At 41.2% G+C, this 144,179-nt stretch overlaps 1 protein-coding gene and 1 pseudogene across 3 annotated transcripts; one reads left to right on the top strand and one right to left on the bottom strand.

The window, feature by feature from the left end:
- Positions 1–35,675: 35,675 nt before the first annotated feature.
- LOC148028294 (uncharacterized) lies at positions 35,676–140,070 on the bottom strand. 3 transcript variants are annotated; one of them, XM_087690104.1, is made up of 17 exons: positions 139,654–140,067; positions 139,069–139,562; positions 137,441–138,506; positions 97,663–97,830; positions 97,256–97,476; positions 96,870–97,162; positions 96,507–96,785; positions 84,436–84,594; positions 80,421–80,681; positions 79,033–79,173; positions 78,635–78,946; positions 60,383–60,553; positions 39,722–40,969; positions 39,483–39,584; positions 37,534–39,369; positions 37,198–37,399; positions 35,677–37,002 (listed from the first exon to the last, which is right to left on the bottom strand). In XM_087690104.1, exons 2-17 carry the CDS (start codon positions 139,553–139,555, stop codon positions 36,071–36,073), a joined length of 7,878 nt encoding a protein of 2,625 aa, XP_087546230.1. In that variant the 5' UTR covers positions 139,556–139,562; positions 139,654–140,067; the 3' UTR covers positions 35,677–36,070. The 3 variants fall into 3 exon arrangements, with proteins under 3 accessions (XP_087546231.1, XP_087546230.1, XP_087546232.1); XM_087690105.1 differs by having other exon boundaries at positions 35,676–37,002; positions 39,722–40,872; positions 78,640–78,946; positions 139,069–140,067; XM_087690106.1 differs by having other exon boundaries at positions 36,743–37,002; positions 37,236–37,399; positions 139,069–140,070.
- Positions 132,180–134,319, top strand: LOC148028295 (uncharacterized; annotated as a pseudogene).
- Positions 140,071–144,179: the final 4,109 nt, after the last annotated feature.

Here is a 144,179-nt window from a genome sequence, read left to right as displayed (position 1 = left end):
AGGCATTGTGAGTGAGTGAGAGGCGGGCATGCGACAATGATGAGAAGGGAATAATAGCCTTAGCTTAGGCTATAAAAGCCTTAGCTAAGGCTTAACCATGCAACTTTTTTAATAGGCACTAGTTGTGGTACACACACACACAAAGGGGGAGGGAGGGAGTAAGGAGGGGAAAGAGTAGAAGGAGCAGGAGATATGAAGAGTAGGAGAGAGGAAGAAGAGAGAGGAGTAGAAGAATAGGAGATAGGAAGAAGAGGGTGGAAGATTGAAAAAGGTAAGAAAAGAAGGAAAGAAGAAAAGAAGAAAAGAGAGGAGGAGCGGAAAAAAGAGTGGAGGAAAAAGGAGAAGAGGTAGAAAAAAGAAGATAGGGGAGGAGAAGAGAAGAAGAGAGAGAGAGAGAGAGAGAGAGAGAGAGAGAGAGAGAGAGAGAGAGAGAGAGAGAGAGAGAGAGAGAGAGAGAGAGAGAGAGAGAGAGAGAGAGAGAGAGAGAAGTATGGGTAGAGAGAGAGAAGGGAGGTAGGGAGTGAGAGAGAGATAGGGTAGAGAGGAAGAAGGAGAAGAAGAGAAAGAAGAAAAGAGTAAGAAAGAGACAACAAAAAATAATAACATGTAGAAGAGGAACTAAATGAAAAGGCACTACCAAACGAAGAGATCAAGTTCAAGGATGGCTCTACGCAACAACACTTCAAGTCCAATATACCATGAAGCAAACTCCCATCAAATTCACACGTTGCAAGGAATCCCTAGGTGCTCCGCTAGATCTTGTTCATATTCTTTGGTTCCACTTCATTTGAGTTTCTGTCATAATGAATTTGTACTATTAAGAGGAGATTGGAGTACTAGTTTAAGCTCATTGACACTTAATTTAATAAGTCATGCATAGAGATGATAGGATGATCATTCATTAAAGTACATGTTATTCAAGGAATTAGGAGGAAGAGAGTATGCATGGATTGTGCATGACAAAGCAAAGTGTTGAATCATTCAAAAAGAAGCTTGTAATGTAAAGAAAAGCTAGAGCTGTGTATCTTAGCATGGGATCTAGATCCTAGGAGTGTAGCATGTGTAATTTTACTATTGCACTCTAGGGAAGAATAAGTTGCCACAATTTACATCATCCTTTGCACAGTATCCAAAGGTTATTATTTAGTTATTGACTTGTTCTTTTTAGAAAAGGCTTATTGTTTTGGGAAAAAGGTATTTCCTTCCTAACCAAGATAGGTTGGTTGATTCATATGGAACATTCAAAGTGGTTATTCGGATCTAATGCTATGAAAAAGGATTGTTTCCTAGCTATTGTTGATACATTGATTGCTTGATTGTGTACTTATACAAAGTTCTTATGCCCTCATGGGCAGATTTTTTATTATGCACTAAATCTCCCCCAAGGTTAGTAATAGGAACCCTTCACCAAGGGGCTATTTGACTCTATTGGAGGTTAGACTCTGACCCCAGATGCGAGAGTTCTCTCTATAGGGAACCCTTGGGTAGGAGGAGGTGAGGGTGCTAGGGTGGCTCTGGCTAGTAAACCCCTTATGCTCCTAAGAATCACCCAACCCCGAATGGACTTCCTAGACGGCATGGATCATGTGCCTAAGATTGGACACAAGTCCCAGATTAAGGGATGAATGCTAGGGTGGAATAGAAGGTGCAAGATAAGTACATTGATTTATAATTACTTTCAAAGAATTGTTTGGCATTATCTTTGTGTCTTTGACCACAAATTACGTGCAGGAACTAATTTTTAATGGTTAATTAAGGAAGCTATATAACTAAAACACATCCACGAGGAAGGCGAGAGGGTGATATTCATATGTCCTATAGATAGTTGGTCTCAATGAGCTAGAGTTTTTCTTTATAAGGTGATATTCTAGTGGCCACACTTGGTTTCTACTATGTCCAGTTGGCTCTACTACAATCTCAAAACTATTGGTTTTTGTTATCATTCACATGAGGGTAGCGAATGGTTAATGGTGAGTGACTAGCTAAGAATTGGTCTACATCAAATGGTCAAACTCCTAAAAAATAGGAGCTCCACACTTGTCCCATTGTTTAGTACATTTGTGCCTTGGCATTGTGGTTCTATTTGCTAAGATGGCAAAATCAGCCATCCGAAGCGCTCACTTCTCTACTATGTATAACAATAGGAAGCATGTTGACAAGGGTGAGATAGAAATCAATGGGTGATCAATTTTTTATTAGGAGAAAAAGAAAGAGTTTCTATTAATGTTTTTAAATTTAAATTGATTGAATTTGTCAACCCAATGAAGTCCTGATTGAGAATATGATAGAGTAGAGAGAGGAGATATGCATCAAGTGCTAAAGTGAGCATTTCAAGAGGGAGGCAAATTAGACTTGAGAGGTGAATGTGAGAGGACAAAAAGTTTCCTTTTGGGTAGAACCTAAAGGTTGGATTTGAGTGTAATTCAAGTGTTGGAGGCATTTTAACAAAAGAGAAATATTTGCAAAATTTTAAAATTGTTAAAAAGAGGTGGAAAAAGATTTATGCAAGAAGTTAGGTGTTAGAAACGTGGTTTAAGATAGAAGGAATGTTGTAACCACCTAGAGAGAGGAATTATCGTACTAGAGAGGAACTGCAAGCACAACATTGTCATGAGAGCAAAAAGGGAGGTGCTTGTAGCTATTTAATAAAGTCATTTTGATAGAATGGGATAGAGATAAGGTTGGGGAGGAGCTAGTACAATGGGGAGGAGCTAGTACAAGGGATACGGAGACTCACTTGTGAGTCAAGTTGAGGGCATCCATCCTCACAAAGAGAAAGAGGAGTTAGTAGAATCAGGAGAAGACTCAAGGACCTTAGTGAAATACAAGGTATTTGAGTACCTCACTAGGCTTGAACTTGTTTCATGGAAGCCTTCCCTAGTGCTTCACCATTTGAATGAAGGTAAAGGCAAGAGATCAAATATCCTATACTAGGGCAATCAAACAAAGACAAGAAATTAGAAACAAAGTGAAATTGAGTCAAAGGAATATGAAGATAGACAAGCATACCTTCTAGAATCGGATGTAGGTCAACCAATGCTTACACTAAATGTGCCTTAGGGATGAATGCCTTGTTGAGGTCAAGCAACTGGTGTTTGAATCGAATGCCCTTAATAATCAAATGACTCTTGAGCATAATGGCCAACCCTCTTGCCAGAATTGTATAACTATTATTAGAGTTGACTCGCTTTCTAGAATCAAATGAGATACTTGTGTAGATAAGTGGCTCTTGGTGAGTCAAATGACAAGAGGATTAAACCTTATGCTTTTTTAGTTGAATGCAATGCTTTTGGGAAAGCTTGTTGCCTTAATTAGAATCACATCCTTTGCACCTTGTCATCAATTCAACAATTGGCATCATCAAATCAAAAAGCCAATTGACTCGGTTCAAACGGGAAATCACTTGGCTCTAGAATTTAACCAAGTAGTAGTATCAAATTAGACAATTGAATAAAACAAAGAAGGATCAAATCAAAAGTGAGAGAATCACATGTTTGTGTCTACAATCAAATTAAGATAAAAGCTAATGCTTGAGTAAGGGAAATGAATTCTTAGGAGGAGTTTGAATTGAATGCTAAGAATTGGAATTGAAATCTTGTAGGTGTTTTGAAATTAATGTTTGGGAATTTGAATAGAGAGTGTGAATTGAATGCTTGCTTTTCACACTAAGGAATCGGGCATAGAATCAAATGCCAAGAATCAAGTCTAATGCCTTATAGCTTGGAATAAATCACCCATAGAATGGAATGCTTAACAAAAAGCAATAATGACTATGAGTCGCATTGAGTCAAACTTGCTTTTTGTGGATCAAATCGAATAATAGAAAGCCTTAAGAATTGGATGAGTTTGAATCTAATGCTAGATTCAAACAATTGAATGCCTTTAGAATCCAACAATAAGATGAGGATTGGTTTTTGTGGATCAAAACATAAGAAGAATTGGACTTGCTTTTTATGAAGATGAATATCTTATGCTTGTGATAAAATGCATTGTGATTTCCATCAAACACCTTTAGAATCGGATGAGTCACCTTAAGGAATTATGGAGAAGTGAATCAGGAATTGAATGCTTGCTTTTTGCCAAGAATCAAGCAAGAAGTTTGAGCAAAATGCCAATGCCAAAATACATCAAATCTCAAGAATAATTGAATGACTTAGAATATTGAACAACTTCGCTTTCTAATCAAATGCCTTATGCTGCTTTGAAATGAAAGTGTTGAAGAATCAAATACTTATGTTTTGAACAAATGCTTACCTTGCTATTCATGGATTTGAACATCTTATGTGGAGTCAAATGCCCTTAGATCTTCTCTATCATTAGCAATTAAAGCCGATTGAAGGTGAGATCTACTCAAAAGCTTCTTTCAAAATGCAAAGAGAGTCGATGATTGAGATGATCCATGGTATTGACCTTCCATTTGTAGCTTCTCTCGACAAAACCTTATTTGTTTGGGACAAACATAAATCACTATGTACTATCCATGTTCCCCCCCCTAAATTGTGTGTGAATGGAGGCTTTGGTAGGGGGCGATTACCTTAAGTTTAAAACACTCTAACTTTAAAAAATAAAAAAATCTTTCCTAATACTTACCTACATCAATTGTCACCACTAGCATGCCACATTGCTATCATCATGCCACCACATCCCACCATGCAAATCAGTCCATCAACTAATATTCCATCTCCCCCATCGTAAATGGTGACTCCTTCTCCATCACATCTTGAGCAAACTCTTCTTGTACACATCGAGCTCCTATTAGATGAAGAGAGAGAGTTCATAATGTGAGAGTGTGTTTGATTACTATGAGGGAGGGAGGGATGCCCCCCATACGTTATCATCATCATACCACCGCATCCCACCATGGAAGTCAATCCTCGTCGACTCATACTCCATCTTCCCCATCGTAAATGGTGACTCCTTCTCCATCACAACTCGAGCAAACTCTTGCCATACACATCAAGCTCCTATCAAACAAAGAGAGAGAGTTTGTAATCTGAGAGTGTGTGTTTGATGATTGAGGGAGGGAGGGACCCCCCCTTAAGGCCATAAAAGCCTTAGTGGTTAACCCACTAGGCAATTGGCCTTTTGCCTATAATTGATATGTTGTTGTTGTTGTTGTTGTTGTTGTTTTGTGTGTGTGTGTGTGTGTGTGTGTGTGTGTGTGTGTGTGTGTGTGTGTGTGTGTGTGTGTGTGTGTGTGTGTGTGTGTGTGTGTGTGTGTGTGTGTGTGTGTGTGTGTGTGTGTGTGTGTGTGTGTGTGTGTGTGTGTGTGTGTGTGTGTGTGTGTGTGTGTGTGTGTGTGTGTGTGTGTGTGTGTGTGTGTGTGTGTGTGTGTGTGTGTGTGTGTGTGTGTGTGTGTGTGTGTGTGTGTGTGTGTGTGTGGAGAGAGAGAGAGAGAGAGAGAGAAGAAGAACAAGAACAAGAAGAAGGTAGACATAGAGGTAGATAGAAAGAAAGAATAGAGAGAGAGAAAGAGAGAGAGGGGTAGTGAGAAAGAGAAGCGGGTAATGAGGGAGCAAAAGAAAGATATAGAGAGGAGAGGCTGAGCGAGAGGGAGCTAAGATAGAGAAAGCAAAGAAAAAGCTAAAGGCATCATCATCATTGAGGGATCGTAGGATCCATCTCCAAGAAGATCTCTCTCTCATCTACTTGGAGATCTATTCCCCTCTACAACACATTGAAGCTCTATCATCTCCACCTTGTCCACTTTGAATCCAAGGGAAAAACTCTCAAGACTGTCAAAGGCTAGGATCATCACACAACAATCTATCACTTTGTGATGACCCTAAAGAGAAGAAGCTTTGGAGACATAAGTGGTGGAGTTGTAAAGGAGCGATGAGTGAGGATAATGCTCCAAGACCAATCAATTAATATGAGGTTCATTCATCTTGATTAAGATGATAAGTGAAAGATAAATTAAGGTTCTTTCTCATCATTAACAAGATTATTTTGGAAAGGAAAGTGTAGATCATTTATGCTAAGTTGATGATAGACAATTTTATTAAGATTGTAGCTTTAACAAAACAAGTTAAAAGTACTCGATTTTGATAAGTAGAAGAACCAAACAATAGGAAATTTCTCAAATCTAGATTCATTAGATTGAAAACCCCCCTTAGAAAATTGAAATAGATACTTAAATGTCCTCCCATAAAGCTCTAATTCATATTGTATTAAATCTACATAAACTTAGTTAAATTAGATCATCTTAGAGAAAGGAAAGAAAAATTTGCCTTAGTTAGATGGGCTAACTTAATATTTAAATTCAAGAATAATAAATAGACTCTTTCTCTTGTTGAAAGATGAACTAGGTACTTAGATTTTTCTTTAAATGAGTTAACTTGCACTTCATTAGTTGAAATGAATTTAATAAATTAGATCTTTTCACAAAAGTATTTAAATAGTTAGATGTGATATCTTATTTAACCCTAAGGTTTGTTAGGTAGATTGGGATGAACAATGGTATGATCATAGGGTCAATACTGAAAGGAACCAGTGGGAGGATCTCTTGACCTTTCTTTCGAAACACTACATAATTAAAACAAAGTTCTTTAGGGAAAGGATACTTGGTTCAACATTAGTGAGATCATTTAATGAGGACTCTAAACGATCATTAGGTCAAGAAAGATCTTCAAAGGCGTCACGAAATTCTCTATCATGATAAGTCAAGGACTTACTAATGCATTTTTGTCAAAGCAAGAAATTGCTTCTTGACCTAAAATCGACACAAGAAACCCTCGATAGATTGATTATCGACTTTTGATGAGTTAATCCAAGATAAAGTTGTTGATTACTCACTTTCCAATGAGAAGATTATATATGTATTTAAGGAAAACTTTAGTTATGTTAGAAAGAGTTATAAAATACATAGCTTGTGAATCCCAAGGAAAAGAGTGAACCCAAAAGTTGTTGAAAAGATTGTCTACTAGGGTAAATTCTATTTGTGATTTCTATTGTGCATTTAAAGGGCTATTTAATGCATTATGAAGAAAATATATGTGTTGTAAAGATTTAGGGTTCTAATTGAATCTTAATGCGAATAAGTCAAAAGGAAGGATTACACTAGAGGTCTCCCAAGGCTAGTTTCAAAATTGTACACCAAGGCGGTTGGTTTTACCACTTCGGAGAGCCCCAATTTGCGAGAGGTCACTCCATAGGGAGGGCGCTAGATAGGAGGTAGTATGAGAGTACAAATGATGTGCCACAAAGCTAAGTGTCCACCTTTCATGCTATACCCTAATTGCTAAAGCTTTAGTGTAAAGGGTATGCCCTAAAATTGCTACATTACGAGCCATCTTGAGCCAACAAAATTTTGTCCTCAAAACTTGAAATGAAGTATATACAATGATAGCTCATGATAAAAGAAGCTCATATGATGAATGACTTTGATTGCCGATAATCCATAGAAGAATGAAGAATGCTTTCAATGAAAATAAGCTCAAGTAGAGACCCAAAAATGTAAGTGTCCTCCATGCAATCAAGAAGAGGGTTGACTTGGAAGAATGCCCATAACTTTTAGTAGGCAAAACCCTTTGGTGCAAATGAGGTGCAGATGTGAAGTAGATATAATAAGGAATCCATCCATCACATGAAATCCCATTCTTGATGAACATGTGGTAATTTAATTTGCAATAGAATTTTAATACAACAAGCTACCCTATTCAAAAAACCCATCTTTGAATGGAGATGTGGTAGTACACATGTGATGAGGGAAAAATTTAGCACACCACTTGGATCAAGTGGCAAAACATCCATCAAGTTATAATATGTATAATGAGTCTCTTCAATAAAGTCACATGCCTCCGAACTACCACATGGATCAAATTGAAACATATCCATATAATACTTTTTCTTGATTGTCTTCCATTGGCACATATACTTCGTCATGAGTTGGAATGGCTACAACTTGAAATAAATATCCTTCTCCACTAGGTTCCTTACTCATGTCAACCATGATGGTCATGCTTATTTTGGATCTCTTTGCTTTATGCTTGTCTTTATGGTTGGATGCCCACTTTTGACTACATTTGTAAGATAAACCTTTAGAATGAATATGTTGTAGTGTGTCACTAGATAGATTTTTGTTTTAAGTAGCATTTGGTGAAACTTTGTCTAAAAAATCATATGGTTTGAAGTCATCCTTTGCTTCAATCTTATATGTGGAATGTATCCCTTGTTTTGATGGATAGACAATAGGATAAATAGGAATTTTGCTAGGTGAAGAAATATGTTCTCTATCATTTTTATATCCATCATAATACTAGCTTGAAGTAATTTCCTATTTCAATGGATTGTTTTGCTTGAGATTTATCCCCTATTTTGGCTAGAGAATTATCCATGTCCCCCTTGTACTTATGACTATAGTTGTTAGCCAATTGGATAGCTTCATGTATGGTAGCTAGTTGCATAACTTCCTTCCACTTTGTATGAGAGCATCAGGCCAAGATCAAAAATATATTTACTAATCTTAGCGAAGTGGAGATCCCCTCAACATACACGAACAAGTTCAGAAAGAGATTGGAGTAATATCTTATGGTGGAACATCCTTGTTGAAGGCCATACCATTTGCATTCTAGTTTATCTTTTCCCAGGGGGGATACAAATGCTTCCACCATGGCTGCCTTAGATGTATTCCAAGTTGGAATTCTATAATTCATATTTTTTATTTACCTCTACTAGTATGTGCAGACCCTTCTAGGTTTAGGACTACACAACAAATCTTGGCTTTGTCCATTCGTAGGGATGGAGGGTAATACTTCTCCAACTTGCTAATTCACTCCAAATCAATAAGTGTATTGAGGGTAAAGCTGCATGTGCCTAGCCACTCGTGTATCACTTACAGTGACAATACCTAAATACCTGCATACCTATACACTGTAGGTGGTGGGCACCCATCACTATCACTTCATTCTCTATTCTTTTAGTGACATCTAAATAAAGGGAAGACTGGTTAGACATTGTGTCTGTTGGAGTTTCCACATCTTGTGTGTGTCTTTCTCTTGCTTTTGCTCCTTCCACAATAGCTCTTGCTTTCACTCTATGCTTCCACTTCATGGCTCACTCCCTTCAAATGGTATCAGAGCCATATTCGGTGAGAGCTTGAGACTAACTTGGCATTGCTTCAACTTGTGGAGAAAAGCTTCCATTCACAGTTTCAATGGTAGCCATGGATTCTTCACCCCAAGATATGCATTGAGCTATATCTTCTACCCAGCTTCTTCCCCCCCTTTGCAACTTGTTCCACGACATCACTCAGTTTGTTTGAGCACCTTAGAGTACTCCCAAGGTCTCAATACTAGCAGCATGAGTGGGACACTGCCTAACAATTTCAGCTCCATTCTTTGGGTCTTGTTACCATACTCGACTCTTGCAACCTTTGGAATCTTCCCTGACATCTTTGGCATGAGTTTGGGCATCAGTTGGAGCTCTTGGGATCAGCCATTGATTCACAATTTGTGACAATTTGCTATTATGCAGTTCAGGACAACACTTCATTCATTGTCTGGAGGTCACTCATGCTTCTCAAAATGTCTATTTGATGCCGGATCATTTGGGGATATTATACCAATGTATTGGAATGCTATGGGATTGATTTGAGCACTATTTGCTTAGTTTTATAGAGGTTTTCTAGTGCTCTTATAAGCAAGGTTGAATGCTATTTTATCAGTAAAAGCATATGCCTATTGCTTTTACTGATGCTCCAATAAGATATTTTCAAGTTACTTGGGTCAGATGCTCCTGGATATATGCTACTTGGATCTTGGATGTATGGATGCCTTTCACATGATGTTTTGAGCTTTGTTTGCTTGTTTGGCATTCAAACTTTGTTCCGGTGGGAGCTACTACTTAACACTTGGATGTTACATTGAGCATTTGGTTATGCAATTGAGCTTGAGGCTCTTATAGTGAGACCGTGGAATTTGGTGACATGTACATGCTCTTGTCATGCTTTATGAACACAGTTAATGGTTATATGTTGAGCTTCAGTTACATTGCTTAGTCCGTTGTGCCTTCAATTGGTCTCTTTTTTTACTTGTGAGACCCACTCTATGCATGATGGTTATGCCTATGGGATGTATTTCAGTTTGACACACTGATCCTTTGACATCAGTTCTTGATGTCAGTTACATATTCACTCACTACTAGTTGGAGCTATTCCCTGGTAATCACAGTTTGTTTTCTATTTACCGATTGCCATGTTGAGAGATAGGCATGTGAACCCTATGTATGCAAGGGTGGATAAGGGTAGCTAGGTGTGAATGAATGGGAGGATAGGGGGAAATCCTAACCCTAGCCATCTAGAGGCTATTTAAATAGCCAAGAGGTCACTCTCAGTGATGTGAGAGAGTGTATTATTTGTACTCCATAAGCAACTGAATAAGCGAGATTTTCTTCTTGTACTTCTTGAGCTCTTTTCTCCTCTTGTGCACATTGCTTGTCATGCTACAAACTTTGATTTCCAACATGGTGTCAGAGTTATCTTTGATCCCTTCAGCTTCCCTAAACCTTCACTCAACCTAACTACACAAGAAAAGCTTCACTTTCCCATCTTGGTTTTGCTTCCTTCAAGAGATCTCTTCCTCAACTCATGGCATAGTATCCCTTCAGCTTCCCTAAACCTTTGTTAAGCTAACTACACAAGAAAAGCTTCACTTTCCCATCTTGGTCTTTCAACCTCCATAGCCAACCAACACCTACCTTCATTCGAGGAGATCACGTGAGTAGAGGAGGAGGGCATATCTTGTCTTGCTTCCTTCTAGAGATCCCTTCCTCAACTTGTGGCATAGCATCCCAGCATAAAAGATCCTGACATTGTTGGCGCACTAGCACGACATTGCAAAAAAATGCAGTACTCGTGCAAATTGGATAGTGTAGAATTCTTTGACTTGGTGCAATATGATGAAGGTGCAATGTTAACAATCTTCATGGGGCTTTGATAGCCCCCCTAGTGGGCTATCCTCCCACAAGAGGGCTCCTCAAATCGCTACCCATAGAAATAGATATTTGTGAAATCGTAGTTGTGGGTTTTCTGGCAGCCATAGCCAGGAAGCTTGCAGCTCTCCTTTTTTTTTTTTTTCACTTTGGGAATCATTAATAATGATTGTAATCACTGAAGCATATTTCCTAAAGTTTGTTCTAGATCTAGGAATGGCTTTAATACTTGGGGAACATCAGTGAGCTTACCAAGAAGTCGACTTTCAACCGGTACTGTCTTCACTCAAACATTTCACTAAGCTTGACATTAGTGTTTCTAAACATTATTGATTAACCTTCTAATCACTTGCTTGTTGGATATTTCTTAAAGCTAGTATAAACACATAGACCATTGTTATCATCTCTCATCTCATCTTGTAACACATCACATTTAAGCTTACTACTTATTAATCATCTCTTTTGCTTTAGCACTTATTGGCTAGTGTGTAAAGGACTAAACATTGCCTTTGCCTAGTACAATCGGTAAGACCTTTCTATTATGGCTATGGCCTATTCCAATGTTAGACCTCAAATTCCTAAGTTTGATGAAAAATACTTTCATCCACGGCATGTATTAGTAAAGTATAAAATGATGGAATGGGGCAACCGGTCCGTCATCAAAGGGACCAAAGTTATCGATTCATCAAACCCACTTGATGTAGAAGATGATGAAACAACCCAAGCCATAATCATGCTTCATCTGGACGAATCCTTGATTCATCACATTGACCGACTCTCCACTGCCCCAAGAAGAAATGGGATGAGCTTGAAAAGCTTTATGGCGCTAAAGGAAAGAACTCTAAAATTTTCCTTAAGAGAGAATTTTTAAGCCTGGACTACAAGCAAGGAGAAGACCTAGGTAAGTTCATCTCTCACATGAAGGGGCTCATGGCACAACTATCATTAGTGCAAGCTCCAATTCATGATGAGGATGCCATTGCAATTCTCTTGAATGCCATAAAGAAGGTATTCCCAACCCTTGTAACTTCTCTTACAAATATCCCTAATCCAACCTTGAAAAGCACCATCCAATCTTGTTTAGACGAGGAGAAAAGAAATAAGAAAGAAGGTAGCACTAGTCATGCATCTACTTCAACAGCCCCCATGAGCAACTCTTGGTTCATACTCTCTCCACCAAATACTCCTTTTGCAATAAGAAGGGATATCTTGTCAGCAACTGTTGGAAAAAATATTGTGACAAAATGAAGTGCCACAAATTTAAGAAGACAATGCATATTACCAAAAAATGTCCTATCATCAAGTACCAAAAGAATTAGAGACAAACTTTGTCTCCAAACCACTCAATGATCGACTTTTCTAAATCTATAAACCCTCTACTTATAACCACTCTTGTAGCTTGATTTATAAAGGCATTCCATTTGTTTGAGGGTGGTACATTAACAAGTCTTGTAGTCCAATGCCACTCTGGCATTAAGGGGAGGTGTTGAGAGATAGACATGTGAATCCTATGTATGAAAGGGTGGATAAGGGTAGCTAGGTGTGAATGAATTGGAGGATAGGGAAAAATCCTAACCCTAGCTATCCAAAGGCTATTTAAATAGCCAAGAGGTCACTCTCAGTGATGTGAGAGAGTGTACCAGATATACTCCATAAGTAGCTGAATAAGTAGCTGATGTACTCCATAAGTAGCTGAATCAGCAAGACTTTCTTCTTGTACTTCTTGAGCTCTCAGTGATGTGAGAGAGTGTACCGGATGTACTCCATAAGTAGCTGAATAAGCAAGACTTTCTTCTTGTACTTCTTGAGCTCTCTTCTCTCTCTTGTGCACCTTTCTTATCATGCTGCAAACTCCGATTTTCAATATGCCCCTCTTTTGCATCGACTTCTTACTGATGTACTTCATTTTCAACATACTATAATTGCAGTTTATTGCGATATTTATGTGAGCAGTAACCTTTCTTTGATAGTTCTTTGCATTGTATTGTGGACAATTCATTACTTGGTCACTATTCCTTGTTTTCAGCTTGATCTGATAGTGGTTTTAGGAATGTTTGCAGTAATTACAATAACCTACTTTGAAAATTTTTGGTGCTATCTCTAATATTGACAAGTTGGATGGCACCAACTACAGTTACTGGAAGGCTCAAATTTGACAAGTTTTAGTGCAGAAAATGTAGGTTAGGCCCTTGAAACATAAGGGTGTCAAGCCCAAACTTATTGATGTAAATGATTGGGAAAAATTAGAGGAGTTATGTAAGTCCACCATTATACTATCCCTCTCTAAGTAGGTGTTCTATAATGTTGTTTTTTCAGATAGGCATTCCCTATGGGAATTATGGAAAAAGAATCGCAATGTCTATGATAAACAGAGCCCTGCTTCTTAGATGTATTGGCTGAAGCAACTCATGGACCTTCGCAGGAAGGAGGACACTTCTATGTCAACTCACTTAAAAGAGTTTCATTCCATTATCAATCATTTGCCCTCGTAGGGGATTGAATTCAAGGGCATTCTTGTTTTGTTGTTTCTCTTAGTTACACTATTTGAATCACACGATATGTTTCGCACTACTATGTGTACCAACATACCTATACTGATGGGTTATAGTTGCAAGATGTAGAGAGTGCACTCTTGACTGAAGAGGTTATAAAAAGAATGTCAATGCTTCCCACACCTCTCATGCTTTGATAGTTAGAGGCAATAATGGCACGAGCGGTAATGATGACTGCCGTAGGAGAGACTCTCAATAGTCTCTCTTTATCATGTGGATAATCTTGCAAACAGTCTCATTGCCGTAAGCCCTCATTTACTTGTCATTACTGTGGGAAAGCATGGCATATTCAACCATAGTGCCATAAGATGCATGAGGATAAGTGTAAAGAAAATGACAAGGGTAAAGCACATGACAAAAATGATGATTGCAACATTGTCCCTAGCAAGTCTAGTGTTAAGATTAAAGAGACTAATGTTTTGCAAATTGATTTTGATGATGATATCATACTTGCAATCTCTTCTCTTGATACTTCATAGCTGCCTAATGCTTTATCACAGTACACTCAATGTTGGTTGATAGATTCTGAGGCTTTTTTTTATTTGACCCCTCATAGAGAGTGGTTTCAGTGCTATCATACTATGACTACATCTCTTTGTTTGGGTAATCACCTCACATTGGAGATAGTTGGTATTGGTGATATCCAGTTGCAGTTTGATTCAGGTTGCATGTTTACTCTTCATGATATACGTCATGTCTCGGTTCTCACAAAGAGCCTTATCTCAACTGCTGGCACTTTGAATGATATAGGTTATATAGTTTCTTTTGGTGATTCCTCATGGAAGATTACACATGAGAATTTGGTCATTGCATATGGTGCTAAGTCTAATTTTCTCTACCCCTTGCTTGTATCTAGGTTAGTTGACCATATTTTGATCATGGATGTAGTTCCACATGTATCTCTTTCACATCATTACCTTGGGCACATATCCTTGAAAGGAATGAAAATGCTTATTTGTTTGCAGCATTTTTTGCCCTTTGATTATAAGTGTTTTGAGTCTTGTGACAATTTCCTATATAGCAGGCAATCACATAATACACATAAAAAATCTGGTACGACACGCTTGGGTGAGCCATTGGCCCCCTTGTTTATTTGGATGTGTGTGGTTCCATGCCCTGCAAGTTATTAGGTGGCATGAAGCACTTTGTTTCTTTCATTGATAACTATACACATAAGATTTGGGCATATTCTATTAAGCAAAAATCAGATGTCATGGCTACATTTTAGCGTTAGCTTGCTTTGGTTGAGAACCAATCTAGGTATAGGCTGAAATATCTCAGGTTAGATAATGGGAGTGAGTATGTCTCTAAAGACTTTGAGCAGTTTTGTGGCAAGATGGGTGTTAAGCGTCAGTTGATTGACCCGTACACGCCACCCCAGAACGGTAAGGCATGAGTGCATGAATACGACAATTTAAGAGCGAGTTCATAGTATATTTTGCCTAGTAGGATTACCACAATAATCTTGGATTGAGGTAGTTACTACTGTCATACACATGCTAAATCAGTCCCCATGTAATGCTCTTGACTATCAAGTTGCAGAGGAGGTATGGTCTGGAAAATCTCTCTCATATGCTCACTTGCGTGTCTTTGGTTGTGAGGCTTTCTCCCATGTACCCAAGGACAAATGTAATAAGTTGGATCCTAAGTCTAGGAAATGCATCTTTCTTGGTTATGGAAATGTAGATGAGATGGGCTATCATGTATGGGATCCACAGGCTTGGAAGGTTATCCACAACCATGATGCTATTTTCCATGTGGGAAAAATGCATAAGCAGCTTGAGCATATCATTGAGGTATGTAAGATGATCTTTTAGGAGGAACCTCTTAGTAGTGTACAACTAGCTAGAGAGCCTACAACAGTAGTTGAAGCCCGAGTGACCCAAATCCTTAATGCTTCATAGGATGTACATGCTCCATAGCTAGCTTTGAGGCAGTCTACTAGAGAGACAATGGCCTACATGGTTTGAGACCTCTATAGATTATGTTATGGTGATAGATATTGGTGAGCCTCTTACTTATGATGAGGCCAGGTGTAGAGATGATAGTCACTCTTGGGAGAGTGCCATGCAGTAAGAGCATGACTCACAACAGAAAAATCATATGTGGGATTTGGTTCCTTTGCTTAATGGCAAGTGTGCTTTGCCATGCAAGTGGGTGTAGAAGTTGAAAAGTACCCCTAGATGCCCCAAGCCGGGATATAATAAGGCCAAATTGGTAGCTAAGGGCTTCGAGCAAGAACATGGTGTGGACTTTGATGAAGTCTTTTCTCCTGTTGTGAAAATGACTACCTTACGCTTGGTATCGGCTTTGGTTGCTCAACTTGACTTGGATATTTATCAAATGGATTTCAAAACGGCTTTCTTCATGGGAACTTGCATGATGAGATTTATATGGAGTAGCCTAAGGGCTTTGCAATAAACATGGCAAGGAACACCCAGTGTGTAGATTGCGAAATAGTCTTTATGGCCTTAAGCAGGCACCTAAGGAATGGTACTACAAGTTTGATGTTTTTATACATTCACAGGAATATTCTCGTAGTGATATGGATCCGTGTTTATACATGAAGAAGGCTTATGATGGCAGCCTTATGATTCTGATCCTCTATGTGGATGATATGTTGATTGTTGGGGGTGCTCATGATGAGTTGGATGCCTTGAAAGATCAACTCAAGAAGACCTTTGAGATGAAGGACATGGGACATGTCTCACATATACTTGGGATGCGCATTACATGCAATCGCTATAAGGGGATCCTTTACTTATCATAGAAGGAGTATATCCAGAAGGTCATTGGGCGATTTTATCTACAAGATGTTAATCCCATTGGCTATCCTTTATCTTGTCATGTGAAGGTTACTTAAGAAGAATGTCCATAGCCTGATGAAAAGAAGGCCGAGATGGCCAAGCTTCCTTATGCATGTGCAATGGGCAGTTTGATGTATGCCATGATGGCCACTCGTCCTAATATATCATTTGTAGTGGGAGTTTTGGCACACTATATAGCTACACTTGGCAGATGGCATTGGCATACCATCAAGGGTATCAAGAGGTATCTGAAGGGCACAATAGCTATATGCATCTGTTATGCTAACATTCCAGCATTCCCCCTCTCTAGAAAAGGTTAACAATATCTTCTAACATCATTCCTCCCTTCTTAAAAGAAAAATCGGGTTTTCTTTTGCAGTACAAAGACACTCTGCCAATCATCTTGGCTATAAGAGAAGTACGATTATAGTGATGACTATAGGATGAGACCTTGTCCTTATTGTCGGAAAAGATATACATCAATCTTTGGTTGCAATGATCTAAGGAATATAAGTTGATGATGAAGATCTTTGGGCTTTGGTTGATGGATATCTTGATGAAGAGATGATAACCATAGTTTGCTTCATGATAAACTTGATAAGAGATGGGCTCATCATGTAGATAGATGATGTATTTCAATTGGATCTTGATAGTTGTGGAGTGAAATAACAGTGAGAGTATGTTTGTAGATGGAAATATGATCATGATGTAACTAGATATCATAGTAAGATAGAGATTGATAAGGTCATTGTGAGTTGATATTTTGGAATGAATAGCTAGTGATTGATGATAAATTTTAAGCATATTGCCTTTGAGAAGACTCCAAGAGTTGGGCATAACATCTTCAGTAATAGCATACTCAATGTCAATGTGCTCTTTTATCCATACAAAGTAGTTTATGCCAATGTATTCGTGCATTTCTTTGTACCATGCCTAGTCTCATGGTTACATAGAGTGACATTTAAGGTGCTATATGCCCCAAGTTCTTGAGAATCTTCTTGCTCATGTTGCAAGCAAGAGTTGGGCCAGTGTGTCATGGGCATGTGAACATGCCTCGCTAATAGTTCATCATAGAGTTGAGAGAGAAATGCCAATAGTGAGGAACCGCAATGAAGGACAGCCCCAAGAGCACCTCATCTACAACCACTAGCCCCAATCATTGATGTTATCACAAGTTTGCCCAAGGAGCAAGCAGAGATGTCAGGAATCGATGGATATGTTGGTATTGAAATATGGAAAGAGTTAATTGAAGAATAGGTATGTAGGTTGGCATCAATTCAGCAACAAGTGGATAGTGTCCTAGAATTACATGTTAGATATCATAGTTCAAGTTGCATGATTGTGGAAGATTTCCAAGAGGATGTAGAAGCAATGGCTTTTATAAGAGCCCAAAAGAAGAAAAGGTTGAATTGGGAAATACAAAAGGATGTAAGGGATCAAGTATTACGTCAAGTGCGACGGTTGTAAAAGCAAGGTAAACTTGCAGTAGTAGCAGAGGATTGTGACTAACAGGAGGGTTTGCAACACAATCCTGAAGAAATGCAGCTCAAGAAACCCGTTGTTTTGAAATTAACTAGTTATGGAAGTGGGTTCCAAAGCACTATTTCAAGCATTAGTTACTTCATCCTATAGTTGACATCAGAACATGTATTGCAACTAATTTTGGATTTCAATGAGAATTTGTTACAGAAGCTTAAAGAGCAGTGTAAGGAAATAATGAGTCAAAGGCATTATCTAGAACACATGAATGCAAATTTTCATGTTTTAGTTTATATCCAGTAGTTGATGGTGGATTATGAAATACCTACCATTCAGGTTGAGTATATGGGAAAGATGTTTAATGAGTTGTTGTTAGATGGAGGGTCATTTGTGAATATCTTTCCAAAAGCTATGTATTTGGTAAATAAATGTGTAGATTTATCACTAACCTACCTTTTCAAGTAAAGATGGCCTATCAATGTTGTGTGAATTTTGAAGATTCACTTAAATACATGTTGCAAGTTTATAGTTCAGGGTCAATTTTGTTGTTCTTTACATGGATGATTTTGAAGATTCTTATCGTGTCTTACTCAGAGAACTTGGTTTAATTTGGCTAAAATGAAGCAAGATTGGAGTTTTAGACTTGTGATTAACCCTCATGGTAAAACAGAGTTAAAGTTATGTACTCATACGAGATATCTAGTTGCAAGCTTGTAGTGGCACAGACCATTAATTTGGCACCTAAAAATGGAAGATGATGAGGAGGATCTTTTTCCTTAAGAAAATCCTATAGTGGTACTAGTGTTTGAGATTGATGTGGTTAAAATAGTATAAAATTATAATTTGAAAGAATTCCCTACTGACAATGAAGTACAAGGTATACATGTTGTTTTAAACATTCAAAAATCATCCACACAGACTTACAAAATTTGAAAAGACAAGATCAAAATTGTAGTAGGTTAGATTGAGGAGTTACTGACAATAGCAGAGTAGGTAGAGGTTGCTCAAAAAGCTAAAGAAAGATTTGAATATATAATGCAACATTTTCCTGTGTTAAGAAGGATGAAGTGCAAGAAGTTTATTTAGAATTTTCCATGGTCCCCATATGCATTAATGTGAGCATTTTAGTAGACGAGGGAGAGAATTTTAGGATAGCTCCATGACCTTGCATACATGTATCAATGAGATTGTGGAATATGAACACAAGGGCATGTCCATAGAAAAAGAGTTCTTAGAAGTGCAAAAAAGGTTTAGCATCGAGGGCATGGGGTATGAAGACACATTGAAGCAGCCATCAGAGGAGAAGCCAAAGAACTCAATAAATCTCTATGATGAGAACCTTCACGAAGATGATGAAAATCCAATGATATTAAATATATTTTCAAGATCTTCCTAAGAGTAATAGTAGGTATTAAATATATTTTTCATCTATTGACATGATTTTTTTTAAATTTCTTGTGTAGATTGAAATTGAAGATCTTGATAACTATGTTGGAAGAGCCAAGGGCTCTAGACCATTGAAGCTTGGGAAAAGTCAAGGACTCTCGGTCACTATATTGGAAGCTTAAATAATCAAACTATTGTAATTTCTCACAATCGATTCTCAAGCTCTCCAAATTTGCCAATGATGGCTTTAAAATCTACTTGCAAAGTCATTGATTTGAAGTTGCTCTCTGATGTCTATGACAATAGGTTTTGATAATCATAAGTTTAGAATCAAATGTTGTTATTACAATCAATAGAGTAGTGTAGATATTCTACCTTATAGGTAAATTCTCTCTTTTATATTCTAATAATTTATCAATAACGATTATTTTTTGTTATTGAAGTGCTATGTTTCTTTGATATGCAAGTATTGTGCAAGGTTTAGGTGAAGCATAAAACTCTCAATTGTCTATTTTGCTATGGTGAGTGATTTCCTTTCTACTAGATGATATGGATTTGCTAGAATTTGAGGTTCAAAAATCCTCTAATTATTGGTCTTATGTGTCCATTTGGATCTCCATGCCAGTTGGCTACGATCCATGAAACTCTTGTATCATATAATTTATATAATGCACAACATGTTGAGCCATAGAATATCTCAAGTGTTAATCCAATGTGCCTATTTAGATTCTTGTACCATGTGGTTGCCATCCTTGTAACAATTACTCTATAATGCCCACATTTTCATACAATGTATTGATTCGAATTAGACTCCTACTCATCATTATATAATTTTATTTTGTGAAATTCTCTGAGTATTCTTATAATAACTTTTTCATTCTATTTTATGTAAATGATCTACTTAAAGTGATGCCTTGAAATAAAATATGTACTTTATGTCGATGTACATACCTCTATACATTTTGATATCAATGTTTATATCCATTTACAAAAAGTATAAACATCTCTTAATATCATGTTAATTTGTACGGCATATTGGTGATTACTAGTTGGACTTAAAATGTTTATTGTTTAGGATTTAACACATACTTCTTTACATCTATTGCCTAGGTTACAATGCCTCAGAGAAGGATAAGTATTCTCTTGATCACCGATATGTATCATTGCTCATCTTGGATGCATGTGTGTCCAATTATGAAGGGAGGGTTTAAGTTGAAAGCATTTGCAATTGCAGATATATCAAAGCACTGGAAGGGTAAAATTTTAGCTCTAAGATAAAGAAAGGTTGATTCTCACCTTGTAAAAAAGGTATTTGTATAACATGTTTTATGCAAAAAATAAATACGTATTGTACCCATGATAACCATTCAATGAAACATTTTAGAGAGTAAGTCTTTGTAGCACATTGAGAATGAACAATTTAATGATATCTATGTAACTGATTGTTGCATATTTCCAAAAGTATACCCTTCTTCGAATTGTTATGAGTGGAAAAATATCAAGAGTTTCACATGTTCTTTTAAGTGTTACCACCTCAAAATTGGTAGGCTACTCTTTGAGGAGCATATAACCAAGCAACTTACAGAGGATCTTGTGTTTTGCTATGATTCCAAGTACAAATTGCCCAAGGGGGTTAAGAATATGGAACCCTTGAGTCTATGCACATAATAAACTCAATAGCATAGAATGCCCATCATGTAGAAGCACCAAATTTGAACAAACATATTGAATTCTATGAAGATAAGCATTGGCTCAAAGAACATATACCTAAATTGGTTTATACCAATTGTAGTTTTTGCACATATATTAAAAAAATGTGAGGGTTTGAGATATAAAAAAGCACATATGCCATAAAAAGTGCATCAAATGATTATATAACAAGAATTATAGAAAAAACTTGGACATAAAAAATCACTCATAGCCCTTACATGGTAAAGTGTTGAGTCACAACAAGGGATATGGTTTTCATGTAAAATTTTACTCTCTTAGTTGACAATTTTCTTACTATAGGATAGATTAGCTCACTTTTCTTCCCCATTGCAAGTACTTTGTCGTATGATAGAATATATGCCTAGTGTTCAAGTATTGTAGATGGAGGATGCTTAAGGTTGAATGATTGTGCCTTGATCAAAACATGTGTGAAAGTACAATTGTGAATGTTATTGTCATTTGTGAGGACCGTGAACCCCAAGCGTTGCAAATGAAGGATGATTAGCCCTTGAGTTTAATGTACCAAGGAAGATTTGAAGCTATGAGCTAAGGGTACTATTACCAATGGAAAGTATGTGGCTCCATACAGTTTAGAAATTATAGAGTCTCCTGAAAAATTTAGCCCCCACAAGTTGTAATATCCAACACTTGTAAACTTTTGGAAAATTTTGGCTAATGGAATATTGTTGCTTTGCAAAATCATATACTTGTAACATTTTTTATTTTTGTTATTTTTAAAATTTCAGTGTCTTTATGCAAATTATATTTAAAACTATTTGAACATGTGTACATGCACTTTAAATTTTTGAGACAAGATGCATGCATTCAACCACACATCGTGGGAGAGAAATGCCTACCCTAACGTTGATTCTTTTGAACATGTATATACACATTTTTTAATCAAGATAAGATACATACATCCAAGCATCCACCTTAGGACAAGTAGAAGGTGCCTCCCTTTCAATGTTAATTGATAGAGTGCATATGTATTATTGCAATTTACAATGAAAATTTTGAACATGTATCACATCCTTGGCATATAATATATATGTGCACACCTATATAATGAGGGGAGCTCCTTTCAAATTGTAGCTAATACAACATGCAATTGTCACATTGACACATTTATATATGCATGTAAACTTTACAAAGGCATTAAGTAAAGCCATAACTAAATATCATATGTGAATAGTCCTTTAATGGTTTAGAACTTTGGATTCTTAAGGTGGAACTACTTTAGTTCTTGTTTCATTATTTCATCTCATGCATTCTCTCTTAATCTCTTTACATCCACCATATCCCTCATACTTTTTGCGCTGGTGGATGCTCATTACACTTTGACAAAGTGGATCCATGAGGCTCTCTTTGCTAGTCATGGTGACAAGATCTTTGAGCTTCTCTCAAATAACTTCAGTCTTGAATGTGTGTTCTCATTGGTGGATCCCTCCCCCTCATGTCTTTGAAGACTTTTTGAGCACCATTAGTACCTCCACATACTCCATCAAGGGAATGATATGACTTGGGTGCCTCTTAAATAGCTCATGGTATTTCAAGCAAGGAAGAACTTGTAAAAAGTAGTGAAAAGGTGTTTGACTCACATGGATCTTAGCACAAACAGAGTGTACACTATTTCCATTGATAGTACACTAGGTAGAGAACCTTTGAAGCTCATGGAGTGTGATTACGCATTGGCAATTTACCTCCTTATATGTTGGATACACCCATAGAGGAGGAGAGTGATGAAGATACAAATCCACAAGTTGTTGCTATCACATATAGGAGAAAAGAGCCAATAAATATTCAAGAGGAACATAGGGTGATGGTGAAGCAAGGATTGGCCCTCGTGGTACCATCCTCATTAGAAGATCCACAAGTCGATAAACCCAACCTCGCCTCCTTGACGCCCATTGAAGTAGATGGCATGCAATACTTTCTTTTGTCAAATGTGTTGCAATACTTAGAAATGAAGAAAGAAGAGTTGTTCTCCATCCTAGTCAAGAATTTGATGAAAGACCTAATTGATTATGAATATATGGATGTGCATCTAATGATGGCAGAGGCTGAAAGAAATCATGGCACAAGCTTAGATATAGTAAGTGCCATCATAGCAACATAGGAGTAGATTACATTGGCTAAAGAAGATTACCTTGTGCTAGATGTTAAGTTTGAAGCATTATAGCGTGATCTATTTGGACCAAGGCTCTACCTCCCTACTAAGGAGTTCGTGGATCCCTCTGTCCAAAGAGATGTCTCGTTAACACACGAGGAAATGAAGATACAAATGATTTGGAAAATGCAAAATTTCTAGCTACTAGATATTTTTATGCAACAAAGCCTAACCATAGGGTGCCAAGAAAGTGGCCCCAAACGACAGGCTTCATAGAGGCTAGATGTACGCATCAATTTTTTACCAAGATTTCAACGAGGACTGGAAAGTGGCCCCAAATATCAAACTTTGAATAGGACAATTGTAGGCATCTTAGCTAGACTTTTGGGGACCCAAAGCACCCTAGGGTCATGTTTGGTCTCACATTTTAATAACTCTAGGTTAGTTACTAATCATTGAAGGGAGTGAACCCAAAGTGAAAGCTCACGAGTGAAAATAAGAGCTATAGTGGAAGGAGCACGAGACACAAGATGTGGGAACACCAATCGTCGCAATGTGTGACTAGCCTTTCCTTATTCAAATATCATTGAAAGAATAAAGAATGAAGTAACAATGATGATGGGAGCCCACCACTTGTTTGTAGTGTACAGGTGTGGAAGTACTATCAATGTAAATAATACATGGGCTGCTAGGCATAGGCACCTTTACCCCCACCAACAACCTCCTACTTAAAGGTGGAAGTGTTCCTAGTAGTGAGGAGAGAACAAAAAAAAAGTGACAAAGTATAAATGTACAAAAGTACAAAAGAGGGCAAGATAGACTACTATAATTTCCTACAAATCGGCCCCAAAATCACTGTCAAATCAAATTGTAAACAAGAAAGATTGCCAAGGTAATGAGTTGTCCACAAACTATATTCAAGAAACGGTCAAGTACAAGGGATTGAACTCAAAAAAGAATGCATAGATTAGAAATGATAAAGTGCAATAATAGGTCAACAACCCATTATGAGCAATCAAGATGAAGAAGCCAAAAACAATCGGCACTGAAGATTGTCACAACTGAAGTGTGTCAATAACTATACATGCAATAGGCATAGACATCATGGAGAGGATATGTCTCAAGAGTAAATGAAGAGAATTCCCAAATGCATAATCCACTGAGCAAAGCTCAACACATGATCTAGAAGCATATAAATTTCACTAACAACACCTTGACAGACATAAGGCCAAATCCAAGCAAAGAGATCAAATTAGCCCACAATAGGGTAACTACATCCAATACATATCAAGAGAGCATGTATATATCACAATGAGTTCCACTGTCTCACTGTAATACACTCAAAGCTCAACTACAAATATCAAGTGCTCTATGTAACATCCAAGTGTCAAGTAGCGGCTCCTATTGGAACAAAAGTAAAATGCCAAATGAGCAATGCAATCTCAATACACCAAGTATATGACATCTGAGGTATTAATACATCCAATGCTACATCTAGATGGAATGAATCCGTAATGGGCATAAATGCTCAATGCAATCTCAATACACTAAGTGCATGGCATCCGAGCTATCAATACATCTAGTGTTGCATCTACATGGCATGAACCCATAATAGGCATAAATTGTCACAAATAAGTGCTTGATGTATGTTGTATTACAACATGAAAATGACAATCAAAGTTGAGTAAATGTGAATTCAATCAAAGCAGAAAAGCATTCCAAGACATGTATCAAGCACCCCCAAGTGTCAAGCTAACATTCGAGCATCAATACCAAGCATCGAGAGCATAAAATGATAATATGCATATACTTTTCCTAGATAAATGACATTCAAACATGTTATTATAGCAATGAAATCTCTTAGAAACGTAAGTGAAATGTGTGCTTAAATTAGTTCAATAGCATCTCACATCAATGCCATATCATCCAGCAATGTGCTAGCATCAATAGAGCAATATGAGAGCCATAACCTCTGAGTAGACACTGTTTTAGATTTGTGATAGTAGGCCTTCTATTCATACACAAAAAGAATAGAGATTGAAAGCCCCCAGACTTCACTATCAAATGTGAAAAGTGTCCAGGAGGTTGTCCAAGTGCCAAAAGCAATGCCACAAAGCGAGATTGTGGGATGGGGCAGTAGAGAGGGTAAGACAGCTAGGCGCAAATCACACTAGTTGTTCTCGCTAGTCATAATGTTGCTATTGACCTTAATGATGGCTTTTTGATGTTGAGCAGGATCCAATATAGCCCTAGGTAAAGTCTCAAGTGATGAGAAGAGAGTTGGAGCTCAATGCATACCTTGCGGTGAAGAACCATGGCTCCCATTATTGAAGTGTTGAAGCTTTCGAGTGTGGATTGAAGTAAAACTAAGGGGGAAGAGCTCCTCAATCTCTACTCTAATACAAGTTTAAGAGAGTGAGCTTGGAGTGAAAGCTCATGAGGAGAAGCAAGAGCTATGGTGAAAGGAGCAAGAGACACAAGATGTGGAAACTCCAATAGTCATAATGTGAGACCAACCTTTCCTTATTCAAATGTCATTGAAAGAATAAAGAATGAAGTGACAGTGATGGGTGCCTGCCACCTACAATGTACAAGTGTGCAGATACTATCAATGTAACTAATGCATAGGCGGTTATGCACATGCATCTTTACCCCCAACAATCATGTTGTTTGATTTGATCGTGTCATTCAAGAATATCGTATGTAGATGAGTTTGTATCGAGCCAAGGAGGATATTGATATGTGGATCGATGTGGAAGGATTCAGCTCTGAAAGAGTACATTGGCAATCTTGTTACTGAATTCTAGTCTTCTACAAGAAGTGCTCAGCATGAGGGGAGGAAATAATAATGAAAATTTGGGCCCTGACCAAGTTTGAAACTTTTCAAACACTACCTCTTGACATCTAGCTTGGAGAAGGTGGTGTTAGTGAAGTGGTCAAAGCTTCTCTACTTGTTTGACCAATCACATGGTGGAGTGGTGAGCTTGCAAAAGTGTTAGATCCGCTTCTCTTGGAGGAAGAGCTGAAGGGGAATCTTATCATTTTGGAAGCAAAGAATGAACTTCTATTTTCAATGGAAGCTAGCCTCTCCTCTTGGTTGATGAAAAAGCCAAGGAATAAATGAGAGTTCTTGTTGGCTATTAGCTCTTTGTATTAATGACACATTCGCATACGTTAACATAATATGATTTAATTATGTCAATACATAGTACATATACACATAGTACTTTTGATGCATGAGTATTTTAAACAGAAAATAAGAGTCGTGCATTTGAAGAAATAAAATAAAATAAAATAACTTAAATTAATTAAATTGAGCACACATCGCATGATGTGTGTGTGTGTGTGTGTGCGTTCATGTGTGTGTTCCAATGTTACACAATATACAAAATGTTTTGGCTTTCCAAGATATTATAGTGTTGTAGCAGTCATGGTAAAACCTTGCATCATTAATCTCATAACCTATGGAGGAGTCCCCTTACTCTATCAAAATTGAATGATAAATTTTGTGTCTTTATCTGTGATTATGATGTGATTTGCATGGATGGTAGCTATTTGCATATCATCCAACGAGTCAATGATCCCTCTATAGCCGTTTGTGAGGTTTCCATCATTATAGTAGTCCACTTGCATGGCAATGGGCCAGTAGCCACTTGTGCTTAAAACCTGCGCATCCCTTTGCTGTTGCAAGTCTTGCAAAACCTCTCAAAGGACCTTTTGGAATGATCTTTTTGGGATAAGAAGCTCATATCCACACTAGATTTTCATTGTCTTGTGAAGGGCAATAGTGATTGGTCTCCATCTCCTCTTCTTGTATGGTGGTTTTTGTGCTTGAGAGGGAGCACACCACAAGGGGCTTCACCTTATGCTCTTGGCAGGCCTTGGTGTGTGGTCTCCTCCAAGCCAAAACGACGAGTGGTTTGATTTGTGTGTGCCATGGAAGATCGAGAAGGGTGGGATGGAGAAGAGACAGAGATTAAGGATGTGCGAATGGAGAAACTGATCATGTGAAAATGAGAAGAAGAATGGAAATTTCACCCATTTAAACCCAAAAATTAGGTTAATACAACTTCATACGCACTATTCATCGTGTGATCAGAATGTGATAAAACTTCACATGTGCACCTATTGGGTGGCCAAGAGCTCTTCCTTTTTTGCAAAATAAATAATTAAATCCAAGAGACCCATTGTCCAAAGCATAGTGCCTAGAGCCACTTTTCTACCTGAAGCCCCACTACGCCAGATGCCAGACTTTGGACCAAGGGTTTTTTAGCTTTTAGTTTTGCCAAAAAAAATGGTGGGCTCTTGGGCACCTAATGAGTGCGTATGTGAAGTTTCATTGCATTTGGATATAGTTTGATATTTTTAAAATTATCCTACACCAAAATTATGGATGGATCAATAATCAACAAATGAATGTTACGATTGTCGGCCCTTAGAAACTTTGCACCACATAAACTATAAAAATATATTAGGAGTAAAGTTGACAATGAGAAATGAAAAATTCCCATATTTTTTTTCTATTGAAATTGATAATACTAGCAAAAATTGCAACGTATGGTTTAAATAACAATGAAGATGCATGTTAAAGGCTTAATTCATATTTTTAGGTGTGCACAAGAGTTTTGCATTGGGGCATAGTCATGTGTCCAGTGCACAAGGAGAACTATTCCAAAAAACATAACATCACAAATTATATTCATTCCATTGGAACAAATGCATCCTTCACTACTTGAAGATTTCTTATAAGTTTGAAGTCATTGGAAGTTATAATGATGCACTTCGCATATATTACACAACACTAAGCATCAGTCCACCAAGTCTACCAAAATGCCTCTATAGCACACACTGTAGAGCATGAATACATTCTTTTGTGAAGCAATTGGGTCTATCCTGACCCTGAGCCAAAAATAACCTCATGCTTTTTGTGTGGTAGAGGTTTTGCACAATCTTACGAACAAGTCTTGAGAAACTTTCCTTCAAAATGATAAAATCAAAAGAGCACTGATACTTCCTAATTTCTCTCAGGGCTATTGTACTTGGCTTCCACTTGTGTTTCTTATGGGGATGCTGAGGAAGACCCCTATCATGGCGAGTTGAGGAAGATCGATTAGGCTGAGAAGGGAGTGGTCTGTTTTCCAGATGTGAAGTGTCGTTATCCAAGATTGCATCAGAGCTAGTAGATACCCCATGGAGTTGAATACAATATAAGGTGTTCTAAGAGGAAGCTTATTTGTGGCTATTTTAGGTCTAACCACCTTTCTTACATAGCAAGAGATTTGAAAACTCAATGAATAAGATAGAAAGTGAAACCCTATTATAGAGTGCTTAAACTTTAAGACTCGTTCATATTGATACACACTCTCTTTCTCTCTTAAACAATGAATTGCATTCACATTGAACACATTCTTCATCTTACTATCTTAACTCTTTCCGAACCTATTTATTGCCTCCTTGAAACCTTGTTTTTAGCTCTTTCGTATGGTCCACCAAGTGGTTGTACCACCAACATAGCAATTTGATCATTGGATTGTTGTGCCATTCACCCCTCCACCATGATCGGTTTTTCTTTGGTATGCGCAATGTGCTATCCAATGTGAAATTTTCACCCCTTACGTGAACGAAACTCCAATGCTTTCCCTTTTTTTTTTTGCAAAGTATGGCGCATGTACCTCAATGATATACCACAAAGGTACATATCACACATGAGTGAAAACATGCTTAATAATTTATACACTTTTGAAATATTGAATTAGTATGCACCATGTAATGTGTGATAGAACCTTTGTCCCATACTTTTACCGTGTTTTTGTAGAGGCTATACAATACATCAATAAACTCTTGCTTATCTCCATTGTCAAACACCATCTTTCAAAGCAAGAGAGTCAATTTGTTAAGACTAATCTAAACCTTAGCATTGGTAAATCTTGTTTTACCTCCATTACTTTGATCATGAACTGCAAAATTTAACTCTTTCTATCCATCGAAGTTTTGCGACCTATGAACTGTGGCATTCCCTTCTCATTGATGGGTATTGAAAGAACTTTTCTAGCCTTTACTCTCTCAAAGCAAGGCTTTTTTGGTAAGCTACCAATTTTTCCTAATCTATTCTCATATTTTTTAATCGTTACATAATACTTGTGTATCCCAATTTTTTATAGCATTTGCTCCAAATTTCTACACATTGCAATGGCTTCTTTTTTTGGTTGCATCCTATAACTAAAGAAAATATACTTATACACAATTTTCTCTATGATTTGGACAAAAGTATGCAATGAACAAATATAAACACGATCCAATGGAAGTTGAAGATGGGCTTCCTAGTGACATCTTCTTTATTGTGCGTCGATGAAGCACTTGTCACCCTTTGCCAATTCTTCCTTGAACGTGCATGGGATCTCCTATCAGCTCTAAAATCTTTGCATTAAGTTGTCCTTAGGCCTCAATTAACTTTTAAGGTCCAGGAAGAGGCATGATTCTATTTCTCTTCAGCACATGACCAACCCACCCTTCACATCCTTGGATATTTTTGAGTTAGTCATTGTGCTAATACCAACTTGTCACAAATGGATTATGCATCCACAACTAAGAACTCATTTGATACATCTTTTAATGTGGACTCAATAAACTTCTCCTTCACAGCCTTGAACTTTAGATTGGTCATAGCATTTTCCAGTGTACTTGCCTTAAGCAATCTTCTAATAAATGATCCAAGCTTACTCTTACCTAAGTTCTTATTTTGAGCTTCCTTGCATGCTTTAATATGTCACTTCCACTAGCTGCTAATATTCACAATTAATTTATTGATTGACTTCTTCTTTCATTTGCACTCCTATGCTAGCTTGCTATTGATCTTTCTAAGGTCATCCAATTGTGTCTTTGCCTCCTCATATGAGATACCAATGTCATGGATAGTGTCCATTGTGACAAACTAATTATTATGTTGAATTATAGTCTCATTCAGCTATGCCACTTGTCCTATGAGCTATTGTATTTAAAGTTGATGTGCAACAATCACATCATTGAGCTACTTAGTGTAAGCAAGCAATCCATTTTTACCCTCGCAGTATACTTGAGCAAATCTGTAATTCTTGAGAAAGTCGGAGGTTTATTAGTTAGGGAATCAATTTAGTAGATTCTCCCCATCAACCCACAAGTCCACATGCTTCAATCCCATATGTGTGTAACTCTATAGAACTTGAGGGTTGGTGATGCTTTGCTCGGTTCTTTTGAACAATGGCGCATATTCAACCTTTGCCTCAATATGCAGCTCCTTACCTGTATTCATTTTACCTATTACTTGTGTCCCAGTTGTAGGCACATGAATTGATTACACAAATGTCCTTATGAGAATATGAGATTTAATATGTAGGGAGTTAGATTGGAAATAAGTGAAATGACACACTTACAAGTTAATAGGAATAGGATTATTGTTACAAAGATAAACTAGAGAGGCACATGTAAAGACACTGAGAGAGACACATAAAGAGGTTAATGGAAATAGTTGGTTTGGTGTCTATATGGAGATAGGTTAGAGGGAATGCACATATATATTAATAGAAATGGGACGCATACCTGGTTGTCTTAGGAGATAGAGTGGAGATTGCACTTTGCCCATTGAGGGAAGATAGACAAATAAACATAGATAGATTGCATACAATAATTATGGATGAGTGATTGTGAGCAAGGGACATGTAATAGTTCTCTATGTTAATGAAGGTTGCAAAACCATAGAGAAGAGGTCACATTAGAGCCATGAGAGAGTAAAGAAATGGAGGAAGATAGCTCAAAGAGTACGGGTATCCAAGAGTTTTCGTATTTTAGGAATTTCAAATTTACTTCAAAAAACATTTCCGAAAAACGAGAAAACTGACCAATGTGTTTGTTTTTTTTTACCAAAAGCTAGAATATAAAAAATCCCCAAAATACCTTAAAAGAAACTTTCAAAATTTCACTTTCTCATTTTTAATTAAAAGATCAATTACTTTGTATCTACTAATAATTTTGTATTGAAACCAAGCACCACACTCTCATAATTAACTTCTTTTTTAATATAAAATTTGGTTGAAAAAGGGTTCTTAAATGAGAAAAGAGAAGTAATATGAGAAAATCTCTTGTGGATAATATAAAAATGACAAAATGAGATTGCAAAATCGGAGAGAAATGAGGATTATTTTACTATTTTTCTCTCCTCTTTTCCTTGTTTTAAGGAGGAGAGAGGAGGGACTTAAATTGTCAGTTTCTGAGTTTTTGGCCTACATATCATCAGTGGCACACCAAGCAATGGGAAAGGCTTCCTCATATACTGCTACAGTTACAATCTCATCGCTAGAAATAAAAGTGTCCTATTATCAACAAGTATAAGAGCAATCGTAAACTAGACTATCAAGCCTTTTCACCATGGCCCACTACCAATTCAAGACACCATTGTGTGCACTACAATATCCAGTATCATTGTAAGAGACAGATGAATGGTTCACCACAATAAGAGAAGTAGACATAATCATCATTGAAAAGATGTCAATGTTGACACCAACAACATTTGACATAATAGTACCTCAAATAGTCACCATCTACTAAGGCTCTCTACTTAATCCATTTAACAAAAAGCTCACGATATTGTTTGGTGATCTTGCATAGTTTCAACCAATCTACAACTATTGAACTTAGTTTTTCCAACAATGTCACATCACCTCATCAACATATTGGACACATAGACAACACCACACCCTTCACATATCAATTTGGCATGCTCATGACTTGCCATTCCTGCAATTCTTGCAAGTAACTTGGCACCACTATCCAACCAATAATGTCTATATGATTGCATCATTGACAACAAGGACGCCCTAGATTTTGTAGACCAAAGAACAACAATCATATGCATACATAGAAGGCATCTAGAACTACAACAAGTAGCTTTTACACAAATACTATACATCCAAAGAGATCCACATTGTCAAAGTTCAAACAAACGCAACCAAAGAGCCAACATTGCAAAATTGGTTACTAGACAAACTTCTATGAGATAGAAGAGATAGCAATCCAAGCAATCACAATGATAACAAAGAACATTGATCTCACCATAGGTGCCGTAAAAGGTGCCATGTGTAAAATCAATCATATTGACAAAACAAACAATAAAATGATCCTCAAAACTTTTGAGGTCACGGTCCAATCTACCAACCAACATCTAGCATTGCAATATAGCAAGTACCAACACAAGGCATTGAACAATAAGTGGTACAACAAATCGACATTCTCACTAGCACTCACGTATGCAATCATTGGTCACAAATCACAAGGAGCTACAATTGCCCAAAAAACACTTCCACACATAAAGACCACATTCATGCTTAGACTAGTCTACATGATATTCTCTCGCATAACCAAAAGAAGAAAGTTGCATATAGTTAGACTTCCAAATTCATCCACTTATGCATCAATACCATATACAATACTATGACTCACACACACAAACAACACATTTTAGCACAATTTAACACATACCAACTATAGCATGATGCATCCCAAAAGCATTTCCAACACTTCTTTCAACATATAGGAAAAACAAAAAATCTTATTGTTCCTTTCCCAAAGATTAACATTTGTATTAATATTCTTTTACAGATACTTACACAATTATTTTTCCCTCTATTTTATAGATATACAAAATCCATAAAGTCAAAGATGACTCAAGAGAGGTACACACAATGTAAACAATACTAGTATCTATAAAAATCAAACAATGGAAATTCATCTTATCACATCAAACTATGCATGCAAATGTTCAAGTTATACATTCAAAACCACTTGAACACCCAACAACAAATCAAGCATCGCCCTGTTGATACACAATGTTACAAGTGCTTAACAATAAACTAGGTGAGAAGGTAAACATTGTTGGCCAAAGACTATCAAGATACATTGACTGTTTCACCAACTACAATGATCTCCAAATTTTAATGGATGAATCCAAGCATATACTCAATAACAACTCGATCAGAGAACAAAATAGAATCGCAAACAATATAAACCTTGATATCTTCTTTTTTCCCCCCTTCCTTACAATCTAACCCTACTAATCCAAATATATCTTGTATTCTAGGCTTTTGAAACACACACTACATAGATTCAAACTCCAATACAAAGATACACATGATAAACCACTATGAACAAGTGCCACCCAAGTCTTACTAGACACCAAAGCAAATAGCATCTCCATATACACAATTGAGATGGTATACTACAAATTCAACATCTCACTCAAGGACTTGGCAGAAGTAACAAAAGAAACAGGTGACAAAACACTAAAAACATACATACAAAAGAACTACATGCATTGCCTTGAAAAGCCTTTCGTGAGTGTTGGAAAGATCGGGCACTTACTTAAGAAAGATGTCTACAACCTAATCCATGGCACCCACAGTCATCCATTCAATGTAATGATATACCTGTCATGCAAGTACTCACCTTCTATTAAACCACAATATATTTAATCCAAATAAAAAACTATGTTTAACAATAGTAACATTCCTTGCAAAAGAGTGAATTTGAGTAAACAAACAAGAAATCAAACTTCTGACAATATCTAAGTAACAACCTCAACCACTACGAATGCTACCACCAGCTCAAGCACAACTACATCATCCAACATCAACTCCAAGCAATACCTACCAACCAATTCAAAAGCGACAACACAAAGAAACAAGACCAAGAACTTCATCTATAGCATCATTTGCAAACAAAATAGAAATGTTTACAAAGGCCACACAACAAACAAAAAAAAAAGACTCCAGCAACACAAAATAAAAACCATTTTTTAAAAAAAAGACATTCAAACCTACTAGCCATTCAAAGAAAATTTTGAGATCAATATTGAGACGATAGTCAATAGCATAAACGAGGCCAAGAACTTCGATCAGGACACGATTCTAAAAAAGAATGCAACTACTATAAGCTACAATAACCTAACGGACACAAAGCTTGATTTAGTATTGCATTATATAGTACATGATCTATTCTGTACTTCTCAACACTGAAGAAATAAGGATAATTTCTCCACTTTGTACATGATCCATGCCTTTCAAAAAATTCATTTGCAAATACATTCAACATTTCTTGAACTCCAATCAAATATTCAATAACCTTCAACAAAATTGCTAATTTTTCAATATCCATGAATAGAATATCTTACTTTTGTTTGATATTAATAATTTTATAGAATATTTACAATTGTAAAATAAATATTTTATGTTCATCTTTCATTTTTTAGCAAAAAGAAACTAAAATGCGCTTCTCCAAACAATTCAAAACCAACCACATGGTTATATGTGTTAACATAGTTTGGAAGTGTCACCTTTCTCACCACAATGTTAGCATTCCCTGTTATCACTAGAATTATATTGTTTATTAGAACATTATATTAATTTCCAAATCCATCTAAACATGCACATACAACACTAGTATCATCAATTGCTATACTAATAGAACCAAGAGCTTTCATAATATTAGTGATCTTTAATGAATACTCATTGATTGATGTCTTTCCTCTTTTAAGATGCTTCACCTTTGATTAATGTTGTAACTTTTTGGCTTTTGTATTTGCTTCAACAAACAATATTTCCGAAATCTTTCATGCAATTGTGAGGGTTTTAGATTCATGCAAATTGCCCATTATGCTATTATCACACCCCACGAATAGCCAATATATTACTTTACCCTCTTTCTACCCCTAAATGTTATTAGTCTTTATCTATTTTGCAATAGCATTTTGCAAATGAACTTAGATGCCATAGCACTATCTTCTTGTATGTACTTCCAAACACATTTTTTTGTCAAAATATTCGTTATCATGAACTTCCATGAAAAATAGTTATTCTTATCAAGCTTCTCACTAATAGTCTTGTTGAAAATGTTAGATATTCTAGCAAGACAAGCAACCTTGAAAAAATTGCACTATATAACCAAGACAATGTACCAAGGCAATACCATGTATATAGAGCATTGGTAAGAAACGAGATTGCTGAGAAGACCAATTTTTAATTTAGATTAATCACACACAAAACAAAAATAGACAACACGTGCATCTTGCTCTCTGTGTGGTCAAGTACCCATTATGTGGTAGAAGACTACAGATAGCCGTTGTTTTATGAAAGAAGTTTCTATGGTTTATGAAAGAAATCGGTACTTCTTTCATATAAAACAACGGCTAGCTTTATTAATATTAGCGTTATTATCCCAAAGTATAGCAACTGAACTTTGTTTCTTTTACGATCCAATTGTGATTGGCGATTCAATACACTACATATAGGTTTTCATAATATGTGAAGCGCATCGACAACTTGCAACAATGTAGAATAGTTCTGCTTTCCTTGGGATTCTAGGTGCATATCAGTGCTATTACAAAAAGTAGAGTGGAATAACAATAACAACCATCAAGAACTAGATAGCCTCACGACGATTCTACCTCTTCAGAGCGACGGCATTTGACTAGTACAATCTCTCATTTTCTTTCTTTCGATACGATTGGATTATGCCTTTATAAACCAATCCTCTCTCTTATGCAAGTTCGTCCTTAGGTCTCGGACTTTCACTCTAGTTTCTTTTTCATTATTTTGATCATTTACACAGAAACCTCTCTTTAACAGAAGACAAGGCTAAAATCATTACCTTAAATACTGAGACGCACATTCACATACAGCCGAATGCTTTCTATTCGTTCGGGCTTTTAGATCGTCCCGCGCAGAGCATCGAGATGGACAAGATTTTAGAACAAGAAGCGTCATTCTGGCTACACTAACCAGAAAGACTGAAATATTCATATATTACAATGGAAGAAAGCTGTTGTTGTATCCATGTTACAAAGGCCAGGAGTCGTGGACTACATCTGAAAGAATTCCAACACCGTGGAAGCTGAATTTTTTGTACAAGGTTTGGACAATCAGGCTGGAGGACTTGTTTGCATATCCTCGGTACTGTTTTGGACATCCTTGGTAGAGGTTGAAGCATCTGACTGTACAGATACTTAGCACTACTGTAAATGAGAGTGCGTGCATTGTTCATGTCATAAATGATCTTGCATTAAGCAGTGTTGTGTTTTAGTCGTCATCAGAAAGATAAATTACATCTGTTGCCCCCCTTTCATCGTATGGAGGTCCAACACCCAAATTGCTAGATGCTATTTGTACATGCTCATCGATTGACTGAGGTAATGGTGGAACAACAGTATTCCTATATCTATCATCATCCGCCTGTTCTGAGGTGATGTTTACCTGTCTTGGCATTAGACTAGCTGAATTATCACTAGGAAGTATTGCACTCACATTTTCAACTCCCACAGCAAAATTAGGAATTGGAATAGAAACACTTGGAGAACTTGTACCATTCCCCATTGTAACAACACTTTCTGCTGCTATGTTCCCTGGTATAGGCGCCAGTGTTGTAATGGAATGAGGTGCATTGGTTGAGGAGTGCAAGCATCCAGAGGTTCTATCTACAGAGCCTCCAATTAAATGACTAGATATACCAAGGGAAGAACAACAATCTGTAGACACCAAGTTTGTTTGCAGACTTTGAGGATGAACCATACATGAAGGAAGATTGTTTCCTGTGTTCAATGTGGCACCAGTAATGTCCACTTGAGCTCTGGAAGGGACTGGAGAATAGTTATCAAAAAGACTACTTTCAGCAGAAGTATGAAAGGATGACCTTGGACCCACAGAAGGACTTGCATGGCTGGACTGAGACGATAGTCCAAAGCATGCCTGGCCTTGAGAATATGGCAAACCTACTCCTGTCTGTGTACCTGCTAAAGGGACAAAAATCATTCCTGAATTGCCAGGTACGGAAGCATGAACATCTGGCCGCTCAGCAGCTATTGAGCTGGTCAGACCCACTGTTGTGATGGACCTGCAAGAGTCACTCAAATTTGGTCCCTGACGCATCAGATTCCTTGCACTTACAGAAGCATACATATGTTGGCCAACACTTCCATGTGTGCGGAGCTCTTGTCCATAAGCAGCATTTAAACCTGTAAAGCCCATGTAAATACCTGTGCTAGTTATGAAGAAGAAAGAATGCACAAGTAGTTAAAGCAAACTGTGGACTGTTTCAGTTGTAAATGTGTTTAAATGTGCTATTTATTACAAAAGTAGCTAATCTACCAGTCACAACACACATGGTTAATAAAACAAGTGCGAGACAATATTTTTGTTAAAATGTACACCTGCACTGGCCGAAGAGCTTTCATGTGAATTTTTCAACCTGAAAACTTCAGCAAGCCGGCGATTCATCTCCACTTTCTTCAAATTTAAGTCTATGGCTGCTGCTTTCCGGGTATAGGTGGAATCCTCTTCCTGTAACAGAGTCTCATATTTTCTTGAAAGTGCTTCTAGCTCCTTCATGAACTGTGCTTTTAGTTTGTCCTTCTGCAGACACAATAGGGGTTAATCAAACATGTCATCTTTCTTGTATTAGCTTCTATATTGTACCAAACACTCCAGCAATCCACTCATAAAACAGCATGCTAGCGTGCTCCCCAAACCTGTAATATGTGACCTACCTCTCCTTCATGTATGCTTTTCAATTTGTCCTGTTCTTTCCGCAGCCTCAACAGTTCTTGAACAAGTGGATCATTTGTTTGTGCCTGACTCAATCGAGTCGGTGGAGTAGGGAGAGCAGCTAATGAAGTTGCATTAGCAGTAGTTGCAACTATGCTTGCCCTTGCCCCAATTGTGGAGCTTGTGCCAGAACTGTCCGAGGCCTGAGGAGCTATCGAAGTACCTCCTGCGTGAGTCATTGACTGACTTATGCTTCTTGTCACATTAGGAGATACAGGACGAACTCCGGAAACAGAGGTAAGGTGCTGTCCGGCAGCTGAAAATTGATCACTCACAATACCCAAACTGATAGGGAGACCATCTGATTGCTGCTGACACTCAGAAGTAGTACAAACCACCTGTGTCTGCTGAGTTTGAGCTAGTTGCACCTGTTGTTGCAATTGCAGTTGTGATTGGGTTTGGGCTTGACTTTGAGATGAGAGCTGTGATTGATTCACCTCTGGAAAAGGCAATTCACCAGTTTGCTGAGCTCCAAGAGTGCCAACCTGCTGAATGGGAGCTTGCTCTCTAGAAAATGGTGGAAGCCACCTCTGCAGCTGTTGCTGTAAGAGATGTTGCGGATGGTGCTGACGTTTCTGTTGCTGCTGGTACAAGGAGTTGCCCTGCTGAACCTGTGATGATATACTTGAGGTTCCCTGGACACTAGTCCTACCAAGATTCCCTCGAACCTCAAGACAACCAGGGCGTGTGGGTGATAGAATTCCTGTGCTGCCAGCAGCAGCTGAGACATCAGCTATAAGTGAGGCTCCTTGACTGAAGGAACTCGAACTCATTCTCCTCATGAAGGAAACAAGTTCTCCAGTCTCTATTGCTGCCTTCAAATTAGAAGGAAGAAGATTCTGAATTTCATTGATTTCGCTGCATGGTGTGTGTGTTTGAAGAGATGTACTGCCTTCCTTATGTAAGGCAACGAGCTTGTTTTCCTTCTCACGCTCTTCTGATTGTCGTTTTGCAATATTGTCACGAATAGATTTGAATGATGTATCCAGCATGCTCAAAGTGAACAAGTAAGCAGTTCTTTCTTCTGCAAGAGCCTCGGAGGACCCAGTTGCTGAAGGCCGAAGCTTCAAACAAGCCTTTTCATACAGCTGCTTTACTTTATCCTTGTATGATCTTTCAAACGTTTCAAGTTTCCTGATCTGCATTTTTTGAGCATTCAAGAGAGATTGCATGCGCTCCCGCTTAAGTAATGCCAGGGTTTCTTTAGCCATTGGATTTTGTTCAGTAGCTGTACAAACTTCCCTGTCAGCTTCTGCACTCACTGCAATGTCAGGCATGTGAGAAGCGGCAAGATGACTTGTTTGAGGCCTCCCTTCAATAACATTATTCTCTTCTGAATGACGGAAAGCACCAGTTCCATCAACAACAGGAAGATCATGTTTCTCCAACACCACTGTTTCTGCAGGGATCTGCATAGGTGCTTGTGGCAACAGCTTACTACTTGTATGGGCACCACTCAAGAGCTTAGGGTCTGTGGAAGCATGCTGATGCTCCAATATAGATGAACTTGTCTGTGATTGCTCTCTTTCCCGTTGTGAATTGTCTAGTTGTACCTTACTACTGGATTTTGGCTCTACTCTTTGCAACAGGCTAGTCTCCTGCTCCTGTGGGCCAGAGGCTTCTTGCACATTCAAAGCAAACTTTTTCTTCCAACGTTCCTCTAGCTTTGCATAAACAGTGTCAATTTTGTCAAGATGCACACCAAAACAGGCTTCTGCCAGCACCCGAGTAGCGTTGCGGTCTATGGAATAATGCTGATGCTCAGCTGCCATCCAGCACTGAAAAATGATTTCATAAGAGAGATCAATTCATCACAAGTGCAGGCAATTTTCGTGATATTAGACTATAAAATGGTATCAAATTCGTTAAAAAACTAGTCACTAATGAGTACCAAGGATAGTTCAATCGAATGTAGAAGACTTTTCTCCTTTGGCAGTTTGAAACAACTTCCAATTGAAAAAAGCAGCTGCTCAACATGTGCATTAGTATCCGGCTGGCAAATGAGACAAAATAAAAGTGTGAATTATTATTTATATAATGAACACGATGTGACCTAAAACAAGATGACAACACTAACTTTGTGATTCTAGAGAAAAAAAAACAAATATGTAACTCTGTAGGAAATTTTACCTGGAACTTCAAAGCCTGACAAAGCCTATCCAAATCAGCTTTCACACCCAGAAGTAGCTGCTGTTGCTCTGTCCTTAGCCCAGTTATGGTTTCAGTGGTCCCTTCTGCACCTGTAAAATCCATAGAAATTTTTTGCTCCTTTGACATCTTGCTACCAGCTGCATCACAGGAATTACGAAGTTGGCCGAGACTGGGTATATCTCTTGCAGATGACGTCGGAATCGTCTCTGTTGATCTGTTGAAATTGAATTTCTGATTGCCATTAACGCCATCTACTACAGTCGAAACAGTAGGCTCCTTCTGTGGATTGTCGGGACTATCCTGGTCTACTAATGAGCCAACATGGTTCAAAAATGTCGCACTCAAACCAGGATCGTCTGTCACTCTTCTTTTCTTCCTTCGCAGCTCATCGTCCTCTGCTGCTGCACCTTGAACCTGATTATCAGAACTAAACGGTCCTTCATAGTACCGGACTTTCTTACGTGCTCTCAGTTCTCTCCCTTGAGCATCTTGAGACTCTAGTTGCCTATCTCGCAAAATCTCAGTCCAAAATTCTGACGAAGGGACCATTTCTTCTAGTGCGAGCTCTTCATCAGTCTCCCCATGCAGCTGAAAGCCTTTGCTGTAGGTCCCCACTTGTCTAGGGCAAAAAGCTGATTCCCAGTATAGACGTTTTTGGGGATCATTTTCTGCCGGTAAATATGGACGACCCTCTAACAAAGACCTTGCGGTCTCATCAAATATGGTTTTGTCCTCATTTGTCCTGGCTTGACCCTTTTGTCCAAGAATTTCAAAGTTCTTTTGAGCACCCCATCTTAATAGTTTTTGACAAAGAGCAAGAGTAAAATTTTGACAGTTGTTATCAAGTTCAACACCTTTTCTGGCACCAATCAGCAGTCTTTCTTCAATTGTATGTGGAGAATATAGCCGGCAGACCACTGATTCCTCATGTTGTGTATTTAGCCGAACCTTCAGAACTGCTTGAATATCATTTTGCGGGTTCCAATCACTGTTGAATATAACAACACAGTTAACAGAAGACAACTTTATAGCAGGTCCACAGGCCCGTTTCTCCAACAAAAATACAAAGCACTCTGTATCTTTTGCATTAAAACGTTGCACAGCTCGAATCTTTTTGTTCAATGCCAAGCCTGCATCAACACGCTCATAGGAATTGACACCAAAACGTTGACGCATGTAGTCATCTAAAATTTCCATCTGACTTGCCTTTTCACTCCGCAAATGTATCTGCACTCCTCTCCAAGAAAAGAAAGATGAATATATGGAGTTAAGCGCATGCATGCACAAAACACACTTTTTGTAAGTAAACACACATTTCTTGGAGCAACTTTTATGCCTTGTATCCATCTATGGGAGATCTTAGATGCAACAGCTCTTGGACTACAGAAAATGAATTCTATTAGAAATACATGTTGATCAATATATTGCAGCTTGAGACAATTATATTGAATGTTTAAACAATGATCGGTCAATGCACAAGCACACATACATACATGGACACCCACACAATGCACCCCCCTCCATTTATCATACACAGGCATCGCTGCCCCCCCCCCCCCCCCCCCCAAAAAACAAAAAAGAAGGGAAAAAACAAAAAAACACATGCACAACACACTTATAGGAAATGGGGAAGTTGAAAGAAAAACAGGAACAGCAACCATTTGGAGTTTCAGCAAGCTTCCAATGACGAGTGAGAAAATGGGAGCAAGAACAAATACAAGAACAAAACGTGTGAAGTGGCCTAGACTTCGAAGGAGTTCCAAACTCTGCAGTGCACATATATGTGTACCTACTGCCCCTGCAGGCACACTTTTTGTTTTTCTCAAAAACCATCATTCATTATCTCACCAATGTACAATGAGAATGCACTCAATCACAAAATTTATTTCTGAAGCTGAATATAAATATTGCTGTATCAAACAACAAAGGAAGCTGTAGGAATGCTAAACTGCCCACAATGCCCAGTATCTCACCCAATCAAAGAAGAGTAAGTTAGATCTCAAGGTAGTAAGAAGCATAGCAGCCAGAAACGTTAGAAACGTTTAGAAACAAAACATCAAAAACATGTTTCATAAGTTTCTTTCAAGAGGGGGTAAAATAAGAAACGTGGGTTTTTTTTAAGAGGGATTTTTTATAGTTTGAACTAGGGAAAGAGGTTTTAACCTCTATGGATTTTGGAACTCTCTCTTAAACTATAAAATGCCAATTGAGCTTAAGTGGTAATACAAGAGAGTCAATTGAGCATAATACGTTACACATCTATGATCCATTATTGACTTATGTCAAAGTTAGCCTTTGGAAAAGCTATTCTATGGTCCAAACCTAAAACATTATGATTCATACATATAACATAAATAAAACTGAAATAACCATGTAAATAGCCCACAAATGATATGGACTTAGTCAAGTTGTAAAATCATGATTCTCATTCCAAAACAAAATGACAAAATGCCAAAATCCAGAATGAATCACAATATATCATAAATAACTCATAAATGCAAATAAAGTCCTATAATAATGAACTCTCATGACAAGAATAGATACTAGATTGCCAGAGTCCAATAACTAAACAAAATCTTAAAAAGTAAGCCTTCAATCTCTCATTCAAAATACCTTCATTGCACAATCACTACTCTTGGACTCTTGATCCAATGGCTGTCACTCGAACACAAATGTGGGTTGGTAGTATGGAACGCCAACTCTTGGGGTGCAAGCATGGCTCTATCTATTGCTGGCCCCAAGCTAAAGGGTGATCCCATTTAGCTCTATGGGTAGGAGGTGAGTATAATGTCCATTTCATCATGGTCTCTACATCAGGCATATGGCTTGTTCTTGTATCTTCTACACAAGTTGGATACTAAGGGGACATTTCATTCATATCAGGGTATTAACTTGCTTTCTTTCACAAGCTTCAATATCATGCACAAAACCATTGTTCACTCACACGGCGTAATGATCCGTGCATGATGGATTCACTTTCATCTCAAATAGGCCACTATAGGATGTGCACTACTATTGAGAGGGTACAACACGAAATGGTTCATGTTTGATGCTCTTGCTCTAGACGGTAGGAAGGATTCTTATTTCTATAAGTTTCCTTGTATATGCACTAGCAATTGGGCCCCATGAAGCTGCTACTCCATGGCCATGGCAAATCAATGTCAAGCATTAGGAGACTTTGCATACATGAATAAGCACTAAAAGTTTTTTTAAATTTAATTCTTCATGATATGGCATTGTGAAGAATGAAGGTCATGTTAAAATAAGATAAAAGTATATACACATCGAAGTGAGTAAAAGCATATATGTTGAGGTGTGAGGAAAAAAGAATATCGAGAAGAAATAAGATTATCGAGAAGGGGGGGGGGGAGGGAGAGAGAGAGAGAGAGAGAGAGAGAGAGATGATCTTGATGTGGATTAAGAGAGAGAAAAGGCCATGAAGTTGGTGTCAAACAATCAGTAGTTAGATGCTGAAAGATTGATTGTTGTTAATAGACAAGCAGCACCTAGTTGCTAACTAGCAGAATGATGTCAACCTATTGGGCAAAGCTACAAGCAAGATTGGCCATAGATGGTCGAGGCAATGTCAACAAGTGGTTTCAAGCTAGGGTGGCACATGGAAAAACACACTAGTGGGCAAACACGCAAGAAGCACCATGCTTAAGAATAGTTGGTCGTCCAAGCAAGCAATCAAGACAACATGTTCTATGTGACCGCATGCATGGTGTTCCACTAACCAATACTTGGGGATTCCGTTAATTTGAGGTTAGTTGTGACTTACTAAGGGTCCTACCCAACCAAAAAAAAGTTGTCTTCCTTCTACCTTTACAAGCACCATGTTCTACTATTGGCACCTTGTACCACAATCTAGCAATCATATCTTTTTCATTCATTCTCTCCCTCTCACGCATTAACTCAAATCTTACCAATAACTCTTTCTTTCTCACTTTTCTTATCTTACCCATTCTTCTATTTTATCACCTCTCTCACTGTTCAATACCATCACCTCTTCTCATCATCATGGCTCCTTTTATTATGTCTCACTCCCATTACAAGTGAAGCCCAACATATGGAGGATGCCTAATTGACTTTTCCTAATCCTAGGCACACAAAAAAAGGGTATCATCCCAATTTCCAAAGTACCTTTTCTCTCATACCGATGGGAATTCATCTCTTATAGCAACTCTCCAAGCTCAACATAGAGAAATGCAATGGCAACTCGCGAGCTTCCACTCCCAGTTTTTGCTTGTGGCCATAGCTATGGATACATTGCCTCTTCGATTCCATTCGGATACTTTTAAAGGGGAGGAGGAGGAATTCATGAGACTCGCATTGATTCATGGTTGGCCAAGTGGATGGTCTACTTTGGTCAGTATTAGTTCAATGATGTGTATTGCACTGGATAGATACAAATCATGCTTCCAAGGTAGGTGTAAGCTTGGTACGTAAGGTTACATTCGAGACCCGAGAAATGGGTGGGATCATTTGATTGATAACAAGATTAAGAAAGACAAGCTATTTGAGCCTAACATGGAAAAGAAGTCATTGTATACACACTTACAAGAGTTCAATGACCTTCACAAGGAAAAGGCCTCAAACGACTTGCAAGCACTTCTCTATATGTGTTATCTGTTTCAATTCCCATAGGAGTACCAAACAAGGTGTTGTGCAACCCTTTCTGCTCATTAGAGAATGTCTACGAGTATGCAAGGAGCTTTGATAACACTTTGGTGTCGAATAAAGGCAACCACTCAATAGGCACTTCCCATCGAGCCTCCACAACCAAAGAAAGCCCCCACAATAAAAAATCAACTCTCGTCTTTCGACAACCCTATAGGTGATTCAAACCGGCTATTATTAAGTCTCATAGCTATCTTGATTCTCATCTCTTGACAACGCTATAGTTTAGCCTAAGAGAAGGACAAGATAGCTATCTAGTAGCACAACTGTGACATTAATGTGACATTAAAAGTAATATTTAATGTTACATTAAGGTCATAAGTGTGAAATGTGACATTAAAAGGGATATTTAATGTTACATTAAGGTAAATTTAGGGGAACATGCACGAGAATGACCGTCCGGGCTCTTGGGCGCCCGAACGGGGTTAAGGGGAGCCTAGAGAGTGAGGGAGTCCAAGAATAGTAGGACTCCAGCAAGTTGACGGCAGGCAAAGAGATAAGCTTGAGGGCCAGCACTTATCTAGGCGTGGCTGGGAGGTAAAGAACACTCGTGCTTCCATCAGTTTCAAGAAATCTGTTCCCGTAATCTAACATTGGTATCAGAGCCTATGTTTCTGATCATTAATCAAACAAGAATCCGTCAAGTCATCAGTTTTGGTCATATCGCGTGAGCAGCTGGAACCAGGAGCTGTGAAGACGTGACGTGACTCGTCACGAAAATAATCGCTGGAGTTGCTGGTCATTAAGACGTCGATAATAGTCGACGGGCCGTCAGTCAGAAAACGGGCCGTCAGTCAGAAGCGGGCCATCAGTCAGAAGCGCCCCGTCCCGTTGCGTCAAAAAACGGGCCGTCAAAGAAATTTTAAAAGAATTTCAATGCCACGTCACATTAATGTGACCTTCAACGTCACGGCAGAAAAAGTTACGAGCAGAAACGTTTCGTGACGGGCAGGGAAAAAGAAAAGAAATAAAAAACGTGGGTCGCGAGGACCAGGCATGCAGCCGTCAGCATCCGCGAGGACTAACCAGATTAGACGTGAAGCTGCCAGCATCCACGAGAATTAGATCAGAAATGGAGCCGCCGGTATCAAATTGCTGTTGACGGGTAAATCCGACTGCTCCTGAGACGGATAGGACTGCTTCTGAGACGGATTGGACTGCGACTGCTGTGAGACAGGCAGAAAACATCATATACAACTGAAGTCACAGTCTGCCATTAAAAATCAGGGAAGTATTTTATCTTGTATGCAAATTTCTTATTTTTGCTTTGCAATTCCAGTGTATTAATGGCAGAAAAAGGGAAAGAAAGGGTAATGAAAAGTTCTAGTTCCGGGGATCAACCTATGGTAGATCCCCATGAACCAGACATACAAGAAGAACAATGGGAATAATTTTTTGCCACGAGAGAGCAATTTGATGATCTTTCTGCTCGTGTGCAAACTCAGGGGGTTCAAATGGAGTTTTTAACTCAAACACTTACTGAAATAAAATCTCAGCTAACTTTATTGTTGGAAAAAGATTTAAAAAAAATAGAAATCTCAGATGTCCCATCTTCATCCAAAGATTTAGATGTGACCATTCGAGATTCTAAAGAACCCCAAACTTATCATAAATTGAGGGATAATCCGGTTTTAAAGAATATGAAACCACCTCAATTTTACGGGGAGGAAAAAGATAGGAATAAAGATACAATCTTTAATTTCCTCCAAAAATGGGAAGATTTACATAAATTAAAAAATACCCCACCACATCTCCAAGCACTGGAGGCCAGTTTAACTTTGGGGCCCAAAGCATATAAGTGGTAGCGAACTTTAAAGGAGGCGAATAAAATACCTGAAACTTGGGCTCAATTTGAATCCGTCTTTTTAAAAGAATTTCTTCCTGAAAATGAAATGGAAAGAAATTGGGAAGATTGGGATTATGTCAGACAAAAGGCACGGCCCCTATTGACATATCTGGAGGAATATCGTGAGATAATCCTCAAACTGGAAGGAATTGATGAATTCCAAAAAACAAGAGGATTCATTAGGGGACTGGATAAAGCCTGTAAAAAGGAAGTAAAACGGAGTTTACCTAAGACGCTTGAAGAGGCAATTAAATTTGCATTAATTTATGAAGATAGTACACGTCCAAGTACACTCACCAGTCTCACTGGTATGGAGCCTAAGTCTAAGGAATTAGAAACCTCAAAATTTGTGGGCAAATTTAAAAGAAAAATGCCATTTTTCAAAGGTAAAAAACAACCTTTTGAAAAGAAACCATATATGAGGCCAAAGCTAAGTCCTGATGACTTTGATAAGGCCAAAAAACAAAAATTGTGTTTTAATTGCCTATCCCCTAACCATGCTGCTTGGAATTGCCCTCAAAAGAAAAAGGGGGAAGACAAAGAAAAGGACAAGGGCAAGGGAAAAGAAAAACAAATCCATGTAGTGCAGACCTTAGAATTAAAGGGTCATGAAAAGTATAAATCTTTAAAGGTCTTGCACAAGGATGTACAACATAAGTGTTGTATGTCAACTTCTTTGTGGCAGCCTACTTTTGGGCCACATGATTTACTTAGAGTACATGGATTGATAGCTGGAAAACGGGTTAGAGTCATGATTGATGACTCTGCCACACATAATTTTATAAATTATGCACTTGTCAAAAAATTGAAACTTCCCCAACAAAACAGTGAGCATCAATATGTTGTGCGTATGATGCAAGGCCAAGACAATAAAATATGGGATACAATGGTATCCAATTTGGAAATCGAGATTCAAGGATATAAAGATAAGCTTGATTTCCAAATAATGAACATGGAAAGAGCTGATATTGCTCTAGGGAGGGAGTGGCTATGGGGATTGGAACCATCCTTAAAACGTAGCTATCACCATAATACAATGGAATTTGAAAGGGATGGTAAGACTTTTGTCATTCAAGGTGAACATGAAGTATCTGATAATCCTTTGTTGTGTTCGACTGAAGTTCAGAAGCTGATAAAGAAAGAAGTTTGTGAGGTATATATGTTATGGTCTCTTCCTGTACAGAATACTTTTACTTTCTGTAATATAAAGCAACAATTTTCTTATGTTTGCGAATTGAATGTAAATAATGAATTGAACAGTTTGTTAGATGATTTTAAAGATGTGTTTCCTTCTGATTTACCAAGTGGCCTTCCACCTGATAGGGGTGAAATAAATCACCCAATTGATATAAATAAGGATACACATCCAATTTCAAAACCACCGTATAGGTTAAGTGAAACACAGCATCAAGAAGTTGAGAGACAAATTAAGGATTACCTAGATAAAGGATTTATTCAACCTAGTAATTCACCTTGAGCTTCACCAATTTTATTGGTAAAGAAAAAAGATGGTTCTATGCGACTTTGTGTTGACTATAGAGCACTTAATAAAATAACGGTGAAGAATAAATTTCCTATACCCAGAATGGAAAATCTTTTTGATCAATTGCAAGGGGCAAAATTCTTCACAAAGATAGACTTAAGATCAGGTTATCACCAAATAAGAATTAAGGCACAAGATGTTTCCAAAAAGGCATTTCGTACTAGATACGGGCATTATGATTTTTTGGTGATGCCTTTTGGCCTCACTAATGCACCAGCTACCTTTATGAAGCTGATGAATAGTGTTTTACGGCCCTATCTAGGACATTTTGTAGTAGTCTTTTTGGATGATATCTTGATCTTTAGTAAATCAAGAGAAGAACATTTGGAACACTTACAATTAGTATTCCAACTGTTAAGAACACATTCCCTTTATGCGAAGAAAACTAAATGTGAATTCTTTGCACAAGAGGTCAAATATCTAGGGCATATTATCTCGAAAGAGGGAATCAACATGGATCCAGAAAAAGTAAGGGCAATTATTGAATGGCCACCTCCACGGAACCTGGAAGAGCTGCAGATCTTCCTAGGTTTATCTGGATTTTATCGTAGATTCATTCGAGATTATGCCAAAATAGTTGTTCCAATGACAGACCAACTTAAAGGGAAAGGGAAAAGTTTTAATTGGGGAACAGACCAAAATGAAAGTTTTCAAAAACTTAAGGTAGCTATTGCTACAGCTCCAGTATTATTAATAGTGGATCCCAATAAACCATTTGTGGTTGAAGCTGATGCCAGTGATAAGGCAATAGGCGCGGTCTTATTACAAGAAGGTCGACCAGTTGCTTTTGAAAGCAAGAAATTAGATCGTACAAAACATAATTATTCTGTTTATGAGAGGGAGCTGTATGCAATAGTACATCCAATGAAGAAATGGAGGCACTATTTGTATGGTGCCAAACTTTTGATCTTATCGGATCATGAAAGCATTAAGTGGCTTAATGATCAACCAGATTTACATGGGCGTAAAGCCAGATGGGCCGAACTCCTCCAAGAGTTCGACTATGAAATAAGATATAGAAAAGGAAAGTATAATATAGTAGCTGATGCACTCAGGAGAATGCCCATCATTAATGAATTGAGTTTTACTCAGTTCACTTCCAACTTGCTTGAATCTTTAAAAGGGAAATGTCAGGTTGATCCGGCATATTCCAACATATGGGAAGCAATAAAAAATGGGGATCCAAATGAAAGTGCTTCTACTAAGGAAGGAATATCTGAGGATGTTCAACTAGGAAATGGAGCATCAGGGGTTGCTCAAACTAGATTCAAGTGGAAGAATTTTACCATTGATAATGGTTATTTACTCTACAAGGGTAGAGTATGTGTCCCGAAAGATATAGAAATAAGGCGCCAGATACTCTTTGAGTGTCATGATACCCCTAGTGCGGGACATCCAGGAGTTAATAAGACTTATAGTCTTATTAAAAGGCAGTTCTATTGGCCTGGAATGAATAAGGACGTCCTTGACTATGTGGTCAAATGTAATAAATGCCAGGTTAATAAAGCTGAAAAATTAAAAATGGGAGGACTTCTCCATCCATTAGAAATTCCTTCGGGAAAATGGGAGAGTATCTCCATGGATTTTATTGTTGCTTTACCTAGAACACAGAGGGGGCACGACTCTGTGTGGGTAATTGTGGATAGGTTAACCAAAATGGCTAGGTTTATTCCAACTTCAACTGATGTTAAAACACCAGAATTGGCTAGATTGTTCGTAGAGAACATATACCGATTGTATGGCCTTCCGGCAAATATAGTTTCTGATCGGGATAGAAAATTTGATAGCCATTTTTGGCGTGCGGTATTTAGGAAATTGAATACTAAACTTAGCATGAGTACGGTGGATCATCCGCAAACGGATGGGCAAACTGAAAGGGTTAACCAAATTCTTGAAGATATGCTTAGGGCATATGTAAGCAAAAGGCAAACTAATTGGGAAGAGTATTTACCGATAGCAGAGTTTGCATATAACAGTGCCAAACACTCTTCCACTGGATATAGTCCATTTATGTTGATGTATGGGTTTCAGCCCAGAGCTCCTTTTGCAGTAGGACTGCATAAGGAAAAGGTTCAGGCAGCTAAAGACTTTATGGAGGATATGAATAATATGTTAAAATTTGCTCAAGAAAATATTAAAAAGGCTCAAAGTCGAGCTAGAGCATATGCAGATCCTCACCGAAGAGACATCTCCTTTGAAGAAGGAGAATTGGTCTATCTTAAGGTGCCTGAACAAACTAAAACTATGAAAAAGGGACATTGTCCAAAGCTTTCACCAAGGTATTGTGGTCCTTTCATAATACTTAAAAGGGTGGGAGAATTGGCTTACAAGCTCTAACTACCTGCTGGTAGTAAAATACATCCAGTTTTTCATGTGAGCAAATTAAGGAAGAAGCTGGGTGATTTGGATAATCTAATCTTAAATGATGATATTGAGGAGTTATTCTATGACCAATCTAATCCACATGAACCAGAAAAAATATTAAATGTTCGTAATAGACGAACGAGGAATACTATTTATCAAGAATGTTTGGTTAAGTGGAAAGATTGTTCAGAAGAAAGCTCAACATGGGAGCGAGTAAGTACTTTAAAAAAAAAGGTTTCCCGATTTACGGTTAGACCTTCCAAATATCGTTTTCGAGGACGAAACCGATTCTTAAGGGGAAGGAAATGTGACATGAATGTGACATTAAAAGTAATATTTAATGTTACATTAAGGTCATAAGTGTGGAATGTGACATTAAAAGGGATATTTAATGTTACATTAAGGTAAATTTAGGGGAACATGCACGAGAATGACCGTCCGGGCTCTTGGGCGCCCGAACGGGGTTAAGGGGAGCCTAGAGAGTAAGGGAGTCCAAGAATAGTAGGACTCCAGCAAGTTGACGGCTGGCAAAGAGATAAGCTTGAGGGCCAGCACTTATCTAGGCGTGGCTGGGAGGTGAAGAACACTCGTGCTTCCATCAGTTTCAAGAAATCTCTTCCCGTAATCTAACAACAACTATCTTGCAAAGGGTTTTATTGAGCCATGTGAATCCCCATGGGACATGCCTATTTTTCTCAGTAAAATAAGAGAACCGTATAAATTTAAAATGTGCTTTTGCTAAATAACAAGGGCTCAATAAGGTGACCATCACGAACAAGTATCCATTTCCTAAGCTCTGTGTGTGTGTGTGTGTGTGTGTGTGTGTGTGTGCGTGCGTGCGTGTGCGCGCGCGCAAGCTTTTGCAAGTTCCAAAAAATATCAATCTATCCCATCAAGTCTACTACAAGCATCAAACATATCTGTGTTTATCTAAGAGAGCATCATCTCTTAGAAAAGACCAATTCGTTGGCTTTTGCCCTCATCTTGTGGTATACTAGCAAATCTTATGTTATTATCATTGTTCATCCAACTTCCATCGTATTGCTCGTGCAATATCCTATGATGCATGCACGCGCATATGTACACATGCATGCATACACGAGGGCATGGCCAAGCGTACATTGTTGCATATGTTTTATTTATTTATTTATTTTACACACACATATATTACATAGTGTGCACACGTCTGCATGTATGTGGGCGCATATGCATGTGTGTATATATATACACACATACATTGACACACCCCCCACAAGAAAACCGCAAGCTTTCAAGTTTTAGAAAATGGGACTCAAGAAAGCTACCCCTCCATGGCCATGGCAAATCAATGTCGAGCGTTGGGAGACTTTGCACACGTGTAACAATTAAAAGTTTAATTTCTTTAAATTTTTTATGAAGTGAGTGAAAGAGCACATGTCAAGGTGAGAGAAATGGAGCATGTCAAGACAAGAGAGAATCAAAGAGAGAGAGAGAGAGAGAGAGAGAACCAAACAAACAACTTTTACGAAAAAAGAGAGAATCAAACAATCACTTGCTAGATGCAAAGAGACTGGTCGTGAGGGATAGACAAGCGGCGCCAACATATTGGCAACGCTACAAGCAAGACTAGTCATCAATGGTCAAGGCAATGCTAACAAGTGGTTTCAAGCTAGGATGGCACATGACAAAACATGCTAGCAAGCAGACACACAAGAAGCATGATGCCTGAGGACAGCTGACCGCGTCCACACAAGCAAGCATGTCAACATGTTCCATGTGACAACATACATGATCTCCCACTAACCATTGCTTGGAGCTTCCCTTATTTGGGGTTTAGTCATGACTTCCTACGAGCCCTACCCCCCCCCCCCCCCCAAAAAAAAAACAAAAAAGTTGTCTTATTTCTTCCTTTAAAGGCACCATGTTCTACTATTGACGTGTTGTACCACAATCCAGCAATCACATCTTTTTTGTTCATTCTCTCCCTCTCATACATTAACTCAAACCTTACCAATAACTCTTTTTTCTTAAAACTTGTGTAGTCTCTTTTCAACTTGATGGTCACTGCTATGTGGTTAAGGGCTGTCCACCCTCCACAACCACCAGATCTACTATAAATATGATACCAACAATAAAATTCAGGAAAAGTATTTTTGCTCTTATGTCGTAACTTGTGTATTGTTTTATTGAAAAAGTTCAATCGTCTTCTTTACAGTGTAATAGTCTTTAACTTGATAACATTTATGATAATAATCATTTCATTGTTCACTCCGCATGCATCATGGCATGAATTTACTGATATCAATCAGTCTTATTCACCTAAAAGATTCCATCATTCTCAAGAAATTCTGATTGATGTCAAGGCTAATATCACGTTTGAGTCAAGAAAACCTCAAGTTTTAGCAATTTCTTATCATCATGAATTGGATGATAGGAAGGCACAATATGCAAAGATGAGGATTTTGCTAGAGCCTATGACATGTTATTTGATGGGTCAACGTAATGAGCACTGTACTTTCAAAGAGGGTTTCTTACCATGCATGGTTGTTCATGTGTCGTCACAAAGCAATCGAGGGCCAAGGTTATGGTCGAATGTCATGTACCACAATATGCACAGCATACACGCATTTGATGCTATAGTGAAAGCAATTGAGACTTTCATATAGATCGCTTTGGACATGCATGTTTGTAAAGTTAGAAGGCACCATGTTTGTTGGAAACTTTTGTCATTCCACACAGACCATGGAAAAGCAGAGCTATGAATTTTATCTTTAATGTTCCTAAGGCAAAACAAGGGATAGGCTAAGTGGTGGGCAACCTGTCTATTCATAGACGAGTCGATCCTCCCAAATTAGAGTTTGGCTTATGGGACACATACACTCTCTAGGACCATGCCTCATTTAATGAAACTTTGAGTAATTAACATGTTTTAGGGCTGTTTCAAAGAGATAATCAATTTGTAATGTGCATTGTTTAGCCCAACATCCCCTCTGATGCCCAAAACTAAAACCAAAAAGAAACTACAAGCATAGCTCAAGCCCATTATCACCCCAATGCGTCCCACCCCAAAGTAGCCGAGGCATCAGACAAATAGTGCACATTGGCTGCCCAATGACCTACCAAGACTACAGAGGTGATAGCTATCTTACATAAGGAGCCTAAAGAGTCACCATAGAGAGGCCGAGGCATGGTAATTTCCCCCGTCCTAGTCATCCCCTACCCCATCTCCTTATTAGGAACAGTTTTCTTTCCATGTAGGGGTTTTTGGGCTGTTTGCAGCCTTCTTCCAAGAAGTGTAATATGTTAGTTATGTTTGTTTCTTCCCCTTTTGTCACACATACACACACACAAAATCATCATACTCTCACATGAAGTCATACCAAACCAGCCCACATTACACACAGTATTTCTACAATTGAAAGTATACCTCTGTATGTATGCACATGCATTTGTTCTTTGGTAGTACACATTCAACCACACATCCATCCACCCCATCACATGCATACATTTAGTAACTATGAAATTTAAAATGTTGTTTACATATGCCATCCCCTCCCACGCTCCACACCCCATCCTCCTCCCTTACTTTTGGTCATCCTTTTCCCATGAACCCATCGCCGACCCCATTCCCATCCCCTGTCCCATGTTACTATGGACCAAGGCATCAGACAAAGAGTTCTCCTCAGTTGCCCAATGCCCTACAAGAACCTGCAAAGGCAAATAGAATCACTTTGAGCCCCCCCCCCCCCCCCCCCCCCCCCTTTTTTTTTTTGAGATATGGTTTGTAACCTATGAAGTATTGTACCCCAAGGGGAGAACAAAAAGGGATAGTTAGATCTAACACATCACAAAATACACAAGCTTTCCCAACCACTTGTGGGTGTCGATGATGAAGGAAAAAAGTGAAGACGTATGAAGGTGTAGTTATGAGCAGGTAAAAGAACTACCAATGAAAACAGCTCAAGATCTGCTCAAGGATGCTCTCACAATGAGATGCATAGAGGTATGCTACATGATGAGAATGCGCATGCAACAGGTGCCACTTGGACAATGTCCCTCGTAGGGAAATTGTTCATTTTCCCAAGTGTCCTTTTACAAAGATGAGTATGATCATGCAATACAAAGGGTAGTTACAACAAGAAAAGGAGGCTGATGTCGAAGACAAAAGGCAAAACCTATAGAATACAAAGAAAGGGTAGGAAACCCCTCTCAAACAGGGATGTCGATAGCAAAGGAGGAAGAGGAACATGACGTCAATCTTCGTGTGGTGCTAAAAACCATGATGAAGAACAAAGCTAATGATGAAGGTAGACTTGACACCCCTTAGCCAGAATAGCCAAAGAAGAATCAACATCTAGGTACGCGCAACATACCTATACTCAATCTTGGGGGAGGACTCCTACACTAACCAAGTAGCATAGGCAAGCAAGAATCTCAACCTCAAGAGATGGCTCCAATGCTAGTCAAGAACCACCAATATAGCAATCCACCGCAAATGGATCTAATGGATGAAGAAGGAAGACCTGACACTCCCCAACTGGAAGATATAAGGAAGAGTCAACTAGCAACGAAATCAGGATCTACCCATACTCAATCTCAACAAGGGCTTCCAATGTTGACCAAGTGCTATATGTATACCTAAAACTTGACCTCCAGATATGGCTCCTATGCTCGTAAAGAAAGCAAAGGCACAACCACCAATGGTAGCAATCCACCTAAATGAAAAAATAAACAAACTAGGAGTGCAGTAAATGATGGTTAATTTATAAAAACACCTAAATTGAAAGGAAAGAAAGGTAGATGCCAAGAGAAAAAGGACACCCAAGACCTAATCTCGTGAGAAAAGGTAGTATCTCCATCTCCATACTGATGGAGCCAATGCTCACTAAGGCAAGAACCGAAAAACCAAACCTTCAGCCCAAGTAGGACCAGCAAGATACCTATGATGTTAGTCCTAACTGAAATACAAAACCAGGATCAAAGGATCAAGAAAGGAACTTGCATACTAAATGTTTCATATTGAGATGTTTTGGATGTTGTGTTAAAACAAAAGAGAGAGTTAAGCGAGTATTAGATGCAATGAAAGTAAATGAAAGAAGTGTGCAACAAAAGATTTGAAAAAGTATGGCCAAGCCCAAAGGAAATTAGCCTAAGGCTCCTAAAGATGACCTAGGATGCCTAAGAAACAAGCTTAGGAGAGGATAATGACCAGACTAGTCAAAGATGCCATAAGGCACTAGTTGAGGGACAGATCCATGATCCACTACACCGTAGGCTAGCCACTAATAAGCAAGCATACCGAGGGTTAGAAAAATCGTGCTATCTCCATGGGGAAGACCTCCTCTCAAGTTCCTTAGAGTGGTAGTACCACTGTCAGAAGGGGCTAAGGTTGGTTTGGACATGGGGATTTGAATCAGCGTTGGTGTGGGTGAAATACCCTTAAATGTGGATGGTGTGATTTTGAGTGTTGGTCTAATAACTTTGACCTTTGAGCGACAATTGTCATCTTTATGGCCGATTTTTTGGCAAAATGTACAAAACATATTCTTTTTAGGCAATTGATGCCACAAGGGTCTTTGTGACATTAGGACTTCACCACCCCCCTTTTCCTTCAAAGGAGTAGATTGAGCATCGACATCAAAACCTGCTCCATATTTAGGAACAATCGGGGATGGTGGAACTGGGTCTAAGTGGCTATGTGATTCTTGTCCACTCTTGAGTCCTTCAAGGAGGGGACTCGATAGTATTAAAAAAGAATTCATGCATTTGAGCAACTAGGGAGGGTGGTACAATGTGCAAGAGGGGGATTCCCCACACAACAAGACTAGAGCAAAGAGAGTGATGCACTTGCAGAGATAGGAAAGGTACATATTGCATAGTTGGCATTCCTAGTAGCAAAGTACCAAGGCACAAAGTGGTACACCTCTGAGTGTCTATTGATGGCCTAAAACCAAAATGTACATCAAAGAGATAAGATAGGATAACCTCTTGTATGTTTAAAGGTAAGGGTCTAGATTGAATGCAGATGAATATAAATATGAAGTGAAAGTTGGAGGGAAGGGCGAGAAAGGTGAAGGTAAATGTGAAGCACCAAACTCATGCTCAAATGAAACAAAGGATGAAGGATTACCTTGTGGAACATCATTGAGCATAGAGTTTTCTTCTAATCCACACCGATACCGAGCTAAGTCTCATAGGCCACTTATAGTTGGTCCCTGCATAAATGACGAAGCAATGTAGACATAATCATGATCACACAAAACGGCTTGTACGAACCTGCCACTACGCTTGATTTGGTAAAGAGTTTGAACTTTCAAGTATGTCCTAAGTGGGTAGTGTCTCCTCAACTAAGAGGTCATCAATCTCACCAATGGAGTGCTCCAATTGAGATGCACCTTGTGAAGGAATATGGTACGAAGAAGAGTTGGGCCTCTCTGATGATCTTTAGAAGAAAGGTTAGTAGATGGGGTGTTGTCCTCCAAATCAAGACCATAGTGCCTCAACATAGCCTCCATTGAAGGAGTAGCTTGAGAAAGCATTAGAGGACCAAACAATGGAGTGGTCTAAGCCATCATGAATCAACACGTCACGTATAGTGTAATCAAGAACAAACTAGGCGATCCACAATAGCCTCAAGTAAACTCTTTAGAAGGGGCAGCGGCTTTGATACTATGTGGAGATATGCTAGGTTTTGGAAAGAACACATTTAGTGTACGTCCACGACTAAAATACAAAGATCTCAAATACAAACACAAAAACACAAAATGCAAAACGCAAAAATACAAAATGCAAACACAAACAAAGAAGAAAGATAACTCTAAAGTGAATGGATGTATGTTGTAAATGAAGGAAAGAGTGTATAAGATGCTCAAGGGAGAGTTGTCCAACAAGTAGTGGCTCCATGGCAAAGGGCTAAGGGAGGTGTCAATGTGTGCCACCACTGAAGACGAATCCTGAGTGCTATAACCACCCAGCTAGAGCTAAGATGAGCCTGAAAGTGGAAGGGGAGTAGGCTAGAAACCAAAACACAGCAGTCTCTAGGGCTTGAATTGGTAAATGCAGCAATGTAACCACCTAGATGCAAAGGTAGCTAATCACCGACGGCAAGCAAGAGATGGCGACAACTGTAAGATGATGACCTGATCCAGAAAATGCACATTTACTATCTCTAGGGAGTATCCCCCCACCAGCACGTTTTTTCAATAATCTCCACCTATTTTGGCCTTCCATCATCTACAAGAGGAACAGCAGGGCAACAACTGATGATGTCAGCAATGTGCAGCAAGTGCAGCTTGGAAGATGGCACCAAGTGGCTAGTGACATCTACTGTCAAGCGCTAGGTGTCGTCTATTTATAGATGAGTGGATCTTCCCAAATTAGGGTTTGGCTTATGGGACATAGATACTCTCTAGAACCATGCTCCTTTGGGTAATTTACATGGTTTGAGGCTGTTTTAAAGAGCTAATCAATTTGTCATGCATTTTTTAGCTTAACAACAAGCACCCTTCTAGATTGTTGAGGGGGGCAAGAAAGTTCAAACAATTTTGCATACAAAGGACTTTAAGATATTTGAAACCAACAAGTACGTCAAGAATATGAATCAAGCCTACACAAAAGTAAAGTAAGCTCTCCAAAAGATTCCAGCCAAGCCAGAAAGCAGCTGACCGTTACTACAAAAGCTTGAAAGTTTGCCAAGGTTGATTGGGTCCTTTTGTGTTTTCGAGAGTACCACATTTTTAAAAATGAAGGATAAAGAGTATTTCCCCTAAACTCAATATGAGGTACTATGGGTCTTTTCAAGTGATGTGGAACACCAATAAGGTGTCTTATAGGTTGAAGCTACCTAATTATTTGAAGACTCATAATGCTTTTCATGTCAATCTCCATAGTTAATAGGTCTTTCTATGGTGATCTACCAAAGGATATGGTTGATAAGGTATAATCACAAGTTGAGGAACTAGACAAGACCTTGGTTCCTTAAGAGATATTGGCACATAAGGAAAGAAAAGTCAATGGTAAAGTTTCCTGTTGCTATTTGGTAAAGTTTCAAAACTATACATGCAAAGTGGATGGAGGGAGGAGGACTAAGAAGATTCACCTCAATTGTTATAGCTTAACCCTTGATGCTTTTCAGTCATAACAGACTTCGAACATGGCTCAATCAAGTTCACAAGACCACACAAATCTAGAGTATTCCTTGATGCTCAAGAGGGGGGTGACACTTCTACTTCCTTAGTAAAAAAAAGCTCAAAAGACTTAAGGTCTATCGCATTCTTTGATGCTCAAGAGGGGGGTGGCACTTTTACTTCCTTAGTACAAAAAAGCTCAGGTACCTAGATATTCTTGGTAATTCTTTATGTTTCATCCGAGGTGCACTACATTGACACTATATCTACTTTGGGACTTCTATGATCAACATAGGAGACTTTACAATATACCTATGTTGCTTGGTTCTCTTGTCACATGTGTATGCTCTTTGGCATGTCTCCTTGGATCCTGCTTGAGCACAATCAAGGTCTCTCCCAATATTTCAAGAGGGATATATCACCAAAATTTGGCATGTGATAGTGCATTGAGTTTTCAATTAAAGCACTATAATTCTAGCATCCTTAGCTCACCAAATGGTAACCATTGCACTGGTAATGATGGATATGGACAGGAGACAAAGTCCAGACCTTGTGACACAAGGGTAGGACCAAAGAAAGAGCTTAAAATCCTTGAAACTGCAAGTTGTTGTTTCTAAGGTTAAAGTAGTGAAAGTTTTACTGAATAGAAGTTTGGGTGGCATGACTATAATTTGTTTCCGTTTGACTAAAGTTTGGGTAGTGGGCTTTTAACTTGTGATGAGTTAGGGCATTTATCGACAAGCCAAAGCATTAAACGTGCTCATGGGATTTTACTTGTCTCATATGTAATCAAAAAATGGTTTATGCCATTTTTAGCTAGTGCTCTCCCTCTCCCTCTCCCTCTCCCTCTCCCTCTCCTCTCTCTCTCTCTCTCTCTCTCTCTCTCTCTCTCTCTCTCTCTCTCTCTCTCTGTCTGTCTGTGCTGATCATGATGTATTTGACTGCTGTATTCATAGATTTGCAGCAGACTTTGAGAGCTCCAGTCTCCAACTATTGAGATTGAAAATGAAACTCGTATGTGAGGCAGGGCAGCAGCCAGATCAGTCTCACCTATGCACGAGGGCTCAGCTATTTACGGTAGTTCTATGGCTGAGATCACCATCAACCCTCACAGATCTCAGTATTAAAGCAATTTATGGACACTAAATAGCTTTATCAAGTGAAACCGCTCTGTTTGTGAGAGACACATTGAAGTAATTGAAGGGGGCAAGACTAGAAAGCCATAGGAGTGAATGCTTTGTGAATTGGGCACAAAGTGGTGATATGAATTTTAGGATTGCCAGATTACAGGCTACAAACGGGCTTTTGGAGCGTACAAAGTTAGCTTGAGTCCAACAATGAAGGCGTCAGAGCTAGTGAGTGTTTGTAGATCAGGCATGTTGCGAGAAATTGTTGAAGAATCAGAAATTTTCTACTAAAATTTGAGCAATAATCTAAAAAACTAGTGAGAACGTGCCAAGCTTGGAGCCAACAAGTGTCTTCATGTTGAGCAAGAGCATTCTAGCTACCACTGTGAGTATTTAAGGTTGCTGAATGTTACTGCTTTGGTGTAATTTTTGTGTGCACCTTCATGGTTTACTGATAGTCACTTAGGAGCAATGTCCAATCTCATATTTAAAGTTTTTTGCTCTAACCAACCAAGCTACTTAAGCAGATATGGAACTGGCAGGCAAACCATTGATAATATAGTAGCTTTAGTCCAATTACCTGTCATGATCCCACTAAGCCATGCCATGTCTCTTATTCTTTTTGACAATATTTTGTCTAGAAAGTGAACCACATGAATTACAATCTGTTATGCTCTGAAGGAAATAATTTAGCAATTATTTTTGTATTTGGTGAAGAGTACCACCACAAATGTGCAACGTCTATTCAATATCAACAATCTTCATCACTGGCACTTCATGCCATATCAAAAACCAACATCACTTGTAGTTCTCAATGTTAATCTACAAGCTCTTTACACACAATAAACACCCACGCACAACTGCACCTCATTTAAAAAACCGAACGAAAACCCCCCCCCCCCCCAAAAAAAAAGGCTATTGCACACAAAAGGGAGGGGAACAGGAGAGCGTATCCTGAGAAGGCAAAGCATTTACCTGTGTTATGACAACAATTCTTTTGCCAGATGATTTGGCAGTCTGAAGCAAACTGTCTAAAAACATCAACTTCCCGCTTGCCTGAATTCCAAACTCGAGTAATTCCTTTGGAGACAAATGCGTGAGTGATCCTTGAAGTGAAGGATTTACCAAAAAAGGATGATTGCAACACTGCAGCAACACATAAACTTGATAAGACTACCAAGCAAATATTTAAGGCAAGTTTATGGCTATGCATTTGTTGATATTGCTATTAATGTGTCAACATTATTGCTATACCTTACAAAACTATGCTATATAGCAATAGATGCAACCTACTTACTAGCACAAACCATAGCCAAGATTAGTTTTTGACCAACACAACCCTCCATTTGTCCCATCAACCATACTTAATCTAGATGCACTCCAACCGAATTGAGAGACCAACACCAATGACATTAATGGCACTTAGAAGAAAGCTTATTGTGCATGCAACAACAAAAGTAAGTACAAAGTCTCCAAATTTAACTTAGATTCATATATCAAGGGCATGCCTACTATAATGAAAGAGCATTATAGAGCAAGATCTTCATTTGCACAATCTCTGTTTGTATAAATCGACTGATCTATTCAATAGCAGTGAGCGATAGAAAATACCAGAAAGCATAATTTGATTCACCAAATCAAGATAATGATTCAAGAGCCTTAATGGTTCTCTATCAAGCAAACGAATGCCAAAAGGCCAAAACTTTAATTCAACGAAGCAAAAAATTTCCTGAAAATGCCAAGAATTCTCTTTTTTCTAGATTCCCCTAACACATGCATCCTAACGGTTTTACACTACGCATATGACGAAACTTTAGCATCATAATATATTTTTCTTGTGCTGACTTCTGTAGCAGCATCACCCTCAATGTAAATTAGCTTAACCAGAACATTGGACCAAAACATTAATTTCACACCATAGACACAAGTGAAGGTCATTTTTGGACTTGAGGATTGGGGGGCAGTAGCTTCTTGCCATCCCACATCCCATTCCATGTGACTACATAGTCACAAGTGACAGCAATTCCTCCGTGTCCCTCATTACCATTTCCCCATACCATTTGGGGGTGTGGCAACATTTGAAAATCAACATCAGTCAGATTAATAACTCGTGTATTCATAACACATGCCTCTCATTGTTTGGATCAAGTATAGAGCGTAAGAGGTAATGGCAGAATAGGGAAACGGATGACACCTTGACAAGAGACTAACCAACTAGTTTACGAGAGGATGGGGTTTCCATTCTACTGTAGTTTCATGTGGCTAGGCATTGGATGACCTGCAATGCTCTGAAACATTTCAAATACACGGCCACTCACACGCACTGTTTCTGGTGAAACCACTGTATTTTAATAGGGCTATATTCAGTGTGAAGACAGCCAGAATCAAAAAAATTGAAACAAGAGAGTACTTGGCACTCATCCTATGTCAATAACATGGAGCCTATGGCAGTCCACAAAATATGGAGAGCTATTTCAATTGGACCAACACATCATCCACAGATAGAATTGCAATCGTTCTCTTGGCAAGAACTATATCAGATGGCAGAACACCAAGCAAGCAGCTCCACATAAAAATTTCTAATCTAAGAGGGAATTGATGCGTTCATATGCCCTTCAAAATCTCTCTACACCACTTTAAAGGCTTCGCCAAATGCTATAATCAATTTGCATGAGCCTTTCTCCAATGAGAAGGAATAGGATGTCAACAAGTACATTGGTGTCAGCATCCTAGACTCTGGTGATAGTCTACATCTCCCAGCGTCAGTGATTTCATCACTCATCTATTGTAGGGGCTACTCGGACCTGTGTTTTTGCAGCTTGGCTCCTCCTCCATCACCTTTCGTCACTTGTCTATCATAGAGGCTGCTCGGACCCCGGCCTTTTTGCAACCCGGCTCATCCTCCATTATCTCGCGCCATCATTATCCACCTGGCATTAGCATCTAGGCTACTCTCCTTGCGTTTGACAACTCCAACATTTTGGGATTTGCATTTTGCTACCCCAGTCACTCCCTGACATCAAAGAATTGTGGTTCACTCCCTCGACAACTAGTGATCATCTTCCACATCTCTGACAGCATTAGCGGACTGCGATTCACTCCTTCAACAACTATCCTTCACCTTCCAATGATTACTTCGATAGCCCACTGCCCAAAGGACTGCATTTTGTTCACTGTGTAGATTCCCCATAGGTGTTCCCGCCTAATTCAGACAGGACAATGCAGTTATCTTTTGGACTTCAGCCCTGCTCTATCAGCTTTTCTTTTCATAGCATGATTCAATGCATCATCACCGGGTTCTTGTGTTTCCGATTTTCTTTTCTCTCTCGGTGTTCACCATACACACTCTGTGTTACTCCCCATAAACCCTACTGTCTCTCTGCATTATCGCTTATTTTTTACATGGTATCATAGCATACCTATTATTTTTGGCAATCAAGACACGTAAGTAGCATGAGGCCTTCAACTTGCATGCCATCCATGTGGAGGACACAAAGAAGTCCAACTCCCACCATTGGACATACAAGTATTGCAAAAAGCACTACACAAGTGGTGTGACCCAACTTTCAACATCTTTCCAAGATGAGGGGACAACTTCCCACATGTAAGGCGATCCCTCAACACATTGCAGACAAGATCCTTGCCAAGATGGAGGGGGATTCACTAGAGGAGGAGGAAGTGGCCCATTGGCGATGACACCCATACAAGTCTACTCATGAGGAAGCCTCAAATATAGGCATATCTTCAACCGATGCAGATGAGGTCTCCACCATTGGTGGTGCCAACTCCAAATTTGCTTCCAACTTCGGCACAGGCAAAAGGCAACGATTGGAGGCTCATGCAGCACCAGAGAGGCAATTCCGTCTCTCTCAAGCTCCGAGTCATATGCTTGGAGCGATTGCAAACGAGATCCTTGCCAAGATAAGAGGGGGATCCACTAGAGAAGGGGGATGTCGTGCATCGGTGACGGCACCCACACCTATGTCTACTCATGAGGAAGCCTCAAATGTAGGCATATCTTCAACCGATGCGAGTACCATTGGTGCTATCGACTCCACATCTACTTCCTGCACCAGCATTGGCAAAAGGCAAAGATTCGAGGCTCATGCGGCACCGAAAAGGCAATCCTCTCACTCTCAAGATCCAAGTCATATGCTTAGAGCGGTTGCCTTTCTTAAAGAAAGGCAACGACAAGCGGATATTAAGATTGCACGCACGATGACCGAGTGCAACCTTACATTCAATGTCCTAAAGCATGAGCAATGGAGAAAGATGGTGAGAACCATCACCAATGTGGGCCCACACGAAGGATGGAGCAATGTTATACACAATGACATGAGGACGAAGAAGATTGATGAAGAGAAGGAGAGGATTGATAGAGCCCTTGATCCTATTCGCAGCGCATGGACAAAATATGGTTGCCCCATTCTCACCGATTGATGGAGAGACCGTAGAAAACGGAGCATCATCAACATACTCGATTCACGTCCACTCAGCACATTTTTTTTGCGGGCCGTAGATACCGGCAAGAGGGGAGGCAAAACGAATGGCACATTAATCTCAATCAAGAGATTCGAAACTTGGCGAAAGTAGGGTGACTTCATGGTGGACATAATCTATTAGAATCTCTTCCACAAAAAAAAATCAATTTAGCTAAAGCAACGCTTCCCTTGTGATTCTTTTGGGCCTTTTTGTCTAAAGGAAGATTCCCATATCTAATCACCCAAAAAAAAAAACCAAATGATGGCGAAGCAAAACTAAAAAAACAAAGCTTTTTTATGACTTTTCTGTATTTTTCAGTCTTTTGCTACCACCACATTCAGCAAGCTATCATTGAGGTATACATTGTCTTTTTAAAGTTGTTGCTTTCATTATTATAATTTTGAATTCATGTCCCCCCAAATCTTTCCTTATCATAATTTTGAATTTGTGCCATGTATGATCTGGTTGTAGGTGGGCCCGTCAAATGTGATGCAAGTTGTTACCGACAATGCATCCAATTGTCGATGCATGGGCCATTTGCTTGAGGCCGAGTTTCCTTCGATAGTGTGGACTCCGTGTGCAAGTCATTGTTTGGACTTGCTCATGGAGGACATCGAGAAGCTCAAATAGGTGAAGAGAGTGGTGCATAAAACTACATCAATTGTCACCTTCTTCACGATGAAGGTGAAGTTGCTTGCAATGTATCGCAAGCATAGCACGCTTGAGTTGAAGAAGCCTTCTTCAACTTGCTTTGCTTTTACGCGGTTGCTGTTGGAGCACCTTTATGATGTGCGAACCCACCCTACACCTAACAATGGTGTCCACTCTATGAAATGAGAGGGATGAGCATGAGGCATAGGAGGCGAAAGCCATGCAACGCTTGTGCCTCAATAAGCAGTTCTAGCACAGAGTCCCTAGAATCGTGATTGCCATGACTCCCTTTTCTAGGGTGTTATGTATGAGTGATTCCGAGGGGTCCACCATGGGCCTTCTTGTTCACTTCTTTAGAGCAACATTGGTAGAGGCATTGGCTTGCACGGTGGTTACGGAGTCACAGTGTACACACATCATTGACATAGCAAAGAAGCGATGGGTATGGATGTGTAAGCCCATCCATGGATTTGCAGCCCTATTACATCCGCCCTATAAGTCTTCAATAGTCATAGATGATAGACAACTGCGTTCTAACCAACTTGCATATCTCTCTTGTACAATCCCCATGGATGACCACAAAAAAGTTCTAAAGGAGCTTGGATGCTATACGAATCAGACAGGGCATGTGGCTTCTGCTTCTCCCACTTTTTGGAAAAGAGAGCCACTTGTGAAGCCTCTCTCTTGGTGGCAGAATTTTGGATATGCACTACAAACTCTTTAGCCCTTGGCCATGAGAGTCCTTGCTCAAAATTGCTCTTCGGGTGCATGTGAGAGAAATTGGAGTGCCTATTCTCTCATTCACATGAAGATTCGCAATCGGCTTAGCACACGACAGTTAGAGTGGCTAGTCTATTGATGCACTAACTTGCTCATGATGAAGGCCATGATGACTATGGGTAGTCCAAAGCAACTAAACATAAGTCGTTTGTGTTAAGTCAAGTTTATATACATAACAATTTAGTATTTATAATCTTATGTGCATTGTGTAGATGAATGTTGATACATTCAAGTCGACGAGCGACACTCTTCCAAGTGTACACCAGGAGGTTGATGAGAAGGAGGGACAGATCTTTGCGGAGCTCTATAGAGAGCTCATAATAGCAAACATTCATTATACTCGCTGTCAGTGTGCTCGTAGGTGAGGAGTTCAACCAGTTCGAGTTGCAATAGTTGCTAGCAAGGGCATGGCATGGTCATTCGGTCCCTCTCTGAGATCGACGAGGGGTGGTTCGAGCAGTTTGCAAACATATGTGAGTCGGGGCTTTAGTAACTCTCATCATGTGTCCGATGATCGCATCCCTCCCCTTGCCTACAATTACACGGCCATTGCCTAGGGATCCATCATTTGGTAATGATGGTAACCTCATCAGTGAGGATGAGTATGCGAGTGTCTCATCATCCGATGCCAAGGGGTCATCTTCAAACTCTCCTGATAAGCGCTCTAATGATGATGATGATGATGATGATGTATGAAGTACCATTGACAATTGTATCCAAATTGGCAGATTCCACTCTTGACTATAGGGTCCGTCGTGACTCATCCGACTCCTAACTCCTATGACACTTGTATCATGTATAATCATGGATCTTATTTTGTAATGGCATTGCTATAGTCTATTTTCACTTCTGCAAAGTCATCCTCTTCCATCCACTTTGCATCTATTGACAAAACAATGTTGAAGCTTCACCAAGAAGCATATGAAACTTTACCCCTAACTTAACTTGTCAAATCATCCTCTTTGCATCTATCAATGAAACAATGCTAAAGCTGCATTTTTTTCTCATGACCAGCACTATATGGAGCATTTGCATAACAAGCATTGATACCATGAGTCCCAAACACTACACGTTGCATATATGCATTGCCAAACTTGCCACTTTGTGCCCCAACATCATGCTAACATTGCTATATATGGAGTTATGCATATTATCAGCCATACTCGAATACATTGAGCCTTGCACACCATGCATTGCTTGTTGCATACCATAAGTAGTTGTGTCATACATCCCCGTATGCGGTCCCTAACCCACCATAGCATGGAAACTAGTGTCATCACCAAAGTAACCTCACTACCCCATAATTGCATGCATACCCAACTATCCAAAAACATTGGATTAGCACTTCCAAGTTGGCCTTGCATATGCATCATTTACTTATGCTCACCACCCACATTTGGAACATCATGTTGTTGTATTGGCTCTTTCTTCAGTGCATCTTACTATCTCAAAGCTACCTTTACTGCCCTTCTTTAAGGGGTTTAAAAAGCACATGAACTAGGCATCATTTGCCAATTGCATAAACATTTCAGCTATTGTCCTTAGCTAACCTTTAAACCGGTCATCGAATTTCTCTTCCTCTTCTTGATCATCAACTTCTAAAGCCTAAAAGGACCCATATTTTGGTCTAAACAAACATTATCAGCTTGCTGTCCATGCTACGTATCTTGCCCAAGATTAGGTATTGCATTTTACCAACACTTCGTGAATTTTTAGATCGAGAGGCATCGTCCCTGCTTGATCCCATCTCACAATCTAAAAATATTATTGTTGTAATGCTCAGCTAAATACAATTTCAGCACTAGAGCAAAGCTTCCAACCTTCAATCAAGTGCCTCGCGCCCACCAAGCCAAGGGATTGAGTGGTATCTCAGCAATAGAACCATGAAAAAAATCAGCCTACCTTCTCGGATAGGGTGGTACTAGCTTGATTTAACACTAATTACAACATGTAAACAATTCACATAAACTGAAATGCACACTTTACCACTTAATCCCAGATAAATCTCAGAGTTTCATCCCAAGAAATGCTGAAAAACTGCTATTGCCTACTCAAACAGCCATGGAGGCTATCACCTCTACAGCTTAGGACCACTAAAAAGACTGCTTGCCCCTCCTGTATGCTGTCATCTACACTAAAACGACCTTGGGCTGCTGTCACCTGTTCCTGGAGGGCTCCAAACTACTATCACATGCTATAGGAGCCAGGACTGATCCTTGGTGGCTGCAAATCACATCAGCAGCTTGCTCTCTAATAGCATCCTCCTTTCTCACAATGGCTAGAATAGACTTCCACCAACCCCTAAAAACGTTTTCTCCACTTGGATGGGCAAGTTTTGCCAAGTGACAGCCTTCTAATCCTGTTTTCCAGCATTATCCAACTTATTAAATTAATTTTCAAAACTAATATTCTAATGTTAGGGAATATGTATAGAATATGCTTTCGGTAGAAAGCCATCTTTGTCCCCAAATCCTCAATACATGCCACCCATGTCCCGCTTGTGTGTATCTGAATAATGTCCATCCTGATGATATGGTTCAGCACCTCTTGGCTGAGAACCAAGTGAGGGCAATCCACGTTATACTATAGTGGTGCAAGGTGATCCATGCGTAATCCATGTAATTGTAGCCATGCCTCTATCAAGGCATACCAACACTCGATATCCCCATGTAATGCTAGCTATCTAGGTGACTCTATTGCAAGTTAGGAATATCTCTGTATCGGCAAGGTCAAAAGGCTATGCAGAAAAGTCATCATCTAGAAGAGGGCCTCTGTCACTAGAGATGGTACTCCCATCTTTGCTTTGATAATCTCATGCAATACAAAGAGCTTACTTTCAACCATCCGTGAAATCATCACTACTAGGGATCTCTCCATTTGCTCCCACCCCTCATATGTCTCCTCTCCCCAAGTTAGAGGTTGATCCTATGTGGCTCTCTTCATATGGTAGGGGCTCAATCCCCATACAAAAAACAAATAATGTTAAACATTAATCTTTAAGTTAGCTCCACACACACCCCCACATACACTTACACATACATACATGTGGGGAAACATGTGATCAGAAACGTTTCCCCAAGCTGAAACGCCACATGGTAGTCATGTCCCCAAAGGAAAAACGTTTCAGCTGGGGAAACGCATTTCAAATCAGTCTCCTTATCTTTCAACGTTTCAGATCCTCCTAAGAGGCATTTTGGGGCATTTCTTGCTTCTATGTCATGCATAGCTCTATAGCTATAGGATATCCTAAATGAGGTATTTCTAGTTGCCATAAACTAAATGCCTTCAACTCTTGATCCTCGTATCAATTTTTTCTCAAATGATCAATCAAGTCCTCATTTGTGAGTTCCGAAGATATAAAGTTGATCTCATGAATCTTCTCTATGCTTTCCAAGGTTTCAGTGATTAACCTCAATCAAGCTTTGAGCTTCACAAGATCCTCTATTTGTGGAGTACGAACCAATAATGTAGAATGCCATTGATAGCTCAGCCAAGATTTATACTTAGATTATGGTTTGGTATAGTTCTTTGGCCAAAATGGTTGAGATATGCTAATGAGAAAATTTGACATTAGCATAGTTAAGCAACAATAGCCAATGCTATTTTCACTGTGATGCCTTTTGAAAAATTCCAGCGCAATATGTTTTGGTTTGGCACATTGCAATGCAATTTGATGACAATTGCAAGGATTTGAAGGGGATGTTTGTCATGAGGACATGAAATTTTGATGCTTTCCTTAGCATTTGATTAAAAGTTAATCAAATGTGTAAATGTGACTTGCACATGTGAGGTGCAAGTTAATTATTTCACAATGTGGGACCCAATTGGTACCAAAGGCAAAAGTTGTAATAAGTTATGCCTAACAAGTCCTAAGTGCTACCCGGTGTCAGATTTTAGCCTAGATCAATTTATTGGCCATTAATGTCAATGGTGACAATTAAAGACTATTCACTGATTAATTAATTAATGCCGGTCTAGGAACTAATAATTGTTCATGGATACTTAGGAGACAACATGGCCTAACCAATTTAATTATTGGCTAGTGTAATTATTTTTCTTAGCAAGAAATAATTATTAAATAACTTGCCTATGCAAGTGGAGAGAAGGCTATTAGAGGCTAGTGGAAGACTATTCCAACCATTCTAAGGGAGGAGAAGGCTGAGAGAGAGAGAGAGAGTGTGTGTGTGTGTGTGTGTAAGAGAGAGAGAGAGAGAGAGAGAGAGAGAAATGCTATTGAACTGCTCTGCAACCACTCCATCAGAGACGTGTCCAAGAGCTAGCAACAGCATTTTTGAGATCAACAAATACAAGCAACAACTAAGAAGGAGCCCAGACAATAGGTGTTGTGCTAAGAATTGCTCTTAGCCACTTAAACAGCCCCAAAACATGCTTATTTTAGGCTTATTTTAGCCAAAACCCTAAAACTGGGAGCAGATCGAGAGAGTTAAGTGGAAGAGGATCTAGAACCCTAATTTTCTATAAATTGGCAGCCAGCCCTCCACCCTTCCCTGAATCTCGTTTTTGCAGGTTTCAGGTGTTATCAGCTTGCTACCCACACCCCGTTCGCGAAGGACAACTCAGCCCTCGATGTCCATCATTGTCCCCTATAGTCTGGCTCTTGTTTCCAACCCTCCACAATTTGTTCTGCCTGGGGACTAACTACTGATCATCTGCACTGCTGTCGTACAACCTGCCACGTCAACAAACTATTGCGTTTGCATGCCCCAGCTGCCGCCCTGACAGTTTTCTCTCTCCTGCTGCAGTTGCTAGAGTTTTTCTCTCTCCAGTAGGCTGTCCTGCCTGAGTTTTTAGTCTTTCTCTCACCTATTGCCTGCGTTTTTAGTCTTTCTCTCTCCTCACTACTATCTGCATCAGATCCAGCTTCTCACTGTTGTGTTTGCTGGTATTCGACATCCGGAGACTGCCTTGCTGCGATTCGGGATCTGTTCGGAGTACGACACACTCTCCAACTCATTACCCCTACCCTATCCTTGAGATACAAGAGTTCGAGGTTCAGTATTCATTCACTGCATAGTGTGTTTGCTGCATGAGCACCGTATTATTAGTAGTCATATCATTTCATTTATTCACTGTGTTCATTGTCTCTGAGTTACCCTGACCCTAACCCTAACCCTAACTGTCTTCTTCTATCAGTCTGTGCTTTGTCGTACAGTTCCTGTTTATGCTTCTGTGTTAGGGTATTTTCTTTACACTAGGCACTACTCCAAAAGGACTTACGATAGAAATTTTAACTTCCTAGGCTATAAGTGACAGCATTCACGACTTTTCAAGACATGGTAACAAATGTTTTGTTGGAGTTTTTGTGATGAAATTCTAAAATTTCTCTCTCTACAAAATTCTCTCTCATCCTCCAACCATTTCTCAAGTTCTCTTAGCAAATTCCAACCACTTGAGCCATCACAGATGGAGATTTTTGTTAATCTTTGTTGTAAATCCTAATCTACAACAAAAATTAGGGTATCTACATATGTTTTCAAAAATGACATGAGATCCTTTTCTAACTTAGACATGTTCCCAACATTTTTGTTACCAACCTTATCCTTAGGGAAAACCGAGTACGCTAAAAGGTGATTTTTCACGACTTAAGAAATGGCATCAGTTGATATAACATGGACAAATTTCCCTTTCAATTTTACATCCAAGGTATGGACCTTGCCCTTATTTTGAGTAATGATCACTTGAGCATGTCAATCAATCACTACATGCACTCGATGGCACCAAGGCAAACCAAGAAAGACATCACAATCCTCAAGTGATACAATGAAAACCATATACCTCAATGTGCAAGCAAAGCTTCCCAACAAGCGGTGTGACAAGCTCTCCATGGCCCTTGCATGCCATACCAACTTCTCCCATGGATCCCATCTCATCCTTGATTCCTTTAGTCAGCCCACATACATACATTTCCACTTGCTCATAAAGAGGAACTAGACGATAAGAACTCACCAGTGGCAAGGCATCCAAAAAACTTTTTATTGGATTATTGAAATCCTTGTAATATGTTGCATCCAACTTATTCCAAGGCCACCTTGAATGTACTAGACAACCAATTTGAAGCAAACATTTGCTTAAATTATACCCATATTGACGATGCTCTACCTAGCATCAAGAGTGTGGACCACCACTACAATGCATTCCCCTTCAAGAAAGTAATTGCCTTTCAAATCTTTGAGGATTCGATGAAGTTGCCTCCTGAATCGGCTGCATCAAACTGCTAAATAAAAGTCAAAGATTTCAACCTACCTTGTGCCCCACTAAAGGCCTCACACTTCACCGCTTTTCCACCCTCATCACAGTCCTTTGCCACTCCTTTGGGAATCAAGTTATTATACATTCACTGCTGCAAAAATAAATGAGCCCATAAGCACCAAGGGTGAAAATGAATTATCATACATACCACTTTGTCCCCCACATACCATACCAATGTTGCCCCACATGGGATTATCCATATTACCAACCATAACTAGATACATTAGACCTTGCACAACATGCATTGATTGATGCATACTGTAAGGAGTTGTGTCAAACATTTCCATATGTAGTCCTTAATCCACCATAGCATGGAAAATAGTGCCTCCACCAAAGTATCATGGCTGCCCCATACTTGCATGCATACTTGGCTGTCCATGACCCATTGGACTGGCACTACCAACAAGGCCTTGCATTTGTGTATCCAATCCCACTAGTACCATTTGCTTTTGCTCATCACTAACCTTTGGTGCATCAATGGTCTGTGGTGGCTATTCTTTGGAAGCTTCTTACTACCCAAGTGCTTTTGAAGATAACATCTTCTTCTTGCTCTTGCTATCTTTTTTGGGTGAATTCAAAAATCTCTCAAACTGTGGATCTTTGGTGGCCAATCAAACAAAGATATTAGTTGTTGCATTCAACTAGTCATCATATTCTTCACTTCCTTGCTGGTCATTAGCAGCATGTGGCACTAAAAGGACCCGCTTCTTGGTCAACAACCACATTTTCTCCTTGTTCTCCACGTTGTAAGCCTATTCCAAGATTAGGCATTGCATTTATCCCTTCATTATATGCATTTTCAGAATGAGATGCATCATCGCTAGTTAATCCCATCTCACTATAGAAAGGCATTCTTGCTGTAAATGCTCAGCTGAACACAATTTCAGCACCAAAGCAAAGTTTTTGACCTTCAATCACGTGCCTTGAACACAAGAAGTCAAGGGAAATTATGGTATCTCAACAATGGAACCATGAAACTTGTTCTCCTTCTTAAAGAGCGTGGTAATGACCTGATCAATCAACAATTATGGCAAATATTTCATCACATAAAATTGAAATGCACATTTTACCACTTAATTTTGGACAATGGATAGCTCGTTCGTCCCAAAATTGGTTCCCCTACAATATTTCTTCAACTTGTATTGCAATCGAGATGGAATACACTTACATTCGGTAAATCAAATTCGCTCTCCAATTGCCTCTTCCTGTCAAGAATGACAAGCAAGCCCTCAAACCAAGTTGCCCCTTGGTTTTCTTGGGGATTGGCCTTCAACTATGCCCATTGGGTGACAAATTCAACCCTATATGTCTATTGTCTAAATGGCCACTTGAATCTCTTGAAATTGCCCCAATTTCAATTATTAAAATTCAAGTCTCTAGGCCTTAATTTTGAGCGGGTTTCCCGAGGTGGCTGTCAAACTATCCAACAGCTGATTTTGCTGGAAATTGTTGAGGAAGAATGGGGATAGGCTAGAGGATGAGAGAATACTAAGAAGAGAGGAAATCAGTCATTGCCTATTTTAGATAGCCATGGAAGCTGTCAAAGACTGCTAAGTCTCCCAACACTGTTGTCACCCAAAGCCAAATGTTGTTGCATGCATCCATAGGGCCTTGGGCTACAATTGCCTCATCCACAAGCCTCCCTGAGGCTGCATATGGTCTCCAACAGCAAGTGACCTTTCACACAGCCTCTCTCCAATTGGTGCACTGCAAAAGGACCAACATGACCCCTCTCTCTCTCTCTCTCTCTCTCTCTCTCTCTCTCTCTCTCAACCTCCAAAAACGTTTTCCCAATTGGATGGGCAAGTTTTTCGAAGTAGCAACCTTCCAAAAACAATTTCCAATATTATCCAATTTTAGTAGATTAATTATTTATGGCCAACTTATCACCTAAGTGATCGTAACACACATTAGCCCAAAACTAGCATTAATTAGTTATTAATTCCAATTCTCCAGTGTCACCGTTGACACTTAGGGCTAATTAAATGGTCTAGGCTAAATCCGACACCACGCACTACCTAGTACCTATCCAATATAAAAGTTTAAAACTTTTACCTTTGGCACTAACTAATATCTCAAGGTTCTAGGTCCCACATTGTCAAATACCTGATCTACACTTCACATGTGCAAGTCACATTTGCACATTCAATTAACTTTTAATCAAATGCTAAGCAAAGCATCAAAATCTCATGTCCTCATGACAAGAAAAGATCCCCAATAAGGAGCCTCCATATATTCCCTTTGCATGGAAGCTTAAACATGCACCATTGAAGCCACCTATCATCTCACTTAGCTTACTATCCTGACAAGAACAAACTTTCATGCATTTGTGTGTGCGCGTGTGTGTGTGTGAGAGAGAGAGAGAGATAGAGAGAGAGAAACTAATGTCCATATTACCAACATGTCAGCTATCATATAAGGGTATGTTCAAAATAAACGATTGTGCTCCCAATCATGCACAATCTCTTTGTGTCTCAATCATCCACAAAACCCAAATCTAAGCCAAGTGAAAAACCACAAGCACAAGGTGCACCTAAACTATATATCCCATAAAGAATCAAAAAACCGAAGGGACAAAGAGCATGAAATGAGATCAAAACCACAAACATACCTATTCAATGGGATAGCATAGCTACAAGCATGAATGCGTTGGGATATGGGCTCCGCATATTATATCGTACATGGTGGAGTGACAACATCATTCAATCTAGAAAATACTTACCTACTTAAAATAAGTTGCTCTAGGCTCCAAAATAGCCACACAAGGAACAAAATACTTACCTACTTAAAATAAGTTGTTCTAGGCTCCAAAATGGCCAGAGAAGGAACAAACACTCTACATCAATGCACGATCAACCTAAGAGCAAGGGACACTGCCACATATGGGGGCTAATAGATAGAATCGTCACTTGGTATTTTCAAACCGCCAAATGTACTATGCTATAGATTTATTGAATATATCCATTGAAGAGCCTCGCTCCAAGACTTGGGCAAAGATTTTCCACACACAAGGTGGGAGAGGCTCTACAAGGCAATGTGAAGGCTGTTATAAGAAGTAGAAATGTTTTTCTCAAAATCAAGGATTCTAACACATTGTCAACCACACATGGTTTGACATTATAGACCTCCTCATTGACTATTCACTCAAAACCTTTTAATAGACTTCCTTTTGTTGTTGGTTTCTATCAAAATGTGCGACAGTGCAAAGAGACACTAGGGTTTGCAGGGAGAAACATTGAGTGTGTACTGCAAACATTGAGAGAGAAGAATAACTCAAAAACACAAGAACACAGTGATGATGCACTGAATCATGCTATGAGAAGAAAAGCTCATACAACGGAGCCAAAAATCAAAAGATAACTGCACTATCCTGTCTAAATCAAGCAGCAACACCTGTAGAAATCTGCACAATGAAGCGAGAGAAATGCGGTCTTCTAAGTAGTGAGCTATTGAAGTTATCACTTGAAGGTGAAGGACAACTGTCGAAGGAGCGAACCACAATTCTTTGATGCCATAAAGATGAAGAAGATGATCACCAACTGTCAAGGTAGCGAAGCCCAATCCTCAAATGCCGGAAAGATGCCTTGGCTGCAAAACACAAATGCCAGAGATGTGTGAACTACCAAATACAGATGGTGACAACCCAAATACTGACACCAGGAGTGTGGATGCTGATGACAGAAGGGAGGAATGAATGCAAGCTGCAAAACATAAACAGCAATAGTCTACTTGATGACACCAATGGCAGGAGAACCTTCGAATCTGCCAAATGCAACTGCCAAGATGACACCAAGTGTGTGAGAGGTGACATCTAATGGAGAAGATCCACCCGTAGTTCAAACACAAGCTTGTAGCATGACACTAAGGTGTGGATGTTGTCCCCAGGTGGAGAAGTGGAAGTCGCCAACAATCTGATGATGACGCTAGTAGGGTGGAACCTCCAAACGCAGCCTCAAATGTAACAGGAACAGGATACCTAAAGAAGAAGAGGAAGAGTGACCACAAACTGCGATGTCCTCCAATAGGGATATGGGCAACAGTGGAGTGGAGAGAGAAGAGTGTTGGAGTGACAGAGTGACAAAGGAAAGGGGAAGAATGACTCAAGTGGTGTGTAAGAATGAATGAAATGACTGTCTATTTATTGGCATCAATTGTCTAGGGCAGTGCACCAATAAGTGAATGCCCACTGAAAAAGTGACCAAAATGTGGACACCAACCCTTTTTGGTGCTATCAATACAAAACCCTAAATGAAGTGTGTAGACTAAAGAGGTGGTTTCTCAACACCCCCTCTTAGGAACAAAAAGGGAGGAAGAAAGAGGAACAAAGAGAGAGACGATGAAGATATAGAGGATCCTCGAGATCCAAGATTTCCACCTAAAAGATAACCTGTAGTAAGGAACAATAGACAAGATGAACAGTAAAACTTGACTACACCTTGAGAGAAGCCACTAGCTTCGTAACTCCATGTTGGAAGGAATTCAACGGTCTTGTCACCAAGTCGCATCTGAACCTCCAAGGCCCCGATCTAAGTGATACCTGAAGATCCTGGATATCAATAGGTGAAATGACTCCTCAAAGACATCCATCCCCAAAGAGTAAATGGTGTGGAAGGACTTCATGATGAGTAGGTGCCCCCGTTTGAGAGTGAAGGTGCACGGGCCCCCTCTGAACCCGAAAAAGTAGAAGCACCCCTCTGAGCACAGAGAGAGTACATGCCCATCTGCGAGAGAGAGAGAATCTAAAAACTCATGGATCGCGGACTCCAAATCATCTGATGACGAAGGAAGTGCCATCAGTCATGCTAAAGAAGGTATCTAGGGTGTCAAAGATGTCGAAGAATTCCCAAAGGTGGCCTCTCGAACCTAAGTAGAAGGGTGGGGAAAGGTGAGGCTCACGCTAAGCCAAGGGAGGGCAATTGCCGAGATGTCTTGCAATGAAGTGGATTGTGGAGCTGAGGTAATGGAAGGAGTCGAACAGTCACTGTCCCATGAAGGAGTGGATTGCTGAGGGGACGGTATCCAACAATCATTGTCTCTCGATGGAGCAAATTGCATAACTGCAAGTTGTTGAGGTGGAATTTCTGAAACCTTAGAAGTGGAAGCAATCTCCATAGTACATTGCAGTAGTCGCAAGGAGGCCGTAGTACTAGGCGATCCTCCTATGGCTCGAATGGACTTAGGCACATCAAAGGCATCTTATTGCCTTGAGCATAAAAATCTAAGAGCCAATGTAGAATAAACTCTATGGCCTAGAAGAGAGAGATGACACGAGTGCCTGGAGATAGATGTATATACTTTGATGGGATAGGGAGAGAAGGTCCATGTCGGCAAGCATCAGTGGGAAGTACTAGAAGAGGAGCACTCAAACTCCAGTGGTCCATACATCTGCTTGTGGAGAAGTCATAGCACCAAAGTGTCAACTTGTAAAAAGGGAGGGAGGGTGGAAGAGGAAGAGAAGGGTATCTCTATCTCCTGGTGATGTAGTGGAAGTGAAGGGGAAAATCAATAGATGATGCCACACCCACAACCTATATTTCCCTTCTCTGATGAAGGTCTTTAGCTCTTTGAGCTCCTATGCTCTAATATCATGTCAAAATGTGCGACAATGCAGAGAGACAATAGGGTTTGCAGGGAGAATACAAAGTGTATATGGCAAACATTGAGAGAGAAGAAAAACTCAAAAACACAAAAAGAAGATGGTGATGATGCACTGAATCATGCTATGAGAAGAAAAGTTGATGCAAGGGAGCCAAAGCTCAAAAGATAACTACACTACCATGACTGAATCAGGTGGTAGCACCTGTGAAAATCTGCATAGTGAAGGGAGCAAAATGTAGTCCTTCGGGCAGTGAGCTATCGAAGTAATCATTGGAAGGTGAAAAACAGCTATCGAGAGAATAAGCCACAGTCCTCTACTGCCATCAAAGATGAAGAAGATGATCACCAATTGTCAAGGGAGTAAAGCGCAATCCTCCGATGCCGGGAACATGCCCTAGCTGCAAAATGCCAACGCCAAAGATGCAGATGATGACAGCCCAGATGCTGACACCAGGAGTGTGGATACTGAAATCATAAGACATATCCATCGACCAAGTTATAGGCTTTTTCAGGGCTGCATTGTGCCAAAAGGCATGCAAATATGCATGCACAAGGTTTGTATAAAACCTGCTGTCAACCAAGAACCGTGACATGATTGGGTGAATGGCACAAAATAGGTCAAAGTCACAACAAACTCGGATTTGCATGAATCACATCAAGCTCGAAACAATAACAATCAACAAAGAAACTGTCTGCCCAATCAAATCTTTTAAACACCTTGAATATAAGAGAACTGGAGTCTGTTGACTCTTGTGGCAGAACTCAAAAATATCAAATAGTATGAGGCTCCCTTCCATACCCTAGCAGCTGCACCTTTATGGTGCTCCTCTCTTGACCTTTAAGCAACACAATGCTAAGGAAGAAAACTGTCCACCAAAACCAAGGTAACTGTGAAACATTTCACAGCTGAAACATTGTGTTTCGCGGTGAAATGTTTCATCCCTAGGCAGGTCATGGGTGAAACACCAGGTAACACGGTTGAATGATATACTTGGAATTTATATATGTAAGAGATTTACGCACATAGGAATCAGAACTGATAGGACAATAACCAAGCTTAAACAATATAGCATATCTCACCTCAAACTTAACATATACATATGCATCATGAATATGCTGAAAGCCTAAAAATCACATTGTGTTTTCACTGGAAAAGAATTTCCAAAAGCCTAAAAGTCAATAAATGTTTTCACTAAAAGACGAAAGTCACACGATGTTTTCACTTTAAAAAACTGTTTTTTGTCTACTGAAATAGCCAGGCATTCCACTCTGTCATTTCACCCTGGCGGTGAAACATTTCACTGCTGAAAGACATTACATGTTTCACCGCAGGTGAAACATCTTTTGCAATTACCTTGAACAAAACACATACGTAAGTGTACAAATCAGTATGAACTTCCCAAAGTTTCCATCATAGTAAAAGCATGAAGCTGCAACAGGAGAGACCTCACGAATTTTCAAAAGAAGATCGTGTGGAGTTGAAACTTTGTCACGCTTGCTGCTGCGGGTAAGTATGTCAGACTTGTCAATCAGTAATTTGCAATACTCTTCCACCTGGAATGCTGTCAAACTGACTGGTATCCAATACTCTTTGGGGATGGTTTTTTCTATGGCATCTTGCTTTGACTCATACACAATATGTTTACGCATATTTGCTTTCAACCTTGTCAAGTCGCTATCTTCCAATGCAGAGGTGTCAATAGATTCACTCCCACTTAATAGTACTGAAAGCAGCTGCTGATAATCATCCGCAGTTTCCTACAACCAAAAGCAAAGGTAATTAGCAAGGTTAAACTTAGGCACATTAGGTTGCCCTTTCAAGTATACAGTACTAAGTGAACAACCTTGATTGACTCACTGATAAGAAGCAAACGAAAACTAGAATCAAGCAGATGAAGAGATTTGCTTGTCTTGCTTCCTTTCAATCGATGGCATTCATCAATTACCAGAGCATCCAATGTCAAACTTCTTAGGCACTCCACATCCTACTACAAAAGATCAGTTGTGAGATGAGTAACACAGCACTGATAAACTACTAAAACCAGGCACTCATATATGTTGTAGCCAAAAGCTCCAAATAAAAAGCTAAAACAAGTTAGGGCCCACATACAGTGAAGATTGATTGGTGCTCAATAAATGGTTATCCTGTTATTTGATTTCTTATCTCTACCCACCAATGACTTCTACACTAGGATATTTTTATCAATAATTTGAAAGAGCTTGATGACTGAATGCAGCCAACAGTTAGTTAAGGCAGTAGAGCCAGAGAAACGCACAGAAGACACGAAGTCCGAAATGAAAGAGGATAAATAATCATGTCTTAGGAGACTTTCACCAAGTTGTCTCAACTGCTCCAAGTCATAATTTGCCCTTGCACTGTGCTAGCTAGGAACATATGTTGCCTGATGCATAATCCCTACTTCTTTGAGCTAGCTGATTTTGCAAACAGTACCATCAATGAACTAGCTGACTTTTGCAAACAGTGCCAGCAAATGTAAGATGACTAACTATAAAATCAGTCTTTCATGCAGGTCCAAGAAGTTACATCAATGGCACTATTGTAGCACTACTACATCATGATAACTTGACTGATAGAAAATTCATTCTTCCATTGTCTTGGAAGTAACAAAAGTAAGCAAAATTGTCCCACAGAAATCCAGCTAGAAATGTGTAGGGTTGTGCTGCAGGCCTGGATGTGCAAATATAGCAGAAAATAGAAGATGATTTATAACCAGATGTGTAGACCTTTAGATACAGGAGAGAAAAGGGACCATCACGCCACAGAAGATAATATTAGTAAGTTGCCTGCAGCAGGAGGAGTTCCCATAAGAGGATTTGTGAGGACAAGTGAGATAAAATTCAGAAAGTAATTCATACATATGGCTGTTTGTTCCTCTCTGTGTCAACATTGTGCCTTAGCCCTGATCTACATTTTGGGTATTGCAATCACTTTCCATAAACGTGATCTATTGACCTTTAGAATAACATCACAATTAAGAACCTTTTCTGTCAAGAGCAGTTAGTTCAAAGCATTTTGGAGGAAACTTAAAGTCAAAGAAAATTTCGTGCCTTCACTGCCTTTTTACACGAGATGCTTTTCCAGCACAGACAAACTAGCTCCCTTAACATAGTTATTGCTAAATAACACACCAATATGAAAGCATGGTCAACCTAAGAACAAACAAAATTTTTCAATAGAAACAGGACAAACAGGGGACGAACTCAAACTCACCATGTTCAAAATATCGTAGCTTGTAAGGATGATTTGAGCCATGAAGTTCCTATCTGCATTATAAAATTCATATCTTTGAATAACTTGCCTTGCTTCCTTGCTCCCACTATAGACAACCATGTTGATTGATGGAGCATATTCTTGAAATGTGGCTTCCCACACTCTTAGTAATAACGGAGGAACAACTACAAGAATGGGCTTCACCACTTCAAATTTTTCAACTAAGCACCACAAGAATCCAACGATTGTTCCGATCCTTTCCTGCATAAAAAGTCAAGATGATGATAGCCAAACAAATAAACAGCAGTACTATTTACTAATCAACATAAGATTCTCACTTCTACTACTAAGAGGCGACTCTGCAAATGCAGTGCAATGAACAGAAACACCTTTTCGCTTCCATATAAAGTGTGGTTGATTGTACTACAGAAGCATCTAAGAGGTCATATGACAAGTGCATTACACTTACATACCCATGCCTTTGAAGTTTGTATGTTTTACCACATCAGCATTTGAAGTCAATGCCTTCTATTTGCTTACTGGACACAGCATCAGCTTAGTACCAACAGAACAGTCTGCAACAATCTTTTCTTGTAAGGATGAAACAATTTCTCCATATGTCAATCTAGAGTGCCTTTTCCCTTCACGAATGACAACCTTTGCTATGGGTGGATACACTTTCACCACACTGGTCACTCTAGAGTACCTTCATCCTTCATCTACAGTAACTGAACATCACAAAACATTTGCCACAAGGTAACTAAAATGTGCCTTCTTCATTCAAGAGTAGGCTAAATGCAATCTCATAATATACCCCCAAAATATGCAAGAACCTTTCCTCTGAAAAATATACACTTGAGACACTTTTTCTTAAATGTGATTCCAAAGTGCCTTTTCTCGCTGCCCAAACCTTTGCTCTCAAATAGATAGTCCCAAAAATGGCTCCAGAGTACCCTTTCTCACCACCCAACTGCCCATGCAAGTAACTCTGAGCTAGGACCAACAACTCCTTAGCATCACCCAAGATAATCATTAGTTGCTACATACTTTGCATTACTATATAAAATGGAATTTCAAATCAAACCCAAGAAAATATGGAACACGTGGGGAACTAGTGCTAGAACCCACAATTTGAAACTACTGAGTCTTGCATATTTCTGAAACATTTTCAAGAAACCCAAACTTCATACTCTGCAAAGCTTCCTATATTCAATGACTGGCGGATTTCAGAGTTCCTTCTCTCACAAATTCATTCACTACTACAAGTGATTCTGACCCTACCCACTGCCCATGTAACAAATGGGCACAATTCTACTAAGAACCTAGACGCACAGGAGGTGAACCCTGAGGAATTTGTTGTAACTCACTCTAGAGCTCAAAATCCAAGCTGAAACTGGTCAGAAATTATAAAACGAATGCTGGTTGGACCATGCCTGGTATAGAGCACACAGAACATGCATAAAATCCTGGAAAAAGAGCGAAATTTGTGCCACATCATCAGTCAGCTAATTTCACCGGTGGCGATTAAGACTGCAGATCATCCTTCACTCAGAAACTCTGATAACTTGTTGCAGATACATGTGCTTTGATTCTAGTCCTATGCTGCAGCTGATGCATAAAATCCTGGAAAAAGAGCGAAATTTGTGCCACATCATCAACCAGCTAATTTCACCAGTGGCGACTAAGACTGCAGATCATCCTTCACTCAGAAACTCTGATAACGTGGTACTGGAAATGTTGAGTTGCAGATACATGTGCTTTGATTCTAGTCCTATGCTGCAGCTGATACATTCCTCACTGAACTAATAAACAGCTGGACCCTTCACCATCAACTAGCACCAAATTTTAAGAGCTAAATCAATAGGGTGAAGTTGTGAAACTATCCTTTGCCGATTAAGTCACTGGGCTCAGCCGTGCAAAGCAAGTGGGAGGGTGAAGTCAGGGAACCTGCTAACAATCTTGGATAAGCCACTACCCACATGGTAGCTATCACAATCCTCCTAAGTGTAATGAAGGAGGCTAATGGAGAGAGAGAGAATGAAAGAAAGAAAAAGAGAGAGAATGCCAAGAAGAGGAGAGAGAAGGTAAGGGAAGCCATGAAAGCTGAAGGAGAAGAAGATGGAGATGTGAAAGGTATGACTTCATTGGTTAGGCTACTTGAGATAGGCTCCATTAAAACAAAGGAACATACTACCTTCATACTACTTCACCTTTGTATTTATAATGGGGATATTCGAGGCTATGTGGAGATGGCAGAAACCCTTTTGTTAAAGAATGTTGGATTGAAAAGAAAAATGCTTGCATTAAATGCTACTTGGTGCAATCATCAGGGTCACATCCAACCATCCTTACAGGATGTGAGCATCTCATTGGAGCTTAATGAGAAGGAGCACATTCAGTCCGAATGCAAAGTACAGGTCAAGCAAAGCCATGAGGTTTTACACAACCATGACTCTAAATGTACAAATGAAGAGGTAATAGTTGACGAAGATCATGCTCAGATTGTTGATCAAGAGGCCCAAACTAATGTAGATACTTACAAGTCTATGGAAACACATGATATAGCACATGTTTAAGATGCTGCAATGACTTTTTCAGCTTATGTAGTGCAGCCTACTCCCAAATACATCTATGGACAGGCCCACAGTGATCAAATACTGGTCATTGAGGACCTTGCGCCACAATCAATGCTTAAGGATGATACCATGAATCATTTTTATGACATAGTGGATGTATTGGATCCCGGTTATCCTTTTGACCCCGGTGGCCGTGCAGAGACCCACATTTGTATGGATGATATCTATGCCCCTGATGCTTACCGTGCAAGTTATCCATTTGATTTTGAGGGAAGAAATGGTTTGGGCAAGCCCTACTTCGATTAGCATTTCCCCGGTGCAGCCCTCCTACTTCAAGGATGCAATTTTGACTAAGGATTAGCTAACTTTGCATGACTTTTGCACTGCAAACTTCAAAACAGCACATTGTTTTAGAACAGTTTTTACCTTGCATTAATGACAGTCAACTGTAACCTATATTTCGTTTTGACATTTCACACACCTCAACCTAAGCCACCCATAGAAAGTTATGACTAGTTTTCTTCAGCAGGCCTATTCTGAACAGCATGTTGTCCACTATTTGTAAACCCTAATTGTCAAGAATTGGTGGCCAAACTCATACATTATCAACTCATACATGTTGCACATATCCCATACACATCTATACGCCACAATTCCACATGAGATTGAGCTTTCCCATACATCTATTATCCTTTGAAATGCTGAATAGAGTAGTACTCACAATGGATGCATGGCCAGCACAGAGAAGAATTTGCCCAAAATCTGCTGAGCAGTTTTTGCAACTGAGCTACAAGACAGCACTCAAAGATTGAAATAATGTTTTCTATAAAATGTGAACTGCCAATACAACAAATTGGTCTGCCAGGTTGCCTCATAAATTACTGAAACTGATCAGTAAATACAATAACTATGGTCTGGCCATAAGTCATAAAATTAATACAGTGAAAGCCTAAAACCTGGTTAAAGGGGGAATGATCTCATGCTAGACTCGTCTATTGAGACTGCAAATGGTCCTCCATTGCAATACTTGATAGGCTCATGCTGGAATTTCAGCTCTGAGTCAAACAAGTATCTCCTTGAAAACTGACCCATGGAACACTCCCGCACTCACTGGAAGTTGGCCAATACAAAAACAACAGCATCCACTGGCACTGTACTCTGGCACCCTCACTAGAGAAAGGAGCTCGGTAAGTCCAGCTAAGTTGTATAAGTTAATCACTGCCTACCAGGGTCAACCATACAAGTGACAGAAGATGGAGCATATTCCAAGAATGAAATGGCAACTTTATTGTTGAATGTGTGTGTAACAATACAGGATTACAGCATACATAGAAATTGATGAACACATGATATGTGAAAAAAATCACTGTAAACGGACATAGAAAGTAAACACGCAAACAAGCGCACATTTAGTACAGAAGAAAGTATGAGCTATCAACCTGATGAGCTTCACTTATCAATATACTACTGCTGTTACTCTGCCAACGTTTGCACAACTTTTCTATAGCATTCTGCAGATCAGAGTGTAGATGCCCGCCCTCCTTCCAAGGTGCATGCACATTAAGAACTGAAGATGCACAGGAGTTGGAATGTTCAACCTGTATATGCACACCATCCAATCATTGCCAGATGTACATACAAATTTTAACATACTTAGTAATCATAATTAACTTTACAAAGTCATGCCAGATAAGCTTTTTTTAATGTGTGGCTACATCTCTTATGCCATGACAAACAAAAGCTCCATTTTGTTGAATTTCTTAAGCTCACTGCCAGGTGGATTACTAAACAGCGTACTTACAAAACTTTTATCCACAGACCAGTGAATCTTGTGAATCAAAATACTTACCATGTAGTGATTGAGATGAGCAGTACCAAACCTTGAACAAGAGTACATTAACTGTGAAATTACATTTTTTAACAAGTAAATTGAGAAAGTACAGGCATACACAAACACACATGGAAAGAAAAAAGAGAAGTTTTGAAGTAATGGAAACAATGGAAGAACGAAAGAAATTAAATGAAGAGAAAACAAAGAAAAAGTAAAAGGTTATTTTCTATCTTTCCAAGGAGTAACATACTGCTTAAACAGAGAAGCCCACCGTTTGTGTCAACCCTTGCAGAAACTGCCCAGCATATCAATACAACAAACCTAAGCTTCCCACTTCAATCAACAGTATCCATTATCTGTGGACTGCACGTATCCTTTGAAAAACTTTTGAGCACTTATTTTATAATGCCCAAAAAGGTGACATTGTGCATCTAGTACTTGGCCATGTTGTCGTAGCAAAGTGTTGTCACGTGACCATGCCAGGCGCGCCCCCCCAAAAAAAAAACCCTCATGTGCTGCTCACTGGCACATCATTGCACCCTGCCCGATGTCCCTCTCCTCGTTAGCTCTGCCCCACTTTTAAGCTAAAAAAGTTGCATTACACATTAAAGATTCATTAGCTCATTAAACAGACCCAAAACTCAAATGCACTTAGTGTGTTCCACTGTCCCATACGCAAACTCCACGTGTTTTGGTTGGTTCCTTATTTATAAATAGTGTGTGTGCTAGGTCACTTGCATCCCAATCTACCCCAGTTCATCATCAAATGGCTGCCAGCTCCTACTCCTACTGCCACTTGTTCCTCATTATCTCCAGCTGCTACCGTGATCATCAAAAGGCTGCTCATACCTGCATTTGGTTCCAACTGCTGTCACCATCACAGCAGCCCTGCATTCGACCGCTGCAGCCATGTTTCAGTGTTCCCACCTACGGCCCTATTCATTCAACCTGGTGGACTGCTGCGTTTTCATCCCTATACGCTGCCTTGCTGTTGTTCGTCAGCCTGATCTGCATTCGCATCTGCAGCAGGTTTTTTTTGCTTTTTCAGCACTTTTCTTCATGAGTCTCCATGCCAACTGGTGGTTACTGCACTCAAGATTTGTCTTTGGTGAACAAAACACATTGACACCTCCCTCAGCCCGCTCCCTCAAGAGCCACCAGCTGTTGGACAGCTCCCTTGAGAATTCTGTACATTTTCATTCATTATTCATTTTATCTTCATTTTGTGTATTTGTGTTTTTGTAGTTTTGTGTTAGTGTTTTGAGTTCACTATGTTTCAATCATGGTAGTACACTCTATGTTCTTTAGCAAACCCTAATGTATCTCCACATGGTATCAAACATGGTTCTCTTCTAAAGAGTTTCTTGAGGTTATCGCGTACTGCTTGGTCTGTTCTTGATTACACTATTCATCACGTGAAAACTTACAATGGCTCAGACCACTCCACCTTGGGGTCCTCTAATGTTTTCTCAAGGGCACTCCTACGGCACAAGCTCTATCAAGGCATTATGGTCTTGATTTGGAGAACAAAGCTCCATCTACTAATCTTTCTATTTGGGATCATTCATCGAAGCCAAGCTCTTCTTTGTCTCATATTCCTTCACAAGGTGCATCTCAATTGGGGCACTCCAGTCATAAGATTGATCACCTTTCGATTGAGGAAGGCTACTTCACACATTATCTTTTATGCACATTTAGGCTTTAGGCCATCATTAGACAATTACAAGTGTACCACTTTGCACCCTAGTGCTTTGTTATTCGGTATGTCATCCATGCACTATGCACCTCCCCATATCCAATAATATGTCACATTGTCCTATAGTCTAGTTGTGTGGGGAATCCCTCTCCAATGCATTGTATATGCTCCTCGATTGCTCGAAAGCAAGAAACCCCCTCTTGTGCTAATGAGCCACCTCCTTCATTGAAGAAAATCACAAGTAAAAAGGAATCACCTTGACATTGAGACCAAGTACCACCCTCCCTAATTGATCCTAAACAATGACCACATTCCGACGCCAATGCTGCATCTCCTTCATTAAAGGAAAAGAAAGTGGCAAAGTCCCAATATCATACAAGCCCTTCTAGCATTACTTACCTTAAAAGAATAGGTTTTGTACATTTTGCCAAAAACCTCATCAGGCCAAGAGTATTAAGACCACATCCAAATCACACCATCCATAGCTTAGGGTATTCTACCCACACTAAAGTTGTCAGTCCCTTAGGCAATGGTATTGCCACTCCAAAGAGGTTGAGAGAGGGTCTTCCCCAAGAAGGTAGCGCAGTTTCTCCACCCCTAGTACTCATGTTCATTAGTAAATGGCCACCGATGCAATGGGTCCTAGATCCCCCCCAATGCCTTATGGCATATCCAACCGGTTTCATCATTACCACCCAGTAGGCTAGTTTCTATAAGAGACCCATGTCATCCTTGGGAACCTTGGGCTAGCTCCATTTTCTTTAGACTACCATAGGATTAGCCATACTTTCACATTTTTCAAATCTTCCACTGCACACTTAGTCATTTATCTTTTCTTACTTCCACTATATCCATACTCAGCTTCATTTTTCACTTTAGTCGCACTATCTATCCAATCCATCTTAGTATGAGACATTTGATATGCATGTTTCTTTTTTTATCCTTTCATGCTATGTTTTGGATTTCAAATCAAGGCTAACATTGCACGTATCTATCGCTTCAAACTAGGCTGAAGGTTTATTTTTCGATCCTTGCCTTGGTGAGTACGGTCTTCATCACCATGGACATGAAAATTGTGTCTTCCCTCCCCAAATCGAGTCTTGGGCATCCTTCTCTCTTATCATGTAATCCTTTTTTTCCCTTTCAATTAAGGTCTTTTTATCATTTCACATTAGTTCCTACACCACTAGTTTGCTTCTTTTTCCTATCAAGTGCACTACTTTGGTAGTTGGGCCTATAATACTTGGTCAACATTGGAGCTATCTCCCAAGATCAAGTACAAGCATGTTTTCACTACCTAGGTAGACTCTTCCCCTACTCTTCCAATCAGGGAATGTCAAGTCCCCTTTCTTCATCCACTAGATTCATTTGCATGATGGACTGCTATCTTGGCAATTCTCAACTAGTATTGGAGCCCTCTCCTGAGGCAAGATTCGGGCTTTGCCTAAATAAATGCCCCGAACAGTGTGGTATGCTCAATAATCATAATATTCATTTATTTTCAAGACTTATCTGCCCTTGCATTGTTAGTTTTTCTCTTCTTCCCTCATTGTTTATTAAGGTTCAAACTCACAGATATGCTCGGAAAATGGAATCCATATACCAAACATGAGACAATTGCATACAACAATGAGTCATTGATTGTGTGGGCATTGGCATTGGCTCCCTCTTTCCAACAAAACCTGCTCTGGAAGTCTACAAGTGATTAAATAAGTGAGGAGAAGGAAGCCATTGACTAAATAGCCCAAAAATATACCAATATCTAGATTAGATCACCCAACTAATAATATAAATGTTGGTTGGTTATAAAAAGTGGCAAAAAACAATAAAATAAGCACCAAAAAATACATAAATAATCTTTTGTCCCCAACCCACTTAATCGCACTCGAACTCGGTCATGAGCTGACTAATCTACTAACACTCTCTCTTAAATCATGGGTGCTTTAATACAATACAATGATTAAAACTCGTCATAGTCCAAACAATAAAGACCATCAAAGTAGCACCATGGGTACCCAAGCAATGGTGATCAAGACACAACCAAGGTGCCTTGTGTGAAGATATGCTAAAGTTTGCATTGAGAAAACAAAAAAAGTACAACCACAATTGAAACACAAAGGCTCAAACAATGATGTGCAAAAATCAAAACTACATAGAGACAAACACAAACACAAAGAGATTGGGAGAGAAGAAAAACTCCGAAGTGAATGAATATTGTGAATGAATATTGTAAATGAATGTAAGAGTGTACAAAATGCTCAAGGACAGAGCTGAAGAGTGTTGGAGTGTGATGTCCACCGGAGATCCCAAGTGCTGTAACCGCTACTCAAAAATATCAAAGTGTGAGAAAGAGTAAAACGTTAATCAACTAGTAGGCAGCCAAGCAATGGCAAGAGGAGATGTCTAATGATGAAGGAAGCAGCAAATCTGCAAAACACAGTGTAAATGCCCCGAACAACTAGCTCGTGCGGGCGGTTCGATCGCCTTCTCTTCGCATTCCTTGCCTTGGCTCGCTTGCATTAGTGCGGTTTTCGTGCTCGTCTCGCCTCGTCGACATGCGTGGCATTTCAAGTCCGCCCGCCGTGGCATGGATTCTACGACTCGGATCCTCCCGGTGCTTTCACTAGAAGGAGGCGGTAAGGTAAATTCCATCCAAGGCTAAATATGGGCAAGAGACCGATAGCGAACAAGTACCGCGAGGGAAAGATGAAAAGGACTTTGAAAAGAGAGTTCAAAAGTGCTTGAAATTGCTGGGAGGGAAGCGAATGGAGGCCGCGGGCGCGCCCCGGTCGGATGCGGAACGGTGCGAACTGGTCCGCCGCTCGACGCGGGGCGCTGGTCAGCGTGGGCCAGTGCGGCGGGACAAGAGCGGGCTTTAGATGGCTCGCCGATGCCGTCGCGTCGGCCGAGGAACGAAGCGTGCGCCACTTGTGGCGGGCTCTGCACCTGCACGCTCGGGACGCTGGCGCTCTGGGCTTTCCATCAGACCCGTCTTGAAACACGGACCAAGGAGTCTAACATGTAGTATGCTTAACAATTATGATATTCGCTTGCTTTCAACACAGCAGTTGATGGTGTGTCAGATGACCTATCGGGGCCAGCACTGCAAAATGCAGCCTATCTAATGCCGAGCAAATGCCTAGACAGCACGGTCGCCTCCCTAATCACTAAATGCAGCAGTCGAGAGGGGCTGAATGATGTCACCAGCAGCTAGGAGTGATGGGCAGCAGCGATTGACAGGTCGTCAAGAGCATGATGACGCGGCACCAGTAACGGGGGGTGAACAGCCATCGAATGAAAGGTTGATGGCTGAAATCTGCACGTGGGAGTGAGAAACCTGCACACGAGGATGGGGCTAAGCCTGCCCATTTATAAATGTGGAAGGATCCTCCCAAATTAGGGACCAGGGTTTTGCACGTGGGACACAAAAACTCTCTAGAACCGCTCCCTGTTTAATGAAACTTTTCGCAATTTACTGTTTTGGGGCTGTTTTAAAGAGCTAATTAGTATGTAATGAATTTTTTGCTCAATAACTCGAAGGGAACCTAATGTTGATGTTGATCATACTAGCTCTTGACAATAGAGAAGAATCATAGCAGCTCCCTTTGCCTCTCAATAATGCCTCATAGTAGCATACATGACCAACATGCCAGCAATGCCTCTAAGCATCATGTGTGCTAACAATGCCTTTTATGCAATTAAAGGCATTGGTCATGTGCAAGTTCTCTACTTTGGGCACTCCTTTGACATTGCACGATATTCTCTATGTGCCCGAGATCAAGAAGAATCTTATTTCCATTCCAACCATTGCAACTTTAGGGTTTCACATCATTTTTTATGGCCCCTGACGTGCGGTATATGATGATAAAGTTTCTTCTTCCATTGTCTTGATATGGCACTCTCACTAAAGGTCTCTATCAACCTCATATATATGATCAACAGCTCGCTGAAAATCCTATTGACATTGCCTTATTAAGAAGTGAATCTTTCCAAAGTACACATTTATGGCATCAAAGGCTTAGCCACGTTAAGTATCAAGTGTTGATGAAGCTCCAATCAGAGAAAATGGTCTGAGATCTTCCAAAAATTCATTTGCCACCAAATCACATTTATGAAAGTTGTTTACTTGATAAGATGCAGCGATTTTCCTTTCCTAAGAATTCTCATGTTCATTCTAGATCTATTTTGCACCTCCTTCACAATGATATTTGTGATCCTATGCGTACCAAATCTCTTGGTGGATTTCTATCGTTTGTCGCCTTTATTGATGACAAATCCCAATTCACTTGGGTATATGGGCTGAAGTCTAAGTCTAAAGTCTTCTCTTACTTAAAGACTTATAATGCCATGGTGGAGAACCAAAGTAGCTTTCGCATTTGGACCCTTCGCACCGACAGGGGGAGGCACAAGCTAGATAATAAGGTTGTTCCTTGCATATTTATTGGATATAGGGCTGAAAGCAAGGGGTATTGGTAGCCTTTATCAACCCTTTACAAGCAAGATTCTTGTCGGCCAAGATATTAGCTTCGTAGAAAATGCTTCTCACCCCTTACTAGACTGTCAAAAACAGCCTATTATTAATGCTTCAAACATCTTTGACAGCCTACTACCACTTTTCCATAATGGTTCCATGGTTGATTCTTCTTCTCACCCTTCATTTCCATCACCTACAAATACATTACAGCTCCCTATTCAGCCTGATTTACAACCACAACAGCGTCATGATACCTTGTTTGATGAGCAGCCCCCTATTCATGATCCTCGGAGCACACAAGGGCTAAAATTCAGCCGCCTAAAAGAGTCCCCCATTGGCTGCTAGACACTCTTCGGGACAGCAAGCAACCTCTTCCTTTGAATTCTCACACATGAGCCTCTCCTCACAAACAACAAGGTAATCTTCTTACATGTGTATTGATGGCTATAGCATGCACTGAAAGACCTTTATGCTAGAAAGATGCTTTTTCACATGATCATTGGGTGGATGCAACAAAGGCAAAGATTGATTCCATCCATCAAAATGACACTTGGAAGCTATGTGACTTGCCTCATGGCAAGTATGCAATAGGTACCAAATGGGTTTATAAGATTAAAAGAAAGTCACATGATGCTATTGATAGGTACAAAGCCCTCCTCATACCCTAGAATTCGGAAGACATGCTCGCTTGAATAACCTGCACAAGACAAATGGGTAGCCTCCTCTAACTCTGAAAAGTAGCCTACCACGGCGGCTTTTTTTGCTCGTTTTTAACCTACTTTAACTGTTGGAGGCAATTAAAATCTGAAATATATTGTAAAAGGCTGAAAACACAACCTTTCATCCTCCTTAAATAGCAAATTCTACACAAAAACAGTAAAATCACTTCCTTTCCCATGCATCTCCGCTTGCTTCAACCTTCTCTCAATGCACAGCCCTCTTGCTCGCCCTCGAACACTAAAAACACAACCTTGGTGTCCTGCTCAAACCTGCTCTTCATATCTGCCCACTATCAATCACCCCTTCCACATTGCTTCGATACCATATCAAAGTGCAGTGAATGTGGAAGTGTATGACCGGACTGGAAGAAAGAAGTGAACAAGGAGAGAAGAGAGACAAAGAGACAGTAGAAAGCTGAAGATTGCAAAGAATGAATGCTGAATACTGAAGGCAAATATGTACAAAGGGCTGTGTGAGTATAGCCAGCCAGAGATCTCTCTCAACCTGTGTGAAACCTTAAGTATGTGTGACTGGGGGCAGGCCACTATATATAGGCCAAAAAAATACAATGATATGATCAAGTCAACTAGTCAAAACTGGCCTACTGTGGCACAAAACAGCCTGACTCCAATAAAATAATAAAATAACAGCAATGAAAATGCTGCCGGCCACATGGCAAAACTGTCCAACCTGTCTGCCCTGATCAGTCTACCCAAACTGCTGGTGATTACAAAAAACTGCTGCCCGACCTACTCCTGAACATGGTACAACTGCATAAACTACACTAGATACCCAAGGAGTTTCCTTTGGAGCTTGTTTCTAAGAGGTAGATGAGGCTGACTCTCACGCCTAGCATTATAAAAATCTATTTGCCTATTTCATCCCAAGAGGCCCAAGAGCAAACACATGCTGTTGTTGAGACAAAACCTAAGGTGCATACACTCGCGTATGCACATCTATGTCAAAACCCACTCAATGTTGTGGTGCCACAAGATCATGATTGCATTCTAAGATGAAGTGACCCAACTACCCACACCTAAAACAATGCCTAGCAATGTTTCCATTTTCAACTCATAAACCAAGGCTTGTAAACCAAGTGCCTCAAAACATATTTTAGTGGGAAAGGTTTGACTATATCCCAAAGCATGCAAGCTCTATTTCTATTTCAAGATGCCAAGTGAGGCTCCACCATGATGCACAATACTTATGGATTATATATATTGCAATCTTCTACTTTCCTCTTGCAAACTCGATCTATGCCACACGAGACGGATCTCCCTTTGATATACTTTATGAGAATATTATGAGATATGCTAGCATTGGGGATATATTATTAGTGGGAGATTTCAATACACGCACAGGAGATAAACAGAGTGACTTTTATGTGCATGATAAGAGATTGACATAGATGAAATAGGCCCACACAGGAGAGCCCAAGATAAAGAAGTGAGCAACTATGGGACACATCTATTGGCTTTGGAAAGAGCACACAAACTAGCTATCTTTAATGGTCTAGCACAATGGTCATGATATGTCACTTTGACATGTTGGAATCACAAAGGAGGGGTAAGTACTGTGGACTACTTGATAGGCTTGCCAATGTTGATACCAGACATCCAAAACTTTAAGATATCTAAGAGACCAATTGGCATAGTAACGAATCATGCTATTTTGACTTTCCTGCTCTCTTGTGGACACATGAAACATGGAACACCGTGCCTCCCCAAACATCACAAATACTACTTTGTAGAAACCTCGCACATCTATAGTGGCTCTCTACAAACTAGTTTACATGCATTGGACTTGAGGAGATCATTAGAGGAATATACAAGGGACCTGGCAGAGGCCATGCACAAATCAGCCATGTATGCATTCCCACATACCCTCCCCCGATATAGACCCGCATGCTCTATTGCTCCCCAAAATAGTTGGTATGATGATGAGTGCAAAGTTACTTGGGCTCACTCGTAGAGAGAAGTGGAACAAGGCGCTCAAACACACTGCCACGCAAGGACGTTCTTCGGATGCCTTGTGTGGAAGAAGAAGCAACACTACCTAGCAAAAGCACAAGCAGAGATATATCAACTATTTTTTAGATGAGACAATAAGAGTGCATGGAAGATGTTTCATGAAAGACAGTCCCGCCCCCCCATACAGATTACATCACTAGATGCCTGGCTTCAATATGGGAGATAGTTGTATGATCTACAAGGATAGTCAGCTATGCAGCCCCCACACGCCTATAGGCCAAGACATGGTCCTTCTTCACCTGGAAAATGGATTTACATATCACAAAATGGAAGGGCAGCACAGGATGAGGATCATATATGTTGAATAGAGCAGTATGTGAGGGCTTCCCTATGAGCTACTCAGACAATACTATAATTCCTCTCTTTAAGAGTGGTAATCCTTTTATCCCTAGCAACTATAGGACTATCATGATCGACCAAACTTTGGCAAAGATATATGGATCTATACTAGAGCATAAACTCAATGAGTGGGCTGAGATGTGAGGCAAGAGAGCAAAAGGATGTGCAGGTTTTAGATGCAAATATACCACACTAGATCATGTCCTCACTCAGCCATTATCAAGGAGGGTGGAGCTCAAAACAAGAGGATCTATTGCTACTTTGTGGATTTCCGCAAAGCTTTTGATTCAATGCCTCGTACACACATTATACACATTATATAGAGATTGCTAGATATTGGAGTGCCAGAGGGTATACGATGGGGTATCTATGCATTACATGAGACAATGACGAGTCATGTACGAGCACCTAGGGGGCTATCAAAGAGGATTGACAATACCATAGAAGTGAAACAAGGATGCTTGCTTCCACCCACATTATTTGGTTTATATGTAGATGAAGTGTCTGATTACATTGACTGAGGACGAGGAGCCAGGTCCAACCTAGCCAGGGTGTTGATACCGTTATTATTGTATACAAATGACATTGTTCTCATTTCAAATTCACCAAAAGGATTGCAATGCCATCTAGATGCTTTGCTCGTCTTCTATAGAGACAGAGACCTCACAATAAACCTTGGGAAGATCAAAATCATGGTTTTCAATACTTCAACAACATGGGTGCCTAGATCCATGCACCAATTCACATTTGGAGGAGACAATGGAGCATGAGAGGAAATATATCTATATGGGAGTCACTTTTACTCGCCCACAATTTTCATTGAGAGGGGCATCAGAGCCACGTCTAGCATGAGGCTATGCAGCATTAGGCGCACTCGAGAGCCAATGTGCTCACATATAGTTCCAAGAACTTGCACTAAACTATGGTTGTTTGACACCCTAGTCACACCTACACTACTATATGGAGCAACGGTATGGAGCTACAACTTGTACCATAGGCATCTTAGCCCACTCACTAATCAGACAGGAATAGAGAGAGATTATTATGATGGCTAGGATAGCACGGAAAGGCCATTGATCATGATGATAGCACGTATCATTAGGAGCAAGCCCTCCATCCCACATCCCATTGTCAAAGCAAAGCTGAGGACAGCACATATAGTCACGGAAGCACTCTTCAAGGCAGTGACCTTTTGGCACAGATTATGGGAGCTCCCACATCATAGATACTCCAGCAGAGGGTGAGAAGAACTGTAGGTTTTCACATATGACTATTTGGATGAGCTTACATGGCTTGGGTATTGACCACCTTCCACCTTTTGACTGTAGCCTTGACTGCCACCAATCAGAGCTGAACCAAGTGATCAGAGCTGATATCTTGAGGACTGAGAGAGTGAGGATATGGATCCACCCATCACTCCCTCTACCAAAGTTACTACTTGTGTCTCTCCGATTATGGATTCACTATTCAGCCAACATACATGGACACCCATCTCTCCCACAGCATATGGGCCGCTACAGATGGAGACAGATAGATGGACAAATAGTCCAACAGAGGATAGGAATTGTCAGCTTTGTGGCCAAGAGCCTAAGACAAAGGAGCACTACATATGGAGATGTACAATATACTATGACATATTAGAACAATACCATACCACTAACTCCATTGCAATGGTTTTGGGCCTCTTCGTCATTGCATGGAGTATGAGGACCAAAGATGCCTAGGTCTCTTTCTCCTGAAGCTCTAGAGGCACTACACAACACTACTGCAAGTGACACTTCTAGCCTAGTAGAGAGAGAACCACCCTGCCAGACACCTCCCATTCCACGCCACGGAGTCACATTGGATAGAGTCGTTTCACTTCATCAAGCACAACGACCCCGTCTACCAAGACCACCCCCAAGGAGGCTACACCACAATCAGATCAGAGGTATTATTTTGAGACACCAAAGACTCACCATCAGGCATATCACTGGAGCAGTTAGGGACCACATCATAGCTGAGATCATGTGCAAACCTTGAGATCAGCTATAGCCTATAGTCCCCACTACATTTTCTATACATATTTTTGTCAATTTTGGTTTTCCTTTGTCTTTCTACCAATGGGACAACACTAGACATGGTTCTACTCTAGCACAATCCACCATACAATTATTCTCAGCATTGCTTCATAGGCCACTTACTTATTTTAATGTTATCTCCACCTTACTGATAAGATGACCTTAGACATGGATGTACTCTAGATTTTGTCTCATTGGCCACATTAGCCTTATGTAGCATAAATATATCTTTCTTTTCTTTTCTTTGACTACGTTTATCTATCTATTTATCCATCTATTCATCCATCCATCCTCCACATGCACATATAAAATGATGTGTGCATGAAAACGATTCAAGAGCTCACAGAAAACTAAAATTACCATAGGTTGTTGACCACGCTCTCTTGCCTTTGCTGACCGATGCTCATAGTCTTTTATCAGCTCCTTGGCTTGCTCGCTAGCAAGTACCCCTCTGTCCGCTGGCTCCCAAGTGCAAGAATCATAACCTAAATTCTTCCATTTAATAAACCACTCAAGACATCTGCCAGATTCATACCTGCCCTCTCCTGCAGAAACTGCACCAGGGCCTCTAGAGAGCATTGTTACACGTTTGCCTATGACTCTGCAGGCTTTAGCCCACTCCAGATCCCACTTGCCAGCCTGCAAGCAAAAGAGGTGTAAGCAAATTTGCTTAATAGTTCAGTCTAACAGTACAAATAACAAATGATCATTGCACAATTGTACCTTGCCTTGCTGAAGCTTCTTCTTGAAATTGTGAAGCAGTTTTGGGGCTTCTTTCAATATTTGACTTTCCTGCAACCATGTGTTGTGAACATGTGCAACCCCCTTATACTTCACAAAGTACATCTTTCTTGCACAAGGTGCAACTGATGTACCTTTTTGTTGCAAAGTAGCAGCATCTTTGCCCCCTGCTGCATTCACAGATTCTTGCCTACTGCCATTATTTGCTTCAATTACAGAATTAATTGCATCTTGGCATTTGTTAGCTTCCAGTTTTTCAGCAACTTTTGACATAGCTGTTCATGCAAACACATCAAATCATTCACGAAACAACAAAATGTTGTACAAACAGCCAGTGTAACCGGTAGCATATGTACTATGTTGCAAACCTTTGTTCAGTTTTCTCTCTGGTACTGAACTGTGATCTTCAAGCATGGTCTCTTTCACATCCCAAATTGACTCTATTCCCTTCGAAACAGAGTGCATCCCACAAAAAATTCGCTTATTTGCACAGTCAGGACAATACCAATCACCCAGCGGTACTTCTTTTAACGGAGGATCAAGACAGGCAATGTGATACGTTACAGTACATCCTTTTCCATCACAGCAACTGCAGATTAAAGAACAAAACATAATAGCAATAAGCTAAGCCTTTTAACCTCTGAAGTCAACAGCAACTTATAGACAAGGTAAATATGACCTTTCCAAGCCTTAATAGTTTAATAGAGACTCTTTATTCTAGATCTACAAATGTGTTGAAGCATGCAAAAGTAGCAAATTGAACAAACCAACTCACATAAGGTTTCCTTCTTTTTGGCATTTCTTGCAAATACTATCATGTCCATCCATACCACATGTACGCTCAAGATACTCAGTGTCTTTCACTAGCTGGTGAGATTTCCCATCCTTTTGTGTGTTTTCTGCAGATACAGTTCTATTTCCAATATTCTCAAGACTTGCTTCTCTGTAACACCAAAAATCAGTGATCGCAAGGGCTAATAAATCTCACCAGGAACAAACAGACAGTCAAAATCTCCCATGCCCCCCCGTTCAAAACAAAAAAGAAAAAGAAAAAGAGGGAGAACACATGAGATAAAAGTGTAAACTGTATATTTTAATGGTCTCTCAAGTAATAAAATGCCCGAAATCCAGAAACATGCAATGCACACACAAGAGACATGTTATGATAAACAGTAAAGTTTTTTCTACTCAATTAACTAGCTTACAGACGTAGTTCAAGCCTCAGAATTCTTGCTTTAAGGAGTTACCTAGGGTCGGAAGTGGCTTCAAGCTACTTTTTGAGACTGGCGCTAGATCTGTGAGGTGACACATGAATTACTCTCCTTATCATCAGAGGATATCTCATTAACAGCTAGTTCTGACCACCAGGACCAATATTTTCAAAAATCATGCCACAGTTTGTCAAATTAAACCTTAAATACGCCTGGAGTCAGAATAGATGATACTTCTTTACTGCATGTTCAAGTTAACATTGGGTTATGATTCATCTTTGTCAGACTAGTGTGCGGAAAAAAGGATATGTTCCAAGTAGAGTTTTCTTGGATGGTAATGAGGAGCAGACTGAGACAGTTGGGCCATTCTTTCTCTTGTATGACATGGTCACTTGGCTCAACTGTTGAATATCAAAAAGTCCATCTAATGCAAATCTTGACTCAGTTTTATTTTCTTGAAAGAGTATGATTCATGCTCTCTTTATCTCTCATTGCTGACTTGACTGGATACTCCAAGTATGGAGGTACAGCAATCACTTCTCATGAATGATCAATTAGAAGACTTGCGTATGCCCTATGCCAACTTCAGATCAGCATTCAACCTAGGATACCTACAAGAAAGCTCACCCCAAAATGGCATGGCGACTACACAAGTATGGCTACTACTCAGCACAATCCGCAGGCAACTTGGCAGAACCAGTCGACATAATGAGTCAGTCCAGTTGGCCATGGGACAGAAGAGTAGGCATGCTGAGAGAGATTCTGATGTGCTGAAATGGGCTGACATCAGATCTGCAGAACACTGATATTTGAGAGCAGAAACCAGGAGCCTGAATATAGCTGAATCCTCACTGCTTGCAAGTTGCAACTCACCAGCTATAAAGAGCCAATAACTGACTGATCTGGTCAGCATGTTGTTCGCCCTATACAAAAATACAGGCTGGTTAAGAAATCCTGGAAAATAGGGAAAATGTCTAGAGGTTTTCTATAAATGTTAATTTGCTTATCAATCTTTAAACAAGCAACAAAAATAATGATAGTCAAGTCAATGTGAGATTTATATGCCCTTTTTTGTGTTTGCTTGCTTCTAGTCACCTGGTTTATTGTAATCCTCCATGCCGGTATTCTAGGATGATTGGAGGTTGCCAGTATTCCAGGATGATTTGCCATTGCTCATGTTTGAGCAATTGTGCTTTAAAGCATCAACACAATATTATTTAGTTCTTGTGCACTTTGTCAGTTCTCAATCATGTGGTCAGCAGACTTGATAATCACACAACTTCAAACCCACCTTCTCAACCTGCCCCCATTACACCCGAGGGCCTATTTAATGGGTCGGCCAAACCCGCCCCCACCCCTGCCCAGTAGACTTTGGTCCTCAAGAGCTCCTTGTCTCCCTTGAGGATAGACAAGATGCTACCTTTTGTTGAGAAACCCATTCATAAGTGCATGTCATAACCTTAATTCCTATTTTGGTTTCCATTCACAACCCCAAAAAGGTTTTATTTGTATCATTAGTTAGTGTTTGGATACCACCCAAGAGTGCTGGGACACCACACTAGACACTTCATTGGGTTGCGCCACCCAAGAGAATTCAATGGCTCATGTACCCATAAATAGGGCATGGGCATTCATCCATTCTTGACTCCACTCCACACTTAGTCTCTCATTCATTCATCATCATTCCCTCATCACACTTTCAGCCTCAGCCCTCTACCATTGCTGTCCAGACCCCTACCTTGGTAGAGATCTCAAATCGTAGTGTTGTCCAGCTGATCGCGACACCATACCAGCACGTGATTTCATTCTAAAGGTCTTCTTCACATTGCAATCGGACACTCCAAATTGCTCTATTTTCAGCCTTCATCATCCCTACTGCTGTGTTTGCTGGTTTCTCTCCTCCTGAACTGGTACAGCAGATTATCTTCATCAAATATTCTTGCATTTTCTTCTCTAGCCAGCTGCCCAGCAGTCACCTTGATAGCAGCCATCATCTCAGAGAAATTTCAGTATAACACCTCCTAAGGAATGCTTTCCCTCCCTGTACTGATGCCCTTCATCTTCCAATGTCGACTCTTTGACATTCACATGCCCGAAGGACTGTGTTTAGCTCCCTCCATAAAGCAGCCCTTTCCCTCGTCATCAACACCTCCGCCCAAAGATTTGTGTTCCACTTGCTTCACAATGCAGATTTCTTCTAGGTGTTGTTGCCTAATCAGCCACAACAATGTAGTCATCTTTGAGCTTTGCTCCTTGTATCACATTGATTCATTCAGCATGATTTAGTGTTCATCATTCATCTTCTTCTTCTTCTGAGTTTTTGAGTTTTCTCCTCTCAGTATTTGCAGTACACCGTGTTTCACCCCACAAACCCATTGTCTCTCTGATAAGTGTTGGGATAAAGGCCCGGTAACCCCCGTGTATAATACACGCACATTGTACATGTGAATGCACCCTTTGCGTGCCCTAAGTATAAATACATTTTATTCTTTGTGTACCAACACATTGTTGGTACACTCTAATCGACTCGTACTTCCACTCTGCTCACTCTCTCTCCAGCCATCACTCTCACGCTCACTCCTACTCAACCTCTCTCTCTCTGTTGTGCCCCTCTTGGTCCAACAACTGGTATCAGAGCTTAAGGTTCTGTGCACCCTTCCCAACTCGAACACGACCTTCAGCCGGCAAGCAACAGGCAAGCGACCTTCAGCAGGCAAGCAATAAGTAGAGTCCACTGGTAGCAAACGTGCAAACAAGTCGTCAGGCCTGGACCAATCAAGCGGCACCTACTCGCGCGTATACCAACCAAGCGGCACTGGGCGGCGGGCGTGAACCAAGCGCCTCTTACTGCACACGGTCAAGATGTGAGGCAACTGACGTGTTTGGCAAGGAGACGTCGTGTCGCAACAGAGGGGGACATCCTGGAGAGCTGCTGCAGGGCGTGAGACGCGTGCGTGGAACGAGCTCCAACAAGCTGTCAGTAACACGACGGTCAACGACCTCCTGTCAATCTTCAAAAATCAAAAATTTCTTTTAATTTTTCAATTACTCTCTTCTTTTTTACGGGAGTTCAAACGCCGGAAGCAAAGATCTCAGATTTGTGAAGATTCAAGCCAGAAATTTGGGGCTTTTCCCAAATTTGACATCGTTCATGCCTGTTAGTGACTTTCGAGTCAGAAATTGCAGACATTGCAAGCAGTGACCCAAATTAATTTGGGGATTTTGCCAAATTAGTCAAAACTTTGCCCCTTTAAGTAAAATTTCTTGACATTGGATCCCAGAAACTTGGGGCTTTTCATATATTGGCAAAGTTTTGCTCAACTGGGTCAGATTGACTAACATTTATGCAATTTTGGACTTGAAGTTTTGGGGATTTGCGCAGAATTTGGTAAATTTCTGCATCTTTTGCCCGTGAAGTGATTGGTTCATGTACAAACAGCAGAGATTCATTTCTGGTTGAGGAAAAACGGCAGTGTATTTTGTTGGTTCAGCTTGTGCTTCTGTAGATTAGTGCATTTACTCTTGTGTTCGTGATAAAATGGCTGCAACTTCTTCCAATTCAGACATCAAGAGTTCGATGGAGATTAAACAGTTTGATGGTCATGGCTTTGACCTTCGGAAAGGCCGTATCCACAGCATTTTGTTCCTAAAGGATTGTGAGGATGCTTTGCAAGAAGATAAACCCGCACTAATGTCTAATGCAAATTGGGCCAGAGTGAATAAAAAGGTTGTGGCAAACATTAAGGGTTTCACTAATGACATTCTGACAAACATTAAGGGTTTAGACACAAGTTATGCAATATGGGAGAAGCTGAAAACTACTTATGAGATCACCACACCTATTTAGTGGAGAAGTAGCAACTTAGCTTTTAATGTAAGAGGCAGGGCTAAAAAGAAAAATGCAAATACATGACACAGAAACAGGAGCAAGAGCAAAGTAAAGGAAAAGAGTGACATTACTTGCTATCACTGTGGTCGGAAGGGCCACAAGAAACCTGATTGTAGATACTACAAGAAGGATCGAGAGAGAAAGGAGAATGCAAGAGATAAAAAGAAGAAGGAAGAAAACACAGATACATCGGAGACAACCAAAGGCAAAGAAAAGGCCAATGTGGCCTCTAATGTGGTCATAGAGGAGCTTTCAGATACAGAGGCCGATGTATTATGTGCAGCTGATTACGATGCCCTAGTATGTCACATGCAGGATATGCAAATTACCAAGGCTGATGTGATTGATGCACTTGTCAATCGATGATGGTGTCACTCAAACTTGGATTGTAGACTCTGGTGCCTCTTTCCATGTGACTCCTTGCTTGGAGTGTTTTGCTATGTTCAATGCATGCAATTATGAAAGGTGTATCTTGGAAATAACCATACTTGTAGCATTGATGGGATTGGCATAGTACACTTGTCTTTAGACAATGGTCAAGAGCTTGTGCTGAAAGATGTCAGATATGTGCCTGGCATTAAAAAGAGTTTACTATCTATTGGTTAGCTTGACTTGCATGGCTACACCACACTGTTTGGTAGTGGTTTGTGGAAAGTGAAAAAGGGGTCCATGCTGATTGCAAAAGAAACCAAGAAGGGCACTTTGTATTGTTTGCACTACAAAGCCTTAAATAGCAAGTTTCTTGCAGTTGCTGAAATTTGCAGCCACTTGGAGTTATGGCATAAGAGATTAGGCCATATGAGCCAAAAAGGACTTGATGTCCTTACCTCTCTGAAGAGGGCTGATGGAAAAGGCTCTAAACTTGACTTTTGTGGTGAGTGTTAGTTTGGAAAGCAAATTAAAATTTCCTTTTACTTTGGTGTCTCTCGTCAGTCCAATGTCTTGGACTTAGTGCATTTTGATGTATGTAGTATGCCCGTGAAATCGTTGGGTGGTGCTATACATATTTTGTCTCCTTTATAGATAACTATTCCAATAAGATTTGGGTGTACTTGCTAAAAAAAAAAGTGAAGTGTTTGCTGTTTTTAAAACTTTTCATGCATTTGTGACCAGTCACACAAGTAGAAAGCTTAAAATGCTTAAGGACTGATAATGGGGGTGAGTTCACATCGATTGAATTCAAGTCCTTTTGTGACTCGCATGGTATTAAGAGGGAGCTTACAGCCCCTTACAACCCTTCTTCAAATGGGGTGGCTGAAAGATATAACAGGATTTCATGTGAAAGTGTGCGGTGCATGCTGTCCACTGCTAATCTCCCTCGTGCATTTTGGGGAGAGGCACTCAAAACCGCGGTTCACATTTGTAACCGCTCTCCAAATAGGTCCTTAAATAATGGCATCCGTGAGGAAGTTTGGTCTGGCAAATCGGCCTCATATGACCATTTACGCATATTTGGTTGTGATGCTTTCGTGCATGTTAGGAATGAGCCGAGGAATAAACTTGACCCAAAATCCACCAACGGCATTTTCATGGGCTATGGTGATGAGGGTGAATTTGGCTACAAAGTGTGGTTACCTCAGTCCAAGAAAATTATGCACAGCCATAACGTTGAGTTCAATGAGGCAAAATTGCTGAAAGCCACTTTAGCCTCTAATAAAGATCTGAAAAAGGTGAAGTTTCAGAGTTTGCAGCCACCTATTACTTCAGAAAATGAGCCTCAAGTTGCTGTACCACAGGCTGAAACTGATGATCAGCCAGTTATTTTTAAGCCAAATGATGATGAACAGCAAATAGAAGCACAAGGAGGTCATGGACAGCAAGATACGTTTGCTGATTATGAAAATGCAGGTGATGGAAATGAAAATGAAGGTGATGTACAGCATGAACAGCATGCTGAAAATGGTTTACAGCAGCCAATAAATGCTGAAAATAATATACCTCCAGATGTAGACCCAATTCCTGAAAATGTTGATCATTGGGTACGCAGGTCTACACGTGTAAGAAGGCATCCACATAGGTTTGACCCCTCCTTGCATTATATGATGCTTACAGATGAGGGTGAGCCTCTTACATACAAAGAAGCCAAGTCATGTAAGTTCAGTAGTAAGTGGGAGCTAGCTATGCAGGAAGAGATTAAATCTCTATATGCAAATGAAACTTGGGATCTTGTGTCATTGCCCAAGGGAAGGAAGCCACTTCCAAACAAATGGGGGTACAAAGTCAAGACAGTTGATGGGAAACCCAAGTACAAGGCAAGGCTAGTTGCCAAAGGGTATGCACAAAAGGAAGATATGACTTCCAAGAGGCCTTCTCACCTGTTGTGAAGATGACCACTTTACGTATGCTTTTTGCTCTTACTGTTGTTTTGGATTTAGAGCTATATCAAATGGATGTAGAAACAACTTTCTTGCATGGTGACATTGATGAGGAAATCTACATGAAACAGCCCGAGGGCTTTGTAGTTCCTAGAAAAGAGCAGATGGTGTGTAAGCTAAAACGCAGCCTGTATGGGCTTAAGCAAGCACCACGGCAGTGGTACAAAAAGTTTGACACTTTTGTGCTATCTCATGAGTTTACACGCAGCCATGCAGATCATTGCTTGTACATAAAAAAGAATACGGATGGCAGATCCATCATACTTGTTTTGTATATGGATGATATGTTACTAGCTGGGAAAAGAAAGACTAGCTTGGATGCTCTCAAAAATCAGTTGAAATCAGCTTTCTCCATGAAAGAATTGGGGAATGCAAAGCATATTTTGGGCCTGAGGATTTATGGAGATAGAATGCGGAAATTGTTGTTTTTATCTCAAGAAAAGTACATTGGAAAGGTACTAGACAGATTTAACATGGCTGAAGCTAAGCCTTTTGGGGTACCCTTACCTCCTTATCTCAAGCTTAGCAAAGCCAACAACTCCAAAGATGACGTGGAAGCATATGCTATGAAGGGAGTTCCTTATGCATCAGCTTGTGGCTCTCTTATGTATGCTATGGTTGCTACTCATCCACACATTGCTCATGCAGTGGAAGTTGTTAGCAGGTTTATGTCAAATCTTGGCAAAGCACATTGGGAGACTGTCAAGTGTATTCTTCGATACCTTAAGGGTACACAAAGAAAAAGTATTTGCTATGGGCAAGGTGCACTTAGTTTGCACGGATATTGTGATGCAGACATGGCAGGTGACTTGGACACTCGTAGGTCCACCAACGGGTATGTCTTTACAGTTGCTGGTGGGGCTGTTTCTTGGTATTCCAAGTTGCAAAACATTGTTGCACTGAGTACCACTGAAGCTGAATACATATCAGCTACTAAAGCTTCTAAGGAAGCTATATGGTTGAGTAGACTTGCAGATGATCTCAGCATGTCTATGGGTACTGTAGTTTTGGGATGTGATAGCCAGAGTGTTGTGTATCTGGCTAAGAATGCCATGTATCATTCACGCACAAAGCATATAGATGAGCGATATCACTTCATCAAACAGATTCTGGAAGATGGTCAAATCACATTGACCAAGATTAAAACACAAGATAACTCTGCAGATGTTCTCACTAAAAGTCTAAGCAAAGCTCTACACAAGCATCGCATTCGACTAGTGGGAGTTGGTTAGCTAGAGGTTCACATCAGACCTTTAAGTGGGAAGTTGTTGGGATAAAGGCCTGGCAACCCCCGTGTATAGTACGCGTACATTGTACATGTGAATGCACCCTTTACGTGCCCTAAGTATAAATACATTTTATTCTTTGTGTACCAACACATTATTGGTACACTCTAATCGACTCGTACTTTCACTCTGCTCACTCTCTCTCCAGCCGTCACACTCTCACGCTCACTCCTACTCGACCTCTCTCTCTCTCTCTCTCGTGCCCCTCTTGGTCCAACAATATGGAATGAGTGGATATTGTCCCATCACTTTTCTTGACATGGTATCAAAGCAAAGGTGCTCAAAGAGCTAAAAGATCCACTTGATCAGAGAAGGCAAACAGAGGTTGTGGACTCATCATCACTTTCACATTTCCCCTACTTCTAATGCATTGTCGAGAATACCCTTTTCTTCTTCTTCCTCGCACCCTCCCTTTACAGGTTTGTCACATCGGTGCTATGGCCTCGGCCCTCTCCACATATAGGAGGACCAACCACTAGGTGCACCTCCTACAACAAGAACAATCATATCACCAAAGATTGTCGACGTCAACCTTTGCTCCCTATCCCACAGGACCACACACATATTCCCCCCAATACTCCTTGTGCCACCTCATCCTTATGGGCCATAGAGATCATTTTGCATCAGGTATCAGATTTTTATCCTCAAGGCAATAAGACGAACTCAATGCGCACTAAGCCCTTGTGACCCAATAGAGGCCCTCTTGGAGACCGCCATAATGCACTACGGAGGATTCCCCCACCCATTTTCGAGTGCAGTGGCATTCCTAGCCCGCAATTCCACAATCCGCTTCACCTAGAGACAATGGTTGTTGGGTACCCTCTCCTCATCAATCTGCTCCTTCAAGAGACAATGGTTGTTTAACTCCTTTGACTCCTTTGGCTCCATAGTCCACTCCACCAAGAGAGAGGTTGTTGCCTACTTATGGCTCCACATGAACTACCTATTCGCTTACCACCCTTATATGGCTCCACACAGACTGCTTTGCGGGCATCGAGGAGTTCCTATGAGATACCCTCCCTCCATCAAATTTGAGAGGCCACCTCTCGAAGCTTCCTAGCCTCTGCTCCATTGGAGCCCCAAATACCTTCTTCGACAACCCCAACATTTCCTTTGTCCTTTGACACTCTAGAGGCCGTGATCCATCTTGATTCCCTCTCGCCAAGGGGGATTTAGAGGGGGTTCATCTTTCTTCTCCTTCAGAGGGGGATCGCATTCCTTCAGCTTCAAAGGGGGTCCCTTCTCATCCTATGCTTCTTCACACACCCTTTACTTTCTTGGGGTGGTTAAACTCTCCATGCCATCTCACCCATTGAGACCTCTCCATGCCAAACCAGCGATTCCCATTGCTGCCCAATATCTATAGGTTCTTCCTAATTTGGGGCTTTGGATGTTTCAGCCGTAACTTGATGGCTAGGCCTTTGTATACCTTCTAGCATAGAGCTATGGAGCTTGTGGCTTCTCTCCCAAAGTTGTGTTTCGGGTGGGTACCATCAATTCACCATGTCTACTATCCTTCACTACAAGTTTCCTTATAGGTGGAACATTGCGATTACAAGGTGGAGCCTCTCTCTCCCTCCCTCTCTCTCATGGCTCCTTTTTGGGCTTGAAAGGGGATGTTGAGAAATCCAACCTTGATTCCTACTTTGGTTTCCATTTACAACCCCAAAAAGGCTTTATTGATATCATTTCTCAATGTTTGGGCACCACTCAAGAGAGCTAGGGCTCCACACTAGAAACTTCAGTGGGTGCCATCCAATAGAGTTCAATGCCTCATGTGCCTATAAATAAGGCATGGGCATTCATCCATTCTTGACTCCACTCCACACTTACTCTCTCATTCATTCTTCATCATTTCCTCATCACACCTTCCGCCTCGACCCTCTACCATTGCCGTCCACACCCCTACCTTGACGGATATCTCAATTCGTGGTGCTATCCAATTGATCATGATGACATACTAGCAAGTGATTTCATTCATGAGGTATTCTTCACATGACCATCAAACAATCCATATTGCTGCAGTTTCAGTCTAGCAACCTATTCTTAATCATCCCTGATGCTACGTGAGTTGGTTTCACTACTCCTTGGACTTGTACAACTAATTATCTTCAACAAATATTCTTGTGTTTTCTTCTCCAACTGGCTGCCTAGCAATCGCCTTGATAGCAGCTATCAACTCGGAAAGTTTCCTTCATCTCTAATAGCTCCTGAGGACTACTTTCCCTCCCTCTACTGCTGCCCTTCATCTTCTAGTGTCTACTCTTAACATTTCACTACCCGAGGACTGTGTTTTGCTCTCTCCATAAAGCAATTCTTTCCCTTGTCATCAACACCTCTGCCCGAAGGATTGTGTTTTGCTCCCTTCACACCGTAGATTTCTTCCAGGTGCTATTGCTTGATCAACTAAGACAGTGTGTGTAGTCATCTTTGGGTTTTACTCCATTGTATCAACTTGATTCATTCAACATGATTCAATGTTCATAATTCAACTGCTGCTTCTTCTTCTGAGTTTCAAGATTGCCGCACGCCCCGCAAACCCTACTATTTCTCTGATACGGTACGAGTGCATACCATCCTGTCACTTTTCTTGACACCTTATCTTCTCAATCCGAGTTGCCATCTACATCTAGTGCCCAATGAAAGCTTATGTGTGTTCTATGGTCTCAACAGGTACTTACGCTTATTGCTTATCTCTTAATTTCAAACTACCCCTTACAAGACCTACTATTTTGATTTAAGCAAACACTTGGATGGTTTGGTATTCCCATCTCGGTTGCCCCTCTTTGGTTAGGCTTCATACTCCGAACCACAACATGGAGGCTTCTTTTCCTGAGGCCGAGTAACAGCCTTCCTTGAGGCTACCATCGAGGCCCTTCATTTACCAAGTTTTCAATTGGTCACACACATTATCCCCTCTTTAGGTGCTATGGTCACACTCCGAACCACAACATGGAGGCTTGTGTTTGGCATATTCCCTTTTTCCTATTGGGAATAAAGGGCCATCATGCCTTTTATATGTGCATGGGTGTGAACACACCCTTAGCACTTTTGTACTTTTATATATATCTATCTAAACCCTAAAGAGGTACACTAATCACTGTACCAAACACCCATTGTGCCGTGCTCACTCTCCTTTCTACTACTGCTCTCTACTCTACTATGAGAAAGCATTGCGTGTCTCGATCCTCGCGCTCTCTGTCATAACAAACTGGCATCAGAGCAAGCAAGGAGTGCACGCTTCTCGAGATAGCTTAGGAGTGCACGCTTCTCAAGGCGTAGTCATGTGTGAGCTGGGTGAGTAGGAGACTGCCAAGGCGACAGTTGCTGTTGGAGAGCAGGCGGACACGACAAGCAGGCGGGCACGACACGCAGGCGGACGGGAAGATCGCAAAGGGACGGACCAACTGGGCACGTCGGCAAGCAGCAAACAGTCGAGGCAATAGGCCGCAGCCTAGGCGGCAGGTCACAGGATGCAGACAACACACTCCAGGCGACACGCAACGACGAAGCGGGCAGGCGGAGGCAACGACTTGCAAGCGACAATGGGTCCAACGCGTGGTGGCCACTAGTTGCACAGTCGAAACCCATGTCAGCGAGTCAACGGAAAACCCCCCCCTGTCAGAGATCATAGCTTGTTTTCAGGCAGGCAGCAGCTGCACAGTCCAGCTGCACAGTCGGACTGTGCAGTCGGACTGCCACGTGGCAGTCCGACTGCCTGCAGCTGTTTTTTATCAGGCTGCGCCCTATTTTGGCACCCCATTCTAGGCAGATTTTCGCCTATTTATTGCTGACGTTTTCAGCAGTCTTGCCATCATTCTCTGTCGCAGATTACAGACCGGTGCCGTGCAGATCTCTGTCTCTGTTCGCAGATTTCAGACAGCAGACAGTGCAGACTGCAGCAGACTTCGAGGTGGACAGCAGGTCGCATCATCGAGGTGGAGACACGCAGTCCAGCGCACTGCGCCCGTGTATATCTTTGTATTCAGCATTCTTTATACAGCAGATCTTCAGTGTACACTGTCTCTTTCTCTCCCTTCTCTCTCTGCGTTCTCTCTCTCTCAGTCCTACGCTTCCGCACCGCTGCACTCTGACATGGTATCAGAGCAGTGTTTGAGGGCTGACTGAGCGCAGAATCAACCTGAAGAGGAGTTTCCATCGCGACACAAATTTGCGTTTTTTGCGTTTAAGGGCAGACAGGAGGGCTGCGCCTTGGAACAAGGCTGAAACGAGTGTGCGCGCACAGGAAAGGAGTACAGGTGGTGGATTTGCTGCTGTTTACTGCTGTTTGTCGCGGAGAAAGTCTGAGTTTTCAACCTAAAAGTGCAGGTTTTGCTTTTTCATCGCCTCCGGCGGGTGAAGGAGCTTCGGGACGCTGAAGAGCCTTAGCAGGCTGAGTCTACTCAGTCAGAGGGGGCTGCTTTTGCGTTTGAGAAGGCATTGCAGGTGAAGATGTCTACAGAGATGGACTTGGAGTTCCAGGCGATTATGGACCGGAAGGTGCCTGTCCTACCGGCTCTTCCTACAGATCAGAAGCTCGACGGCGACAACTACCGCATTTGGCGCGTTATGATGTTGGCCATTCTGGAGTCCTATGATTTGGCGGAGTTGGTACAGGAAGATATTGACCGGCCCTCGGTAAGAGATGAGTCCAAACTCTCTTCCGATGCTCGTGCGGAGTTGGCCAGGGCCCAGTCTCATTGGGACAAACTGAATGCCAGGATTCGATCCTTTCTCTTTCCATCATGCACTACAGCCGTGATCGCTCACATCGAGCACTTGACGGTGGCTCGTGAGATATGGCTGGAGCTTGATCAAATGTACAATCGGATGACCCTGATGAAGAGGGTTTCTTTGGAGGTACAGATGCGGACCTTGTCCATCAATAAGTCTTCTTCGCTAAGGGAACACATTAACAAGCTAAGGCAGCTACAGATGCAGGTTCAGAATGCGGGGAAGCCGATCTCCTCCGAAGACATGGCGATTACACTCTTGTCCCAGTTGCCGCCACGATTCGGTACATTTTACTCTGCCCTTATTGCTTCAGGGCGCGAGTCTACTCTTCGGTGGGAGGAGTTAGTTCCTGTGGTCTTGGACCAAGAGGAACAGTTAAAGGGACAGAATGCTTCCAAGACGGAGGCGTTGACAGGTCAAGCCTCTCAGAAGAAGGGGAAGGACCAAAAGAAGAAGAAGGGGGATAACAAGTCCAAGAAGGACAAGGAGAAGGACAAGGACAAAGACTCCACATGCCATATTTGTGGAAAGACTGGCCATTGGAAGAAGGATTGCCCTGACAAAGACTCGAAGGACACCAAGAAGAAGGACACCAAGGATTCTGGAGCGGTGGCTGCACCCTCATCAGCTGCATTTCTACATTTAGTTGTCATTGAGGACGCTTCACCGAATGCTTCTGATGCTGCGATGGCGGCTTCCCAATCTCGAGAGTGGATTATTGATAGTGGTGCCTCACGGCACATGACTCCTTCATCGGATGGTGTTGCCCAGCTGCGACCTTCGCGTGGGCAGGTTCTCATTGGAGACAGCTCTTCAGTTTCTATTGCAGGTCGGGGTAAGATGCAGCTTATTCCGGATGGACGAGGTGGCACCCATACTTCAGAGGTTTTGCATGTACCAGGATTGGGGTACCATCTCCTTTCAGTCCATAAGATTTGTTCCCTTGGTCTTCTGGTGGAGTTTGACAGTTCTACAGTGCGAGTCCTTGATCGTGAATCGAGGAAGGTTCTATCATCTGGATATGAGGAGAACGGCATTTACAAACTGAAGTCTTCCACTGCCCTCTCTACTCTTCTTCTTACCTCACAGTCACAGTCTGAATTATGGCATGCTAGGTTTGGTCACCTGAACTATGACTATCTTCGGAAGGCGTCACGGGGACAGCTTGTTCGAGGGTTGCCGGATATAGTGGTGAGCCAGCAGCCATGTGTCTCCTGCATAAAGGGGAAGCAGCATAGGGATGCCATTCCCCACACCGCTTCGCGGCGGTCTACTTCACCGATGGAGTTAGTATCTACGGATCTATGTGGCCCTATGAGGAATGAGTCCCTGCGTGGGAGCTCGTACTTCATGCTGATCGTGGATGACTATAGCAGGATGACATGGGCCTACTTTTTGGCACTAAAATCAGAAGCTTTCTCGCACTTCAAGGATTGGCTTCTCTTTGAGGAGAACCGATCAAGCCGGAAGTTGAAGACCTTGCGATCCGACAAGGGAGGTGAATTTGTCTCTAATGAATTTGCTCGGTTTTGTGCAGATAGAGGAATTCACTAGGAGTTTGCCAATACGAATACTCCACAATAAAATGGTATTCTCGAACGGAAGAACCGCAGTGTGATCGAGATGGCGCGCACCATGATGGAGCACCGACAGACCCCCCAGGTTCTGTGGGCCGAGGCTGTGGCTACTGCAGTCCACATCCTTAACCGATCTCCTACTTCGGCCGTGGAAGGGATGACTCCATTTGAGGCGTATTTTGGAACGAAGCCAGATGTTTCTTACTTTCGGGTCTTTGGGTGTGATGCCTATGTTCACATTCCCAAAGCTCACCGTGACAAATTCGAAGCGGCTTCCCGCAAACAGGTATTTGTTGGCTACAGCTCCTAGTCCCAAGGCTACCGACTCTATGATCCCGTCAAGCGGGATGTATATACTAGCCGTGATGTGCGGTTTGTGGAGGTTCCGGCTTCTTCAACGGGTGAGGAGCATCCCGTTCTTGGAGATCCAGGGGAGAGTTTGGCTCCTTCTACAGTTCCACTGGAGCCTGTGCCGTTTGATTATGATTCTGTTTCTGACACAGAGTCTACTGTTCCACCGGATCCTTCTGAGGAGTTACCACCGGTGGACATTCCAGAGTCTTCTACTGATGGAGAACGACGAGGGGAGGTTCGGCCTCCTCCTCGCTGGGCCCGTGACACACTCCGTGATTCAGGGATCGAGGGGGTTCCTGAGGAGTGGGGACCGCAAGATGGTCCGCGGCGGTCACGGAGGCACCAGGCGCATTCTTCGGAGCTTGTGTGCTCCAATTATTGTTTGATGTCCCGAGTTATGCAGGATCGAGAGCCCACCTCCGTGAAGGAGGCTTTACAGTCCGCCCCATGGAAGAAAGCTATGGAAGCTGAGTTGGAGGCTATTGAGAGGAATGGCACTTGGTCACTTGTGCCACGCCCCCCGAAGAAGAAGGTGATTGGAGTCAAGTGGGTCTTCAAGACCAAATATCTCAGTGATGGTACTTTGGATAAGCACAAGGCTCGCCTTGTTGCTAAGGGTTTTGCCCAGCGCCCAGGGATTGACTGTCATGACACCTTTGCCCCTACAGCTCGTATGGCAACCATTAGAGCTGTTCTTGCTTTGGCTGGCCATAGGAGATGGCCTGTTTATCAGCTGGATGTGAAGTCGGCCTTCCTGAATGGTGATTTGAAGGAGGAGATCTACGTTGAGCAGCCTCCTGGCTTTGGTTCTTCCGATGGGAAAGTCTACAGGTTGAAGAAGGCCCTGTATGGTCTCAAGCAGGCCCCGCGAGCTTGGAACGAGAAGATTGATTCGTTCCTCCAGACTCAGTTGGGATATCGGCGGTCCAAGGCCGATCCGCAGCTGTATGTTCACACTTCCGAGGATGGTTGTGTGCTGTTTGTATTATATGTTGATGATTTGATTGTCACAGGTGATGATGCACAGCAGGTCCAGGAGACAAAGTCAGCTTTACATCGGACGTTCGAGATGACGGATTTGGGGCTACTCCATTTCTTTTTAGGACATGAGATTTTTCAGTCTCAGAGGGGGATCTTTCTCTCCCAACAGAGATATGTACAGGAGCTCTTGGTGTCTTTTGAGATGGAAGATTGTCGGGCCCTCTCTACTCCTATGGATCCGAACTGGAAGGCCACTTCCCACTCAGCTTCTCCTTTGGCGGATGCTTCCCGCTATCGACAGTTGATAGGGTCTTTGATTTGGCTTCTCAACACCAGGGTTGATCTATGTTTTGCTGTTGGGCTCTTGGCAGGGTTCATGAGTGAACCTAAGACGGTGCATTGGCAGGCTGCTCAGAGGATACTTCGGTATCTGAGGGGGACGTCTGATTTGGGGATTCATTACCCCGCAGGGACAGATGGGTCAGATCTTGTACTTGCAGGTTGGAGCGACTCGGATTGGGCCGGTGACGTGGACCACAGGCGGTCTACAACAGGTTACTGCTTTACTTTGGGTGCAGGTGTTATTTCTTGGAGTAGCAAGAAGCAGCCCACGATAGCCCTTTCGTCTACTGAGGCGGAGTATCGGGCCGCGTCTTCCACCACATGCGAGGTTGTGTGGCTTCGGAGACTGTTGGAGGAGCTTGGGTGCCCCCAGACTCGTCCTACATTGCTGCGATGTGACAATGAGAGTTGCATTGTCTTGGCGAGGAATCCTGTTTTTCATGCCCGGACGAAGCACATTGAGATCCAGTACCACTTCATCCGAGAAAAGCTTTTGGATGAGACCATCACTGTGGAGTATTGCAAGACGGAGGATAATCTTGCGGATTTGTTTACGAAGGCGCTTCCTCAGGCTCTACTTCGGCAACATTCCAGATCCCTCAGGCTTCTGCCCTGTCCAGGCTCTGAGAGGGGGTGTCAGAGATCATAGCCTGTTTTCAGGCAGGCAGCAGCTGCACAGTCCAGCTGCACAGTCGGACTGTGCAGTCGGACTGCCACGTGGCAGTCCGACTGCCTGCAGCTGTTTTTTATCAGGCTGCGCCCTATTTTGGCGCCCCATTCTAGGCAGATTTTCGCCTATTTATTGCTGACGTTTTCAGCAGTCTTGCCATCATTCTCTGTCGCAGATTACAGACCGGTGCCATGCAGATCTCTGTCTCTGTTCGCAGATTTCAGACAGCAGACAGTGCAGACTGCAGCAGACTTCGAGGTGGACAGCAGGTCGCATCGTCGAGGTGGAGACACGCAGTCCAGCGCACTGCGCCCGTGTATATCTTTGTATTCAGCATTCTTTATACAGCAGATCTTCAGTGTACACTGTCTCTTTCTCTCCCTTCTCTCTCTGCGTTCTCTCTCTCTCAGTCCTACGCTTCCGCACCGCTGCACTCTGACACCCCCCCCCCTTCCCCATCTTTTTTTTTTTCAAAAATCACTCTTTCTTAAAATCCCTTTTGCCCCCTTTCCCTTTGACGGGCGTTTGTGCGTGTAAGCACAATTCAGAATCTTGGGCAGATTTGTGCCAAAAAATTGGGGATTTGTCCAGATTTGATGCGAGCAAGACACAACAATGATATTTGTCTCACAAATTGCAAGAATTTGAGACATTTTGCCTTCGACATTTGGGGCTTTTCATGTACATGCAAGAATTGGGCTAAAATTTACCCAATTTCTCGACATTGATGCACATTGGACCCCGTGCAATTTGGGGCTTTTTGCTGTTTGGGCGAAATTTGTGCGCCATTTGGTCATTTTAGGTACATGCGGGTTTAATTCCATGCAATTTGGACATCCAGTACTTTGAAAATTTAGGGGGTTTTACTGAAATTGCTCTATTTTGGCAAAACTGGCCTATTTTGTGCATGTCAAAGACAGTGCAGATGTATGATTGATGCTTTGAGCACAAAAATTTGGGGATTTTGACCGTGCGTGTCAAATTTTGTGCCCGTGGGTGCATGTACAACAGAAATTGCAGCTAAAATTTGGAACTTCTCATGTAATGTGATGCATTTGTCCTTAGAACAGCTGTAATCAGTTGTGGAGTGTTGTAGCACAAGGTTTAGTGCTTCTGAAAATTTAATTGCAGATCTGAAATTTCTGCTTTTACGTGGTCATTTATTGCTGGTTGGTACTTGTTTGTACCTTGGTCACTTGTGTGATAGTTTGGGCCTACATTTGCTGAATTTTTTGGTCACATTTGGGCTGAAAATCATGGCTGGCAGCAGTGACAGCAATCATCTCATGCACATTAAGTAGCTTGAAGGAGCACATAACTTTGCAGTCTGGTAAAAACAATGCTATAATATCCTGTTGTAGAAGAAGCAGGCAAAGCCGATTAAGACCACAGGAGCAAAGCCCGCAGATATGGAACAGGAAGACTGGGATGAGTTAAATGAGCTTGCATGCTCAACTATCGAGCTATCGATTTCTGATGCCTTGCTGTTTAACATTGAAGATTTGGATTCTACCTATGCTATTTGGACTCGACTGGAAGAACTGTATGCCCAGAAGAGTGCCACAAGCAAAGTTTATTAGCTGAAAAAGCTTATGGATTTGCATATGAAAGAGGGTACAGCGATGTCTACTCACTTGAGTGAGTTTAACTCCATTTTCAGCCAACTAGTTGCCTTGAAGTTCATGATTGATGAAGAATTTAAGGCTATGTTCTTGCTTTGCACTCTGCCCTAGAGTTGGGATACATTCAAGACTGCTATGAGCAATTCTAATGCGATACTTCTGTATGCTGATGTAGAGAGTACTCTACTCATGGAAGAAATGAATCGGCAGAACAATGCATCCAGTAAGTCTTCCAGTGCTTTGCATACTAGGGGCAGATCACAACAGAAAGGTAAATCTGATAGCAGGGGACACAGTAAATCACGTGGTAAGGATGTTGAATGCCATCATTATGGCAAGAAACGTCACTTTAAACATGACTGCTACGAATGGAAGAAAGAGAAAGGAAAGGGCAAGAAGACAGATGATAGCAAGGAAGAGAAGAAAGAGAGTTAGCCTAAGAAGAGCACTGTCAAAATTGAAGAGGTGAATGTAATTACTTGTGACAGTGACAGTGGGAATGTACTCTTTGTCTCTTCACACTTTACTACACATGCTTTACTTGTAGATACGGATGATGACATGTATACCTGGATTCTAGATTCACGTGCTTCCTTTTATGTCACCCCTCATCGTGAGTGGTTTTCTGACTATACAAGGGGTCGACATGGTGTTGTCCATCTTGGGGATAACTATGCATGTGACATTGCAGGTATTGACAGTGTGCAATTGCAGTTTCAGCATGGTTCTGTCTTCACACTTCAACATGTACGGCATGTACCTCAGCTCAAGAAGAGCTTGATTAGCACAGGGCAGCTAGATGACGATGGATTTCATACCACCTTTGGTGATGGAAAATGAAAGATTTGTAAAGGATCTAGAGTGATTGCCAGAGGTTGTGAAAGTGATACCTTGTATCCTCTCCATATATCTAGTCTGCATGACCATGTTGTTACCGTGACCGAGCAACCAAGTGTTTCTTTGTGGCATGGCCAGTTCGGATATTTAAGTCAAACTGAAATGAAAGTGCTTTCTCGTTTGGGTTACTAGCCTTGTCTTCGTTATGTTGATTTTGAGCATTGTGATCATTGGGTTTATGGTAAACATGCACAAACGTCTCATAAGAAGTCTCTTTCGCTGAAATCTTCTCCTCTAGAGTTAGTACATTCCGATGTATGTCAGATGCCAGGGTTATCTTTAGGGGAAAAGAAATACTCTGTCACCTTTGTCGATGATGCTACACAAAAGATATGGGTTTACTCTATTCGTTGCAAGGACGAAGTGCTTGACAAGTTTCAAAATTTCTTGGCATTGGTTGAGAATCAGACTGATGAGACACTTAAGTGTCTTCGCTCTGACAATGGTGAGAAATGTGTCCAAGGCCTTTCAAGCATTTTGTGACAGCAAAGGAATAAAGAGGGAGCTCACTACCCCTCATAATCCGCCCCAAAATGGTGTTGCAGAGCATATGAATCGGACCATTCAAGACAAGGTCTGTACAATGCTGTCACATGCTGCATTACCTCATGGTTTTTGGGCAGAGGCTGTTATAACAGTTGTATACTTAATTAATCGGTCACCAAACAGGTCTTTTGGGGGGGGGGGGGGGGGGGGGGGGGGGGGGGGGGGGGGGGGTGTTCTTCCCCAAGAAGCGTGGCCCGACAAGCCACCTTCGTATGCACACTTGAAAGTGTTTGGCTGCAAAGCATTTGTGTACATACGTAAAGAATAACGCAACAAACTTGAGCTAAAGTCCTGTAAATGTATTCTCCTAGGATATGGTGATGAAGGTGAAATGGGATATAGATGAGATCTCGAGGAAAGAAAAGTAGTACGTAGCAATGATGGTATCTTCTGGGAAGATCGCATGCACAAACAACCCGAAAGAACGGAGAAAGTCCGTAGGGTTGAATTCCGTAAGGAAATATCTTTTGGACAGCAAAATGTGCCCGTTGCTGTAAATGAACCTACAAATGCAAAAAATAATGTTGGAAATGATCAGCCAGCCACTAGATGTGCAAGAACAGCCAGGACAGCAAGCTGTTAATGCTAATTTGCAGGCTGAAATGCCAAGACAACAAGCTAAAAATGGAAATTTGCAGGCTCAACAGCCAACAAACAATGATCATTGGGTTAGGAGATTGTCTAGGGCTACTAGACAACCTGATAGATTCATTCCTGGTGAAAACAATGTGGCTGATTATGTCATGTTGACAGACTGTGGTGAACCATCTTGCTTCAAGGAAGCAATGGACAGACAGGACAGCAAGAAATGGTATAAAGCCATGTTGTCAGAGATGGACTCTCTTGAGAAAAATGACACTTGGGACTTGGTGCAATTGCCTAAAGGGCAAAAAAGTCTTCCATGCAAATGGGTTTACAAGATGAAGGTCACTTTTGGTTCCTCGCCAAAGTACAAAGCAAGATTGGTTGCGAAGGGGTAGAAGCAAGAACGTGGAGTTTGTCAAAAGATGACGTACCAGCAAGAGAGTAGGGTTTGCGGGGAGGAACACGAAGTGAACTCGCCAAACATGGAGAAGAGAAGAAAAGAGAGAAGAAACTCTAATGAATGGAATGATGAAGATCTGAATCATGGAGTGAATGTGATACAAGGAAACAAGAGTGCCATAGCACAAGGAAGATGATGAAGACAGCCACGAACCATGAACAGCAATGTCCTCCTAAAGGGGTGTGAGGGTAATGGAGAAGCTGGAGAGAAGAGGTGACGGACTGAATGAATCAGCCGTGAGGAATGAATGAGAGAGTGGCCTATAAATAGGCATAGTCAGTCTAGGAAGGCGCTCCTTTTTGGGGCTGCAAACCCTAAACACGAAACGCAAAAACGCAAAAACGCAAACTGCAGGTGAAGGGTGAAGGGTTTCTCAACACCCCCTCTCAAGCCCAAAAAGAGGAACAAGAGGAGTGAGGTGGAAATACAATGCTTATGCAGCAAGTGCCACTTGAACACTGTCCCTCGTGGGAAAATTGTTCACTTGCCCAAGCGCCCTAGTACAAAGATAATGAAAACATGCAATGCATAGGAGGAATGTCGGACTTTGTGTGGTGTCGAGAACCATAAGGATATGCTTGTACTCGATCTCGAGAGGTGGCTCCATGGTGACCAAGGGATGAAGGCAAGAAGAAGAGGAGGAAGAAGATATAGAGGATCCCGAAGATCCAAGATTTTCACCGAAAAAAGAACCTGCAGTAAAGACCAATAGACAAAGTGAACTGGAGAACCCGAAACTCAACCTCGGGAGAGAAGCTACTAGCTTCGTGCATCCATGCTGAAAGGAATACAAAGGCCTCATCACCAAGTCACGGTTGAACCTCCGAGATCCCGATCTAGGTGGTACCTGAAGATCCTGGGTATCAATAGAAGAGATGACTGGTCGAAGACAGCACCCCAAGAAAGTAGGGTATGGGTGAAGAGCTTCATGTGGAATAGGTTCCCCCTCTAAGGTGGGAGGTGGAGGGGCCTCTGCTGAAGTCGAAGAAGATGCCCCCTCTAAGGGCAAAGAAGTAATATCCCCCTCTTAAGTAGATAGGGAATCCAAAAACTCATAAATCACAGACTCTGAAATGTTTGATGGCGAAGGAAGTGCCGCAGGTCGTGCTGAAGAAGATATTCGGGGTGCCAAAGAGCTCCCAGAGGTAGCCTCTTGAACCTAAGTAGTCGAGGGTGGGGAAGGGTGGAACTCAAAATGAGCAAGAGGTGGGCAACAGTCATTGTCTCTTAGTGAAGCAGACTGGGTAGCCGAAGAAGAGGAAGGAGTTGAGCAGCCACTGTCTCTCGAAGGAGTAAACTGACGAGGAGATAGTATCAAACAATCACTATCTCTCGATGGAGCAGACTGCAAATCCGTAGGTCGTGGAAGCCACTGTACTTGAAAAATAAGTGGGAGAAGACTATCACTGGCATTGCGACGATCTCCAGGATGTCGTAGCGCCAAACGATCCTCCATGTGCCTCGAAAAAGGACTTAGTGCGCATCGGATGTGTCTTATTGCCTTGAACATAGTACTCTAATAACCCATGCAGAACAATCTCTGTGGCCCAGAAAGGAGAGGTGGCACAAGGAGTGCCTACTGGAAGACGCATATACTCCGGGGGGGTAGGGAGCAAAGGTCGAAGTTGGCAAGCATTGGTGGTGTGTCTAGTGATGCCCTAGTAGGAGCACCTAGTAGTCTGGTCATTTATTGGTAAAGAAGCCATGGATACCAATGTGCCTTGCTGAAGAAGGAAGAGGTCAACCACCATAAACCATGAACCGCAATGTCCACCTCAAGGGGTGTAAAGGCAGTGTGACTTATGAACCGCAATGTCCGCCTCAAGGGGTGGGAGGGCAATGGAAGGGCTGGAAGTGAGCTGCCAGTGGAAGGAGGATGTGACCAGCCATAAGAGGTTACAACTAGTAGGAAAACGCGGATGAGGAAAGAGAAAGACTAAAAGCGTAGGTGAGAAAAGAGAAAGACTAAAAACGCAAGCAACAGGTAAGAGAAAGACTAAAAACGCAGGCAGGACAACTTGCAAGAGAGAGAAAGACTAAAAACCCAGGAAAAAAACAGCAGCAACAGTCAATATGCTGAAATCAACTCCGAACAATGTGTGATAGGCTGGAAACAAGCGCTACACTCTTCTAGATAGCAATGGCCAGCTTGGACCGCGATGTCCTCCGCGTCCGAGGTGTGGGCAGCAAGCTGCAATACCTAAAATCTGCAAAAACGAGATTTTGATGCAACGGAAGAAGAAGAGAAGTTGATGTTGAACCCACCACCAGTCTTTGCCTTCACTAGAGTGGAGGATCTTTGCCGTTGTTTGAGCAGATCCAACTCTGATACTATGTCAAAAGATGACGTACCAGCGAGACAGTAGGGTTTGCGGGGAGGAACACAGAGTGAACTCAACAAACATGGAGAAGAGAAGAGAAGAGAGAAGAAACTCTGATGAATGGAATGATGAAGATTTGAATCATGGAGTGAATGTGATACAAGGGAACAAGGGTGCTGTAGCACAAGGAAGATGATAAAGACAGTCACAAACCATGAACCACAATGTCCTCCTAAAGGGGTGTGAGGGTAGTGGAGAGGCTGGAGAGAAGAGGTGATGGACTGAATGAATCAACCGTGAGGAATGAATGAGAGAGTGGCCTATAAATAGGCAAAGTCAGTCTAGGAAGGCCCCCCTTTTTGGGCCTGCCTAAACGCAAAACGCAAAACGCAGAAACGCAAACTGCAGGTGAAGGGTGAAGGGTTTCTCAACAAAGTTGACTTTGATGAGATCTTCTCTCCTGTAGTCAAGATGACTACATTGAGAACCATTTTGGGCTTGGTTGCAACTGAAGATATAGAGCTCGTACAAATGGATGTAAAGATTGCATTCTTACGTGGTGATCTGCATGAAGACATATATATGCAACAACCTGAAGGGTTTGTGGCAAAAGGGAAAGAGAAGATGGTATGTAAACTCAAAAGAAGTTTATATGGGCTGACAAACCACCAAGAGAATGGTATCATAAGTTTGATACATTTATGCAGTCTCAAGGTTTTCATACTTGTACACCAAGAAGGCAGCATATGGCAGCCTGATTATCTTGGTTCTATATGTTGATGACATGTTGATTGCTGGCAGGGATACTCATGCCTTGGACTCACTAAAGCAAAGTCTTCATGGCAACCTTGACATGAAGGATCTTGGTAATGCAAATCACATTCTTGGCATGCGAATACTCAAAGATAGGTCAAAAGGATTACTCGATCTATCTCAGCAGGAGTATATCTCCAAGGTTTTGCAGCGTTTCAATATGGAGGGGGGAAAAACAATTGGGGTTCCATTGCCTCCATATGTGAAACTCGGTGCAAAGGACAACCCTACATCTGATGATGAGAAGGCTGAAATGGCCAAGATACCATATGCTTCAGTTGTTGGTAGTTTGATGTATGCTATGGTTGCTAGACATCCTGACATTGCCTTTGCAGTGGAAGTGGTTAGTAGATACATGGCAAACCTTGGTAAAAAGCATTGGGAAGCAGTGAAAGGTATTATGAGATACCTCAAAGGCACAAAGGATTTGTGCATCTACTTTGGAAAGCAAAAGGCATCTGTCGTTGGCTTTACGGATGCAGACTATACTGGTCATGCAGACTGCAAAAAGTCCACTTCTGGGTATGTATTTACCTTCATAGGAGGAGTAGTCTCTTGGATCTCCATGCTACAAAAGTGTGTTACATCTTCTACTACAGAGGCAGAGTATGTGGCTGCCACTGAGGCATGCAAGGAGGCTTTATGGCTTTCATGTCTAGTGGGAGAGCTTGGCATTACAGAGTTTACCTATTCTCCATTGTGATAGTCAGAGTGCTATCATGCTAGCATGGAATCCCATCTTTCATGCAAAGACGAAGCACATACAGGTGTACTATCACTTCATTAGAGATTATATGGATTCCATTTCCCAAGCATCTCTTTGCTTCTCAATTCTTTGTGCAATGTTATTTTCTTCTACAATGTCTCTTTTCCTTTGTCTGGTGTTCAGTAGTCTATTACAGCAGCTTTCCATGCTTCCCTCCCGTCGGGTCACTGTTCCTGCTGCTGTTTTACACTGTTTCAGGTCTGAGTTTGACTTTTCATCTGTTGATTGGACTTGCTATACATCATGCGACTGATTTACAGCCTGGGCAACCATCCTCTGCTACTTTTCGGCCTGTTTTACTGCTCTTTTCTCAACGCTTTGCAGTCTGCCATCTGTGTTTACAGTCTTCTGGGGCTGTTTCAGGGCTCGGGACCTACTATTAACCCTTCCACATCAGCATTTTGGTGTCTGCTAGCTGAGGCAACCTGTTTTTCTGCAGGTCAACTGCATTCACTGCATCTACTGTCTGCATTTTTCTGACCAGCCTCTACGTTTTTACTTTTTTGCTTCTATGCAAGGCTGGGCGACCATATTTCAGGCTGGTTTTGGCTATGTTTGGTCTCTATTTTCATTTTGTGATACACTGCTTAGCTGTAGAGAGGGTTCATCTGCATCTAGTTGTCATGTTTTCATCACTACACTCTAGGTACTATTGATATTTTCTCTATGTGCTTTCTTTACTACTTTGAACTTGTACAATCCTTGTGAGTCTGTCTTTTAGATCCCTTACCTCTCCTCATCTTCTTTGTATCTCCCTCATCATGGCTCCTCCAGCATCTCCTCATGGTCAGCATGCAAGCATTCTTCACTCGTCTACAATTGTCATGTTGAAGACTTGCTATGTTCAGCTTCAGACTTCTGTGAGGATGCTATCTCTTGGTGCTTCAGCTATTCCGGTTTTAGAGAGGGGTACCATACGGCAAAAGCAGCAAAAGACACTGCTATTATTGTGGCAAGAAGAGACACCTCCAAAAGGATTGCAAGACATTAGCAGCTTTAGGGAAGGAGTAGGCATGGACGGTGACAAAGGGTGATGACTCTCTCTATGAGTCTTCCTCATATCCATATCCAAGTGAAGGACCCAGCTTTATGGCCCGGCAATGGCTATAGAGGCCTCCCTTCCCGATTTTGCTAGTACAGATGAGACAGTCATCCCTCACAACTTTCCAATGCCAAAAAGGGAGTGTGAGAGGGTGGTGAGTGTTGAGCTAAAACACGCTTTTCAACTGATTAGCATTCTTAAACAGCCCCAAAACACAATTAATTAATTAAAACCCCTAAAAAGGGGAGCAGTCCGAGGGAGTTTCAATGGTCCCCCAAAAACCCTAATTCTTTGGGGAACCCTTCCAACATCTATAAATAGACAAGCTGCCCCCATTCAGCCTCACCCTGTTTGTGCAGGTTTCTCACCCTTGAGTGTAGATTTCAGCCATCAGTCCACACACACATGGCTGCCACACCTTCCCTTTGTTGCTTTTGCACCTCCAATGTGTAGGCAACAGCTGGCAGCCCATCTCCCTCATCAAGCGACCCACTACTACTGCATTTGGACCTCTTCATCACCTAGCAGTAGGTGGCAACTGCATCTACATCTTGTGTTTGGTGTCTTCTCTCCAGGCGACAGCTCCTCATCAAGCGACAGCTCCCAACCTTCTTCGACACTTGTCCAGCTTGCGTTTGTTGGTGCTCCAAGTCCTTCTAACACCTGCATTTGCTGCATCCTCTCTATCCTACACTCCAATTGGTGGTCACAGACTTGGGATTCGTCTCCAATGGACGTCACTCTCTGACACTTTGCTCTGCCCTTGAGTGTCTGTACACTCTTACATTAATTTACAGTATTCATTCACTTCAGAGTTGCGTTCTTCTCTCCCTTCTTCTGTTTGTGTTTGAGTTTCTGAGTTTGAGTTTGCTTTCTGTGTTATGTTTGTCTCTTTGTGTTTCTGTCATGGTCGTACACTCCGTGTTTCCTCAATACAAACCCTGGTAGTTTTCTTCACATGGTATCAGAGCCGTTGCTCTTATAAAGAGTATCCTGCGAATATTATGGAGAGCTTGGTTTTGCACAAGGCACACAATATGACTCGTAACCAAATCACAATGTCACAGACACCTTCTCCGATTCCTATGATGTCCTATCAAGCTTCTCCATCACTCGAGGCCCTAAGACGGCATTATGGACTCGATGAGGAGGACGACACTCCACCTTCACCGTCGCCTTCTTTTTCTACTCCTATTCCAGATTTCACCCACATGACAGAGGACTTTGAGTAGTACTAACACAACAAGTAGGGTGATGTTTACACCCCTCCTACCAGTTTTACTACCACATTTGAGCCGGTCGATGAGGATGGCCACCTCTCCGATCATGGAGGATATACGACATTCCGAACGTCTGGCGATCCATCTTCATCATCTCAGCCAGGTCCAGTGTCAAGTTTGTACAATCCTTTTAAGTTGCATGAATCAAAACCCTCGCCTATTTCTTCTTTTAAGATACAAGATCCAGATGGCTTTGCGTATGTGAACTTCAATAGAGGGGGCTCTCGAAGCAAACGTAATTCAGGTACATCTACAACTTCTACTTCATTTGAGCATGTAACACACACTTCTCAATTTCCTCCCATCCCACCCTCTTCTGCATCACACCTTAATCACCTCTCATCATCTTTCCAAAACCTCGGATTACACTCCACATCCGCATCACACACACTAGGGGTTGGATCTTCCATCTCCACTCCTAGAACTTTCTCATTCTCTACCTCTTTGCACCTTGGTACTTCATTAGGGGGAATGTCCACCCTTAACACAGTGTCTCTCACTTTTCCCAAAATGAGCACACCCATAGCACCTGGGATGACTGTGATGGGCATCCCCCTCACTACCCCCAGATTCACATCTCACATGACCACTAAGACACAAGGGTTTCCATCCTCAGCTTATGGTGCATCTTCACACTCTCCTTGGGTTACATCTATGCAAGAATTCTCATCTTCTACTCCACGTGTTCCCATCCCACCTCCTTGGGTTACTCGTGCGGCTACCATGCCAATGCCTAGTCAGCCCATCCCTACCTATGGATCCACCTTACACACTCACCACAAATGCACTCCACTCCCCCATCCTACCCACATTACACTTTTCCCCATTATCCATCACGTAGCACTACCACTCCTATTGCAACAACCAAAAATTCCTTCACGGATAAGACTTGTTTTAACGGGTCGAATTTTACCACTTGGTCAAATTTCATGCAACAAGTGCTCGAGTCTCAAGGTCTTTGGGACCTTCTCGTTGGTTTAGAGCCTATGCTAAACCCTCGACTAGCTCCCCTTGACTACATTCGTCAATGGAGAGCCCGCAATGCCACAGCCAATGCTGAGCTGATGCAGGTATTTCTTCCTGAGTTTCACTCTCAGTTACAACACTTCCTGCTCACGTCAAAGCATTGGAGTCACCCTCTCAACCGCTATGCGGTTAGAGATTGTACTCGGCGCATAAATCTCGACTTTGAGCTTCAAGAGTTCTCTATTAAGTAAGGGGATGATCTAAAAGTCAAGTTGGATGAATATAGGCGGTTACTTGCTAACTTCGCCGCTACTGGCTCTCTAAAGTCAAACGATGATTAGGTCACATTCTTCTTGAATAAGTTGCCCAAAAAATAATTCAATTTCATCCAGCACATCATCTCACTGCCTGGACTGCTAACCTTCTATGAGTTATGAGTGTCAGTTCTTGAGTTACAAGAGGCTGCACAATCTTCCCTCTCCACCTCATCAGGCATTTCATTGGCACAAATCTGCTAATTGGGCATACGCAATGGTGACCACACTCTTAGACTAGCATGTCTCTAGGTCCCTTAGGATACTCTCAGTTAGTCTAGCATCCTTTTTTTTTCGTACTCTTAGAGTCGGGCCTATAGGACTCATTGTCCTTAGCTTTTCCATTCTTATGTCTTCCGCTACATTTACTCACACACATACACATTCATTGCATTATACTTTCAGTTAATTTTTTCTTTCTGTTATGTTTTGCTTTTGGAGCATCTCACTACTGACCTCTGTGCTTGCAGATTCTTCTCTCTTTTGCAGGGTTTTGTATTTCAGTCGGGATAACTTGCAGGTTTGCTTTGGTCCTTCCTGGGCTGGAGACGTGGAGATGTGCGTTGTTCCTTTCATGGTTTCATCATCCTAGAAGCGTTTGCTCTTCTTCCAACATGGAGACTTTCCCTCCCGAGACGGATCTTGCAGCATCTCTCTTGAAGCTATCATGGCAGTGACTTCTACCTTGCTCTTCCAACAGGGTGCTTCATCATTTTCATCATCTTCTTCCATTCATCATGGTTCTCGGCACCACATGAAGACTGCCATTAGGCTCCTCTTCCTCCTTCGGCATCTACATCCAAGTTGAGAGGGGTTCCTACCCTTCTTGGTATTCTACAGGCTTCGACACTTTGTCTTCAATATTGGCTTCTTCCCCCAATTGTACCATTCCCCTTTGCATTGCATAATTTCATCATCTTTGTACTGGGGGACTTGGGCAAGTGAACAATTTCCGCGCAAGGAAAAATATCCAAGTGGCACCTGCTACATGAGTATTCTTCAACATATAGCATACTTAGTATCTCATTGTGCAAATCACCACTTGAGTGGATCCTAAGCTATTTCCACAGGCGGTTATTGTCACCACACCACCATACTCCATCACATGGATACCTCATCACTTTTTTCTCCTTGTCATCGACACCCTCGAGTGGATGGGTAAGCTTGTTCTGTTTTGTAATGTGTTGGGTGTACCCTCCCTACTCCCGTCTTGGTAAGATAACCATTGCCTCTGTAGTCTTGGAAGGCCACTGGACAGCCAACCTGCACCCTTTGTCCGATGCCCTAGTTGCTTTGGGGTTGGACGCCTTGGGGTAAGTAAAAATCAAAGTGGCTGGCTAACCTTTCAGCTCAATTTTGGGCCTGAGAGGGGGTGTTTGAGCTAAAACACGCTTTTCAGCTGATTAGCATTCTTAAATAGCCCCAAAACACACTTAATTAATGAAAAACCCTAAAAAGGGGATCGGTCCAAGAGAGTTTCAATGGTCCCCCAAAAACTCTAATTCTTTGGGACACCCTTCAACATCTAAAAATAGACAAGCTGCTCCCATTCAACCACACCCCGTCTGTGCAGGTTTCTCACCCTTGAGTGCAAATTTCAGCCATTAATCCACACACACGTGGCTGTCCAATCCCAGCGGCTGCTACCACACCTTCCCTCTACTGCATTTGCACCTCCAATGTGTAGGTGATAGCTAGCAGCCCATCTCCCTCATCAAGCGACCTTCTACTGCTGCGTTTGGACCTCTTCATCATCTGGCGATAGCCGGCGACTGCATCTACAGCTTGCGTTTGGTGTCTTCTCTCCAGACGACAGCTTCTCATCAGGCGACAACTTCCAACCCTCTTCCACACCTATCCAACTTGCGTTTGTTAGTGCTCCAAGTCCTCCTGACACCTACGTTCGCTGCATCCTCTTCATCCTACACTCCAACTGGTAGTCACAAACTTGAGATCCGTCTCTGATGGACGTCACTCTCCAACACTTTGCTCTGCCCTTGAGTATTTATACACTCTTACATTCATTTACAGTCGTTATTCACTTCAAAGTTGTGTTCTTCTCTCCCTTCTTCTGTTTGTGTTTGAGAATCTGAGTTTAAGTTTTGAGTTTTGTGTTTAGGGTTTGAGTTTTGCTTTCTGTGTCTGTGCCTGTGTCTATCTCTTTGTCATGGTAGTACACTGTGTTTCCTTAGTATAAACCCTAGCAATTTTCTTCGCAGTGAGGAGGATTCGGTGAACCTCATCTATACAGATATACAAGTGCACAGGTTCTAGAGAGGGATTCCCTGACGCATCAACTAAAGTTAGGTAGGTTCAAATCCTAAAGCTGGGATTTGCAGCATCTCATCATTGAGACAGTCTAGTATTGTAAACATTTATGGCAGCTATTTACTCAACTATACCTCATCATCCAAGCCTTGCCATTGCACAAATCTTATTTATAGAGGATGTCTAATCTTCCGTTCCTTAATGTCATTAAGAGCCTTTTGATTTAAGTAGGACATGGATACTTTAAATAGCATCTATGTCCTACTTAAATCAAAAGATTCTTAATGACCTTAATGTTGACGTTCAATTCTCTACATCTACTTCAGTACTTATCACTCACTTGGTATGTTCTTGGAAAAGGGTGCTTTGCAAGGTATAATAACACCCAGCCGAGGATAGATTGGCTGCCAATTCTTTCCAAATGGAAATTCCGGCGGTATCGCATCTGCTCTCATGGGAGGACAAATCAGAGGACAAACCTAAGTTTAATCACATAGCTCGCCTAAGATTGGTCTCAGTGATTGATACCGCTCTCCTACCTCAATGCACACTCGTGTCTTTTTGCACGATTAGGCAAGTTTTCCAAGTTCCTCGTGGCTATTATGACCTTTGGGGCAAGGTCTCCACACTTTTACAGGACTGCCAACCTTTTCTTGTCCCAAATTCTATTTGTTCCTGGCAGGATTGGAACCTTGCAGGCCACTTGAGTCTCCAGTCTTCTTCAGTTAATTAGATTTACCACTTCATGATCAAAGATCATACATGGTTGACCATTAAAGCTAATGAACTTCAAGGATTGCACAAATCTAAAGCCTGGTGGAAGTTGACGATGTTGGAGGAATGGCATAACAAGATGCCATTCAAATGCAAAGCATTCATTCGCACATGTTGGTGGGTGGTCTTCCACTTCCTTCAGCTCTTCGCTACCATTGGGGTATTTCCCATGGGAATTGTTTCTTCTGTACTACTACAATGGAGTCTTTCCATCACCAATTTATTTTGTGTCCTTTCTAACATTTTGCATGATGTGGTGAGCACCAGAATGTGTCCTTTTGATTGGGTTTTTGGTAAGCCTAAGCATCATGGTCCTCTGCAACCTCACATGAAGATTCTATTTCACTTTTTCAAATTTTGGGGTTGTTCGCATATTTGCTCCTTGGGGGACAACTTCAGCCCAAATGTTTGCTAGCTAAATAGCCACTTGAATCTCCTGAAATTCCCCCAATTTCAAAGACTGAAATTCAAGTCTCAAGGTCTTCAATTTCTGAGCACACTTCCCAAGGTGGTTGTCAATCCCTAATTTTTGCTATAAATTAGGGTTTGCAACAAAGATTAGTCGAATCTCCACCTCCAATTAATGATTTTGCTAGGAATAGGCTAGAGGATGAGAGAGAATGCCAAGGAGAGAGAAAATTCAGACTTCCATCACAAGAAAATGGAAGAAATTAATCCCTGCCCTATCTAGACAGGAATGAAAGTTGTCTCCACTCCTGAAACACCCCGAATATAATGTTGCTTCGCTGAATTAGCCCTCAAACAGCTGTCACCTACTATTGTAGTCTCTAGCACGTGTCCCTTGAGGATCTCCTATTGGCTGGAAATGACCTATTAACTACTGCAGTAGCAGCCCCCCCCCCCTCTCTCTCTCTCTCTCTCTCTCTACGTTTTTTCCGCTTGCATGGGCAAGAAATGCCAAGTGGCAGCCCTTTCAAAATAAGTTCCAGCATTATCCAACTTTATTGAATTAATTTTCAGAATATTATTCTGAAAATTAATTGAATAACTGTTTTGGCTCAAAAAAATCATTTGACTAGCCAACAATTGCATTGGCTAGGCCAATTTATCACCCAAGTGATCTTAAAGAGTCAGGCCACACCATTGGGCAACGGACACACTTATCATGGGGGACATTCTCTTTACAAGTCGCTACATCAGTGGGGGAGTGGTTTGCATTTCAAGAGCTACCACACGAGACCCAAAGGCAGAGATTACATGGTCTTAGGGGAGCCAGGGCTATGATTGAGGCCGTGATGGAAGGGGTTCCACCAGATTGGCAAACTCAAACAGCTTCCTTTCAGACTTGGATTGGTCTTTTCTGTAGAGGGTATATCCTTCTAGCAGTCATTGCATCTAGCAGAGACAGGACATTCACTTTCACAATCCAGGAGGATGGCCGCCTCCAGCGAGAGGACCTTGACCTCACAACACTCAGTGGCTGCTCTAGGTAGAGAATCAGAGTAGTGGCACACTTTCAAAGAAAATGGCACATAGACCCAGACCCAATCACTTGTCTTATAGATGGATGGAGATATTGGGCATACTAGAGGCGGCCTCTACAGAGACTTCAATGGGATCCAAGAGAGTGGGTGTGGAGGGATCCCTTCCTTGATAGGTCAATCCAACATCCCCTTCTTTGGCTACACTACTAGATTGGGACGGAGGATACAGATGAGCAAGATTAGAGCACAGCCTGTAGTCATCCCTCATTGGCATACAGAGGGAGTCTCAAAAGAGTTCCTATTCGACTTTTGGAGGTGGCTACATGACAGCTTCAAGCCCAAGAAGATATCTCTCTTTCTATGGCTTTTAGCCCATAGGAGTTTAGCAGTTGGCACTTGGCTTGGATATGGCAAGGACCCAGTGGCTTGCGCGCAATGTGGTGAGCCAGAGGAGACACAGAGACATTGCCTCTGGGACTTTCCTAGAGCCCAAGAGATTTGGAGGAGAGCTCTTAGGATAGTATTCCATGGTACAGCAGAGTCCATGGTGGCGACATGGAGGGCTGCAGCTTGGGTCACAGCATAGTGACAAGAAACGGCCGGAACGGCCCCCCGGCACGCAGAATCGCCGTCCCCGGCATGTTTCCGGCTCGGACCGCGTTTCCAAAAAATGGAACGCGTTCCCTGCTACGTTCCCTGTCTGAAACGGGACAGGGAACGCCACGTGGCAAGTGCATGCGCCTAGTTTTCGCCCGCGCCCTGTTTTCGTCTTCGCGCTGTTCTGTTTCGTTCCGCCTGCATCCCGTCTGCTCCCGCCTGCGTCCCGCCTGCTCCTGCTTGGCCCATTTCTCCTGCTCCCGCCTCAGCCTGGCCTAGTTCTCCTGCCCCTAGGCCCAGCCACCTTCTTCCTTCTCTTCCCTCTCTTCCTTCTTCTTCTTTCTCTTCTTTCTCCTCCCACCTCCAACCTCTTCCTTCTTTTTCTTTCTCTTCTTATTCTTTCTTCTCTTCCTTCTCTTCTTCCTTCTACCTTCTCTTCACTTCTCCCTTCTCTTCTTCCTTCTTCCATGAACCTTCTTCTTCTTCTCCCTTCTCTCCCTTTCCCTTCTCTCTCGACTCTTGAGTGAGTCTCGACTCTTGAGCCTTCTCCCTTCTCTCGAGCCTTCAATAATCAATTTTCAGCCTTCAAATTTTCCTTCTCTCGACTCTTGAAACTAAGGCCTTCAATTTTCAGCCTGAAATCATAAATGGCTTCATCTTCCCGCCCCGCTCGTCGGGTTGGTGGTCAAGGAAGAAGGTCTGATGATTGGTCATGGTGGGAAGAAGTAAATGCTGACCACCCTTTGAGTGGTGGAGGATCTTGGCCATGGACTTGCAAGCTTTGCCCATACAAGCGAACTAGTGGAGCAAACAAGGTAATCCATTGAGCCGAGCACTTGTATTTCAAATTTTTATTGATTTTAATTTTTCAAAGTTACTTAAATATTAGAATATTCAATATGGACTACCAATTGCCACTTGTTCCATTTTAAATTTTAATATTTATACATAATCAGGTCCGAGCTCATCTCCTACATGAGCCAAATTCAGAGGTGCAGTTTTGTCCAAATGTGACCTTGGAGAAGCAAAGGGAGCTTCGTGACCGTGTAGCAGGTCAACAAGCTTATCTTGCATCTAGACTACGACGTGTTGCAATTGACCCTGCAACTTTTGTGACACCATCCCCATCAGATGTATCTAGAGCAGGGTCAGTATCAGAAAGTGCTACCTCCACACCTACTACAGGTATTGCATCGGCCATGGCATCAACAACGCCACATGTTGCACGTAGACAAAGCACACTTGATGCTAGTTGGGATCCCAAGAAGAAGGAAGAGGTGGATACATCAGTGGCACGCTTTTTTTATCATGACCACATTCAATTTCGTGCAGCCAGGTCAGAGTATTTTAAATTGATGTGCAAGAAGATTGGTGAGTATGGCCCTTCGTATGTACCTCCATCATCAGAGACCTTACGCACCACTTTGCTCGACAAGGAAAAGCGCCTTGTTGAGCAAGCAGCAGTGACTAGAAAGAGCATGTGGGCTAAAAATGGAGTTTCCTTGATTGCTGATGGTTGGAGTGATACACGCAAGCGATCCATTCATGGTATGGTTGCTTATTCTCGTGGGGAAATGTATTTTATATCTTCACATGATACATCGGGGACAGGAAAGTCAGCAAATGTACTTGCAGCAGAGTGGGTTACAGGTGTTGAGCTTATTGGCCCAGAGCATGTTGTGGGATTTGTTGCAGATGGAGAGCCTGCAAATAGGGCAGCAGGTGCTATTATTCAGGGATATTATCCACATATCACAGTTTCATATTGTATGGCTCATTGCTTGAACAACCTACTAAAGGATATTGGTAACCTGTCATGGATTGCACCTGTCATAGAGCAAGGAGCTCAAATGGTTAGCTTTGTTTTGAATCACCAATTTCTTCGCCATCACTTTTCTTTGCGGTCGAAGAAGACACTTTTAAAATACTCTGATACCAGATTTGCCTTTAACTTCTTGATGCTAGGCAGGTTAAGAGAATGCAGTGGTGCCTTGAGGCAGTTATTTCTTAGTGATGAGTTTACCTCATCAACATTGGCAGATACTCCTACAGGTATCTTATGCTTGGAGAAAGCAAATAACTCCACTTTTTGGGATGATGTAAAGCTGATAGATGCTATGGTATCACCCATTGTACATTTATTGAGGGTTATGGATGCTATGCAACCTTGCATTGGCAAGGTATATGAGGCTATGGACAGGTTGAATGAAAAGTTGCAGGAGTTGGCACCAAATGATGAGGCGTAGGAGGAAATACACCATTTAGTTGTGACGAGGTGGAACTCCTATAGCTCACCCATGCATGCAGCTGCATTTGTTGTGGATCCTGAGTTCCAGGGCAAGGGTCAAGAGAATGACAGTGAGGTTATGGATGCATGGAGACTTATATTGTCTCGTCTAGTGCCTGATCATGGCACTAGACGAAAGATCAGAGATCAGCTTTCATGTTATAGGACCTTTCGGGGTTCTTTTGGTTGTGAGGATGCACAGGAGGATCGCTGTAAGATTGGGGCAGCTTTGTGGTGGGAGGACTATGGTTCGGATGGTCCTGAGTTGCAGCAACTAGCCATCCGTATTTTGAGTCAGTCAGTTAGCTCCTCTTGTTTGGAGCAATTGTGGAGTACCTACGCTCACATTGCTTCAAAGAAGAGGAACCGTCTTGGTGTGGAGAGGGCAAACGATCTAGTATTCGTTAGTGCTAATTTGAGGATGTTATGTAACAGTATGACAACAAAGCCTGATCCATTCACAGAGTGGGAGATGCAGCAAGAAGAGGAGACACATGCTGATGTTGAGGGAGATGCAGCAATTCATGGTACACATGATGATGAGGCTGGCACTTCAGGAGTGGCTAGAGCAGCCTCAGAGCCCCATCATGATCTTTGATTTAGCTTACTTATCACGAGTCTCATGATACATGACACATTTACATTATATATGATATTATGATCATTGATGACACTGTGACACTTGGGTTGTTGACAGTTGTGCCATGTCGATATTATACTTGTACTTGAGTCTTGCAGTCTTGCAGTTGCCCTTTGGGCTATTTTGGCATGCGGCATGCCGCATTTTGCTTTAGTCTAGAGATTAGACTTTATATTTGCAGTCTTTTTTGGGGCAATGAGCATGTTCTTTCAAAGATTAGACTTCAATTTCATATTTGTAATCTTTTAAGTTTTTTGGCAATGGTACCATAGGCATGTTCTTTTAGCTTAGACTTTTAAGTTTAGTTCATTGTTCATTGTTTTATCATTTATGATTTTTGGCATATGTATTATGGATTTTATTATTTATAATTGAATAGCTTACCTCTTGAGCCTTGTAAGTTGCAATTCAATTTCTAATGAGCAATTTTAGAATAATGCATGATATCTTAAAGTTAAAACTTAAAACTTAAAATGATTTGTCCTTGTGGATTATATACCTTGGTTTTAAGTTTTAACACTCCAGACTCCCAGAGTCCACATGGATTATCAGTGAAATATTAAATTTTTTTTATGAATTTTGATTTTTTAAATGCCGTTCCCGTTCCCACGTCCCCGTTCCCTAGGTTTGGCGTTCCCGTCTCCATCCCCGTTCCCGTTCCCCGTTTCATGTTTCTATGGGTCACAGACAAAGGTCCAGCTTGTAGCTATGAGGACACTCAAGGGAGCATTTCTTTTCTCATCGTTGGACAACATCTGAGCAGGATCCCTACCCCAAACTACTCACAGACACAGTGGACTCGGGGACATTGTCACAGGTGGGAGCTGATTTCCAGCATTATAGCTTGGTACATATGGACTGCAAGATATAGCGAGGTCATTGATCTTCAAGATATACCCACTGGGGAGTCTTTATCAAGGATTTGGACATAGTCCATACTCTCCGTGGGAGATGGGAGAGGTTGCAAGGCAGCTCTGAGAGGATGAGGAAGAAAAGAGTGGCTTCCCTGAGAATTTGGGATTCAAACACCTTATTTCACACTACCCCTCAGATGGTGTGGCACTTTAGCCCACCAAATTGGTTGTTTACACAACCATTGTATCTTTGATGTACTTAGTTACTCTTCACAGAGTATACCCACTGGGGAGTCTTTATCAAGGATTTGGACATAGTCCATACTCTCCGTGGGAGATGGGAGAGGTTGCAGGGCAGCTCTAAGAGGATGAGGAAGAAAAGAGCGGCTTCCCTGAGAATTTGGGATTCAAACACCTTATTTCACACTACCCCTCAGATGGTGTGGCACTTTAGCCCACCAGATTGGTTGTTTACACAACCATTGTATCTTTGATGTACTTAGTTACTCTTCACAGAGTTTCTTGTACTTAGTACTTACCTTAGGGGGACTTTCTCTGAGGTGTTATTAATAGAGTTCTCTTTTCTTGGGAAAAAAAAAACTTATTATAAATTTTGCCAATGTCACCCATTAATCATCAGGGTTACTAAGTTCTCATTATCACTTAATTGACTTGCATTTCACAGGAGTACCTCACATGTGCACAACTTATAATGCCAAAGCTAAGCATTAGGAATATACATCCTCGTGTGACAACATATCTTTGCATGTTGTTCTAGGCCTCTATGGCTGATATAAGCAAGGGCATGGCAATGGTGATCATCAGGATTACTAAGGTCTCATTATCACTTAATTGACTTGCATTTCACACAAACTACCTCACATGTGCACAACTTATAATGCCAAAGCTAAGCATTAAAAATACACATCCTTGCAACAGCATATCTTTGCATGTTGTTCTAGGCCTCCATGACTGATCTAAACAAGGGCATGGCAATGATGTCCAAAGTTTGATGATGATATTCTAGGCTTGATCGAGTTGGCATTGAGACTGGTTTGAGCACTCATGTGGGCTTCTACTAGGGGATGTGACCTTCTAGTTATGTTTTGTCGCTTATGGCATCTAGGAAAGATCCATTGTGATATATTTTGTCAAAGGAGTTCTCTTACATTGATTGTGAAGGATCTGGGCAATGTGGCAATCTCTTATGTGATGGCCTTGAGTGATGGATGCATGGTCCAAGCGAGAAAATTTCCAAGGTCCAAGCAAATTGGTCGTCTTATGCTTTTGTAGATCCATCAATAGATCTCGCAAATATGTTCAAACCTCCTATTCTTTGTCTTGGTTAGTAAGAGCAACTTAGAGACACGTTCTAGAGCACTGCAAATTTGTTAAGCAAAAGTATGAAGTTGATCTATTGAAGGCCAAGATTGGAGATGCGAGAAGCACGACTTTCCAAAGAGTTGTACCAACAATTTAGTAATGATAATGAAATACCACAAGGGCACCAAGCTATGGGACTGATTTTGCTTTGTGCCATGGTGTAGGACCATTCTAACTACATTGTTTATTTGCTATTTTGTTGCTAATTTCAGTCTTGGTAATTAAACGCTTGCCAATTAAAGTCTACTGCCCTTTGGTTTATCAAAGGCCAATTTCATTGACCAATTGGGCAGCTAAAAAGACTGGCAATGGTAGGCTTGAGGTTTAGTGTGTGTCATGAAACAAGTAGCCATGATTGTGATGAGAATTGCAAATGCACATCATACAAGCAAGGGTGGTAAGTCGCACTCTAGTCGCAATGAAGTGACACAAGATAGACATTGTGGCACGACCAAATAACCCTTTTCCTTTAGAAGCCATCCACTCTGACCTCATTGAGACTCCCCTCTAAGCCTTGCTCACGCAGCTCCTTTCACAAGTTCTTGTTCATTCCACTCAAACCTATTAAAATCTAAAACCTGAAGTGATAGTAGGTACCATGTATAGCACCAAACCAAGTATTTCTCATCGCATGAAGACTCCATATAAGCAAGTCATAAATCATTATCTGCAAGCATGCATGGACCTTAATTCATGGAGTGCCTTGATACAACCACTAGTGCATACATACCACCTCTAAATACATATGCATATCTCTAACTTTCTAGCATTATATATACTTTTGTATCCAACTACGTCTACTTACATGTCTTGCTATAAATATATTGCCATTTGTTTACCTATATAGGTAGAAATATTGTCCTTGTATGTAGGAATATTTTTCGCATATGATCACATTTTGCCTGACAAAGTAATGATACATGTGGATCATACATGATAATAAGAGTCCCATACACAATGACAGTTTTCTAGCTAACAAGTGCTAGATTCGAAATATGCAGAGCAACCTCAATATGAGCTCTATGTGAATACAAGAAACCAATCAATTTCTCCCTCAGATTATGTCATACATATCAGAATTGACTAGTGATATGATCACATTTTGCTTGACAAAGTAATAATACAAATGGATCGTGCATGATAATAAGAGTGCCATACACAATGACAGTTTTCTAGCTAACAAGTGCTAGATGTGAGATATGCAAAGCAACCTAAATATGAGCTCTATGTGAATAGAAGAAACCAATCAATTTCTCCCTCAGATTATGCCATACCTATCAGAATTGACTAGTGAAACATTGCACATTGCAGCTTCTGACTCTTTCTCCTTGGATGAACAGCCACCATTTGTTCCTGAACTTTGTTGTGAAACCTCACTTCCATGTATCAAAGCAGAGTCTATAAGAACCACCAGCTCACAAGATCTGTCACCTGACTGCAGCCTGCCTGACTCGTGTGCTTTTTCAGCACTAAGTTCCTCATGGCAATCCCCAGCTCCCTGTAAGACTTTACTGGGCTTGCCTTGACTAGAATTCTGCACAAATTCTGCTCTTCCTTCAGTTTTCACTTTCACTTCCCTTGGTCCAAGTAAAGAACTAGATGTACTAGATGCAACCTGCTTGGTATTCATAATTTGTGATGAATTTCCAACCTTTAGGCCCACAACTTCCCCTTCCAAAGGAGCTTCCAGGTCCTCTATTCCTCCCTGTGTACCCAGTGACTTTTCTTGCCAAACTTCATCCGCCTGTGACAGATTCCTGGCCTGTGAAAGTACTCCTTTCCCACTGCTATGCAAAATGTTGTTATTGGAAGCCTCTGCAATAGACCATCCGCTTTTTTTTAAGGAAGGCCTTCCAAAATCTGACCAAGGGATGTAATCTTTCTGCTTGTTGTCCCTGCGGACCCGTTTTGAACGTCCACTAAGACTTTCCTCCTTTTCAATTTGTTCAGGTGCTTTAGCTGGAGTATTGGAACTGTTATTCACTTTACTGACCATCTCTGCAAGTTGCACAACATTTGCATCCTGTTCTATGACCTTGTGGCCTTGCAGTAGGACATGCTTTCGCTTTCTGCTGAAAACTTTGCACTTGTCATTTACGACAGAAACTTTCGAGGACTTGTCCTCAACATCCTGAACATGTGTTTCAATACCCAATGATTTGTGCTCTTCATCCCGCAAAATGCTATCTACTCCTACAGCATCCAGTTCAGTTCCATCCAAGCTAGCCTTTTGTCTTCTCTGCTTGTCTATAACTGAGGATGTTGCACCTGACAGTTCATGTGAGCTATTTGATAAAGCCTGGGGTGACAAAGCATGTTTTGCCTCTCCATGCACTTTACCTGCATTTATAAGACACATGATCATGAAACTAGTTAGAAGCCTAGCCATTCAAACCAAAGAGAAGTCAAAGATTAACATAAGTCACTCAAACTGTAACTTTTGAGAATCATGACAAGCAATCGCTTCCCTTGTGAGAGACCTATTGAGAAAAGTTCTATGACCATAAGATTGACAGAAACCACCCTAAATACCCAAAAGGAATATATTCATCAGAAAAATCTGAACAGATCAACACAGTCTCAGCTGCAACTCAACTTCCAACAATGGCTGACTCTCATACAGCTTTTTGTAACTCTGCTACTCCCAACAAGGCCCTAAATTTTCAAAAAAAGCTCAAACAGTGTAGCATCAACTTCCTAGGTAAAAGAAGAAAGCCTTTTCCCTGAGTTCCTTTAGATGTTCTGAATGGTGTGCATGTATCTTATCTGCACTAAAAACTGCTACAACTTTCCCCTTTGAATATATCTTGAATTTTCTATGGTTTGGCAACTGGAAAAACATTATGGAAGACCTTTGGGCAAGGCATCACTCAAAAACCATCATTACACTTTGACTACATACCGTCTCCAATGTTGAAGCCCTTTGAACCGCTGAGTTTAGCAGCAAAAATATTCCTAAACTTTCGGGCATCTAATCTTCTTCCTTCAGCTGATTTTTTAAGAGTTACTGGCTCACACAATGACATCGATCGAACACCTTCCGATGAACCTTCAGCCACACCCCGCTTTGAGACATCTTCGACCTGATGCGGATCAGCAGCTTCATGACCTGTTGCACATGCTCTGGCATCAACCAGAGCTGATTCACATTCCTGACCTCCAGCTTCCTTCACTGATGTTGCCGTGGACTCCACAATCTTGTTCAAATTGACACCTCCTAGATTGGGGACTTTAACACCTGATAACCTTCTTGAATCACCGACTTCACCGTGACTGCTGCCCTCTGAACTCTCTATGTCTACGTCTTCATCCTCATTGCCCTTCCAACCATGAAGGAGGTAGACCGGTTGCTGACCCATCCCAGGCTCTGAAAGACTTAAAGCAGCCATTCAAAACCTACAATCACTCGATACTCAGCATTGCCTGAATTCAGCATGTGGTACCAACAGAACTGTGCAATGACAAACAAGCATCTTAAAGCTTGCACCTTCTGTGGATCCTTGCCGTCCGTACAGCTAAGAACCTCCCTTTTTCTTTTTGTGCTCCTCGGGGCAAAAGGCCAGTGCCCGGCGAGGGCCTCCAGCTTTGGCACGCGCGTGATCCAAGGAACCTGAAGGGACGTTGCTGCGAAAAGAGTCATGCAATCACCTTTCTCGGCGTGCAAATGCTCCTCCTCTGCGTTTGAGGACTATTGGAAATTCAGCGCGATGGTTGGCCTGGACGACACAGAAAGCACAGGAACGGCATAAACTTCCTTGATTGCGGGTGGAATCTTCAACCGAAACCCTTCCTCCTCTTTCCTGTCTGCGTTTCTAATAGGTCTTCGTTAGGCCCCAAAGAAAGAGCCTAAGAATTGTTTCATACTTCGTTTTTTCCCATTTCCAGAAAAAAAGCAAACTAGCGGAAAAGGAAAGAGCGAGATAGAGAATGTTCAGTCTAAACGCTCAGTTCGCCGCTTGCATTCGTGCTTGAAGCGGGTGATTATCGGGTGTGGCACATACCCAATGGATTGCCCACGTGGAAGGGCAGAAGGGATACCACTTGCAAAGGGGACCTGTCGCAGGCTGCCCAAATATGACTGCCCATGTAACAAACTAGAGAGGAGGCCGTTGGGTATTTCCAAGAACACGCAACAGCCTTGTATTGTCCTACGCTCGAATTCATCCACTACAACTATGTCCGTCCACATCGCTCCATCAAGTTATCCGTTGCGGCCCAACTCGGTCCCTCCCTAGTCCTATGTAGACTCTCTGGCTACAAGTTAGGAAGCAAACATGATGTTGTGATGCTAATGTGGATTAGATGGAACACTACAAAGTTGCGGCGATGAAACGACATAGAGACGCAAGGGTTCAGACTCGTCAAACCCAACAAGATCCCACAAGGTTGGCAATAGCAATCGTGAATATGTCAAAGCGACTATAAAAGCCCTTGAATTAAATCAGCTTCTAATTTTAAAAAGATATTATAATTCATTTTCAACACATTATAAACTACAAATTTGCGGTAATGCAACAACAAAGAGATGCGAGGATTGAGACTCGTCAAACCCAACAAGATCCCACAAGGTTGGCGTAGTAGTCGTGAATATGTCAGACAGACTATAAAAGCCCTTGAATTAAATCATCTTTTAATTTTAAAAATACATTCTAATTCATTTTCAACACATTATACTATGGAAAAATAAAAAGTAAAAAAGCAAATTAAAAGTATGAATCAAAATCAAGCATCAAAAAATTAAATAGAAATAAGACCACATTAATGGAAATGGAGTGTTTCAACGAGAGAATGCACGAAGGGAATAACAATAATATTCAAGAACAGATTATGCAATCTTTAAATACACTCGTTATCTAAGTAAGTAATACTAATCAGGCCTTGTTGTTATTCTTAGCTAATTGGCAAAATCAAAATGTCATTAAATCCAATCATGTATGTCTAAAGTCTTTCTTGGGGCTCCCCATCAAGGACATACTAACGTGGATAGACCATATCAAAAATATGGGTGCATATCACATATGACCAGATGAAAGAAAAGCACACGAGATAAGAACAGTACTAGGGGGCATTACTACAACATGGTACACTTAGTTAATTTGGGCTAATATAAAGAACCAATTAATCAAAGTTTTTGCTCAATAAAATGCTATAGAAATGGCTTTTAGCAATTAAATAATTGCAAGCAATTAGAAAATGTGGTTGACACACAATTTGTGTTAAAATACAATCAACTCTTGCTTGTAATAGATATAGCTGTGTCAAAAGCAATGAAACTACAATTTTTGTGGCCACATTTAAGGCATGATATCACAAGGAGGGTCCAAGACCAATGGCCAAAACCTTTGCTTGAGACAATACAAATTGCACAAAGAATAGGAAATGCCATGTATCTAAGGACAAGCGTAATAAGTTGGATCCTAAGTCTAGGAAATGCATCTTTCTTGGTAATGGGGATGTAGGAAAAGTGGGCTATCACCTATGGGATTTGCTAGCTCGAAAGGTTATATGTAGCCATTATGTTATTTTCCATGAGGAAAAAATACATAAGCAACTTAAACTTGTCGTTGAGGTACATAGAGTGATATTTCAGGAGGAGCCTCTTGCTACTGTATAGCCAACTAGATAGCCTATAGCAGTGAAGCTGATGATCCAATGACCTAGGTCCCTTATGATCCACAAGATGTACAGGCCCCACAACCATCTTTGAGGCGGTCTACTAGAGATAGATGACACCCTGCGTAGTTTGAGCCCTCTATGGATTATGTTATGGTGACAGATGCTAGTGAGCCTCTTACTTATGATGAGGCCATGCGAAAAGGTGATAGTCACTCTTAGGAGAGGGTCATACAATCAAAGTATGACTCATTGCAGAAAAATCATACGTGGGATTTGGTTCCTTTGCCTAGTGGCAAGCGTGCTTTGCCATGCAAGTGGGTGTACAAGTTGAAAAGTATCCATGGATGTCCCAAGCCAAGATATAAGGCTAGATTGGTTGCTAAGGGCTTCAAGCAAGAACTTGATGTGGACTTTGATGATGTCTTTTCTCCTGTAGTGAAGATGACTACCCTATGCTTGGTACTGGCTTTCGTTGCTTAGCTTGACTTGGATCTTTATCAAATGGATGTTAAGATGGCTTTTCTTTATGGGAACTTGTATGATGAGATTTACATGGAGTAGTCTAAGAGCTTTGCAGACCCTGGCAGGGAACACCTAGTGTACAAATTGCGAAAGAGTCTTTATGGCCTTAAGTAAACACCTAGGGAAGATACCACAAGTTTGATGCTTTTATGTATTCACATGGATATTCCCACAGTGATATGGATTTGTGTTTATATACAAAGAATGCTTGTGATAGTAACCTTATGATTTTGATCCTCTATGTGGATGATATGTTGATTACTGGGAGTGCTCATGATGAGCTAGATGCCTTGAAAGGTAAGCTCAAGAAGAGCTTTGAGATGAAGGATATCGAATATGCCTCACATGTTCTTGGAATGTGCATTATGCACAATCGCTCTAAGGGGCTCCTGTACTTATCACAAATGGAGTACATCCAAAAGATCCTTGAGTAGTTTCATCTGTACGATGTTAAGCCTATTGGTTGTTCTTTACCTTCTCACATGTGAACGTTAGTCGGGCCGATTGTCTGCAGTCTGATGTGAGCAGAAGGCCCAGATGGCCAAGATCCCTTATGCATTTGCATTGGGCAGTTTGATGTATGCCATGATAGTCACTCGTCCTGACATATAGCATTTGCAAGGGGAGTTGTGGCATGCTACATGGCTACACCTAACAAACAGCATCGGAAATCTGTCAAAGATATCATGCAGTACCTGAAGGGCACAATAGCTATGCGTATATGTTATGGTGGTTAGGATATATGAGTCATGGGATACACTAACTTTGATTGTGCAGGACGTGCAGGTAGTAGGAAGTCCACCTCTGGCTATATCTTCACCTTTGTTGGAGAGGTGTTGTTTCTTAGATGTCCGAGGTACAAAAATGCACAGCCCTATCTACAATAGAGGCAAAGTATGTTGTAACCATCGAGGCTTGCAAGGAGGCTCTTTGATTAGGTTGTCTAGTGGCAGACCTTGGCATTGCTAATGTGGTCCCTCCACTCCATTCGGATTCTATGAATGTTATTCGATTGGCTAATAATCCGATCTTCCATGCAAAGATGAAGCACATCGGTGCATTACCACGTTATTTGAGAGCTCGTTGATGACAAGTCCATTGAGCTTGTCAAAGATCTCAATTGACCAAAATCCTATATACCTACTCACTAAAAGTCTCTCCGTGGAGCATTTTGCCTTAGGAACTTGATGGGCATTGGATGAGATGACGTTTTTCCTCATCATGTTGTACTTATATACATTTGTACTTTGTCACTTTTTTATTGTTCTCTCCTCACTAGGGGCACATTCGCCTTTAAGTAAGAGGTTATTGGGGGTAAAGGTGTGTGTGCCTAGTTGCATGTGTATTAATTATATTGCCAATACCCACATACTCACACACCTATAGATTGCAGGTGGCAGGTGCCCATCACTATCACTTCATTCTTTATTCTTTCAGTGACATTTAAATAAAGGGAAGGCTGGTCACACATTGTGACTATTGGAGTCCCACATCTTGTGTGTGTGTGTGTCTCTCTCTCTCTCTCTCTCTTGCTCCTTCCACCATAGCTCTTGCTTCTACACCGTGCTTCTACTTCAGGCCACACTCCCTTCAGCGATAGACATCACATTTACAACTCTAAAGAAGTAGCATTCATAACATTTGACATATAAGGAATTGCTTACTTTTATGGATGTTGTATACTTCCCTAACAAAATTTATCGCTAATATTAGGGTGTGATTAGCTTGACAATGTATAAGGAAATATTGACTTTTTTTTAAAAAAAAGGCATCGATTACCTAGAGGAAAATGGATGGAAATTGAAAGGCCAACAAATGTGTCTAAAGTCAATTGTTCTCAAATCGTGCTTTCAAAAGCAAGGGGTAAAGATGTAA

This window comes from Lygodium microphyllum, chromosome 12 (genome assembly GCF_053477565.2).
Source record: "Lygodium microphyllum isolate KBCC chromosome 12, Lygodium_microphyllum_v1.1.10, whole genome shotgun sequence".
Lineage (NCBI taxonomy): Eukaryota > Viridiplantae > Streptophyta > Polypodiopsida > Schizaeales > Lygodiaceae > Lygodium > Lygodium microphyllum.
The sequence above is the reverse complement of the archived record's forward strand: the minus strand, read 5'-3'. Positions and strand labels throughout refer to the sequence as shown.

Excerpts from the sequence above, each read along its gene's own strand:
- LOC148028294 (XM_087690104.1), bottom strand. The coding sequence starts at position 139,555 with ATGGCTGCTTTAAGTCTTTCAGAGCCTGGGATGGGTCAGCAACCGGTC. Across the intron at positions 97,831-137,440 it reads TCACTAGTCAATTCTGATAG|AGAAGCAAGTCTTGAGAATA; the intron begins GTATGGCATAAT and ends TTGGTGTTACAG. Across the intron at positions 40,970-60,382 it reads GAATTGTTGTCATAACACAG|ATACATTTGCGGAGTGAAAA; the intron begins GTAAATGCTTTG and ends AGAGGAGTGCAG.